The sequence below is a fragment of the Leuresthes tenuis genome, unplaced genomic scaffold (genome assembly GCF_036924035.1).
Source record: "Leuresthes tenuis unplaced genomic scaffold, fLeuTen1.0.hap1 SCAF_23, whole genome shotgun sequence".
Lineage (NCBI taxonomy): Eukaryota > Metazoa > Chordata > Actinopteri > Atheriniformes > Atherinopsidae > Leuresthes > Leuresthes tenuis.
In genome coordinates this window covers 25,613,316-25,756,413 of record NW_027325377.1, presented here as the reverse complement: position 1 = coordinate 25,756,413, position 143,098 = coordinate 25,613,316, and the positions used below count along the sequence as shown (strand labels likewise).

Genomic DNA, 143,098 nt, shown 5'->3' with positions numbered 1-143,098 from the left:
CTGACTCCTTTCTATGTGGAGGAGCAGCGGCTCTTATAGCTGGCTTTCTGCACACTCTTCTACTGGAATGACTGCAGCTCAGCTCATTCACTCCGGTAAGAACGTCCATCTTACTCAATATCCTGCCATGTTGCACAAAACTATCAGCAGCAAACTCTGTGTGAAGTTAGCCGACTGTCACAGAGCACGGAGTGAATAAACTGTGCTGCAGGGGGGCGTGTGGATGAAGTGGTCCCAGTAGAGTGCCTGTGTAGAAATCCCTCCGTTAGCTCTCCTATAGCTGCAAGTAGCCACATAACAGCAGCTATGAGCTAACAGAGCTATGAGCTAACAGAGCTATGAGCTAACAGCAGCTATGAGCTAACAGCAGCTATGAGCTAACAGAGCTATGAGCTAACAGAGCTATGAGCTAACAGAGCTATAGCACACGTTCATTCATTCATTCTTCTTAAAGTATTGGTGAAATAAAGACAGATAATGCCTTATTTAGAGGCTGCATCCTCTAAGCCCCGTTCACTCCGTTATATGGATCTCCAGTTATCTAAATATCTTCTGAAGGACGCCGACTTTCACCAAACTGTTCTCAGTGAGCAGATGAACGTATTTCAAGCCAGAAATAAGGTTTAAAAACACCGGAGTTCCCCTTTAACTCCTCACTGAACATTGGGGCTGATATCTGCATCTAAAGATTAATCTCTACAACATATCCATGAGTTTCACTCCCTTGTTTGTATATCTGACTCTTATATATGATTACATATGATGCAATGCTGAAGCACCAGTAATTGTCACCTTAACACCATCACGCGCTCAGACCCTGTGGGCAATTGATGTCCTGCCTAACAGAGACGGGAGGACAACCATTTTTCTGTGGTTTGAATAACAATGCCAATCCCTGTTTCCCCCTTGTCTCGCAATAAGCCGTTTAAATGCCACCAATAGATTGTGTATTTGATCAGTTTGGAACGATTAGGTTTGCCAAGCCGAATTAGGTTTGAGGATTATCAGCTTTTATGACCCAAGTTGCCCGAAGGTGCTTTTGGCCTCTTGTTTCCCTGCGTGTGAAACCGTGATTTCCATGAATCCTTTCATTGGCAGAAAGAGAACACATTAACTGTTCATGCTCTTTTCTTCTCCACAAAAGGTCCATCCATATGATGTGTGTCTCAGTGAAAGAGACATTTGTCTTTCCTCTCTAAAGACAAAGCTGGCTTTATTTTAGAACAATGTTTTCTTCCATAATAGCTGGTCTGAATATGTCTGATCAGGGAGCTACAATCACAAATGAGTGGAAAAGGTCTGTAGTTTACGCACCTATGGCGGTTTGAAAGCATTTAGCCAAGTTAACAGAAACAGGAAAGAGAAAGAATAAATTTATATTTAAGCTCAGACACTTCCTGGTCTCCTTTTCATTAAATCCTCCAACTATACGAAGTGTTTTCCAGTCAGAATCTTTCACACATTAACAGGCTCAGAGAAATAAAAAGGGTTTATTGTGTTAGTCTGGACTGTTTAAATGCATTTAAAGTTAAAGTTCAAAGCTTTGTGCAGGTGGGACTGAATCTTTCAGCATTTATAAGCTCAACTACACTCAAATGACTCCACACATGTAAAAACAGTAAAGATTAAGTTCATCTCACAGCCACTCATTTACAGATTTGTCTTTTTGTTGGAATGATTGAAAATCATCAATGTTAAAGCCTTTCCAGACTGTCGCTCTGCTCTAATAAAATCCTGATCTTATAACCACAGAATCACAGTTAAAGTGACTTAAAGACGGCGTCTGAGCAGCGAATTGAGCTGGGTTTCATGGACCAGGACCCCCCACAGAGGAGGTCAGAGGCAGCAGCAGGAGGTTTTCTCACAGTCGGACTTACGTTGGTCCAGTTCAACAGCCGGGGGTCAAACTCTAACCTCAGCTGAAGTGAGCCTGAAAGGGTTTTCTGTGGCGTCAGCTTCAGCCGGCAGCTTTATTTTGAGCTGAGATGTGTTGAGTCACGAGGTCCAGGACCGATTTCAGACGCTTCCCCACACCTGTAGCTAACGCTGTGATAGAAGTAGCCAGGACCAATGTTGCAGCTAAGGTGCTTTGGGGGCTTTTTGGGGGCTTTTTGGGGGCTCAGCATCGCTCTGAATGCCACAGATTGCATTAAAAACGGGGAGAATAATGTCTTTGCAGCTTATTATTAAGACGACGGCTTCTGAAATCTGCTTAAAATGATTTAAAAGAAGACGTAAATGATTCTATTCCCCAAAAAACCAACCAACATGCATTGAAACCAGCCATTCTCCACCCGAAACAAAGGCAGTGGGTGGAGTTGAACAGAGCCGATGAGAAGGTGCCCGTGAGCCGGAGCCTCTTCTCAGCACCGGGCCCCAGAGCAGCCTGGGTGAGCCGGGGTTTCATTATCCGCCGTCCCTCTGTGATCCGGAGAAGAAAGGCGGACGTGAGAGAAAGAAAGAGAGGGAACAGAACAGAGGAGGGGAGGAAGAAAAGAAAGAGGCGTTTGATAGAGCTGTGTGGAGACCGTGTGTGAATGAGCCAGTGAAGGGCAGCCATTGTCTTGCCGCGACCTCAATTTGGTACTGTACGCTCCTCTTTTTACTGCACTGTCTCCAGCCACAATGCCTCCTTTCTCCTGCTCTCTGCTCCCTCTCTCTCTTAAAGAAATAGGGGGATTAGGGCCCACTGAGGGGGACTGCGTGTCCAGATTGCCAACGATGGTGACTCCTCGCCATGTGACGGGAAGGCGGCGAGATGTTCTCCAAGGTGTTTGTCGTTTGTTTGGTTTCTTTGGTCCGTGGTTTTATTCTCAGGCTGGAATATGAAGTGTGTTCTTTGGACCGTCCAAGGAGGGAGGTGAAGGAGGTGAAAAACGCAGACGGGGAGCGCAGCTGTACTTCCTGTTTACCCAGGCCTTGTTTGAGACAGTGGAAAGGAACAGGGGTTGCATTCATCTCTTCTTTTCTACCTCCACTGACCCCCATCCTCCTCCCGGCCTCTCCTCCTGCTCTATTCTCCTTTAATTCCCTATTTTCTCTCTTTCCTTGCAGCTCTTCCTCTTTCTCCCCCTCGTCTCTTGCTGATAAACTACATTGAACACTGGAGGATGAGCGAGATTAGGCAGAATGTGCAGCAGTATGAGTGCCGGGCTGACTGATTTAAAAGCAGAAACCATTATTAAAGGTTCAATCCTGCAGCTGCAGCTCTTATAGAAACAGGCTGCAGACATAACAAGGAGAGAGGTGAAGACACATTTGAATAAAGACGAGACAATGATGGGCTGAACTTTTTAACTTTGAGGGAGTAAAAAGCTTTCATGCCTACAGTAACTGTCCCAGCTTTGCCTTGATGGTCCGTAAACTCACTGTAAGGGTTTTCCAAAGCAGAGATGGAGCTGTTTGTTCCTCCCAGCCGAGCCGAGCCGAGCCGAGCCGGGCCGAGCTTTCTTCGTGGAGTCGGACATCAGACCGAGATGCAGATTAAAAGGACCTTTCCTCTGCATCTGAAGATTGTTGCAGCTGTAAAACTGGAAGGAGAAAACGGGGAAGCAACACAAAGGGCCTTTTAAAAAGTTAGGAGAAGCAGCTTCGTGCTGCTGCAAAGTGAACTTTCCCTGAGCACATAATGGGCTTTTTCAACATATTCCTGAGGACAGATTAATTTTTATGAACTAAAGAAAACAGACGCTCTCTAAAAAACATTTCTGAGATGGAAGGTTTTAAAAGAAATCTGCTTTTCAGTCCCTGTGATATCGGATGACCTCAGCCACTCAGCCTGAATGTAAGACCTTGCAGCTCACTAACAGCACACAACAGGCTTGTTTACGGCTTGCTTGGGCATTGAATGCGTTTTATGATTATTCATTCAGATTCTTGGAGAGCAGCAGGGCTGTGGGGAGCGAGGACTCCTCCCTTGACCTGCAGGAACGTGGCGGCATCCTGTCCTGTGCTCTGACCTCAGTGTTGGAGAGGTTGTATCTGCCGGCCTCACTTTGTTCCCGGGAAGAATGGCTCATCCAAAGCGAGGAAATCTAGGGGCCGGTTCTGGAGCGGCGCCTCTGGGGTTCAGGGGTTTGGGCTCGGAGCGAAGAGGCCAAAACGGAGCGACTCGCCAACCCACAGCAGGAGAAACTTGTTGCCAAAGTCTCCTCAAAGTCCTGAACATTTCAGTGGAAAATCAAGGACGTTTGTCTAAGTTGAGAAGAGGCAACCTTCTCTGATGTTTCCTTCCTTTGAAATGACGAGGAATGTTTCAAGGAAGGTCAGGAGGCCAAACAATTCTGTGCAAATCATCAGCAGAGCGAAAAACGCAGAGATTTGTGTCTGAGTTCCTAATTAAGCTGGGGCTAAACTGCAGTCAGATGCTCTGCATTCCTAAAAAATCCTCTTCAAAGGAATTACCTTCGAATTTGTTAATATTTGTTTCATGCATTCACAAAAACGCTCCTTTGGACTTTCAGTTCCAATCCGTTTTGATTAAGCATGTAAATACAGCATTCTTCATGGCCTTCTTTTGGCTCAGAACCACTCGCTCTTGAGTTTCCTCCAATATAATGAAGATTGAAGATTAAACAACAGGAGAGAGACATTATTTTTGTCAGGGAATTAAAGTGTCATCAATCTCACTTAATCACCCTCCTAATATCTCCTCAGACGCCAGAACAAAGCCGTCTCACAGCTCAAGGTTAGCATGCTTTGTTTCGTGGAAGAAAGAGAAAGGGGGAGGATAGAGACTCAGAACAGATGTGGGAGGCGTCCTTTGGTGTAAAACTAAGTGAACCCCTGATCCAGCAGCTTCACAGATTACAGGAAGCTGGTGTTCAGGAGGCAGGAATCACAGCGACTGTTGGGACGATCATTAGTTTTAGTTCTATAGTAAAATCATTTCGTTCCACTTCTTTAACGAAGACAAAAGAAAGAGTGAGTAAGAAACTAAGTGAACCCCTGATCCAGCAGCTTCAGCAGCAGTGAGTGTAAAACTAAGTGAACCCCTGATCCAGCAGCTTCAGCAGCAGTGAGCTGCAGTGATGGTTTCCTGTGGGACGTTATCAGTCTCTCTCCTGGTTCTGGAGGAATCTCGGCCCTCTTCTCTCCAGCGCTGCTTCAGCTCTTTGAGGTTTGCAGCATTGGTTTCTGCAGCTCTCTTAAGGTCCCACCACAGCATTTCAGTCAGGCTGAGGTCTGGACTCTGACTGGACCGTTGCAACACCTTGATTCTTTTCTTTTTCCCACATTCTGCTGTAGATCTGCTGCTGTGTTTGGGATCTTTGTCCTGTTGATGAGCCAGTTTCAGCCCAGCTTTAGCTGTGGGACAGATGGCCTCACATCTGACTCTAGAATACTTTGGTATCCAGAGGAGTTCATGGTGGACTCAATGACTGCAAGGTGCCCAGGTCCTGTGGCTGCAGAACCAGCCCAGATCATCAGCCCTCCACCACCGTGCTTGACAGCTGGTATGAGGTGTTTGTGCTGATATGCTGTGTTTGGTTTCCTCCAAACGTGCTGCTGTGCATTATGACCAAACATCTCCACTTTGCTCTGGTCTGTCCAAAGGACATTGTTCCAGAAGTCTTGAGCTTTGTTCAGATGCAGCTTTGCAAACCTAAGCTGTGCTGCCATGTTCTTTTTAGAGAGAAGAGGCTTTCTCCTGCAGCCCTTCCAAACAAGCCATCCTTGTTCAGTCTTTTTATAACTGTGCTGTCATGACCTTTAACCTTTAACATGCTAACTGAGGCCTGTAGAGTCTGAGATGTAGCTCTGGGCTTTTTCACCTTGGGGTGACCTTTAACCTTTAACATGCTAACTGAGGCCTGTAGAGTCTGAGATGTAGCTCTGGGATTCTTCACCTTGGGGTGAACTTGCTGGGACGTCCACTCCTGGGAAGATTGACAGCTGTCCTGAATGTTTTCCACTTGTGAATAATCTTTCTCTCTGTAGAATGATGGACTCCAGATAGTCTGGAAATGGCCTTATAACCCTTCCCAGACTGATGGGCAGCAGCAGCTGCTTCTCTGAGATCATTGCTGGTGTCTTTCCTCCTTGGCATCGTGTTAAACTGACAGAACTAGAGCTGTTAATGAAGCTTAACTGATCAGCAGCCAGGTAAAGATCAGGTGAAGAACCAGAGGTTTAAGACTGATCAGCAGCCAGGTAAAGATCAGGTGAAGAACCAGAGGTTTAAGAAAGCAGCTCCAGTAAATGATAAGACCCCTGTGGAGCTGTGGGGTCTTCAGGACAGCTGATCAGCTCTGATGGTGCCTACACAAGTCAGTCTGACTGAAACCTGTGATTCTCCTGTTAAAGAAGCACTTCCCCTTCACAGAGGGAGAGCACGTAACCACAGAAAGCTTCGGTTAAGCCACACAAAAGAAGAGATGGGGATCGAACACTCCTGCTGACTGCCATTGATTTATTGTTTGAGAGGGGACCGGGGATGATTTGGGCAGAAGAAGAAGCGTTTCCTCTCAGACACTCGGGTAATATCTAAATTATATCACATGAAATGTGACATTTCTGCTGAAATTGATCATCTTTTCCCATGTTTTCCAACATAAACAACCTGATCAGCTGCACGGGCTTTTCATTAACCTTGCAGAGAATGAGCAAGATGCAGGTTTCCTGTTTTCATCCTCCATTCCTGGGTCATCCGTGACTTTCCAAAGAACGACACTCAAACCGTTTGTGCCTTTAGTTCAGACTTTTCACCAGTTGAGAACATTTGGCACATCCCAAAATGTATAATAAGACAGTGAAGAGTTGAGAATGCAACAGAAAATAATGGGACACACGTTTACAGACTGCTGCTAAAAGAACGAGGGATGCTGAAACCTTTATGAGCTGCCGTCTGACTCCAAAAAAGCTCGAACCCTTTCCTGAGCTCGGTCAAGTTCTCCTGAGTCCCAACGCTGTGACTGCCAGGCATCTGTGGCCAATGATGTCCTGCCTCAGCATCTTCTTACTGCTTTCCACTGAGATGTGTACCTCAGGACTCTCTGAGGAGAGATTTGTGGCTCCAGTTCATTGATAAGTTCCTGAATCCTCTTTCCCACCACTGGGCTGCTAACCTTTGACCCAGGACCCGCTCTGGCTGTCTGCTTATTGAGAGCAATCCCACGTTCAGGCAGATGTTCAGTGACACCAGTCCCAGACGGGGTACCAGACGTCCCAGTAGACACATTTTGCACCAACTGGGATGGCTGCAGCCAACTCTATGTCACCCATGGGTTCCCGGGACACTCTTTGGAGGTCTTAAGATGAAGATTTTGTCTTTTTGGAGCCAAAAATGCATCTTTTCCATTTGGTAGCCACGGCAACACTAATTTGTTGCATCAGTTTAAGCCTTAAAATACTTTAAACAGGTAAGATATGAGACATTTTACCTCTTTGCAAATGTAATTAAAGGCGTAATTAGCCATAGGGACTGAAGTGATTCCATCAAATCGAACATAAATGTGTTTATTTTGACTTTTGGCTGGTTCAGCGCCTTCAGAGATAGCCGGTCTCTGCTGGCCAGCCACTGAACTACAGTTTCTTCTTCTTTCAGCTCCATGTCAAAATCGTAACTCTTAATTATCAGATTAAATCAGCTCCAAGCTCTAAATCTGACATGCACAAACTATATTAATAAAATTAGGTCAGATTACTATCTAAAGAAAATCAATTTGCTTTCCTGATAGATTCCAGCCTCTTTGGTAGCTTCTGTTTTCCGGATATTGTCTGAGTTTATGTCATATCTGTGCTTCTGAACTGGACCCTGCAGGATTCAGTGGGTTTCTGCAGGTTCCAAAGACAAAAACAAACATCGTGTGGGAAACTTTAACCTTATTCTGATATATTTTGTCCTTTTTCTGAAACTGAGAGCCTCAGACGACCCCGGCTCTTGTTTGTGCAGTTGCTTATGCAATACTAATTATACACATCTGACCAGCAACACGTGATTATGGGAAGAATTGGCATCAAATTTCCCCAATAAAGCCTTTTATTAACACAAACAGACAGGCTTTTCTTTGCTGTTTATTAGGTTTGTATTTTTTGAGCCTGTGTCTTCTGGGGTGAACTGTTTGCAAAGCAGGAATAATAAGGAATGGTGATGTCACAGGAACCCGTCTGATTGGTGCTTGCTTGGACACATGCACACAGATGCCCGGACGCACTCATTTCTATTCGCCCCCCCCCCCTTGTTCAGCTTTAGGTGTGTTGGAAGCTTCCATCAAACCATATATGGCTTCACAGCTTTGCTTTGGTCTGTTCAGGAGGAGCTGTGTGTTGTTTGGAGTAGAAGAAGAAGAAGAAGAAGAAGGGTAGTTGGTCTGTTCAGGAGGAGCTGTGTGGTGTTTGGAGTAGAAGAAGAAGAAGAAGAAGGATAGTTGGTCTGTTCAGGAGGAGCTGTGTGTTGTTTGGAGTAGAAGAAGAAGAAGAAGAAGAAGGGTAGTTGGTCTGTTCAGGAGGAGCTGTGTGTTGTTTGGAGTAGAAGAAGAAGAAGAAGAAGGGTAGTTGGTCTGTTCAGGAGGAGCTGTGTGTTGTTTGGAGTAGAAGAAGAAGAAGAAGAAGGATAGTTGGTCTGTTCAGGAGGAGCTGTGTGTTGTTTGGAGTAGAAGAAGAAGAAGAAGAAGGGTAGTTGGTCTGTTCAGGAGGAGCTGTGTGTTGTTTGGAGTAGAAGAAGAAGAAGAAGAAGGATAGTTGGTCTGTTCAGGAGGAGCTGTGTGTTGTTTGGAGTAGAAGAAGAAGAAGAAGAAGGATAGTTGGTCTGTTCAGGAGGAGCTGTGTGTTGTTTGGAGTAGAAGAAGAAGAAGAAGAAGGATAGTTGGTCTGTTCAGGAGGAGCTGTGTGTTGTTTGGAGTAGAAGAAGAAGAAGAAGAAGGATAGTTGGTCTGTTCAGGAGGAGCTGTGTGTTGTTTGGAGTAGAAGAAGAAGAAGAAGAAGGGTAGTTGGTCTGTTCAGGAGGAGCTGTGTGTTGTTTGGAGTAGAAGAAGAAGAAGGATAGTTGGTCTGTTCAGGAGGAGCTGTGTGTTGTTTGGAGTAGAAGAAGAAGAAGAAGAAGGATAGATGGTCGTTTGAAGACAAAGAAGACATTTCCGTGCACATGCGAGGACACAAACACAGAAACATGTCGATAGCCATCTCCTTTCTGCCTCTCTCTCTCTCTGGGAGTCCGGTGAGGCCTGGCCTAATTGAGCTGGCCTCAGGAAGCCCATCATTAGCCCCGCTGCTCCGGTCACACATGGCCACCAGATGTGAGTCCAGCCACAATGGAACGCAGAGTGCCACTGTTTCCCTCCGTCTCCCTCACTCCGCCGCTCTGTCACTCCTCAGTCTAATAAACTGGCTTTTGTCTCCATTGTACGTTAAGCCTCCACTGTCTGCTAAGAGAAGTCATCGGGGCCTGAATGTGATGCTTTGTGCTGACAATAGACAGAAATAGGAGAGGCAGAAGAGGGAGGAAGAGAGGGATGGGGGCTGCAGAGGGTAACTAGAGAGGTTCTCAAAGAGCTCTCTGGAATTTTTATGGCTTGTTTTTGCAGCTTCAGAATTCAGCCCACAGAATACATACATCACACCTTTCCCACAGCGTTCTGGAGATATTCCTCCTCTGATCGGTCCATCCTTCGCTCTCTGACAGACAAAACAGGTGCTTTATTTGCTGTTTATGCACATTAAGGTTGATGGAAACGGTGTTTCTTCTTCTATCCTTCTCACGAGGTGAGAGTTTAGCTCATGTTGTGCCTCAAAAGGTTTAAAACTTTGACTTTTCTCTCATTGTTGGGTTTGGAAGGCCTTATTTTTCTAAGGGTGTCTCATAATGTGACTAATCTTGATCTTTTCCTAACCCTAACCAAGTAGTTTTGCTACTAAAACCTGAATAAGTAGAAAGCTGTGCTTTCACACCAGATTCCAAAGAGAGGCACTAAAAACAGACTCATGAGGGCCACATGCAGGAAGTTGTTGCCATATTCTGGCTGAGATGCTCAGAATAATGTCAGGTCTCACAGAGACTCTTAGGTTTTTGTACCTTATCTTGTCACTTCCTGTTTTATTTTGAAATGAACAACTCCTCTTGTTTCAGATAACTTTCCCTTCCTCCCGTGTCATGCGTCTCTTTGTCTTCCCTGATTCCCAAAGTGTTTCCCCCTGTTCCCCTTGGTTCCTCAGGTGTATTTAGTCTGCGTCTCGTTGCCAGTGTGTTGAATTTGTCTCTCGAGCCTCCAAAGTAACCAAAGTATTCCAAAGATCAAAGTTTATTAATGATTTCCTCCTTCAGAGTGATTTTTTGTTTTGTCAAGTGAAGTTTTGTTTGTCTTGTCATTTATTCAGTAGTATCTCCGGTAGAGGAGTGTCTTTGATTTAAAGTTATAACTTTCACAGCAACTCCATTAGAAGGAGTCTCCTTCTGTTTATTGATTTTGTTAAATTTCTATAGAGCCTCCGACGGTTCTGATAAATTTAGTTGTAAGATTTATAAAACCTTTTGTTTTTTCCTCCTAGCGTGGAGAAAGTTTTCTTTTGATAAGTTTTATAGTCTCACTCTCCTCTCCATAGGTATCGAGGAGAGTGAGTTAGGAATTTATAGCCTATTACTTTGCTCATCAAAGTGACTATAAATAAAATCTGATTATTGATCCTACCCTGGATCTGCATCCAGTTCTTTCACGGATCGGGACAAATAAATCAAACCAGAATCAATGCACAGACCAAAGATTTCCAGCATGTGTCACAAAGTCAAGCTGTTTGGTTCTGAAGGTGTTGAGCTCGGGCCGTTTGGTTCTGAGGGTGTTGAGCTCGGGCCGTTTGGTTCTGAAGGTGTTGAGCTCGGGCCGTTTGGTTCTGAGGGTGTTGAGCTCGGGCCGTTTGGTTCTGAGGGTGTTGAGCTCGAGCCGTTTGGTTCTTAGGGTGTTGAGCTCGGGCCGTTTGGTTCTGAGGGTGTTGAGCTCGGGCTGTTTGGTTCTGAGGGTGTTGAGCTCGGGCTGTTTGGTTCTGAGGGTGTTGAGCTCGGGCCGTTTGGTTCTGAGGGTGTTGAGCTCGGGCCGTTTGGTTCTGAGGGTGTTGAGCTCGGGCTGTTTGGTTCTGAGGGTGTTGAGCTCGGGCTGTTTGGTTCTGAAGGTGTTGAGCTCGGGCCGTTTGGTTCTGAGGGTGTTGAGCTCGGGCCGTTTGGTTCTGAGGGTGTTGAGCTCGGGCTGTTTGGTTCTGAGGGTGTTGAGCTCGGGCTGTTTGGTTCTGAGGGTGTTGAGCTCGAGCCGTTTGGTTCTGAAGGTGTTGAGCTCGGGCCGTTTGGTTCTGAGGGTGTTGAGCTCGGGCTGTTTGGTTCTGAGGGTGTTGAGCTCGGGCTGTTTGGTTCTGAAGGTGTTGAGCTCGGGCCGTTTGGTTCTGAGGGTGTTGAGCTCGGGCCGTTTGGTTCTGAGGGTGTTGAGCTCGGGCTGTTTGGTTCTGAGGGTGTTGAGCTCGGGCTGTTTGGTTCTGAGGGTGTTGAGCTCGAGCCGTTTGGTTCTGAAGGTGTTGAGCTCGGGCCGTTTGGTTCTGAGGGTGTTGAGCTCGGGCCGTTTGGTTCTGAGGGTGTTGAGCTCGGGCCGTTCGGTTCCGAGGGTGTTGGTTCTGTTCGGTTCTTCGGACCCGTTGGCTTTGCCATGGCCCGACACTCTGAAAGGCTCAGAAAGCTTTTCACAGCCATATTTTATCTCTGCCGGCTGTAATATCCATGATAAAAAGTATCCATAAAACCTGCCCGTCTGTAGCTGAAGTTTCCTTTTTATCACTCAGGCACTTGGGCGAGTCGTGCGTGTGCACGTGTGCACGTGTGTGTAAAACTGTGCACGCACGGCCATACATGATACATTTTGACGGCTGCCCTCATTTGAGACAAATGTAATTATCCCGCGTGGCTGAGTTTTTTTTCTTATTATTGAAAAGTTAATCTGCGAAGTTCGTCCTCGGCTGAATTAATTTAATTATCTGGCAGCATGAGTAGATATCAAGGTTTGTGTGTGTTTTGGTGCTGCTAACGTGCGCGTGTTTGTGTGGGGAAATGTGTGAGGATAGACGCCATGTTTGGCGACTCCCACCGGATCAAGGCCTCTTATAATCCACTGAGCCGACATAATTCCACATCACTTACAATGGATTTGTCTCTGCTTTGTGTCGTCATTATTGTTCTCATTCACATGATAAGCTGCTCCGTGATTCCATTAACATTCTCCTGTAGCCGCCGAGCTGCAGTCAACAACAGTTCAACTTTAATTCTGTGGAATCCCAACTTTTAAAGCGAATCATCTTGGTCTGAGCGGCTGAAGGACGGCGCCAAACCTCCACGCCGTTTCCAGAAGAAGCCTCTCTCAGACGCAGAAATGTGTTCATTAACAGAGATATGGAGTGAAAGCTGACACTTATCCTGAGCTACGACTGGATGAATGGACAGTTAGCAGCTAGCTTGCACCTGTTGCTGTGGGCTAATTTCAGCTCTGGTTAGTTTGATGTTGTCTCTGTTAAAGTAAAAGCTTCAGAGTTCAGTTCAGTTTAGTAAAACTTTATTAACCCCTGAAGGTAAATTATATCCCTGCAGTATTAATTATTATCAAAGATCAGCTGTTACAGATAAAAGAATAAAACACAAACCAGCTGAAGTGCAGCAGAGAGGAAGGTGTGGAAGAAACCTTCAGAGGTCTCCATCAGTGGGTTGGGCTGTTGTTTCTGTTGCTTGGCAACAGCTCAGCCGATGATGTCACACACAGCGTCAGCAGGTAACTCAGGTGAACTCTCAGCAGACAACATGGACAGAAACTCACAGCCAGCAGCTGAACATCTGGGCTGCAGAGACGCTGCTTCTCAGAGACACGTCCAGAGCTGCTGTAGCAGGCTGCTGCCTGCAGGGCGGCGCCATTCTGGGTGGAATGACCACGTTTATTGGAAAATAAAGAAGATAAAAAAGACGTCTGTTTGCAATGAGATGGCCTCATTAAAAGGTGTAAATCAGGTAGAAATATGAGATTTCTGTTAGCTTCATTATGAACAATGGCAAATATGAACACAAGTTTCTGTATTTATGTGATTAATATTTCATTCAGACGGGCCTTTAGGGGGTTTCAGACTCTTTCTATTGGATCAAGTCGGTGACTTTGGTGTTTCTGTAACAATGGAAGAAATACAGAGTATAGTAAGAATGAGACCAAGCTCTGAGTCGATCTGGATTAAAGAAGCAACATCTCAGACCTCTTTTCAGCCTGATGTGAGGCTCTCTGTCAGACATGCTAATGCTATCGATCCCCACTGGAAACCGCGCAGAACCCTCTGCAGATACGAAGACAATGCTTACAGCGGCCCATAGATTTCCTCCTGGTGCTCTGAGAGGAGGGTTGCCGGCTGTATCGGGTTCACGGGGTTCTCACAATCTGTTGTCTTGTATTGACAGTCTGCTCCCGGCTCGGCCTAACAGTCTGTTCCTATCAAAGACGGTGGCACATGATACTGTTTGAGCTCACTGTCTGTGTGAGTGTGGCTCACTGAGCTTTTGGGCTTGCACAATACAGATGGCTCGGTTTGTCCTGCTCATCGGTTTCCTTTGGGAAGTTCTTATAAATCTGGTTCTGGTTAGTTTTTGTTGTGCGTTTCTGAATGTGCGCCTGACAGCGTTAGCTGTCTTTTTGTGCCAAAGGTTGTGTGTCAGGGTCCCAGACAATGCAGCTCCAGTGTCAAGGTTGGCAGTGATGGTTGCTATGGTGACGCTGGCAAACAGATCTCACAGATCTGGGCTTTCTCTCTCCTCTGCATGAGAAAAGGAGGCTTTTGGAGTCTGAAAAGCAGAGAGGCATCCTTTTTTTTTCCTCTCTTTGCCTGCAGAGTGGTGGATATCGATCAAGAATCGAACCCATGTCGCTCAGCGGCTGGCTAATGCATTTTTCGACCCAAACGAGGAGTAGATGAAAAAAAGCATGAAGGATAAAAAGGATGACAAGCTGCAGTGTATTACTGCTGGAAAAAAACAGGAAGCAATTGAGACTGATACGAGGAGACAAAGAGGAAGAAAGAGAGTTTTTAAGGATCCAAACACAGCATTCAGGACATCCGTGCACGTTTGTAGCTGCGCACGTGTGAGCCGTACCTGCGCAGGAGGAAGAGTAGTTAAGTGAAACGTGTTGAGCCCTCTCGGGTAATTACATCTCCATGCTAATGTCTAATTAGACAGCTCAGAGGGGACTCATCTGCACTGCTTTAATTAATGCACTCAATCCACAACTTACATGCACACGCACACTTTCAGGGGCAAACACACAACTCCGGTCCATCGACCCCCGTCATGCAGCAGGTTGGCCTGCGTGGGCTTGTGTGCAGGAAATCAATCAGGATGTTACAGGGCTACCTGTTTAGCTGTGAGTTCTGGGCTGAGAGTTTACAGAAGAGCTCACCTGAGGTCAGCTGATCCTCGGACTGAAGACAGTAAATGAAGAAGGAACTCGTTAATCTTTGTGTTAAACAACAGCTGGTATGAGGTGTTTGTGCTGATCTGCTGTGTTTGGTTTCCTCCAAACGTGCTGCTGTGCATTAGGACCAAACATCTCCACTTTGCTCTGGTCTGTCCAAAGGACATTGTTCCAGAAGTCTTGAGCTTTGTTCAGATGCAGCTTCTCCATGAAGCTGCATTAGAAGTCAAACCATCATCTCTTCTGACTGTAACCGACTCATTTCTTCCAAAGATTTCCACAATGAAGGTCTTGTCCCATGAATCCGATGTGAAGGTCAACATGATTAATGATTTCTTGCTCTCTTACACACTTATTCCAGCTGAGACATCGGTTCATTAGTCACTTATTTTATTTACAAAGTCGTTTTTCTGCGACACGTGGAACCTGGAAGCTGGTGCTCAGCTCATTTAAAAGGACGGGGCTCATCTCTGTGAAGGTAAAGGAGTAAATGTTAGCTTTGGAGGGGCTTGAACTCTTTCTTTACTTGGTAAAACCTGTTTAAAAAGCTCTGCTTCATGTGGAGCCTCATATCTGAGAAATTAGGCAGCGTAAAAAGGCTCCGAATAGCCTTGAAAGCATCCTGAGTCACCAGGACTCTGGTCTGGCACAGAGATTAATCATGACCCTGATTTCACCCCATGTCACGCAGAAAGCTGCTAAGATCGCCTGACGGCACCCCGCATCGTGTGTTTACACGTGTCTGGGCAGTGTGTGTGTGGTGGTGTTCTGACCCTGGGCTTTTACAGTAGTGATGAGAGGTAACTGCACTAATTCACTGTCCCACTGGGGATGTCTGCTGTAATTAAGGCCAACGTGGCGGACGGGTCATGCCTCTGTGTGGCCTGTTCTCTGCGCTCGCTTTGCCACCTTAAAGCATAAGTTTCTGTAAAGATTTCCCTCTCTTTCAGTTCAACATCCTCAGAGGATAGATGAAAGCGCTGTTGATGCACCGGGATCTCCTCTGCTGCAGCATGTCTCCATCACACCACAACATGCACAAATCTGCTTGCTAATTACACCCATATAAATCAGCAGTTGTAATTATGCTAATTAGACTGCTAACTTCCTCTCAGAAGCCTACACAAACAAAGGCGACGGCGTCGGATGATGCAGTGTGTTAACGAGCTTGTCAACTTATCTGACACAAGATAATTACTCGACTGAAGTATTCTGTGCTTGGAGAAGGAGGGGGGGGGGGTATGTTAGGATCTGTAGCATCTCCAGGCTGAAGACACACCTGCTCATCCCTGTGGCTGCAGGAAGGAGGGCCTTGAGTTGAGTTGTGGGCGCTTCATTCAACAAGTTAAAACACTTTGCAGTGAGACGCTGATCTGCTTAAACACGGCCTCCAGTTAAAAGGTTTAAAGCCTCGCATCCAAGTGTGTAACGTGCCATAAATCCATCACAGAAACAGATAAATATGTATTATTACGTATTATTTGGACGTAAATTAGATCCAGTCACCCTTGATGCTGTTATTACAGCCTGAGAGCTGAAAGAAAAATACCCGACTGGCAGTTTTATCCTCAAATGACTTAAGTTTCCCTTAATTACGGGTCAGCTGGTTCTGCATGCAGGAGGTCATCCAGCGGCAGGTACCTGGGCCTCGCTGTCAGTATGTTTCAGCTGGAGATGCTGCGTTTGAGAACAGGTGGGAAGTTGGAACTTCTACGTTCAGATTCTAAGTTCTCGAGAAATAAAACGGGAGACAACACACCTTTCACAGGTTCACGAACTGCTGAGGAGTATTCGCACTTCTGGGTGAAGTGAAGGCTGATTAGAACTTGAAGATAGGTGGAGATGTTTCTGCATTTAGCTTTTATCCAAAGACTTACAGGTAGGCAGGTAGGGTGAGGGGGTGTTGCCTAAGGACCCCTACTGAAGCTAATACCTTTCATGCACCCAGGTCTCACACATGGAAGGTGGAACTCACACCACGACACTATCCAGCCCTTAAAAATGAATAAAATAGAGATAAAATAGTGATGAACTGTGAGCTGACACCCAGCGGTTTGAGTGCTGCTTCCTCATATTTAAGTCTCTAACATCGGTGATTCCTCTTCTTGCCCAGAGGAAAAGAAAAAACATTCTCCACAAACATCTGCTTGTTGCTGCTATTGGAAAAAGGATGTCAGCCTCAGCTGCAGAACACAAGCTCCCAGCTGCCAACACACACAGCCAACCAATACCAGACAATCGCTCTCGGATTAACTCGCAAAAACTCACAAGCGCGCCTCTAGATCCCTCTCCCCAATCTTAACCTTTGCTTTCCTGCCCGTCTGCCTGCCTGTCTGCCTGTCCATATGTCTGTCTGTGTGTTTGTGCGCCTGTCTGTCTGTCAATATGTCGCTGGGAAGCAGTCTGTCGGACACAAAAACACCCAGCCAGAGCCACGAAGATCAGAAACTGTACATGTGAACGTTCCTGTGAGCAGGGGCGTCCCGCACCTGAGATCCGGTGCAGCCAGACGGACAGAATTTGGGCGTTTTTTCACGTAATAAATGGAGAAGCATTTCCTCACTCCTGGTTATCGGTTAGTAAAAACGTTGCTCTGTGCATGACTACCACCTGCTGTCTCCCTCCATCTTCCTCCCAGCCTCCTCACTCAGTCTCACTCGGGTTTGATTTCATGAAGTCACTTTTGCTCTTCCACCAAACGTTTAATTCGATCCAATGAGAGCAGATGGAACCAGCTGTGCAGCAGCAAGGTGGGAGTTCGCTCTCCCCTATTCTCACTCCTCTGGTATATTTTGACAGCAGGGCCCTCGTCTTACCTCGCTGTGGCTTTTTCACCCTGCCTTACACGTCGCCTGATTAGCTCCTGTCTTCTCTCCTCCAATCGTCTCCCTGCTCTGCCTCAATCTGTCTCTGTGTTCAGTATGCAGCGCTGAGAGGGCATCATTACTGAGCCCGTATTTGAGTCATTTTGATTTAAGCAGCCAGACAATGGCCTGTTGATTGAAGCAACCAGAAGGCAGACAATAGGGTTCTATGCCACATAATGCGCCACCATTTTTTCTGAGCTCCCCGCTTTCAGAAAAGGGCCCCGGCTCGCCATTGTGCCTCTCCCGGAGGGAAAAAAACGGTGCTTGGGGAGGAGGAATATTTTCCCGTGGTATGTCATTATTTTGCAAATTTCTATTATCTCATCATGTTGTCTTCATTGTAATTGCAGCTAATTAGGAGGCTAGTTAGGAGCCTGGGCTTTGAGGCTGGCTCGGCTGCTGAAAGGAGCCCACCGATTATGGCCCCGACAAGAGAGGAAGCAGGAGAAAAGGGGAGATTAATGCTGTTACCCAGGAGACACTGGCTTCCATCTGCGGGGAACAATGCAGTTTTGTTTTCTCCGGGATCCTGCTCAGATCAACAGAATGGGCGAGCTCTGCTCCACTCGGCTCGCCGACAATGCCCAATTCTGTCTTACCGGGGCAAAGCAAACCCCTCCCTTTGTCCTCCGCTCTGCTCACCTACCCTGCCCCCTCCACCCCTCACCAGCCCAGTCACTTTACCTTCCCTCCCTCCATCACTTGCCACCTTTCCCCCGTCGGCAGGCCCTGACTAAAAAGCTTAGCGCCCTCAGCCAGCCCCAGTGACTGAGGGCTCTCACACCCCCCCAGCACCAGATGAAAGCAGCGCAGTGTGGATAGAGTTCCCAGGTTGCGGGGGGTCGTGCCCTTGTCACACACTGCGCTGCAAGGTTTTACTCCCCAGCTCCAAAGCACTTAATGAAATAATATACTCTGTCGCTTCTGCTCTCTCGTCTTCCCTTCACTCCCAGAGCTGAGGCCGGCCCCTCGTCTCAGAGCAGGGGCCCCCGGACACCTTCTTTGCAAAGACGGGGAGGGGATACAATGATGGAGGGAGTCTAGTAGGGGTACAGTACAAACAGAGAAATGAAAGGCCTTTGTCTGCTTCGTCAGGAGGGAACAGAACGAGGTAGAAGGAGGAAATAGCCTGGATCACATGACGCGGAGCATTGTGATCCCGAGTGAAAAAGGTTTGGAGCGGAGCATCTCTCCATCTGGAGGGACGGGTAAAAAAAAAACCAGACCCAGAGATGGAGAGATAGGGAGCGACACAGCAAGGGAGCAAACAGACAGAATGAGAGAAAGTATTGAGTAAGTGCCAGTGACATCTGCTCCCGTGGGCACAACAATAAAACTCCCTCTCCATCAGCCTCACACTATATATGCTCACACAATGCTTCGGTCTCAAAGGCTCAGATAAATGTGTGTGAGTGAAGAATGCTCCTATGTTCTTGAAGAGTGCCCACTAATCTGTTTAACATTCACCTACACAAAATCTAAATTAGCTCGCTGCATAGAAACCCTTCCTGTCTTCCACTTCAGAGAATCCTTTCCACCGGTTCTCAAGCTGAGGAGTGAAATACTTTGTTGAATTAAAGTCACGATCTGTTCAAATCTCATCTGTGTTCCTCAGAATTGTGCATTTCACGAGTTTCTGCCCAGATTTCCACCTGCTAGCTGACACAGACGGTGGAAGTATGGCTTTTAACGGCATGAAAAAGATTCTGCTTCCTCCTGGCCAGCTTCAGACGACTCTGGCTTTTAAGTTTCCAGCTTGTTCAGCTGAGGATCTCAGGAATTATCTGAGCTGGCTCCCAGGGAAGGAAGCTGGAGCCTGGCTCTGCTCACAGCTCCGAAGTCTTTCTCTCACCTTCCACAGCGATTGCTCTGGAAAGAAATCTCCCGAGTTCATGGTCAAGCATCCTTCCAGGCCATTTCTTGGCCAGCCCCCCCCCTCACGTCTCACTCAGCTGGCTGACAGCTTTGGCTGAGCTCACTTCTCCTGGTAGCTCGCCTGTTTCTCCTTCTTTACATGAAGAAAAGAAGCCGGCCGTCTGATCTCACCTTTCTGAGGATGTGGGTGGTGTTCTGGAGCAGACATTTTGTTCATGATGCACCTTTTAACACATTAAGAAAGTCTCCTTTTAGGCATTTTAATGAGGATAAAAACAGTTTTCTTCACAGAATAAAACACATTGTCGACTCGCCTCTGCTTGGGAATCAGATGCTTCTTAACACCTTTCTCATCCTTTTATTTTATCAGTGTTGCAGCCATTGTTTGCCACTCTGTTTTCATGCAAACTTCCCTTTTTAATAGAGCTAACAGAGGAAAGTGTTGCGTGGTGCTGGAGGAAACAGCCCACTGAAGCATCTTGTTTTTACTAATTGCTGCTGAAGTTGTGGTGTCACTTTGACCCGTGAAATTTATACCATAATAAACAGTAAACAGCAGTTGCTTTTATGCCGGAGAATAAGGAAAATGCTTGGCTCTGATATGTTTCCACGTGAGGATCAGCAGACTTATAGGATCTGAACATGGCTGTTCCCGTGATTCTGATCCAAGGAAACTACCACGAAACGTTCTTCTTTTCAGATCCTGCACAGTGAAAGAAATCTCTGTATTTCTTGCCCTCGTATTGTTTTTTCTGTGAAGTACTTTTGGTCAAGGACCTGCTTTTTTCATTGGCTGAGAGACGATCGAGGAGGAATTTTTGCTTTTATTATTTTTCCAGCTTTTGCAAAGTCGGAAGCGAATATTTGGAGAGTTAAATACACCTGAGTCTCAAAAAAAGAAGAGAAAAACTTTAATCAAACAGCTTGAAATTGTAAGCGAGCAGACAAAGTAATCTGTGTTGCTGAGGGAGCGCCGCGCACCCCGGCGCCATTTATCTCTGTGTTTAATGTGGAGAGGGCGAAACGCTACTCTCTAATTTTCCATGTCATCTCCCTCCAAATCACTTCAAACACCAGCCTCTCGCCAAAGATTTCCTCCCTTTCCCTCCTTCCCTTGTTCCTTTTCTCAGTCCTCCTCCTTCTTTTGCGCCTTTGCTTGTTCCCCGCGTCGCCGCCGCCGCCGTCGCCCAGCGCCAGGAAATCGCAGGCATCTGAACAGCAGCGCACAATGTTGTAAAAAGGCTCCAGAGTTTTACTTTCAGATGTCTCTCCAATAGCACACATCTGCTACGTGGCGTGCATCTGCGAGGCGCTCAGAGCCGCTGATTGAACTGAAGACAGAAAACATCCTCATTATCGCCCGCAATGAGCGAGCCGGGCTCCCCAACAAACCCCTTTTAACGCATTCACTCACCAACTGCCGCCCAGTGTCGTGGATACACACAGGCAGATGCATGCACGTACGTGCACGCATCCTCCTTCGAGTGCCAAACACCACTGTGTCAAAAACAATAGTATTAAACAGGCATTGTGTCGGAGCATGCTGAGAGGTATCTGCTCTGCAGCAGAAGCCTCGTTTCACCAACAATTTCCCCCTTAATCATGTTTCTGTTTATTTGCTCATGTCAAGATCTTAACAAGTGGACAAGTGTATGTTCCCAAACTAATGCTGTCCCTCAGGTGACTGAAAAAGACCTTTCTAAAACAGCTGTTCGGCCTCACTTTTCTTTTCTATTTTAAATGGAATTAACAGAGTTCACATTTAAACAACCACACCTCAGTGTTTGTGCCACCTAACGCTGAGCTGTTCTTCATTCAAACATGTAAAAGGTGCAGAAAATAGGATTTCTGCAGCAACAAGGTGATTCCCAAAGAGCTATTAGCTGAAAACTTGGCATATCTCAGCATGGTGTGCAGTGTGTCCTTAAAACATTTGAGGAAACTGGACAAGTGGAGGTCAAAAGAAGAAGTGTCAGGCCTAAAAAACTATCTCCAGCAGATGAACAGGATCTGAAAGTGATGTCCTTAAGAAAGAGGAAAAAATCCAGCTGTGACCTGACAGGACCTGAGAGATGCATCTGGACCTTCAGCTGATCCATCTACTGTTGGCCCAAGCCTCATCAGAAATGGTCTCCATGGAAGGGTGGCTGTCAAGAAGCCGTTCTTAAGGAAGGGAAACAGGGAGAAAAGGCTGAGCTGTGCCAAATGACACAAGAAGTGGACTGAAAATCAGTGGCAACAGGTCTTATGGAGGGATGAATCCTCCCCAGAGCCCGGACCTCAACATTATTGAAGCAGTGTGGGATCATCTGACAGAGAACGGAACAAAAGGCAGCCCACATCCAAAGAAGAGCTTTGGGATGTCCTTCAAGAAGCCTGGAGAACTATTCCTGAAGACTCCTTAAAGAAATGACAGAAAGCTCGTCTCAGAGGGTTCAGGCTGTGTTGGAGAATAAAGGAGCTCAGACCAGATATTCACTTTAAAGCTGCTGAGAACTGATAAAAACTCTGTTTCTGCCTCAGATTCTGGGTTTTTATCCATGTTTTATCATGACGTAATCAGTCAAAATGTCCACTTGCCTTTTTCCATGCTGACGGTGCATTCAAATGCTACATCACGGAGGCCTTGAACGCATCATCGATGACTGTGGGTCACAGGAGGCTGTGTGCTGAGGGGTTTCCTCCAGAGAAAAGTTCCCGTTAGCAGGTTTGTGTCCAACCCAAGGACAGCCGCTGGCTCCTTTCTTTTTGGAAAGAATGATGCAGAAGTATTCAGCAACAGCTCTATGTTGTGTTTTCTCTGCTTTTAAGCCTCAGTTCAGCTCCTTCTTTGAGTTTTGGGCCAACTTGTAGGAAATATAAGTGAATTACATCGTTGTAGTGCAGAGTTCAGGTAATCTTCTGCTTTATGATGGAGGTTATTTCAGTAAAATAACACATTTTTCCCTTGGAGGTGACGTCAGCCCCTGAATATAATCCAATCAATCAGCAACAGCGCAGGAAATCAGACGTCTCCCTCCACATTTGGTATGTCCCATCCTGACCGGTCCATCTCAGAGCAGCCGACCGCAGCCTCGGCTTCTCACCTAGTGACGCAGTGGTAACTGTGGCAACCGTCGCTAGTGTCAGACTCTAATGGCCACATCTCCAAGCCTGTTGTCAGTGTCAAGCAAAACCTTTTCATATCCTCTGCTGATAGCATTCCCTGCTCAGCGTCTCACCACAGCACAGTTTGCTGTTTGCACGCCTTTTAGTGGAGAGTTATTTAATAACTGAAATGTAAAGTCACTGCTGACTCGGCTGCTTCCCCGTGAAAACAAGTAGTTCCACTTTCTGTGTCTGATCAGGAAAGAGTTGTAAAAGGAGCGAGTGAGCAGGGAGCTGAGGTCAGCAGGGAGGAGGCTGTTCACCAGGTTAATAGCTGCAGAATGAACTGAGGACGCGGTAATAGAGCGATAAAAGGCCGAGTCCAGGAGGGAGGGAGGGGGAGGATTGATCTGGTGAGAAAGGGAGAAGGCTGACGTTCAGACGGATGGAAGAAGCAGCAGAATGAATCTTAAGAGGAGACGATACTGTTGAACAATCAGGCAGCCGCTTTAGCTTGTTTACCTCGTGTAAAGTAGTAGTAAAATGAGTGAAATCTCGGTCCCTGCTGCTTCAGATTTGACTAATTCTCTCTTTAATGGTTAAAGTTGATGCACAAACTTCATGGAAGTGCAGTTCTGAGTCTGCTGAGTACTGACATGATGCTATTATCCCGTCTGTAAGAGTGCAGAAGTGTGAGGAAAACTTTGCCGGCTGCATCTCTGAAAGTCTTTGTTTTAAAGGTCGTTATATTTCAGAACATCTCAGATAATTCTGATATTTTTTAGCTTTAAAACGCACGTTTGCAGCTGCTGCAGTTCGGCGCCACAGCTGGAAAAGTGACATCGACATCGTTTTCTTTAACCTTTCCTCCTGTAAACAACACTCTGAGACTTACAGTGAGTGCATGTGACAGGAAACTGGCATTTGCATCAAACAAAAGTACGATGTTTGTCCTCACTTTTCAAAAGTAGGTGCCTTTAAATGTTTGTTTCTGCCTCATTACGGCGGAGGATTGATGGCAGAATAACTTATGCATTCAACACAAACAGAGCAATGAGCAAATTAGGCCTCACCTTATTGCCTTAAAGAGCAGAAAAGATGCATTCCACATCAAGAAGAGCCTTTTTTAATGATAAATTCAAATGTTTTTATGTAAATATCGCTCCATTTACATCACAAGTGAGGAGAGCGAGTCCCCCGGTAGACGGTTGGTAACGTAAGGTGAAGACAGATGAGAATCAGAACCTCTGGATGGGTTAAATGATTAGATTCCTGCTCAAACACTTGTCTGTGTAAGTGTGTGTGTCCATGTCCGCGGTCTAATGACGGCGCTGTCTGCAGAGAATGGAACACAGGAGGGAATTAGTCGTCATTGCATATCAAAGGCTTCGCCATCAGAGACACAGGGTAGGGTCTTCCTAATGAGGGGGGGGGGGCTGCTGTGTGTTGTTTCTGCTCGGGTCACACAGAATAAAACACCTTCAAAAGCTGCTCCAGATAGAAATATTATATTTTGTCACACGTATTTAGAGAAAAGGTCATAATTGACAGAACGGCATTATTTCTGCGTTTACCTCAGAGTCAAAGGCGCCCGCCGCCTTGCCAGCCCCTCTGGCAGACCTCGCCGTGCCTCTCAGTGTGGCACGGCGTGGGCAGAGGTGCCAGTGAGATGCCAGGGCTTTGTGTGCCGCGCTACACCAACAGCAGCCCCCACCGCGCCCGAGGACACAGCCACCTACACCTTCACCCATGCAGCCTTCTAACCCTTTTGTGCTCATCTTTACGCTGTTTTTGCTCCATATAGATGAGTGTGTGTGTGCATTTTTGCTGATTGGCGATGCCCTCCGTGCCATCTGCAGCAACCCCCCCCCCCCACCACACACACACACCCTTCCCACTCATCACAAGGGTGGGCTTAACCATCTGTGTGCCAGTGTGTTCCCACAGTGACAAAAGGGGGACTTGTGGGGGTTGGAGAGGTGCTGGGACCGAACCGGCAGACGCACATATAGAAAAGTGTTGGGACCAGAGGAGGAACTAACATGTGAGCCCCCTGCAACACGAGTTGGGCTGCTGTGAAACTTTGGTGCTGCCCCCCCTCAGCTGAGGCTGAGTGCTCAAACTGTAGCATCAGGTAAGCCATGACCCGACATCATGTGGGAAGAACAGGCTTCCAGCTTTTTGCTTTTCCAGCAAATGACAGGTGGGGAAACGGTGTAGAATGTGGAGGTTTGGCTAAGAAACCTCCAGCTTCAAACCGCCTTTGTGTGAACGTTAGGAGGGAGGAGAGCTGGGTTGGTGCAAAACAGCGCTGAGGTACACATTCAGAGGGGAAGCCTGCAGCTCAGGGGGGGGGGGAACCTCACAGCCAGCCTGAGTCGAGGCTGGAAGGTCCTTAGAGCCGGCCGACAAGAGGTTGGTCAGCCAGTGGAAAGCTGAGCCTGACTTGCAGCAACATCCATCTCACAACAGGAGTCCAAGGCAGATGTCTGACCCCACTCTGAAGCACTGAAGTCTACGATGGTCAGCCAGTGGAAAGCTGAGCCTGAGTCCAAACGATGGACAGCAAGACTTTATTGAACATGTTGGCATCCTGTCAGTGTCCTAAAACTGCGACGTTCTGTATGGTCACACTTTTTCAGACGTGAAAGTGTTGGAGGCTGCGCTTAAGGCCCACCCACTCAACAGACCTGCCTTCCACCAGTGCAAAACAATGCATTCAACAGAGTGCTGCAGCCGGTGGGCAACGAGCCGTTCGTCTTGCATAACTCTGTGATAAAAATGGCAGCGTTTTAAAACGAGATAATGGCTTTAAAACCGGGTCCTCCGCTGAGCCGAAGCTGAACCTGTGCACTCAGGTCTCCACCTGCTACTGTGGATAAACTCCTGTTCCTTCAGTCAATTAGCAATTATGAATAAAAATACATTTCTGAAGCATTGATGCAGAGTTGGATACCTGTGGTCACAGTTTATGGTCTGAGGTTGAAGCACAAACACAGTTTTGTATTATTGAGGTCCAATGAAAATAGCTTCCATGAAAAGATGGTGAGTTGTGGTCTGGTAATGACAGGGTGTGGGTGCAGTCTGCTGTACTGAGGGCCGCTGGGCTGGAGGATGTTTAGGAAGCCCACCACAACTGGAGTGGCGCCCAGCCAGCTGGCCTGCAGCCTCCAATCTCAAGCAGCGCTGCTCGTGCTCCGATTCCTCTTCTCAAATTTCTCAACTAGTTTCATTCATCTGGGCTCCCTTCTTTTTTTCATCTTCTGTCTCACTTTGGCATCTTGTGTAGCTTTTATGTCTTATCTCAATCCACCGTCCTCCCACCATCAAACAAGCACAGATAAGCACGGAAATGCTACAAAAATAGGCACGACGTCAAGGCTTCTGGGGGCTCTACCTGCTTTAATGTGAACACACACTCCTGTCTGACTGTGTGTATTATTTCTGTGCTTAAAGCCTTAATGTTGTTCATAATGATAAAAACTTAAAGAAAGCATCAGAGCTCACACCCAGTCTGTTGTGCGATGAGATTAGATTTATTTCCTCAGCTGTGACATAGAAATTGGAAGTGGATTATTCAGTGAGAAATGACAGCATTAAATTAAAACTAGTGGGCGTTATTGTTAAGCGAGGAACATAGCAGGGCTTAAATATATAGGCTCAGCATCACCCTCAGGCAGTGGAGAGCACAATCTCCTCTCCTCTTGTTTCCTCCAATGGACTTAAAGAACACTCACATATATATAAACAGCCTTCCAGGTCCACAAAGCCTGTGTAGAAAATCAGAAAATCATTTCCTCTCTGCTCTCTCTCTCTCGGTTCTTCTGTTTTCTCTGCCGTCCCCCTTCTTCCTTAGAGCAAGTACACAGGGGGCTGCCAGGCCACATCAATCCAGGGCTGAGCTTGTGCTTGACGTGGAGAAACACAAAGTGCAGAGATTTGGTGCATAAATATGTGCTTTAAGAGAGACGGGAACAGCGCCAAATCCCCCCATTCAGCCTCAGACCCAAGGAGGCAACATCCTGACAGCTTTGGGTTGGGGGAGAACGTGGGGGGCGGGGCGGGGGGGTATTTAGCGGATGGGAGATGAAGAGGTAGAGAGGCAACAGCTCCCAGAGATAAAAGCAAAGCTCAGGGAGTTTTAAAAGTGATAATCTGCTGTTTTCATCCTTAAATGAGTCACCATCTCCAGTTAGATAATGTGAGGGACATCTGTTGTCCCGGTGGGCATCACAAACCTCTCTTATTGTCACCCTCCAGTTGCTAATATGAATAACTAATGCGGCGGTTCAGTTCAGGGTCGCAGGAGTGAGGAGCAGCTCTGGTGTCACATGATGAATGAAGAGAATAGATCAGATTTTCAGTTTTCAGAGGATCAAAGTTCACGATGTGAGAGATGAAAATATTCCACTGATGGAAAAATGCTTCCTTTTTCTTGTCTTTTAGACATTTAAATGAAATTGAAAGTCCAGATTTGAATGCTTTGGAGTGGCTCGTGATGCTGCTGCGTTTTAACTGAACCCCGTTTGTTTCTGGCCTTTATTTCTGGCGACTCCTGTTTCTGCTGCCGGTCGCTCTGAGGTTGTGTTCTGAGGAGTTTCCACTTGTGCTGCTGTCCCATAAACTCGTACCCATTGAAGGAACTGGTGACGGGCCCCATCCTCTGATTTTACCTCACATTTCTGAGTCTGAGACGGTTTGTTTCTGCTTCCAAACGGGGACGCTGGACATTGAACGCACCTTGGATAAGCTCGCCTGTAAACAAGCTGTTTTCTTCACCAACAATGGTCGTGTGGAAATTAATTAACCATCTGTACTCTTTGTGCGAATACTCTTTAACTCGTTCCTAAATAGCTCCTCTCCTTGAAAACATCAAGTCGGTTAATTATGACTGAGGAAAACAGCCCGTTTCTGGTGTCATTTATTCGAGTCCTCAGTGTTGTGAGAGCGAGCGGCTGCAGCAGACAATGCATGCAGTGAATGAGCGAGCCAGTGTCACCGCAGGGTTAATGAAAAACTAACCTGGGAAGATAAATAAGAAGTGAATGATTTACGACCAAAATAAAGAAAAGATGACCACATATCTTGGAAACGCACATAGCAAACCCGGAGAAGTACACAAAAGGTGTAATTTCATAAGAGCTCAAACTCTCAGTCAGGACAGTGATTGTGCTGCTCTCTGACAGCACAGCAGACAATGCAGAGTTTTCCTTGAAAACCCATTTATTTTCTATTTGGACCAAACTAAAAGCTGCAGTTGAAATCAGTCTGGCTTCGGCACAAAGTCATGGACACCGACTTTATTCACCCAGCCTCTACGGTATACCTGCATTGTGTCGAGCATGACGAATGTCACAGGCGCACACAAAGGCAGCATAGTGTCAGTTCTTCTTTTGTGGCTGTCCTTCAAAGTTCCAAAGTGATCGTACTTTGTGCAGAACGATGGAGTGACATGACCGTTTCCGGATGGTTATACACTGTGTTTTACCTATGCAGACAGAACAGAAACCTCACAAAGCTTCAGAGGTCTTAGGGAGAACTGTGAGGCTCACATTATGATCTTCATTATCTGCATTTCTATACGCTGTGGCCTGTTTTTTCCTCGCTCAGCACAGCACCCAATCTTTCCTTTCATAACTATCCAGTTATAGTGATGATAATAGTGAAGTTTGTTTTTCTATGGAACTTTTCTGAAAAGGGCTTTAAAAGAAGGGACAAGGTGACTAACATTTAGATGCACAAACACAAGCAGAATGTGTGATAAATGCATCAAGTTTCTTTAAGGTAGCTGCAGACCTTATGTTTATGTTCATGTATTTATCAGACGCTTTTATCCAAAGGGACTTACAAATGAAGATATAAGAAGCTACATATAAAGCTAACAATAAGCTACATAGAAGGAACCCAGGAGTCCGACTCTGTCAGAGGTGACAGAGTAGAGATAGGGTGCAGGCATAGAAGGAAGTACAAGAAGTGCTGGGATAGGAGATGCTCTCTGAAGAGACATGAACAGAGTTTGGATTGTCTTAGGCGTGGTGTAGGAGCTGCTAGACGACAATCCTGGGACCAACGGAGGGACCCAGTTGGGACAGAAGCCTTTGCAAGAGCATTCAAGTAGATGGAGCCGTTCCATTAAGCTCTTTGTAGCTAACATCAGGGACTTGGATCTGATGCTAAGGGCAGCCAGAGGAGCTCAATGAACAGAGGGGGGACGTGTTCTTTTAGGCTGATCCAAGACCAGACGCACCGCCGCGTTCTGGACCATCTGCAGAGGTTTCACAGGCTGGAGACCAGTTAGGAAACCAGTTAGGAAACCAGTTAGGAGACCAGTTAGGAGACCAGTTAGGAGACCAGTTAGGAGACCAGTTAGGAAACCAGTTAGGAGACCAGTTAGGAGACCAGTTAGGAGACCAGTTAGGAAACCAGTTAGGAGACCAGTTAGGAGACCAGTTAGGAGAGCAGTTAGGAAACCAGTTAGGAAACCAGTTAGGAGACCAGTTAGGAAACCAGTTAGGAGACCAGTTAGGAAACCAGTTAGGAGACCAGTAAGGAAACCAGTTAGGAGAGCAGTTAGGAGAGCAGTTAGGAAACCAGTTAGGAGAGCAGTTAGGAGAGCATTGCAGTAGTCAAGGTGGGAGATGACCATGGCCTGCACCAGGAGCTGGGGGGCATGTTGGGTCAGGTATGGTCTGATCTTTCTTATGTTCAGTAATGCAAAGCGGCTGAACGAGTAACCGAGGTAACGGGATCTTTGAAGGTTAGTTGGTCACCAATCATGACACCCAAGTTTCTAGCAACCTTTGATGGAGCCAGAGATAGAGATTCAGTTTGGATGCAGATGCTGTGGTGTCTGGTTGGTTTGGCTGGGAAGACCAGCAGCTCAGTTTTTGGGAGGTTAAGTTGGAGGTGATGGGCTTTCATCCATGTTGATATGTCAGAGAGACGGTCTGAGACCGTGTGGTCGTCAGGTGGGAATTATTTTATTTTATCTCACTTTTATTTTGTCAGTATTTTTCCAATCCAAGCAGTTTTTTTACTGAAAAAATGAACAACAAATAATTTCCAGAGCAAACAGGTTCCAGGTTGGTGTCTAACTCCATCCTACAGACTGAGGACACTTTTCACTCAGCAGTTTTCCTTCAGAAACATCAACATTTTACTGCCTGATTTCGCTGAACGTTACCTGTTATAAACACACTGCGCCGTCCTCGGTGCTCTCAGATGAAGCCGAGTCCAGAGGTGGAGACTTTGAATGAAGCCGCTCGGCTCTGTGGCGTCCACCTGAATGCTGAGAGGAGGATGGCTGCGGTCCGACCTTCTTACAGTCAAACACGGAGCAGCTTTCTGCTCTTAAACTGATTTTGTGCAGGTCAAATAACTCATTAAATGAGTCGTGTTGCTGGCCTTAGCAGCGGTGACTTTTTGGCACATGTTGCATCAGTCTTGGTGAAATGGAGCCACGCTTCAGACCTCGGTGGCGTTGTTTAACCGGTTCGACACACGCCTTCAGTTCCAACGCAGATACATGTGAACCCGTCACATGATTAATCTCTGGGGACCGAAGCTTGGCACCGAAAGACGAGGCATTAGTTTAATACTCGGTGCCTTAAAAGAACCGAAATTTGGTACTCAGCCCTACCAGGTATTAATGTGTTCGGGTCTTTTTGTCCCAGTAATGAGTGCAGCTGCAGCGTTTTTCTCAGCTGGAGACAACGAAAGAAGCTCTACCTGATACCTGATTGCAGTGACTTACAGTTCAAGGTGGGAACAGAAAAAAACAAGACTGAACATGTTTGCATTGAGCATCAGAATCAGTTTAAATCAAGAATTAGTCCTTAGGGGCCCAGAGACTAGAATCAACAGGACTGAAATGATGTGGGGGTCATTGGTTACCTTAACAAGAGCCTTTACTGAACTATGGAGCTCAATAACTAGACTGTTGTCATTCATAAATTATATGAACCGTGCAGACACGACTTCCTCCAGACGATTGGTCTGTAGTTCCTCAAAGATGAGGCGTCGAAAGAAGGATTCAGTGGAAAAATGTGTTTAAAAATGTCTGTGAAAGACCCAGAGCTGAAAGTATTAGGGTATGCTTAGGGTAGCACGATCGGTTCTTGATCACATGATTAATCTCTGGGGACCGAAGCTTGGCACCGAAAGACGAGGCATGTTTTGATACTCGGTGCCTTAAAAGAACCGAAGTCCGGTGCCCAGCCCTAGGGACGTCTCCCTGAAATGGACACAACCCTGAAAATAAGGCTTATGTTGGAGGAATCCCCCTTTAAACAGGTTTAAACAATAAAACCATCCAATCTGTGTGGCCGTTACCAGCTGACACTCTGAACTCTGACCCGTGGAGTCAAAGTCACGCTGGATACGAACCGAAGGCCCGAAACGATATTTTCTCTGTCTGAAACAACACATAAATAATAAAAATAAATGATATGAACCGTGCAGACACGACTTCCTCCAGACGATTGGTCTGTAGTTCCTCAAAGATGAGGTGTCGAAAGAAGGTTTCAGTGGAAAAATGTGTTTAAAAATGTCTGTGAAAGACCCAGAGCTGAAAGTATTAACCCGGGGAATTAGTTCTGATACCATCAGCTTTTATTTATGGAACAAAGAAGGAATTTTTCAGGTAGTTCAGCAAAAGATTTCTGCAAACTTGGGGGGTTCCATCTGTGATGATGGTTGTTGCTTAAGGGCTTCGTGTCTTTGGATCTGTTGGGTGTCAGTTTGGTCATTTTTAATCAAATGTTCGGGCACATCTGGCCCCGGCAGAGGTTCTGGTGTCCATACAGCCGGACAGAGCTCATCCAGGCTGATGTTTGTCGATTCACGCTCAAACCCCTCCTTGAAAACTGAGGGGTTCCAGAATAATTCGCACTTACACATTTCTAACCTGACATGCCAGATGGTTTGTTACACAGAACCATCTGGGAAGCTGTCGTTGGAAATGTTGAAAAGGGCAGGCACTTTTGAAAAATCCTCCCCAGGTGACGGGATGAACCATCTGTCAAGGACGATCTTCAACCAAACGGATCAATCGAGTCGGGAGAACATTTAAGACAGCTTTCATTGGCATTGTTTTCTGATATTTCAAAGAAGAAACACGCTCCATTTCTGTGCAACGCCACCTTCATCAGGAGATACTCAAGATGAGTATCCTGCTTCTCTGGAAGATTTTTAAAGATATCCAAAAATTTCCCTTCAGGGACAATAAAGTAAATAAGAGTATTGATCCATTCAGGAGCCTCAAATGTGGCTCCGCTGCAGTGTTTTTGGGGAAAACGTCCCTTTGTATCATATTAAAGTACTCAGATTACTCTTTATGGTAACTAGGAACGCAACCAGCAACAATCTGTTGCTGCTGGTTCGAAGGTAAATGTTCTGTTGGAGGCAGTTTTATCCAAAGCCAGGGACACATAGGGGATAAAATAACATGTAAACTGGGGTAGATGGCGGATAAAACCTGCTGGGAAACGACCACCTGAATACCAACTCAGAGCTATATAATGGGGAGTAAAGCAGGACAGCTGAAGGTAGGTTTAATAGCCAAGAAAGCAGAGAGATATACTTAAGGATTAATATATCAGATCATTTGGAAGAGGCTGAAACAATCAGGGAGTCCAAAAGGTGGGAAACAGACAAAGACTGGATGTAAGAGAGGAAAATAGCTTTTGAAATAAATGTGAAACAGAGGCTATAACTCCATGTCCTCTGCAGCTGGACGCTATGCTTCAGGGTTAGCTTCTCCACAGTGAGTCCAGCCTACAGCTGCTTTACTTTACCAGACATTATTGACCCCGCTGTACTCCTGTGAGAGTGTCCCAGACAGCAGTCTGCTGGCCTCTACCTGCCCATTTATCTGGTGGCTTTCAGCACATGCAGGGATGGATGGGTTGGTTGATTGCAAAGCACAGACATGCAGAGATAAAGAGAACGACTTGCTTGTAAGTGTGAATGAACACACTCGTCCACATCCATGTCACTGCATGTCAGTTCAAGTACCACAGGAGGCAAGGTGTGTGTATGACAGCGGCCTGAGCCCCCGCCTGTATTAAGAGGGCCCTGGCAGCCAGAGATAGCGGCTCTATCTTAATGGCTTCTGCCGCCTGCCACTCAGCCTTCAGACAGAGTCCTCTGCCTGCATGCGTCTTCCCTCGATAAAGCCACTTCACAGGGGCTTGTGCCTCTCCACGCCAGCCTCTTCTGTCTCCGAGGAGGAGAGGAGAGCGAGTGAAGAGAAAGGTGTAAGAGGTATTGATACACAAGCTCACACTTGGACTGAAACAGGCTGTAAGAGACGGCTGGAGAGAGAGCGAACGGCTCTGAATGGCTGATTTTCTGAAAGACGGTCCTCTGAAGTGGCAGATACAGCAACTGGAGTTTGCATTAGCTTTTTTAATTTCTTTTTATCTGCTATGATGAAATCACTATGAGCTAACTGGATCCTTGAAGAAGACATTTGTCCTTATTTCATAAGCTGACACAATTTCCTGAGGTCTAAATGACACTCCTGCAACATGCTTTGGTCAAAAACCATCAAAAGACAGTCCAGCAGTCCCTTTCCCCTCTATTTAAACTGACCTTTTTCAGGGGGTGAGATCCTAGCATTCAGCAACCCCAGAAAGGCTCTATAACCATATGACAAACTGACAGTTTACAGCCTGAGAGCTCACACTAGCAAACGCAACAAACCCAGCTCAGACTACCTCCCACCAAACTGAGAGAAAAACGATCGGGGGGCAGATTTACTCACTGATACAGCTATTAATCTCATTTACTGTTCGACCACAGACAGCTGGTACGGTCACATGTTGGCAGTTGATTCCAGGTTAGAGGCTAACAGCTAACAGAGGCTAACAGAGGCTAACAGCTCACAGAGGCTAACAGCTAACAGAGGGTAACAGTTTGGGGCTAACAGCTAACAGAGGGTAACAGTTTGGGGCTAACAGCTAACAGAGGCTAACAGAGACTAACAGCTAACAGAGGATAACAGTTTGGGGCTAACAGCTAACAGAGGCTAACAGTTTGGGGCTAACAGAGGCTAACAGCTAACATAGGGTAACAGTTTGGGGCTAACAGCTAACAGAGGGTAACATTTTGGGACTAACAGCTAACAGAGGGTAACAGTTTGGGGCTAACAGCTAACAGAGGCTAACAGAGACTAACAGCTAACAGAGGATAACAGTTTGGGGCTAACAGCTAACAGTGGCTAACAGTTTGGGGCTAACAGAGGCTAACAGCTAACAGAGGGTAACAGTTTGGGGCTAACAGCTAACAGAGGGTAACAGTTTGGGGCTAACAGCTAACAGAGGGTAACAGTTTGGGGCTAACAGCTAACAGAGGCTAACAGTTTGGGGCTAACAGCTAACAGAGGCTAACAGTTAGGGGCTAACAGTGAGAGCTGTTGCTCATATGGGCGACATCCAGCCATTGCTAACAGGTTTTGAGCAGTGTCTCAGCCTGGCTTCAGCTTCAGATCAAACTGCATTCACTTTACCTCAGAGGTGGGAGGCTAAAACGTTCTGCTTTACGATTAACATCAAACTCATCCATAGTTATATAGTTACTTTAACTGAATAAATGAGCTGATGATGCTCTACCAGTGCTTTGGTTAATCTTTTATATCCCAACAAGGAGCTCTGACTGAAACAGAAATCTTTATTTATTTATTTTTTATTTTACCAGGAGCAAGTCTGTTATTCCAGTTTCCCATTTGACTTGAATGCACCACCAGTGTTGCGCAGGTAACAGCTGGAGCTAAAACACAGGTGAAATATTGGCCATAAAAGCAGCAATTCTAAAAAGTTAAAACACAGATATGGAGCAGCAGGGAGGTCCAGAGTTAAATAAATGTGTTATAAACTAGGTTCTGCTGTGTGGTCGATTCTACCAGCTGCCCATTTCAGAGCGTGATCTCAGCCTGTTTACTGCATGCTCTCTCATACCGTTATATGCTCTCAGGGTTATTAAGTACCGCAGATCTCATAAGAGACGGATCCAGTGGATTCCTCTGAGTCAGGTGAGCTGCTGATGGCAGTTTAATGTAAAACAAAAAGCAACAGCAGAAGAGTTTTTCCCATTTCTGAGGTTTGGATAAAGATGAGGTTGGACCACTCTGCTCAGAGCTGGATCCACTCACTGAAACAGATACTTTCAAACCTACAGGCCCAAACAAAGTGCCAGTGTTGTGTGTTGTGGGAGTTTCTGGGTTTTTCATAATCTCTCCTCTTTAAAAGGAAGTCTTAACTAATGTTTTTGGATGTAATTTCGCTGTTTTGATTCGGTAAAGTTGTCTTTTCAGACCAAAATCAACTTTTCCATGTGAGTTTGTTTCCAAAGTTGTGTCTCTGTGTTAATTAATGCTGGCTGAGCTGAGCCACTGTGGGTGTCCAAGTTAAAACTGTCTGCTGGATGATGTAAGCCTCACTCAGCTCATCGTGAAGCGAGGAAAAGCTCCACTTATTCTGATTATGAAATGTTTGGGAAAGCAGCAGAAGTTCTTTCACAGAAGCAAAACCATCGGTGCAAGAAGAAAACGTGCACGCCTGCTGAAATAGGACCATTTACAGGGACTTACCTTGGTGATGAGGGTCAGAACAGAGCCTCCAAAGCTGCTCTTACACCAGCAACAGATCCACTTTGGAGCTGTTGGTATCTGTTGATGAAGATCATGTGATGCGGTCAGAAGCCAGCTGGTGTTTTCCATGAATCATCCAGTTTTAATCTACCTTTTCAAGGCAAGAGATGTATTAAAAAAGCCCGATTCAAAGGGCTGGAGTCTCACTTTTCACTGCGAAGAATTATCCACGATCTGATGATCAGTCATCAGTATAATATCACACATTCGAAGCTAAACTGTTGCTCTTTTCTTCCCTGCAACGAATGCTGATGATCAGCCGACTAAAAAAAAAAGAGAAAGCTTCCAGATTTTCGACCGGATCTTGGATTCACAGCAACGCAGCAAAGCAAATATTCAACAACACACCAGAAAGCTCATTTCTTACCAATTTAAATGCAAACTGTGTCATTTCTGAGATGGATTCTTGCTTTTGCGTAGAAATCCCTCTTAGGTACATAACTGCCACATTGTGTCCGTCGTTTGTATCGTTGAATTTGCATAAAACGAAGCGGGAATGTTTGGGAAAATGTGTGTTAATGAGTGTGTGTCCTCCAGCTTTGGGCCTGTTTGCTGCCGGTCTCTCCCTTCTCCGGCACACGGTCGTCCCCTAATGCTCTACAGCTGTTAGGGTCCCAGAACAGGAGCCTCCCGACAACAGCTTTATTGTAACAGAGCCTGTGTCGGCTTTTCTTTCCCGTGCTTTGACTGATTCTGTGTGTTTTTGCAGCTCCTCCTGTGTATCGTTTTCCTGTTTCTGTCTGATTCTGCAGCTTTGTGGCACCTTTTCCTTCTTGTAAAGCCAGCTAAAAGCCCTCTTTAGCATGTTTTATGCACCTTACAGTTCTGTGTTGCTGCTGCATGCAACGCTGAGGTCAGACTCCTGAATAAACTTCCTCCATCACATCACATTGTTGCCAGGCTCTATTGAAAGTACGAGCACAGCCCATTCTTCGAGCCATCTTTGGACGGGGGGGGGGGGGCGCAGGTCCGTTATGTTGACCGCTTGCCGTCGACTCAGCCGCATAATGCAGAAATTAAGTTTCTGTAATGCACAAATGAGGTTATCATTGGTTTTGCAGCTGTTTACGGGGTCAAGGAGAGATGCTGTGTTCAATCGGGGCTCAATTTAGTCGGGAATGCGATTAGATTTAGCCCTTCCAGTGTATTCTCTCCATTTGACCATGAATTAGATTAGGCAAATAGAAAACTAATGCCACTGATTGTTGTTGACGTTGAAATGTTCATGTTACAGGGAGTGGGGAGGGGTCAGTGAGCTACAGAACATTGTGGAAACTCTGCTGGAACAAAGGCATTTCACAGTGAAATAGTTGCTGTTTTCCTTCCATTAACACTGAATCCGTCGCCCTCCGGGTCATAATTTCAATGTAAACTTCAGTAAAGATGATGGAAATCTGTTCAATAGTTGCACAGTTCAACTGAAGTCAAGCTGTAATGTTATCGGATTAAATGAAATGTTTTAATTGGCCTGGTTTTTCCAGTCCTGGGAGCGAGCGGCTGTTGATGAAATTTCTTTGAATTTGGCACAAACCTCCTCTTGGACCGAGCGATTAGAGCAGATTAGATTTTGCCGATCAAAGATCATTGTGTCCTCACAAAACACATTTTTGGCCATAACTCAAGAATTCATACGGTAAATATGACAGAATTTCAGACTAACGTCTAACAGGATAAAACAATGAAGCCGAAGGGTCAGCTTCGGTGTCACATCATTCCTCTGAGGTCATCGCTCAACAGGAAACTCTGTGGCTGCGTATCCATCCATGGCTGCTTTAATGTCCAACTGATGCAGCAACAAATGCAGCTTCGGTTCTGTTGCAATAAGCTGCTTTATGACTTTATGTTTACTCTGAGCGACAGATTTAAACCAGAGACTCCCTGCTTTGAATGGCTGCTTCAGAGATGGACAAAAACAGTTCTGTTTAACATATCTGGGACGCATTCTTTCTTTATTTCTCAGTTCTTTGCAGTTCAAATCAAGAACAGCCCTCCACGGTTTCAGAAGACCCCCTACAGCTGCAGAGTGGCAGCATCTGAACTTTTGAGGTTTATCTGAGCACTTCTCTGCGCCGCTGGCGTTTAAAATGTGACTAAAGCTCCGTTGTTGACCTCAGGATCGAGCCCAGTCCCAGCAGAAAACGTGCTAAAGGTGTGTCCACATGTCACCTGGAGGTCTGTGTTCAGGGCAAAGTGAAGCAGCCCCCCCCCCAACATGCGTTACAGTGAGTTAAAGTGTAATTAAACCAGCTGCAGAGAGTAAAACGGGTTATTAATGATGCTGTAAAGAGGAATACCAAGTAAAATAAGTATAATAGTTTATCTTTAGACCTATTTACCGGAGACAGATGGACAGGAAGCCTGTGGGTGGGTCCATCCTCTGGAGCATCTGGGCTCAGCCTGGTTCTGTTGACGGCACAAATAACTGTTGCTAAGGTGTCTGTGGAGGCAAAGCCTGCCAGAAAGAACCGGCTGCTGCTGAAAGTGAGAAAGCGAGCCGGAACCTGCGGGTGGAAATAAAGCTTCAGCTGCTACCTGAAAAAGAGAAGATGGACTCTGGCCCCCCGACGCCGGTCAGGCTGCATCTGCTGCACATTACGCCGTAACAACGCTCAACATTTGCTCCGATTTTTGGAAGAAATCTTCTTTGTTCGTGCAACAAGATCAAAGAATCTCCAACTTTCTTTATTTAAAACGTTTAAAGATGAATTCAGCGATGGACGAAGTCGTAATTCTCTTTTTAGAGGAGCTTTGAAATCCTCTAAAAAACCTTCACAGTGTGCACGTGCGCGTGCACGTTAATGCACGGTGATAGCAGCCAGTTCGCTGTGGGTATCACAGCAGTGGAAGTCTGTCAGCTCCGCTCTTCTCGGCGCTCTCCACAACAATAGCCGGACCACACAACCTTAATAGTGAGTGACAGCACTAAGGGCTGAGAGCAGCGTGCACGGCTGCCACGTGCACACCTGGGGACACAGTGGGTGTGGTGGCCCGCTGAAGGCTTCCGTCAGGTTGCGAGCGTATTCGTGCACAGATTTGTTCATGCATGCGAGCGTCAGCATATGTTCTGCCCAAAGTCTTCTTCTTCTCCTTCTTCTTCTTCTTCTTCTTCTAATAAAACGTAAAATCAAGCCTGCATCTCAGGAAATTAAAGTTTTGGCGAGTTGTTCTGCAGCAAAAGTGACTCTAATGAGTCGAGGATGAGCTGACAAAGGAACAGAAATGTCACTCTGTTCAGCTAATAGCTACCATTCTCAGCGCCATCATGTTTAAACACTTTGAAAAAGGGTGACTGGCGTAAATTGATAGAAATGGATTACCCAGATACGCTGACGTTCACGCTTTAGCTGTGAGAAAATGACATTTATCTCCAGAAAACATGAATTCAGGTTCATTAGATTTGATATTTGGCAAGTGGCCGCGGTGCGAGTGGGATTCCCCTCACACACACTTCAGGGTTAAATTGCAATGACAGCAAAGTAATAGCATGCAGAGGTCCATTATTACAGTAGGGTTAGAAATGTCATTATGGGGTTTTAATGGTGAAGCAGAGCTGCAACATATCTGCTGGGAGGAAACTTTGCTGCATGTTTTCTGTCTCTAACCTCATTTCACGCCTGTAACGTCCTCTTTCACCCTCAACAAAGACCCACGAGCCAAGAAAACCACTGAGGAAAAGACACACCACTGACCTTTTTGGACAGAATTGGAGAGAAATCGGCTCCAAGTAAAGATTACCTTTATAATAATCTAGTTTCACATCTGCTGTTCTGCCACTTTATGCTGGAACATGAAAGCATGATGTGCATCAAAGCGGCTTCGGTGGAACCAAAGGGACGGTGACAGAGGAAGGAACAACACAAGTTAACCAGTTAAGCAGGGGGGGGGTCCATGTAAACTGGAGGCTCCGTGTCAGTTAAATCTAAAATAGATATCAATAAATAGATAATAAATATCAGGCATCGTATAATAAAGTCTTTCCCAGCACATCCCAGAGATTCTCAGTCCAGGAAGAAGCTGCTCACCTGGTGTATTCAGGAAGTCAGCTGACCTCTGACCTCTCTGTCCACCTGAGGCCTCCTCAGGTCCGGACTGCTTCTAACAAACATTCAGCTCATTAATATCAACCTTTTCTTCAGGTTTCACAGCTGTTTCGGTCCAATAACTTGAGACATTTCTGTGAGATCTACACTTAATTTCCTGATTCTCCTCTGATGACGTAACCTCCCTCGACTATCCGGGTTTAGGCCGTTTTAACTCATTTAATGCAGGTTATTTCTGACACATAAAGTTGATAATATCTTACTGTAAGATCAATACAAGCTGATAAGTTTCTCTCATCCATCTCCAGTGTTCTCGAAATAACCAGTGAGGCTGTTAGCATGAATTTTTACGGCAGGTGAGCCACGAATGCTGTCAGTATAACTTATATCCAAACTTATCTGTTTACTTTCATCGTTTCCCGTTAAATTACCGATAAGCCGAGACTCGATGAGCTCTAGTTTAGTTGAGCTAAGTCGAGCTAACCCTTAAAAACAAGCAATAACTTCTCAACATTAATCTTCTTTCATGACAAAGACATCAACACTTTAACTAAATACAAAGAATTACAGTAGAGGGGATAAAAGCCTCCTGAAAATGAGCATTTAACTCATAAATTGTGGATTTATTCTGATTAAATGGTTTCACAGCTGTTTCGGTCCAATAACTTGAGACATTTCTGTGAGATCTACGTTTAATTTCCTGATCTCAGTCGTTCCAGATCCTCGACCATCCGGGTTTAGGCCGTTTTAACTCATTTAATGCAGGTTATTCCTGACACATAGAGTTATTTATACAGTTGATAATATCTCAAATATCTGATAAGTTTCTCTCATCCATCTCCAGTGTTCTCGAAACAACCAGTGAGGCTGTTAGCATGAATTTTTACGGCAGGTGAGCCACGAATGCTGTCAGTATAACTTATATCCAAACTTATCTGTTTACTTTCATCGTTTCCCGTTAAATTGCAGATAAGCCGAGACTCGATGAGCTCTAGTTTAGTTGAGCTAAGCAGGGCTAACCCTTAAAAACAAGCAATAAATTCTCAACATTAATCTTCTTTCATGACAAAGACATCAACACTTTAACTAAATACAAAGAGTTACAGTAGAGGGGATAAAAGCCTCCTGAAAATGAGCATTTAACTCATAAACTGTGGATTTATTCTGATTAAATGAGGGTAGAAAACTCTTCTAGTTTCAGAAGAATCCAAAAGTAATTTGAATCTTAAAGAAAAATGATTGATTCTGAACTATTTCTGCTCATAGTTGGAGGCATTCAGACGGTGAGGCGTGGTCACACCTGGACAGGTGGGCAGCTGCCTGTTAGTTTCTGTCAGTCACCAAAGGGACGGTGACAGAGGAAGGAACAACACAAGTTAACCAGTTAAGCAGGGGGGGGTCCAAGGGATGGAGTCCATGTAAACTGGAGGCTCCGTGTCAGGTGAATCTAAAATAGATATCAATAAATAGATAATAAAAATGAGCATTTAACTCATAAACTGTGGGTTTATTCTGATTAAATGAGGGTAGAAAACTCTTCTAGTTTCAGAAGAATCCAAAAGTAGTTTGAATTTTAAAGAAAAATGATTGATTCTGAACTATTTCTGCTCATAGTTGGACGCATTCAGACGGTGAGGCGTGGTCACACCTGGACAGGTGGGCAGCTGCCTGTTAGTTTCTGTCAGTCACAAGCAAAAAAACACCAAGGTGTTGCTGTGAAGGCCGACAGAAGATGGCTGCTGCAAACACTTCAGCTCCATATTCATTCCTCCTCGTCATGTTGCATAATAAAGCGCATGAGAAAAAGTGAGTCCACAAGATCCGTGTGAAAACCAAGAGAAAAAGAAGGGAGATGGACTCGAGGAAGGGGGCAGCACTGCTGTGCGTTTACACCGATGCACTGATGAGGCTTGTGGTCAAATAGCCCCTCCCCTTTGCATGCATGCACACAGTGAGGGGGGGAAGAGGCTGCTGGCCCTTTAAGAGCTGAGCCTCGGTCTCCCGGCTTACAGCGAGGGAGGGAGAAGAGGAGGGACGGAGGCAGAGAGAAAGACAGAGGGGAGGGCGCCAGGCTGGAAGTGTGTGAGTGGAGCGAGAGGAACGCACACACAGATAGAGAGAGAGGAGCGTGCTCTGAGAGGTTGAAGGATCACTTCTGTCCCGGCTTGTTTTGGGAGACTAACCTTGTTCAGCCGAGCTCTGTGGGACTGTTTTATGTTGTTGTTGTCGAGAGAGACGGACCCTTACTCCAGCATGCTCACTGAGCCTGAGCTACCTCAGGAGTGTAACAGGTACGTGACGCCTTCTCCCACACAGGTTCACGTGCACGTTCACATGCATGTGGCGGAGGACGGGGGGGGAAGCAGGAAGGTAGAGGTTTGAGGCTGAGAGTGTGTCCGAGTCAAAGATGGTTGGGGAGAGTTGATGAGTGACTCCGATGCTCTCGGAGGAGAAAGCGACAGAAAGAGAGCGTCTTCCTCCTCCTCCTCTTCCTCCTGTCGCCGTGTCCCGAGTAAAAGTTTCAGATCAATACCTCCGCAGATAAAGTGCAGCGAGGGGAAGAGGAGTGTGACCACCTCCTCTAATCGCCTCATCTCTGCCTCTCACCACAACTTTATTTACTTCTGCTTCTGTCAGCCCTCAGCTGCGGCGTCTCCTTCCATAAACAGTAAAAATCCGTATTTTCCAGCTGAATTACAGACGCTGCCCCCTTTTCGCCTCTTCTTGGGAATTTATTTTTGTTTATTTTTGCTGCTTAATCCAAATTCGGTGCATCAAACCCTGGGTAATCCTTGTTGTTTCCCCCTTATGCTAATGTTAATCTCACTGTGCTCCTCTGTTGATGCAGGCCTGCTTCATTTAGAGGTGTGAACCCTCTAACCTTGCACTGTCAACACAAGTGGAATAATAGCCGTTTGATGCTAATGCTGCGAGAGGCAGATTATGTTATAATACTCAACGTTTTAATTCAAACCCACACACACGGCGCCCGCTTGACTTTTATTGCGTTAAACTAGCTCTCTTGTTTTTGCCCGACGAAACTAATCTTTTGTTCGGAGATAAACCGGGGTCGGCGGGGTGGATTGTGGGGGATTTCAGGGGGCCCCCTTGAATTAAGAACACATTTTAGATGTGGCAAAAATGTGTTTTTAATAAACGGCTGAATCCTGCAAAGTGGGTGAGGAGAGACGGAGTTGGTGGGGGGGTAACAACAGCTAGGAGGAATTAAAAATTGAAAGGATTACACAGAAAAGCAGAATGTATGGAGATAAATGCAGGGATTACAATGACTTAGGAGGAGAGCGCTTAAAACTCCTGCTTTCCAGTAATGCACTCCATCACCGTGGCTCCGGCCGTGGTGTGTGTGGATGCTCATATGTGCACGAGAGGGGGTCTTTGCATGCACTGGTGTGTGTCTGAGTGTGCGCCGAGCGGCGGTCTCTCGGCAGAGCGGAGTGTGTGTGTGTTTGCAGTGATGCTGACAGTTCCTGCGTCTCTTGAAGTGTCCGCTCGCCATGCTTCTCCTGCTCGCCACACTTCCTCTTCTCTCACTTTTATGCACATCTTCCTCTTTTCTTCTGTTTCTTCTTCTAAAATTCACCAGGAGTCACTTTTACTGAAACAAAGCTGATCGAGAAGAGTTTTTGTTTTGTTTTTTGGAGGTTGTTCTGACAGAAATAGGTGAGAAAATATGTGATTTTTACTGCTTGTTGAACACCACTTTAAACAGAAATTGTTCATCGTTTTTTATTGAATTCTGCTCACATTTTTGTGTCTTTTTGATGCTTTGACTTTGCTTTAATTTGCTGTCTTTTACATTATTTTTCTGATCATTTTTTTGATTTATTTGGATTTATCGTGGCGCTCTTTGGAGACGAAGCTGAAAATATCGCCTTCTGTTTGCATTAATCTGCGAGGGAGAAAGTAACTTAAAAACGAAGAAGCTGCCGGTTTTAGGAGAGATGAAGGGAAAGAAACGATGTGACATGATGATGACACATTCCTCGCCAGTGGACAGAAGAAGAAGAAGCAGGTTTGCAGAGATTAAGCGAAGGGGGGGTGGAGAGCAGAGGAAGAGGTCTCTGTCAATGTGGTGTTAAGGCAGTGGTAGATTTTCACACCCCTCCATTTGTCCCCTCAGTTTATAGGGCGAGTGTGTGTCAGAGCGGCTGCAGGGGGGGGGGCGGTCAGCACTTTGAGCGCTTTGAGCAGGACGCCCCGGAGGATTTTACTGAAATAATTATTCATCCTGAGAGCTGGAAGCTGGGGTTAATATTTGCCTTTCAGATGATAAAATATAACGTTGCATTTTGAGAAATCTGTTTAATTCATCGACAGAGAGGCGGATATTTTAACCTCAACGCGGCGGTGCTGATGAGGACGAAATGTGGCGGTAAAAAGGCCGAAGGTGTTCTTCACGGCGGTGGATCGAAGTGCTGAACTTCCCTCACAGTTTGCTCATGTTTGAGCGTCAGAATCGCACTGCGGCGGCCCCCATTTAAAGGCTAAATTCTTGATAACTCGTCTCCATTTGAAGCGAGCGGGGCTGCTTCATTTAAAGGGTGAGATTAAAGTGGTCGGTGTGTGTTTGAGGAAGCAGAATGTGTGTCTCTGAAGGAGTAATTGAGTAGAGTGTCCGTGTTCTGCAAACTAATGCGCCGCTCTGCCCTCCTCTTCCCTCGTGGCCCCGGCCCGGCCTCCTTCGTTTTCTCCCCCCGTCTCCTCACCCGCCACCACCTTGGACTGGAGGCCATTGTCTGGGCCATATTGTCTGTCCCCAGAGAGCCTTGATAGCCGTGTCTCCATCCACAGAGCGAGGGGGGGGGCAGAAAGAAAGAAAAAGAAAGAGCGACAGACAGAAAAATACCAGAGGAGAATGTCCCCTCCTCCTCCCCACTTCCTCCCCTCTCCCTCCCGCCGCGACCTCCCACCCCGGTTTGATCAGCTGACTCTCTGTGATGGCCAGTGGAGGGGGGGGGGCATTAGGCCACATTTGTTCTTGTTGTTGTTTTGGTTGTTTATGGACGGGGGGGGGGGGTCGGGGATGAAAGAGCGTCAGAAGTGACGGGGAAAGAGAAAGTGTGTGTGTGGAGGTGTCCCTCCAGGCTAACCAGTCAGGTCATATGACAGAGGGTCAAAGGGCGGGGGTCAAAGGTCAGCTGGAGGCATTCCACTGCCTGCAGAGCAGGAAAACACCAGCAGCGTGCACACACACATGCGCACGTACAGTATATCCATTCAGAATGGGACTCCCCGGACTTCCACGTCCCGTTTCTGCTCTCCTTCTCCTTCCATTTCTTCATCCATCCATCAATCCAGGCACTTTATTTCTAAAACACACACCCCCCCCCCGTTCACCATCCTGAAAATCTACAACAGGACACAGTGTCAGGAGTCCCCCCCCCCCAAGCCCCGGGCACTACAATGCAACCTCTGTCCTTCCAGGTAGGGAGGGAGGGCCGATGGAGAGGTGGGTGAGGAGGAGGCCAGCTGGGTCTCAGAGTGTGTGCACACATGTATTTGTTGTCATGTGGGGGGGGGGGGGGGCAGGCAGGGCCGCTGACAGTGAGACAAATGCTGCGACTCCTTTATGGATTGCTTAGCAAATGCAGCTCAACAATGGGCAAACGCTCAATAAACGTTACGCAGTATTCCCCCCCCCCGCAAAACACCAGGGGAGCGGGGCCGCCGTCCACCGGATGCATTTTTCCTCTCTGTCCCTCTTCACCTCCCACTTCTCCCCCAGCTCCGGCTTTCTGCCTCTCTTCTCTTTTCCAAAGCAACACTCGAGATTTTCCCACGAGCAAACTTCGCTTCCTCCGTCTTTTCTTCTTCGTCTCCGTGTTGGAGCGCCACGGCGGTCCTGTTGTCCTGTGGGGGGGGGGCACCACGGTCCTGTTGTCCTGTGGGGGGGGGCACGACCGGGAAAGTCTGAGGAGCGATTCCTGGCTGGTGACTAAAGCTCAGGGTGGATGAACAGAGCAGAGACACGAGTTTTTAGTCTCTTTTCTCACTTCAGACAAAACACATGACTTTTTTCCCCTCCAGCGTGTGCATGTGAGTGTGCATGTGAGTGTGCGTGTGTGTGTGTGATTAACAGCAGTGACATTGCGTTGTGTGTTATTGCCTTTTGTGGTTAAGCTGGACAGGAAACACGGTTTGGGCCGCCGGCCGGCGATTTAGGGCACCTCACAGAGGACGCTTTGTGTTTGTGAGGCTGAGTGTGTGTCTTTGTGTGTGTGTGAGGGTGTGTCTGTGTTTGTGAGCACATACAAGCATGAGCCGTGCACTTCAGCAGAGAGCGATGAGGCAAATGGACGAGAGGAAAATAACACTTTGAGCAAACTGTTGCTCAGGAAAGTTTAAAGCCAGAGAAGGAGGAAATATTCCCCACTTCCACCAATCTTTATCTGCTTTCCTCTCAGTTCCTCTCACTCTTCTCCGTTCAAAAGGACAATCTATAAATAGATAATAAGCAATATCCTTAAGAGTCTGTGAAGAAGGGAGGAATGGAGTGACAAGCAGCTGATTGTGTGGAGGCCGAACGGCGAGTAAGACAACGCCGGGCGGCGAGAGGCGGGAAAGAATAAGTTCAACAGGGTGGGAGAGAAGGGTGAAGAAGAAAGAGATTTTCTCCTTTTTAGAATAAGCCCAGAAGAAGAGAGTCGATTTGTTTAAATTCCTGCCTGAGGATGTAAATGTTGCGGTCGGCACCTGGGAGGCCAAACGCCCCGGGCGCCTTATCTAAAAGCAACATTCCTCTCAACTATTTTTGATTTGCCCAGTTCCAAAGATCGTTTCCACCTGAGTGACGGTTTGCTCTGAAAAAGGCGGGAAGGGAAAAAGGAATAAGCCTCCTCGCCGGAGACGATGGATTCGACTGCCTGAGCGGTGCGTTTGCATGCAGGTCAAAACAATGGGCTTCAATTTAACCAGAGGCTGTGCACGTGCACGTGCACGCACACACACACAGACACTGCGGAAACGGAGGCTCCCACGCTCCCTGAAAGCTTGTTCTGAGGAGTTAACAAGTGCAGCTAGCGCCGTGATTGCGTTAGCAGCCAGACACACACGGCGTGTGACATCGTCGGTGACATCTCTGCGATGGCGGCTTTGTCTTCCGCTCGCCCCGTTTCGCTTAATTCAACTGAAAAGTGTGTTTTCCCAGACATCTCCTGCATGTGAAAGCACTCAGGCTGGCGTGCCCATAAGCCCGCCGCCTGCACTTAGCCGCGCTCGTGCGTGCGTCAGCTCGCAGCTGCTGTCTTGCCAGCATGAAATGGGCGCGTTGATTACAGTAAGCGGTGGCCAGGAGACGGTTAACCACCGCTGATGGCGATTACGCGGCCTGTTAATGGACGTCCGTCGCTGTCCGATTAGTGACTTAGCGGCGGTGGACATATGTGATATGAGAGGGACTTAGTTGAGGAGCCACTAATCATCAAAAAGCCAAGGGGGAAGTGGCGCTCTAATCTCAGCTTAGCACTCTCACCGTGTGTGTGTGTCGGGAGAGTTTTGGGGAAGCAGAGGAGGCGCAGATTTAGTTTATTTTACGTTTTTTAAATTAAATACGTGCTGCTGCTGTTTCGTTTGTTTTTAAAAAAGGGCAGAATCGTCGTAATCTTCACTAATTATAACCTGAACAACCATCGGCTTATTAAAGCGGCGTCTTTTTTAAAATCCCGCGTCGACTCGTGCTTTCAGACTGCTTCCTCTGGGCGCCCCCCCCCCCCCACGGCACGGCAGCCCTGCCAAACTTTAAATGAAGTAGCCGGCGTAACCTGCACACCCGCCGTGCCCAATTGTGTAGTAATTCCACTTCAAAGGCGAATGAGGAGAGAGGGGGATTTTATAGCTGGAGAGGAGCTGTGAAAGGCCTCCCCATTCATGGACACCCACCTCTGAGAGGCAGGAGCAGCCGGGGGAGGTGGGCAAACGGAAAATGGTATAAGACGCAGAGAGTGAAGCGTCTCTCTGTGTTAATGTGTAACCGCGCTCCTCTGTGGACCAGCTTTGCATATCGCAGCTACTGTGGTCAAGTGATGGCCAGTAAAATTATAAAAACTAAATTAAAACACGTGTTTGGAGAAGATTGAGGCGAGAAAAGTGAAAACTGCTCCCAGTGTGAGTCCAGACAGTGTGAGAAACAAAAGGCCTCAGTGTGAGCGGCTGAAAGGAGGTAAAGTAAACAGGTAGCGATGAGGACAGACCTGCAGTGTTCAGGCCTCTGTTCTGTGTGCAGTTTGTTCAGCTGGGCCTGCCGTTGGGTGTGTGAGGCGACATAAACTCAGACACTCTTTCTAATCTATCATAAACGTTATCACAAGTCGGTTTCAGTTTTCAGCGTGATAGCAGTTTTATCTCCAGTCCTTTGTCGTGAAAACAATTACAAAATGAGATGTAAAGGATTTATAGCTCATATGGGAGAGGCAGATACAGGCACCAGAGCGTCCATGAGAGGCAGATACAGGCACCAGAGCGTCCATGAGAGGCAGATACAGGCACCAGAGCGTCCTGCAGAGGCAGATACAGGCACCAGAGCGTCCATGAGAGGCAGATACAGGCACCAGAGCGTCCATAAGAGGCAGATACAGGCACCAGAGCGTCCATAAGAGGCAGATACAGGCACCAGAGCGTCCATGAGAGGCAGATACAGGCACCAGAGCGTCCATGAGAGGCAGATACAGGCACCAGAGCGTCCATGAGAGGCAGATACAGGCACCAGAGCGTCCATGAGAGGCAGATACAGGCACCAGAGCGTCCATGAGAGGCAGATACAGGCACCAGAGCGTCCATGAGAGGCAGATACAGGCACCAGAGCGTCCATGAGAGGCAGATACAGGCACCAGAGCGTCCATGAGAGGCAGATACAGGCACCAGAGCGTCCATGAGAGGCAGATACAGGCACCAGAGCGTCCATGAGAGGCAGATACAGGCACCAGAGCGTCCATGAGAGGCAGATACAGGCACCAGAGCGTCCTGCAGAGGCAGATACAGGCACCAGAGCATCCATGAGAGGCAGATACAGGCACCAGAGCATCCATGAGAGGCAGATACAGGCACCAGAGCGTCCATGAGAGGCAGATACAGGCACCAGAGCATCCATGAGAGGCAGATACAGGCACCAGAGCGTCCTGCAGAGGCAGATACAGGCACCAGAGCGTCCATGAGAGGCAGATACAGGCAGCAGAGCATCCATGAGAGGCAGATACAGGCACCAGAGCGTCCATGAGAGGCAGATACAGGCACCAGAGCGTCCATAAGAGGCAGATACAGGCACCAGAGCGTCCATAAGAGGCAGATACAGGCACCAGAGCGTCCATAAGAGGCAGATACAGGCACCAGAGCGTCCATGAGAGGCAGATACAGGCACCAGAGCGTCCAAGAGAGGCAGATACAGGCAGCAGAGCGTCCATGAGAGGCAGATACAGGCACCAGAGCGTCCATGAGAGGCAGATACAGGCAGCAGAGCGTCCATGAGAGGCAGATACAGGCACCAGAGCGTCCAAGAGAGGCAGATACAGGCAGCAGAGCGTCCTGCAGAGGCAGATACAGGCACCAGAGCGTCCATGAGAGGCAGATACAGGCACCAGAGCGTCCATGAGAGGCAGATACAGGCACCAGAGCGTCCTGCAGAGGCAGATACAGGCACCAGAGCGTCCATGAGAGGCAGATACAGGCACCAGAGCGTCCATAAGAGGCAGATACAGGCACCAGAGCGTCCTGCAGAGGCAGATACAGGCACCAGAGCGTCCTGCAGAGGCAGATACAGGCACCAGAGCGTCCATAAGAGGCAGATACAGGCACCAGAGCGTCCTGCAGAGGCAGATACAGGCACCAGAGCGTCCTGCAGAGGCAGATACAGGCACCAGAGCGTCCATGAGAGGCAGATACAGGCACCAGAGCGTCCATGAGAGGCAGATACAGGCACCAGAGCGTCCATGAGAGGCAGATACAGGCACCAGAGCGTCCATGAGAGGCAGATACAGGCACCAGAGCGTCCATGAGAGGCAGATACAGGCACCAGAGCGTCCTACAGAGGCAGATACAGGCACCAGAGCGTCCTACAGAGGCAGATACAGGCACCAGAGCGTCCATGAGAGGCAGATACAGGCACCAGAGCGTCCATGAGAGGCAGATACAGGCAGCAGAGCGTCCATGAGAGGCAGATACAGGCACCAGAGCGTCCATGAGAGGCAGATACAGGCACCAGAGCGTCCATGAGAGGCAGATACAGGCACCAGAGCGTCCATGAGAGGCAGATACAGGCACCAGAGCGTCCATAAGAGGCAGATACAGGCACCAGAGCGTCCATGAGAGGCAGATACAGGCACCAGAGCGTCCAAGAGAGGCAGATACAGGCAGCAGAGCGTCCATGAGAGGCAGATACAGGCACCAGAGCGTCCATGAGAGGCAGATACAGGCAGCAGAGCGTCCATGAGAGGCAGATACAGGCACCAGAGCGTCCAAGAGAGGCAGATACAGGCACCAGAGCGTCAATGAGAGGCAGATACAGGCACCAGAGCGTCCATGAGAGGCAGATACAGGCACCAGAGCGTCCATGAGAGGCAGATACAGGCACCAGAGCGTCCATGAGAGGCAGATACAGGCACCAGAGCGTCCATGAGAGGCAGATACAGGCACCAGAGCGACCTGCAGAGGCAGATACAGGCACCAGAGCGTCCATGAGAGGCAGATACAGGCACCAGAGCGTCCAGGAGAGGCAGATACAGGCACCAGAGCGTCAATGAGAGGCAGATACAGGCACCAGAGCGTCCAGGAGAGGCAGATACAGGCACCAGAGCGTCCATGAGAGGCAGATACAGGCACCAGAGCGTCAATGAGAGGCAGATACAGGCAGCAGAGCGTCCATAAGAGGCAGATACAGGCACCAGAGCGTCCTACAGAGGCAGATACAGGCACCAGAGCGTCCATGAGAGGCAGATACAGGCACCAGAGCGTCCATGAGAGGCAGATACAGGCACCAGAGCGTCCATGAGAGGCAGATACAGGCACCAGAGCGTCCATGAGAGGCAGATACAGGCACCAGAGCGTCCATGAGAGGCAGATACAGGCACTAGCTGTACGTTGGTGTATTTGCTCTATATTATTATTCCAGCTTCAGCAGGAAAAACAAACATAGAATCCAATGAATCAGGGCACTTTTAAAATATATTATTCATCTTTATAAAATAAAGATTTGACCATTTTGACTGAAAAGATTGAATCTTCTGAATCTGACCTCTGGTCAACTCGACATTTCGGAGCTTAAATGACTCTTTGTAAAAATGCAATTTGTAAATTGGCTTGAATTCTTCGACTATCTGTGAGCATTGCAGGTAAAATCTTCCAGAAACAATTAGCGGTAATTGAATTACATCACCGCCGTAGTGATTTGATTCCGATAGGACCCTCCCTCGGCGTGATAAAGTCCCACCTTGCGTGCCTTGGCTTTCCTCGCCGCTGCTCGGCTTTCCACTGTCATAAGGTAAATAAGCAGTGAATTAGTGGCAGGGCTCCTCCGAGGACCAATGCCAGATGTACGGTCCTGAGGAAATCCAATAGAGTCAAGAGTGTAATCAGTTTACCGGAGACGGGCCGGGAGGGGAAGGCTGGGGAGGAAGACGGAGGAATTACAAGTGTACAGATGTGTGAAAAACAGCTTGTTAAATCAAAGGGAAATAAAGTCTGAGAGGTGTTCGCCTGTTGCTCACTTTCCCCTCGACTTTCCCTGATTCCCTGCCTCTGCGCGGCTGAGCGTTAGCAGCCTATTACGCAGGGTCATAGTCGCAGTGGCTCCAAGGCTGACAAGTGCATCTGAAAGCACTCAGGCGACGCTGAGAACCACATTAAATTCTATTATTGCCGCGTAGTCGCTGCATCTGTATTCAGCTAAAGTAGAGGGAGGCAAATTTACCTCGTGAGAGACGGAGTTCACCTAATAGATGTGGCTTTATATCCTTTCCCTCTTTTCAAGGGAACAAAGCCACGGCAACAAATGCAAACAGCGGGGCTGTCACGTTGCTAGCTATTTTCCTCCAGTTGCTCTATTGTCCAGAGGTTTTCGTAAATACGTTTTATTGTTGCTGCACACACTGCCCTCACTCTTATTCTTTCTCCCTTTTCTGTCAATCTGTTTCTCTCTGAAAGCCTATTGTCAAGATGTGGTCATTTCCTCCACAAAGCCGGTGCAAGCGGGCTCCATTTGCGGTAATGGCCCCATCTTTTGGAAACGTTGAATGGCGCCCGCGGTAAACACGCCGGAGGATGGCGATCACTGACTGACTGACTGCTCGATCAATAAAGAAACTTATTGAGAGTAAAGAGAAGTCAGGCAGTTGGTGGAAACTGGCAGCTGAAGGTGTAAATGTTTAAAAAACGGCATCCAGGGGTTTGTGGGTATGAGCTTTGCCCGCCGGAACGCCGGCGCCGTGCGCCGCCACCATCTTATCACTCCTCCAGTTGTCAGCCTCTTATATCATCTTTTGAATATTGCTCACTCTTCCTCCTGTTTTTTCCTCCCCTCTCTTGTCTTTCTGTCTCCTACTCTTTTTCCAGGATGTCTTCCAAGCGACCAGCCTCTCCATATGGGGGGACAGATGGAGAGGTAACCATGGCAACCAGCAGACAGCGAGTGGAGGATGAGGAGATCGAGGGACTGGGCGGTGTCATCCACCTCCCTCTGGGCTCCTACTGCGGCAAGGTGTCCCCGCGCTCGCCCCCCAACCGCAACTTGGACAGCCCGCCCAGCACGGTAAGGACAGCTACGTGTGATGATGGCGAGGGCCGCGGCGGCGGTCTGGGCCGCGGACTCAGGACTGCGCCGTGGAACGGCTGGAGAAATCTCACTCAAACGTGTTTCACACTTTCACACATTTTGGGAGAACCTTGAAGTAGATTTAAAGATAAGGTTTGAAGGTTTGAAGGTTTGAAGGCCTGAAGGCGAACGCCAGCTCCTCATTGGCTCCCTGCCCCTGGCGCTGCGGCCCATAAGGCTTTGTGTGTCCAACAGTGGATGTAAGGCCACGGGCCGTGCACCCAGATCAGATTATGCTCACAGTAATCCTGACCTCCAGCTTTACAAATCAACAGTTGCAGCATGAAGGTAGCGCTGCGTTTTTAACCGGTTTGGTTCAATCGGAAAGTTTTAATTTGTGGAAGAATTCGGCTGGAACTGACCCTCCTTGGCCTTGTTCAGGCAGCATCTCCTAAAACTGCAGTTTCAGGTCATTGTGGAGATGAGGCGTGTTCAGAGTAGAATTTTCTGTTATTTCCGGATCGATAAATGACAGCGGTGACATGAACGCCTCCTTTGATTGACATATTGAGACAGGAAGAGGAGGACTTTTCTGTTGCCGGGAGCTGAGCTCTGCAGGTTTTAGCCGGGTCCGTGGCTGCTGTTCTTGCTTTTCCGTGCACGCCACCAGGCGCTGCCTGCAGCCCGCCTGCTGCACCGCTGCGTGACTGCAGAACGTGAGTCACTGAGTGTGCTGAATGTATGTTTGTGTGACTCACGGGAAGTACTGGTATGGGCTGTTATTTGGTGTGTTTTTGGGTGACTCAGCTGCCTTGCATGTGACTTATTCCACATTATTCAGCTTTGCAGAGCGTGTTCTGTCCAGAAAGGTGTGTTTTGGGCGCCCATCACGAGAAGCTTTCGCTGTTTTATCTTAAACTCTGGCCCGTGTCTTTATTTTCACCTTCATGCACACTTTGGGCACAGCGGTGCTCAGATAACGGCCGCCGACCTTTCCCCCACACTGACAATAAACGCTCACATGCTGTAAAACAATGAAACAGTGCTTAGGAGCAATAATGGAGAGCTAATTCTGTAATTAGCCAGCTGATTAGGCTGCCGGCCCCTCCCGGGATGAACTCTGTATGTGTGGCAGGTGCCGACTGCAGAGCAAAGTCCTGGAACAGCTGAGGAACACTCTGCTTTATCTCGCTGCAGAGGACAGTGATTAGATTATTCCTGGTTTAGATTAAATGCACTTTTATCACCGGTGTTCTTTAACGACGTTCAGAAACACACACATCCAAGGTTTCTCTGCTTTTAGGGGGGCTTCCAGTGCCGATCCCCTCATCTCTGACAGTCGGTGGACAAAGAGGGAGGAGGGATTTCGAGGCAGAGGGGGGGTGCTGCAGATCCGGAGGGATCAGGACAGGGGGGTCTCCACCTCTCAGGGCAGTTGGTGGAAAGTGATAGGGGGAAGTAAACGGCTCATCTGCGACTGGTCGACTTGGAAGTGAGGCAGCAGGGGACAGCCAGAGCGGAGCGGGGGGGTGGGCGAGATTACAGCTTTATCTTGTCATGGCAAATTAGCACGGTGGCGGAGAAGCGCTCAGTTACACACTGACCTCTTCATTGCATCCGCCTCGCCTGCCTGCTCGGCTTTAGCTGGGGAGCGTTACCTGCTCAGTGCAGCTGAAGAAACGGGACGGCGCCGTGAAAACAGCGTTTAAAAGCCCCAAAGGTGGCGGATTATCCACTTTTTAAAATGTTGTTTTTGCACAAACCCCGGCCTGCATGAGAATAATGCTGTTCGGAGCAGGTTTACTGAAAGGGTGAAGCTGGGCCCTGATTGGCTGAGTTCAGGGAGGTCAACCAATCGGCAACAACCCCAGACACGCTGCACCCAAACCGGGCTTTTAAAGAATCAAAGCGCTGCTGCAGACTCACAGATCTGCTTTCCCCGCTTGCTTTTCTTTCTGATCTTTTCGTGTTTATGTTTGCAGATCGCCGCGGAAACGGTTTTCACATCAGGCAGCGGCGAGCATCTTCTCTCATAAACGTGCTAATGGACAAACGCTAATTATTTCATTAACGGGCGAGACGCTACAGAACTATAAAGATATTTTGCAGAGCATTATTTTTAATTCATTTTCCTCCCGTTTCCCTCTTTTTCCATAATCCGAACGTGTGATTGTGCGCGTGAGAGCGAGTTCGTGTGAATATGACAGCTTTAACACAGTCATTGAGCAGGCTTGAGACACACTGGTCACACTTAATTTCTCATGCCAGTGAGGCACTAATGAATCAACACACGCTTGCCTGTCAACAGCGAGAGGTCGTGGTAAAATAAACTGACTGAAAATACAGCTGCATGTGGTCAGATAAAGACAGGATAGTGAATTTTCTCGGTATTTTTCTTCCAATCTGTTAAAACGGCGTTTTTTCCAGGTTGTAGTGGTCATATCTTTGCCGTTTACTGAGCCTGAGGGTTCCCCAGGTCCCCACTGTGAGTGTCTGTGTTTAGCCATGGCATGTAACGGGATTTGCTGCGTGCGTGCATGTGTGTGCGTGCATGAGGGAGTTTGGCAGCGTGTCGGAGGTTTGTTAAGTAGTATGTCGTGGAGATTGGCAGCCCCGGCGTAGACCTGAGTCCCCCCCCCTGCAGCAGGCGATCACCGGCATCCTCCCGGAGTGTGTGAACGTGTTTCAGCTGTTTCCAGCTCTTCCTACTTGCCACATTGTCCATGCCTTGATCCACAGCGACGCGCCAAGCATTAAATACTGTTTTTTCACACATACACCTTTCACAGCCCGAGACATGTCAGGCTGTGGCACAGAAAGAGGGAGAGTTTGTGGTGTCGGGCTTCAGAGGAGGAAGGGAAGAAGACGAAGGAGTGAAAACAGCATCTGTGCTGGCTGCAGGAAGAAAACAGCATTTAGATTTCTTTTTTTTTGGCAGGAGTTAAGTGTTTTTAAACCAACCTCCCCTCACAGATGAGCTTAAGAAGACAAAAGTTGTCTAATTCGGTTCCATTGCAGAGGCTGTAAAAGGATAAAGAGAGTGAGGCGCAATTTTTACTTTGTTCCAGTCATTTGGAAGAGAATTGACATCTGCAAACTAAAGGCAGAACCGCCCACACTGCCAGCCTGCCACATCCAGTGCATATAAATACATATATGCAGACACACGCACACACCTACGGGCGCTGTGCACCGACAGAGTCACACATACGTGCACGGAAATGGCAGAAACCAGGAACAGGAGGGCACGAACACTTCCACTGTTCATCATTTCTGTGTGTTCTCATGAATAAATGCATGGCAATGAGGAAAAGTTTAGCAACCTGAGGAGGAAAAGTGCGAGTGACACCCGTTTACATCAGAGCGTCGCACACTTTTGGACTCTGCAAATCGCCGGTGAGGCGCGTGGATTATCTGCAGAAACATAAGCCATTTAAGTTGCCTTCAGGATCAGGCCGTCTGTCGGAGTTCACACATTAATAATGCCGCAGGTCTTTGAAGAAGCTCCCTGCTAATTCCCTTTGATTAGGAAATGACCTTCATTGTTGGACGCGGCGAGATGACATCTCCCTGGCAGCTCTGCAGCAGAACCACGAGATCCGACAACCCCTCAACCCCCGGCTGCCTCCCTCCCCCTCCGTCTCCCCCTCCATATTCTCGTTCTGTTTGTTTTGTTTGCGCGACATCTTTCTCGAAAGACAGAGTGCGGCTGTTTTAAGTAGGCGCTGGATTAGATAAATGGGATGTGACAGGTGTGACCGCTGCCTTCAAGATGCCTGCCTCTCTTTTTTCTCCACGTATCTCTCCCCGTCAACTCGCTCTCCTGCCGTTTCCTCTAATAACGCCGCTTCTCCCTCTTTGTTTTCTGGGGGATTTTGCCTCCTTTCTCAGACTTTTACTTTGCGCCCGGTCGAAAAACTGAGCTTATTTGAAGTGTGAATCGCGCTAATCTGGAGAGAAGGGCAGTAAAAGGAGGCAGAAGCAACAAAAAGAGGCAGGAGTAGCCACTCAGTCAGGTGGTGAGAGGAGAAGAGGGAAGTCTTTCAGGGCTTTAAGATCACAAGACACTTTCCCAGCGCTGCCCTCGGCTGCAGCCTGATGTTAAACTCCAAATACTCACTGTCTGTCTGACTATCAGGGAGAGAATTAGGGAATTATTGACCTTATTCAGGGTGTGGAAACGCAGATGAAGACAGTCACATGTTGGAAAGCCCCTGCCCCGCTTTCAGCTTTTAGTTTTTGTTTCAAATGGATGATTTTTTATTGATAAATGTTTTCTTTGCTAAGTCTGGAGTCATCTGTGAGCTCACTGTGGACTGTGATCTTCGTGTTAAGTTCCACTTCCACCGGCAGCCTGCGAGTTAATGATTAAATGTCTGCTTTAATACAACATAAAGCATCTGTGTCTCCCACAAACAAACAGCGACGCTGTCCCAGGTGGCATGGCCCACACTGCAGCCAGATTAGCCAAAGATTAACCCTGTGGACCATTGACCCTCATGCCCACAAAGAGCTGAGCTGACACTCTGGCTGACTCATTGTTTGTTATAATAAAGCAGCATACTGTAACACACCCGAGTGGGAGTCTAAAAGTAAGAAGACTGCCTTTATTTTTAATCTAGAGCATGTAGGATTTGGAGTTAGCAGCGGATCCCTGTAGGTGTCACTGTTAATTGGCCTGAACCCGGGTTAAGTCCATAATGCGGGCTGTGGAAACAAACAGATCAAGATGCTGGAAGTTACTTACTGTAAAATTCACCTGCTGTCACTGCTTTGGTTCAACAAACGTTTTTCCTCAAGAAGCTTTTATTTTACAGTGTTTTTGAGCACCATCATTAAACCGAATGTTGCACAACAGCAGGATCATTAGTGATCACGACAGCTTGGAAGAAGCCACACAGCTTAACTTTAAGCTGCACCGTGTACATTTAGTCGTTTTTTATGGAAATGACTTGACTGTCCTCCAGAGCTTTGCTCTTTCAAACAGAATGCATTATTTGGGATTGTTGGAGTTGCATCCTCAGCATTAATCGCCGCGAATCTTGAGACAAAAGTGAAAAGCGGCTCTGAAAAGTTGGGCTGGGATTCGGGTTCTGTAGCTTTGGACGTCCCTCAAAGCGAGCCGTGGAAGGCTTTGTGATGAAGAGTTAGCGAGGCACTGAGTTTGTTGCTTCATGTGCTCGTTCTGTCAAGTACCTCCAAGTCAGTAAAATGCAGATTCCAGTGGATGCGAGGGAGACAGAGGAAGTGTGTCCTGACTTGAGACAACTGGCCGGGGATGAAAGTTGTTGCATTGGGATATAAGAGCGGGAGATGGGGAGAATAAAGAGTTGGAAAGAAGGATGGAGATAATGAGTGAGTTTCTGCCAGCTCCTCCCAGATCTCCTCTTCATTTTCTTCATCTGTTTAGGTCATTTTTAAACTAGTGAATAAAACTTTTTGCTCTTTCTCCTCCCTCCAGGACCACGACGGCACCAAGGGGAGCTCGCTGAGCCCTTACCCCCAGCACAATGCTACCTCACCGGGCAAAGAGGAGGGCGGCGGCGGCGGCGGGCGCCCCTGCAGTGACGGGAGCTCGGCCACCGGCACCCTCGGGACCCCCGAGAGACGCAAGGGCAGCCTGGCCGACGTCGTGGACACACTGAAGCAGCGCAAGATGGAGGAGCTGATCAAAAACGAGCCAGAAGGTCAGTGATGAAAGCCGCCAGATGTGAGATCCACAATGTCTTTGGCGAGGCGCCACACTTTACGCTCTCTGTCGTCCACTCCTCCTCCTCCTCCTTGCTTTCTCTCTGTGGCTGCGAAGCCTCGCTCAGAGCAGAGGAGGGCCTTTGTTTTTCCAGCATGCAGACTGACAGCATCAGCTGCTCGGGCCTATTGTCCACCATGCTTTGCATATTTATCACAACCTGACCAGTAAGAAGTGCGCATGCATGCATGTGCTCATGTGTGAGTGCTGTACCCTTGAGCTGCAGACAACTCTCCAAATGTTTCCTGGCTTTAATTCCAAGGAACACTCGCTCTTAGCTGAACATTCGCAGAGGGATAAATACATCTTGCTACCTTTCTACTCTTTTTCTAACCTTTATGATGATTCATTTTGAGCCCTCAGATACAGATTTCACACACTGTTGAGGAAGCTAAATGAGAGTTTTGCCCAGGGCCTACATAACTTAGCTCCATTAGCCTCACATTTCATTCTCAAATGTAGCCCCAGGCTAACAGTTGGAGTCGAGCAAAGAGATGAAATTAGCCCGTGGCCAATGCTAATTTCTATTGAGCAGATAAATGAGAGCTTAAGTTAATGTGATTTGGATCTCACCAACAGGTGTTCGTCTCCTTTAGGAATATCTGATCATTTGAATAACAAAATGCGCTTTTGGTCTGGATAGGTTTTGTTGGAATTTAGGGAATTTGTTCGTAAAGAAAATTCAGTTTTCACAAAAAATAGACTTGTGTTCTGGGCTCTAAGGAGGATTCATCCCTCCATAAGACCTGGATTTTTTCCTCTTTCTTAAGGACATCACTTTCAGATCCTGTAGATAGTTTTTTAGGCCTGACACTTCTTCTTCTGTCCTCCACTTGTCCAGTTTCCTCAAATGTTTCAGGACACACTGCACACCATGCTGAGATATGTTCGTAGGCATCTGCAAAATGCAGCCTCAAGTTGAAATTACACCATGCCCAAAAGGTGAAAGAAGAGCCCCGCAGGAGAGCGTGCACGTGCCTTTCGGTGTGGCTGCATCGTGTGTGTGTGGATTATGTTTCCGCAGTACATCAACAGGCTTTCATTTCAAGCTGCGATGTGCTAACCTTGTTTTCCAGGCTTTCAGTTGGGTTTTCAGAGCAGCTGCGGCGGCTGGTCAGCTCTCCCGTCTGGCTGTTTTTATCCCAGTCGATAGACGGCCTGTTGTAGCACATTTAACCAAAAAAACACAACAACCCTGGACTGTTTGTCGAGCTGAGCTGTAATTGAGGTGTGTTTTGGGTTGTTCGCTACTTCGCTGGAACCGGCTGCACAGGAAAACGGAAAAAAAGCAAAAACACAACAATAATAATGGATCTTTTTGAGTCAGCCAGGGCAGAGGGAGGGAGGGAGATGGAAAAGACAGACGGTGAAGAGAAGGAAAGTGAAGGAGACACACATTAGCACAACAGTGTGGCATCCAAACCAACCCAGAGCATTATCTGCCCTCCACTTAAATTAAAGGCTGCAACAAAAGGCCCTCAAGACCCAACACACAGGGAAAAACAAGGCCAAAGAAGGGGGAAAGCAAGAAAGGAAAGTGAGTAAAAGAAGAAAAGATGAGGAGAGGCAGAGGGGAAATGGAGGGGGGAGAGAAATGACGAGAGGCGGTATTGAGCGCGAGATAGAAATCCCTTTTCTGGTGCCTGGCTAGCTATTGTTTGGCTGTGTGGCTCACAAAGGCCATTAGCAGCAAACAGCAGGTTGGGATGAAAATTTAATGAAGGCTTTAATCATTATGAAAGGCCTGGAATATTACTGCTCTCTCTGTCTCCCACTCACACTCAGCTTCCAGCTGGATCAATGACACACACACACATCCGTGGTGTCGGAACATTAACACCAGGAGGCTCGAGAACAAGGGGACAAAGACTCGAAATGGGTCAGAAAACGATAAACATCTTGAAACAGAAAGGCAGGCCGTGAGCTAGACATCACACGCAGAAGAAGGCACTAAGTTTGAAAGATTTAGTCTGTGGCTAGTGTTGCTCCACTTATGCTGGATGGATGGCGAGTCGTTGATAGTAGGTCAGTGTGTGTGTGCTGTTAAAGCCTTTGGGAGCACGTAAACTTGTGTATTTGCATATGTTTTCGTGGCAGAACATGAGTGCAGATGTGTGTGTTGGTGCAGGAAAGAGTCACATATAAGAGGAGTGTGTGTGTGATTGTGTACATGTGTTGGCTTCTAATAAATGACCAGCCTCCCTGTCCCCCATGGCCTGGCACAACCAGGCTCCACCGCTCTCCTGCTCTCGCCATTCATCTTCCGTCGTACTCCACCTGCTCCCCGGGAGCTACTCCCTCCAGCTCAAACCCACACTCACACGCATGTGCACTCGTGCTGCTGCACACTGCCGATAATAAATTCTTCAGGAGCGACGGGGAGAAGGAGAGGATGCCGTGACACTGCCTGCCTGCGGATGTCTGGACTCGAGGCCACCGGGTGGCTGAGTGGCTCGTGCTGGAGTGCGAGTGTGTGTCATTATGTGGACTAATGAGAGCAGAATGCGGGGCGTCACGGGAGGCGCCGGGTCGAGAGGAGAGTCGGTGCTGAAACCCAAGGGAGATTGCTGCACCAGCACCAACCCACACACCTGGTCAGTTCCCTTAGATTCACCGTTTAACCTCCTGTGGCCTCTGTGGCACAGAGCGTGGCCTGGTAATAATCTGTTAGCCCAGCAGTGGGGGGGGAAACGACACCTGAGAAATGAGTCAGATAGATAAATAGATAGATAGATAGCTGCTAAAAGAGAAGAAAGATGGGGGGAATTAAAAGGAGCAGAAACATCACTAAATGGGGCACAGATGTTCCTCTCTGCCCCTGGAGTGGTGCCTCCACTGCCCTGGACTTTCACCAGACACTCAGCCTCATACCTCCTCTCCTCAGCTCACTACATGGCGGCACTAACTGTAAGAGGCTCACACATTAAGTGCCAGCTGAGCTCCATCTCAGGACCCGTCTGTTGACCCTCTGCTACCCAGCTACAGCTACCCGTCACTGGGGCTTCGTGGCCTCTGGGACTTTTTATGTTTTCTTCCTTTTAGTAAAGCCTCAGCTGGAAGCAGGGATGAACACAGGTTCTGTACTAAAATGTGTGTTTTTAGTGAAACTACTGGGCATTTCTTTACCTGAATAAACCTTTTATACAACGCATTTGGCTAAAATGCCAATACACAAGTGCAACTACCCATTTGATTATCTATTACCCATTGGATTCAGCTGAGCATTAGCTTGGCCAAGGCTAGCAAGCTACCAAATTGTTTGTTCCATTAGTAGCATGCAGAAACTAGCTAGATTAGCTTCTGATTTAGCTTCCCATTTGATGGTAGGGTGTGCAGTATGCTACCACCAACAACTGTGGATAGCTGCTACCACATGTACATCTGTCACAAAGGCAAAGAAGATAAGCCTAAATTAGCAACTAATCTAGATAGTTTCGGCTCGCTAGTAGATAACTTAGTAGGTTGTCAGAATTTCCATATTAGTAGCGTTTGAAACATGAGTTACTGCCCAAGTTTACTGAATAGAGCTTTGTGCTACATGTATAGAGCTTCCTGCTACATATATATAGCCTCCTGCTACATGTATAAAGCTTCTTGCTACATGTATATAGCCTCCTTCTACATGTATATAGCCTCCTGCTACATGTATAGAGCTTCCTGCTACATATATATAGCCTCCTGCTACATATATATAACCTCCTTCTACATGTATAAAGCTTCTTGCTACATGTATATAGCCTCCTGCTACATGTATAAAGCTTCTTGCTACATGTATATAGCCTCCTTCTACATGTATAAAGCTTCTTGCTACATGTATATAGCCTCCTTCTACATGTATATAGCCTCCTGCTACATGTATAGAGCCCCCTGCTACATGTATAAAGCTTCTTTCTACATGTATGAAGCTCCTGCCGGTTGCTCAGTATTTTGAATGTTGCCCTGTTGATTTTCCATAAATAACAAATTAACAGAAATTTGAGGCAGTTCAGAAGCGCAAAAACTTTGCGTTGACATAGTTGTATATTGTTGGGTCATGGAACGGCATCATAGTCTGTTCCCTGAGTCTGAATGCAGCTCTGGGGTCACAGCATTGCCACTATAGGGTACATTATAGACCTATTTTGAATAGACTCTCACACACACAGTTGCTGGTTTACACCTGTGCTGGCAACCTTGAGCTCAACCAAAGTGGTGTTTTACAGCTGAGTGTTCTCCCTGCTTGCAAGCTGCTCTGAAGCATTGGTTTCCACACTGAATATGCCAACTCAGTGATGGATGTCACACAACACATCCTCACGCATGTCCGCCACAGCACTTCATCTATTTTCAAGGAACGGAGGGAAACCAGGGCTTGCTTTTAGAGAGCACTGAGGCATTTTATAGGACAGCACTTAGGCGAAGCCATTGTGCCACACAAGCACACAGTGGCCGGAGCTCCCTCACGCCTCCTTACACTCCAATGGGTGACAATGGGAAGGGCGGATACGTTCTGCCAAGAAGAAGGAGAGAGAGAATGAAAGGGAGAGAAAAAAGAGCCGGAGAAGTGGAGGGATCGAGGCAGTCTCTCGTTCATCCATCCATCAGTCCACGCACCCCCCTCCTTCTCTTCACTTTGCTTAATCCTTCTTCTTCTCTGCTATCTGGGGGGTTCTGTCAAGCACACACACTCTCACACACACACTATAAACGTCAACAATGGCATATACAGCCGTTGCAAGTCACCGCATATATTTTTTTTTTTAGGCACGGATCCCCGAGGGGAATTGAAGGCCTGCAACACACACATGTGCATAAACACAAACACACACAGCAGCAGTTTCACAGCCCTAGCGTGGGAGCGGGCGAGCGTCTTTATGTGATTACCACCCCTTGTTGGTAATTGGTTCGTTGTATAAATTAACACGAAGTGCGACAGGACTCTCACAGCCATTGTTTGTCGTGATTAGTCTTCTGAGAAAAAGAAAATGAGTGAAGTGAAACGGGGAGAGTTTATTTCCTGTGTTGTTTTTTTTTTTTATTCACAAAACGAGGACATTTGAGTGATGTCCTCCAATTAAAGAGCTCCAGCTACACTGTTGACATTTGCTGAACAGAAGTTTGACATCATGTTGGGGTTTTTTTTAGAAGAACACTTCCACGAACCCTTTTCTGGGAAGAAGGGAGCTCCTGTTGTTGGTTTATATGCTTCACAACCTATTCAGGTGCTTTAAAACATCTCGAAACTCAACAATAAAAAGCATCCTTTTGCTCAAATAAAAATCACCGAAGCGGGCCAGGACCTTTTGCTTCTCGGCGCTTCCTGAAAGAAACCAATTTCTTTATATTTATCTTTCTTTGCAGTTATCCGGTTGTCACTGTGTCAGTTAACTTCACAAAGTTTGTTACAGACGGGGGGGGGTCATCACGACATGGCTCACAATTCAAATAGAGTCAGTTCTGCTTTATTTTTTCTCTTTCCCTTTGTGGCATGAGAAACAGGCAACGTCATGGGGTGAACCTGAGGCCTATTGTGGGGCAGGCCATTGTTGGCTTGATGAAAGGCGCATTCAAGTCGTTTTTCTTATTGAATTGTTTTGCGTCTGCTTTTCAACGTTGCATTCTTTCTCCAGCCTTGCGCGAGACAATCGGTGGGGATGAAACTCCTTTCTGCCATTCTTCCCGGTCCAGATGAGCGATATTAAGGAGCTGAATGGTGTCTGTGTGTGTGCGTCTGCTGTGTGTTTGAGGGGAAAAGCAGTGCCCCAGCTTTTGTCCAATACACCAGCATAAAGGGGCTTAGACAGAAGAGAGAGGGTCCTGTGGTTTTTCTGGAGGTGTGTGTGTATCGGTGTGTGTTATTGGCCCCCTGGCATGGCATTAAGTTAAGGACAAAAGCTTGAGGTTCATGAATTAGCCAGGGATCCATAGCTGAGCTGTTGTGACCTACTCACAGTCTGACTGTCCTACTGTACAGTGTGTGTGTGTGTGTGTGTGTGTGTGTGTGTGTGTGTGTGTGTGTGTGTGTGTGATACCTGGTGAAATGTGTATTTGTGTTTTTCATCTTCGGGTTTCTGTGTCCGTATCGACGTGCATCAAGCTAAATAAAAGCCTCTGTCACATCATTCCAAGTATTAGACAGGCCCCAGTGTTCTGGCATCCACTCATTTACTCCCATTCAGCATCGTGTCCCATGACCAAATCAGTGGAATCCATGATTTATCTATTCAGCTTTTTCATAAATGCTCTTCGTTTGTACTCGTTTGTTGTTTTTCTTCCTTCTCTGTTATTTTCCTTTGCTTGGTCTTTTCTCCCATTCCCATGGAGAGTCGGAGGAATGTTTTTATGCTGCAAAATGCCCTCAAGATTAATGAGTTTTGTGCAGAGTGCGCTGACTTTCATTTGTCCCTCAATTACTCTATCAAAAGGATATGAAACGCGACAAAAAAAAAACCTCAAAACTTTCAGAGAGGCACTTAAGCAACAAAATCACTCCGAGGAGCATCGTGGAAAGCAATTGCTGTTTGGAGTTAAAACAGTTTTCAAAAGGCCAGATGACTGCACCCCTCAAACACTTTCACTTAGCGAGAAGAATGATCAAGTCAGCCAACAACCATCTTCCATTAAACGGGCATACCAGCCGTTACTTTGTGAGTAGGTGGAAGTCGCGTTTTGGCACGAATCGTTTGACTTTTTATCTCGACACTGTGCCATAAACTATAAAAAGTTATCACTTTGCTGTGTGGCTTCCAGACGTCTCCATTAACATGCTGATTTTATTTTGAGTTGACTTTAGATAATGGGCAGATTGGGTTGAAATTGCTCAAAAGTTACAGAGAAGTGAATGTAAACCGGGTGAGTTTGCATCGATTTCTATACGAGTTTTCTTCCTTTAGGGACAAAATAGTTCACAAGACGAAGACAACTTAGCAAAGAAGCCATTTTAAACTGGATCTTTAGGCACTTTGTCACAAAGACACATCATTTGTTCCCATTTCTTTAGCTGCATCTATGAAAAACAGCAAAGAAAACACAGTTTGACAGACAGAAAATAGGATTTCTGCAGCAACAAGGTGATTCCCAAAGAGCTATTAGCTGAAAACTTGGCATATCTCAGCATGGTGTGCAGTGTGTCCTTAAAACATTTGAGGAAACTGGACAAGTGGAGGACAAAAGAAGAAGTGTCAGGCCTAAAAAACTATCTCCAGCAGATGAACAGGATCTGAAAGTGATGTCCTTAAGAAAGAGGAAAGAATCCAGCTGTGACCTGACAGGACCTGAGAGATGCATCTGGACCTTCAGCTGATCCATCTACTGTTGGCCCAAGCCTCATCAGAAATGGGCTCCATGGAAGGGTGGCTGTCAAGAAGCCGTTCTTAAGGAAGGGAAACAGGGAGAAAAGGCTGAGCTGTGCCAAATGACACAAGAAGTGGACTGAAAATCAGTGGCAACAGGTCTTATGGAGGGATGAATCCTCCCCAGAGCCCGGACCTCAACATTATTGAAGCAGTGTGGGATCATCTGACAGAGAACGGAACAAAAGGCAGCCCACATCCAAAGAAGAGCTTTGGGATGTCCTTCAAGAAGCCTGGAGAACTATTCCTGAAGACTCCTTAAAGAAATGACAGAAAGCTGGTCTCAGAGGGTTCAGGCTGAGTTGGAGAATAAAGGAGCTCACATCATCCAGATTCAACACATAAAACTGATGCTTTCTGTGCTCAGATGGTCAAACTTGAGCAAATTTCCCCCCACCAGGTCAGATTTTGATTGACTTTGCATTATGATGCTGATATAAATCTACCGGAGCAGGAAGTTCACCCTCTTGGTCGTATTTAAGCAAACTGCACTGAAGCCTAAATGTTCTTTACATGGACAGAAGTCTTAGGCCTCATCAGCTCGGACTGGGTTTGTGTTTCTACCTTTAAATCCTCTCACTGCTGGTTCCACCGTATAATCCACACAGGCTTGTGTGCAAAGTAGCTCAATCTGCTTCCAGCAATTTCACATCTTGGCTGCAGCACTCGAGAGCATCAGAGCAGCGTCCAGTGTAGGATTTAAGGCCGACGTGGATGTAAAAGGGGCTTTAACGGCTCGATTGGAGGCTTTGGATGGTTGTGTATCGCTGCAAAGCTCTTCTCAAACAGAGTAGAGTGCACCAGCCTGTGTGAACAAACCATGAAGTCTGAGCAGTCTGAGAGCTTAAGTCACCCAGAGAGCAACAAGTCAGGCAGCATCTAAGCAGCCAGCCGGAGACGGCCCACCACCCTGCTGCTGACACTTCCTTTCAGTCGGCCTGGGGGCCGGTCACTCATCTGCTCAGCCAGTCAGTGTGTCAGGCTTTGAAGCCACAGGGTCTTAGTTAATTAACCCCTGGCTGGCTGGTCAGAGGGCGGCTCCCGCAGATGAAGCGGCGGTGTCTATGTTGTCGGCCTCAGGGGTCACGACCAGAGCCCACAGCGCGACCCGGCCTTATTCGAGCCAGATGTTGGGAGCCGAGCATCTCCAGAGCTCCTCCCCCGCTGTGTTCTCCCCCCGCCGCTCACTCGCTCTCCATAGATAGCTGCTGCACACCTCCTTCCTCCCTTCTTTCACCTCTTCCTCCCCTCGGTTTCACCCGTCCTTCCTCTTTTGGCTCCGCTCCTGGGAAAGAGCGCAGAGCGTCTCCTGGCAGCCTGCCCACCCGACCATCTTCCCCCATCCCCTCCTTCCTCCTTCCTCCTTCTCATCCCTCGCTTTCCAGCCATTGAGCCACCTTCCCCATCATTCCCTCCACCTGCTCCCAACCACCTCCCCTCCATCTCCTTCAGTGCCTGCCCTCATTCATGCCTCCCCCCGGCTCAGGAGCAGTGAACAGGTGTTGTCTCCTTTTGATTTGGGCGCGTTCGGATTAATGCTGTCAGCTCAGCTGTTAAAACAACTGCCACCGCCAGATGCCAGTCGGTTTGGTGCTGGAGTTGTCACCTACACACAAACGCACAAACATTCTCAGATGTAAGTGTGCAGAAAGGCGTGCAGTTATCCATGGCCTCCAGATCAGCTGTTGTGTTCAGGCCTGTCAGTAACCCAGGTGTGTGTTAAGAGTCGTAAATGGTAAATAATCCCAGAGTTTCTCCTCCTATCAGTGACGAAGTGGTGAAACATAATCGTCTGTCACTCAGGGTTTAGAAGTAGAATCATAACCTTTGTTTCTTAAGACCTTTTTGATTAAGATGAGCAAACATCTGCTTCAGCTTCAGCTTCATGACAGAATGAAGCTGAAGGGAAGGCTTGTGACCGATTGCTCTGAAGCTTTTACCTGCCGACTTTCTAAGATTTTAAATGACTATTTTTCTTATTAAAATCACTGAACTTGAAGCATGCAGCAAATCAAACTCATCAAATTATGTCTGAGCGTTCATATTCCCGTCCGCAGCCTTCTTAAAAATGCTCTAAAAACTAATTAAAGTCACATGAAACTGCGGCTTTTGTTCCGGGCTTCACGGCCTGGATGACTGGATAACAATAAGCCCACCGACTGGTTTTTCTTTACTCTTATTTATTTGGTGCTAAGGGCAATTACAAAAGTTAGAAAACTTTCTCACATGCCTCACGAACACACCTGCAGCTCGTTCCTTTCACAGGACGCACAGATCAATAGATCTACTCCAGCTCTAGTATTGATTCGCTCATTTATTAACATGTGGTTGGAATTCTGGGTTTTATTCCTTTTAATTCAGCGGCTTTCCTTCCTGCTTGGGCTGCTGCAGCGGCTGTGAGTGCATGACTCTGAGCAGCTCGTTTTGCATGAACGTGCACGTGTCCACAGTCAGGAAGCCTGGGTTTGCTTGCAGGGTTGATAACCAGCTGTTGAGGTTTGGTTTGAGCGCTTTAAACACGAAACTTTTCCCTCTGTGTCCGGTTCATTCTTCACCCTTCCTCCGTCCTCGGCCTCCTCTCCACCAGGCAGCAGCTTCAGTTCAGAGTGGAGCTTTGTTTCACGTGTGTTGTGAGTAAAACGATGGTCGGCGGCGTGTAACGGAGCTATTTGCGGCCTCTTCGCCTGCCTGTGTGTCAGATGGCTGGTAGTGGGCTTCGGAGTGGTCATGCTGGTGTCTCAGCAGATTTCAGACGCATGCATTCACCAATGAGAACTCTTCTGTCCATCTTTTTCTTCTGGCAGATTTGATCTCATCTATCTTTATCTTCCTCCTTCTCAGTGTCTGTCACTCCTCCGCCGAGCGCTTTCTCCTCATGTGCTCGGGTTGGTTTGCAGGCGGGCCGTCAGAGAGGCGTAACTCAGGGAGTCGTCCACTCTCACACACTGGACTCTTGTTTGTTGGGGGGTGTGGATTCGTCTGACACACACTGACGCCCAAATGCACACACACCCTTTCTAACACTGAGCCCACTGTATGCCTCCCAGTCAAAGCACCGTATCGGCTTACCGTGCACAAACACAGGACTCACAGCCCCTTTATTACCCACCTACTGAACCATATTTTCCCCCAGATTACGACACATCACGCCCTTCTCATCCATTTTGTTGGTTTGTTGAATTACTCTAACTAGGTTATTTCCAAGGTTATCGTACCCCACTGTAGGCTCCAGTCTCCACTGAGCCAAATGTTGTTAAGGCAATTAGCCGACTCACAGAGTCATGGGTGTCTTGCTTTAGGGATGATGGGGGGGGTCAAATGCAGGAATGTTCAGGGAGAAAATAAATATTGATTCAAGGAGTTGAAATGAAAATGAACCCACTCTGATACCAGCAACTAGTTCCAATTAAGACGTAAAGAAGCGAGTTTGCGTTGGATTCAGCTGAGCTTTCTGAATCTCTCTCACTGTGTGTTTTGGTAGATTTTCCAGTAAAATGAAGGCTTGAAACACACTGAGGCTGGATTTGTTGACTGCAGTTTTGAGCTATTTTGAGCTCCATTTTGCAGATGAGTCAAAGCCTATTCATCTCCATTCTGCACGACTAAAGAAAATTATCGTGCAGGCTGCTGTTGTAACAAAAGTGTAATTAAAATCACAGGTTATTGTCCACTAAAACTTTATTTCTCAGCCTTTAAAGGAATCGGAAACCTCAATAAAAAGCATCAAACAGGCTGAACCTTCAGCTTTTGGTGTTAGGATTAGGATAAATTAGGATAAATTAGGACTGGAGGACAAAATGGGTCATTTGTTCAAACTCTTGGAAAGTACCACCGATGGAAAATACGACCAAAATAAGCAGTTTGGGGCTGGAATATGAAAAATCGTCTCCTGTCACCTTAAAGGACGCCATTTTGACACTTCTCACGCACGCTGCTCGTTCTGGAAAGACAAATGTGGTTCCTGAGCTTCTCCCGACTTGTTAAATTTCAGTCTTCAGTTTGTGATAAATGCTTTCTGTCAGGGGGGGTTTCAGCATAAATATGTCTAAGTTTTCCTGATTAAAATGTGGGGAAAAGTAGCTTAAAAACAGCTAAATTCTTGCATTTTTCACAGCCACCAAATATCTTTTTGGGGGGGAAGTTTGCTGCAATCTCAGGTTGTGCCATTAGAGGTCTCCATCTCTTGTTGGCCCCCCCCCCCATCTGTTCGAGCCTTTCAAAGCCGTTTTCCCTCCGTCTTTCTACCGTTTCTTGTCAAGTAAAATTGAACGTGCCAAAAAAAGTGAATGAATACATGGAAAGAAGATAAAGTACAGCAAGTACTCTGACTTCGTCTGATATTGTCATTTAATCTGTCTGCGTGCTACTCGTCCAGTTTGTTAGCCACAGATGGCTAAGTGATCCTAATGTGACCTAACCAGCAGCATCACCCGATATCGACGAGGCAGATCTCATCAACCAATCAAACGGGTTTTTTTCCTTCGCCTAAAAGCGGTGAGATCTTGCCAGGAAAACTTGGGAGTAGGGAAAGATTTACAAGAAGGGACATTGACGTGAGTGAATAATTGGAGCACAGTGACTCTTAAGGCTCCAGCAGCCAGAGACAAACACACACACAAACACACACGTTAGTCAGCAGAGCATTCCAGTGATGTTTGGACTGCTGTTGCCATTGGTCTAATGGCTCTCACATGTCTGCCCTGCTGTCTTTGAGCTGCACACAGGACAATGCGGGCTATTCTTAAGGCTTTACAACACGCTCTGTCTCAAGCTGACGGAACAAACATGCTCACAGAGAGAAGACAAAAAGAAGGAGGTGCAGAGATGGCTATCAAGGCGAGAGGAGTGTGTGCTTCGTGTTCACCGGGTCCGGCGAAGAGAAGCCACTCTAAAGCCAAGCCAGCTGTCAATCACACGGCCCAAAACTACGATAACATCAGAAATAATAGTCTTCACCCGTCAGTCTCCCACGCACACACACACACGAGCGCCGAGGAGGCTGCAGCCGCAGCTCAGCACAGTTTGAACGGGCGTCCAACATGCAAAACAGCATTAGTGTGTCAGGAGTGTCTGCTGCTCTGTCCGTCTCGCTGTCATTGCTTTGACAGGCAGACGAAAAATGTCATGACTCGCAGGAGAAGACGCGTTCTGCGTTGATGCGTGGGTCCGTTCCCCGTCTCCGCTCAGCAGGCCCAACACACAATGTGCTCCTTTGTTGTCACGTTAAAGTGATGCAATAAAGCCCGAGGGCCGCCGCAGTGACAGAACCATCCGAAGTGTGCGGCGAGGAGACAAGAGCGCTGAAGAGGGGTTATTGCCACGAGACAGATTGCAAGTGTCATTTTCCATTACAGCAGCCCCGGACGCACACACATTACACACCGGCACTCACGCCTCGGCCCACTTTAACGGGATGACAGGCAGAGATGTGCGTGCGTTAAAATAAAAAGTGCCGGCCCTCGACTCGTTAACCCTCGCCGGGACGCAGCAGACTGCATTCGGCTTATCTGATTGGCTCCTCCGCAGGTTTCTGATATGAATCAGATTTTTTTTTTTGCCGTGAAACTTGAGTTTTTAGAGGTCTGCAAATTGCATTTGGATTTGCAAATCGGTAAATTGTCGCTGAAAACCTAATTTTAGAGATTTTCATGGTTTGGTTAAAAGATTACATCGTGACCCGCCTTTGACCTTTTGCACATGAGACGGTTTCGCAAAAAAAAATCAGCAAAAAGGAGCATTTTGTGCTTGAAAAACAGGCTTCAGCAACAGGGCAGGATGTACTTCCTCCTGTTGCACGTGAGCTTCTATTATCTATTCAAAAGTCTCTCGTGTTTGTTAACCAGGCAATTAGAGAGCAGTATCTGGCGGTTATCTGCACCACAGCTGACACTCCGGCCCGTAAAGTACGAGGCAGTAAAATGAAAATGGGCTCTGCTCTCCGTCCCATAGCTTGTCCCTAATAGGGTGCCGTAGCCGTGGCTATCAGGGCAGAATTAGTCCACAGCGGATTCAAATGTCTAGATGCTATCAAACGCCATTTAATGATAATGGAGGTCACAGAGGCAGTTGGGAAATGGCGTGTTTGTGTGTGTGAAAGGAACATTTCTCTGTCTTGCATTAAGATAGCATCGCTAATTCCACCAGCCTGACAACACGCAGGCGAAAGCAAACAGCGAGGAAAGTTTTTCGGCGACTTTCTCGAATGTCGCTCCAGATTTTGCCCTTCATCGTTCTTTCACAATGTCGCGCCCTCGCCGCTGCTATTTCTGACTGCCAGTGTGTGGATCTGGCTCGCTGAGATTTCATGCCAGTGTAAAAATTGGCTGAGGGTTTGGTTCAAATCAAATTGGACATAAGCAGCCACAACACCATCTGTCAGGGAAAGGCAGTGGAGTGAAGGGCAGAACTCTGTATTCAGATAAATGGATTTTCAATTTATTAAATTGTTGACTGACACCCTGGTAGATTTTCGCGTGATGTGTCGCCGCCTATTTTTAGAGCGTCAGATTCATGTTGCTGTACATCCATTCAGGCCCTAATATTAGACTGAAAAAAATCTGTTGTTTTCTGATGGCTGAATCTCTTCTTTTTAGATATTTTCACAGCATTTTCACCTCATGTTAATATGATGTGTGGAGGGGGGTAAAACTGAAATAAAAGCCTCGCCGTGACACACGTTAGGTGTCATGGAGTAATTTAGTCGCTTAACAGGTGTGTCGACCCGGCTGGGATCATCACAGCCCTTTGGGGGGGGGGGGGGGGGGGGGGGGGCGCCATATGTCCCCCGTCGTTTCACCCAAGAAAAACAAACTAACTTTACAAGGTGAATAAAAGCCTTGCAGCTCTCAGAAGTTGATGCAGCTTTGCTGTGGCAGCGTGAGCCAAAACCTCTCATTCTGCGTGCCCCCCCCCCCTCCCAGCCTGCCTCGTGGTCTGAGTGTTTATTAATAACCAAAGTTGGAGAGGCTTCTGAATGAAAAGCCACAGTGGACACCGAGTCCGGTCGGGGGCTCAGGCTCTCCGTCTCTTTCTTGCTGCAGCCCTCTGCGGCGGTGGGAGACGGGGGGGGGGGGTTAGAAAGTAAGGAGGAGGAGGATGAGGAGGAGGAGGAGAGGGATTTTAATGTTTACACTGAGGCCCGGCCACCCCGGCAACTGTTGCCAAGCGCCGTTCTCCCCAACAACAAGGCAGTAATTGGTACTTTTAGCAGCTAACCTTGCGGAGGTGGTGGCGCGAGGTGGGTTAGGACAAAAAGCTTTTTGATGCGTCTCTTTCTCCCCTCTCAGGCCGCCATAAAGCGCCGCCTCTGTTCGTTGTTTAAAAAATGATGGTCAACAAGAGGCTGGTGTTGGCACGGCCCGCGCCACTTTGGAGCGATTGGACCGTCTTTAGAAGGAATCGATGAGAATGTGTCCAGGCCCAGCTGAACCAGACATGAATTGATCATCAAAATATCAACATCATCTTTTGGTAATGGAGTGCGAGGGAAGAGCCAGACAGGGGGGGGGGGGGCGTGAATAAATGATTTCAGTCTGATTTCTTTAACTTTCTTTGAACCCCAGCTGAGGAAGATCCACTTTGGTGAACTTGGAGCATTAATTACAGGAATGAATCTTTCTCTTCGGTAAAAGTCAGATTCGGGCTTTCATGGGACTCAAGATAAGCAGATCTGACACTATTTGTTTTATTGTTGAGTTAATGTCGGAAAATCAGCAGATTTTTTCTGCTTTTTTATCCGAAACTTTTCAAATTAAGGCTTTAAATCAAGATGATGAGTAATTTAGATGTTATGTTTCTGTGATTTTGGCTTAAATCCGGTTAAGATAACCTTGTTAAGGTGTTTATGTGACTGCGGCAGTGATTTACCTTAATGTGGTTACAGCCTAACGTACTCTTTCCCTGTCCGTCGGGGGGAATTCTTCAGCTCCATCCCAGCTTAATGCTTCAGTGTTCAGGGTGGCGCTCTCAGACAAACTCCTCCAGTGCTCGTATAATTGCTTATTCAGTGCTGACCCTCGGCTCGGTTTGGGAGGAGGAGAACGAAGGAGGAAGGAGGGGGCGGGGGGGTTAGCAGAAGTCTCCCCATTGCTGCCCAAGTCAATGTGGAGCCTGTATTTGGGGGGTGTAAGGAGCAGCCATGGGCCCTTTCCTGTGGGCCCTCCTCTTCCTCCTCCTCCTCCGAGCCCGGCTGGGCCTGGCGCTGGCACAGAGGTCCCTTTGTTGTGTACCGAAGGCCCGGCTTCTCTGTCTCTCAGACTTTCTTTTCCTCCCCTCTCTTTCCACACACAGCCACCCCCCACCCCCCCACCCTCCCGTTTCCTCTAAAGGTCTCCAGTCTTCACAAATATGAGATAATAGGAAAAATAGAGCTGGCTGCTTGCGGTGACTCAGGGCAAAACGTCTGAGTGAAAAATAGAAAGCGAGCGAGAGAAGGGAGAGGGATGATATTGTTTGTGAGGTCGGTCAGAGCGAACCGGACTGAGGTTGAGTCTCCTCCCAGCGCTCTGTTCCCTTCACTCCTTCCCTCTCCAGCAGCTTGTGAACCAAAAGCTCGCCGTGACACACAGCGTTTCGCTCGCTCTCTCGGCAGGTGGACGGGTTGTTTTGGCTCGGCTGCAGGGCAGCAGCTTGACTCCGTTTGAGCCAATGAGCCAAAATAATAGCCGACGATTCCAGAGTTATTGTCAGCGTTGTTTTCCCCCTCTGCTTTTCCCAGAATCCTCCGAATCAGGACGTCACCCTCGGATGAGTCCATGCATTTACAGGAGAAAACCCAAAAAGCAGCCGGTTCCACAGTCAAAACAAGGAGGGAGGGTTTTCAGGAGTGCTTAATGCTCTCTGATGGGAGGAAGTTTAGGTAATGTGGAAGAAAAACAGCTGGGTTCTGATATTTTATTCAGTGCAAACATTGGTTTCTGCAGAATTTAATGTGATGTTTCTTTATATAAGAAAGGCTGAAACTGTATTTAAGGGGTTTCCTTCATTCTTTAGCATCCTTCGCCCACAGTTTGAGACGCCCCACCCTGCAAATATGCAGCTCACGCCCGAGCGTGGGCACCAAACGCACCGCGAACCCCCCCCCCCGTACGTCACAGCAACCTTCTGTGGAGTTCATGGAAAGTGTTGTGCTGGTTTGGGCCTTAATTGGCAGGAGCTGGCTGTGTTTCCGACGCTGCTGCAGGACATGAAACGGGAATCAGGTGCTTCTCCGTCTGCTTTTCAGAGGCCAGAGGATCTGTTGCTGCGGCTCAGGAACCGATGAGAAGCTAATTCACAGGATGAATTTTTCAGGATGCCATCTTCTGACCGGCTTCATTTGTCGTGATGTTAGCCATCAATCAACATCTCACTAATAGATATGCAGCAGCCCCTCCAGCTCCTCTCCTCTTCCCCTCTGCCCCCCCCTCGACTTCGCCTGCCCGTTTCCTCCCTTTTCGCCACAATGAAAGAGCCTCTTGGCTTTTATTAATAGTTAAAGTGGACCCGGCCTGTCACTGGGGACAATGGCTGCAGCCCTGTTAATAAATAAAAATAATAACTAGGAGATGGAGACGGGAGGGAGTGCAGTGGAAAGAGAACAGGCCACACTGCCATTTGTTGTTCCCTCTCACTTGTCAAAGCTCTTTGGCTTAAAAGCCTCTGTCATTGTTGAGGGAGAGGGGGCTGGTGGTGGGGGGGGGAGTGAGAGACAGAGAAAGAGTGAGTGCCAGAGGCTAATAGCACCTGTTGGGGTGATGGTGAGACAGCTGTCGCTGTGGTGGAAACACACTCATATTCTTTCAGGCTGCCTCTTTCTGCTAAAGACTCTCCATCCATCCCAGCTGTGCTCCTCCCCCCTTCCTCGCCACGGTGGCGTCCGACAGAAAGCACGGGGCCAAGGACGGGAGAGAAAGTGGAAGGTGGCCTGGTTTGAAGTTCAGCATCGATCTTTGGGCCTGCGTGAGCGTGCCCATCGCAATCAGCGAGGCGTGAGCGCCTTCGTGGTGAAGCCACGAGGAAAGGACCTGATTCAGGCCTCGGGGGAGGCTGCAGGCGCTCACACGCACGTGCACGCCGTGCACGGTGCATTTTTAATCCCTAAAAGTCTCCTCTGCAGACAGAAAGGAGGAAGCGACGCTGTAACACGGATTTGTTGTTGATAAAGCGTCATTTATTTATCACAACTTCTCTTTTTTATCCACATTTCTCCTGTACGTTTGCAGCTGTTTCTCCTGTTAAATTCCATAAAAGTGCTAAAAGATAGCAGCTTATTTATGTCCTTTATTGGATAAAAGTATTCAAACTGCATTATTCGGGGTGAAAATCCTAAAATATGAACAGAAAAACTCAAATTAAATGCGCTGCTTTGGTTCATCATCAGATTAATAAAACTGAGGCGGAGCTACTTTTTAATCACATATCATCATTTATCTTTTGTTTGTTCTGTTTTTGTGATAAATTTATTGGATAAAAGTATTCGAACTGCATCGTTTGGGGTGAAAATCCTAAAATATGAACAGAAAAACGTAGTTAAAGTAAAACTAAATGCGCTGCTTTGGTTCATAATCAGATTAATAAAACTTTTTACTCACATATTAAACCCATCATTTATCTTTTCTTTGTTCTGTTTTGTGACAAATTGGATCATTTAAACTCTTATTAAAGGGAAACTTCACTATTCTTCTTGTTTCTCTCAGATCTGCAGGTGCTTAAAGAGTTTCCTTCTGCGAACTGCTCGATATACGTGCACGTACACGTGCACATATACATGCATTAAAGCTCTCCGTGCGTCTTCTCGGCCGTGTGACATTTCCACTCCCTCCACCGTGCGTGAGCCTGTGCACGTGAGACCGCAGCCAGGACTGTAATTAGTGATTCTCAGGTCCAGTGTGTGCACGTGCGCTGCCTGGTGCGTGCATGTGTGTGAGAGGCACTGTGTGAAGTGTTGAAAACAAAGCGCGAGCTGATAATGTGTCCATTGTGGCGGGTGCATTAAGGCGCTCTTTGTCTCGGGCCCACAGGGCTAATGATTCTCTAGCAGCAGGTGAGAGGGGAAAAAGCCTCTCTGTCTGTCTCCCTCCGTCCTCCACTTGTCTCTCTCTTCATCTTCCTCGCCTCTCTCGCTCTTTCCCTTTTCGCTCGCTTGTTTTTGTTTTTCGGATTTGCTCCCTTTTCGATTATCAGCTCCTCTCCTTCCGCCTCCCTCGCCTGCTGATGCGGCCATTAGGCTGAGCCGCCGCTGCCTTTATTACAGCAAATGGACTTTAAATGAGCTTTATTGTCATGTTGGCCAGCCAACTGAATCCCTCTTTCTCTCCCTCTCCTCTGCACCCCCACCCCCCCTCCTCCCCTAAACAGAGGCCCCCAGCATTGAGAGGCTGTTGTCAAAGGACTGGAAGGATAAACTTTTGGCCATGGGCTCAGGGCACATCGGAGAAATTAAAGGTATGGCACAACTAAATAGCAACAGATCGAAATTCTTTAAATATTTCAGCAACTTTGACGTCTGAGAAGTAAAACTTTCTTTCCTCTGAGTACGTAAAACGGCCCAAAAACCACCAGGTTAAAGTCACCCTTCGACTGTTTTCAGGTCACAGAAATCCGGCAGCGCTCTAAAACAGCTGAGAGCAGCTGCCTGCTCCTGTAAAGTTGGACAAACGTTTGCCTCAGAGTCCTCAAAGTCTCAGTCTAATCACCCGAGTGATGATGGTGAACCATCAAATCTGATCTGTGTCCAGTCAGAACTGAACAATGTGGCCGATAATGGAAGATTTATGGTGAAAATGCACCGGACATCGTCAGGGTTTCCAAGGTTTACCGAGACTGAAGTTTGCCAAGCTTATGGTGCTTTTGAAGGGTTTTTAGAAAGGTTGAATGACATCATTATTGTTCTTCTGACAGCTGGAAAAACGTCGGTTTCACCTCACAGTTGTGGAACTAGCTTAACCGGGGGCTCACACCAAAATCATCGTGAGCGGCCAGCTGCCTTTCATTTTCAATGTAAGCTGGCGTTGTGAGCTTCAAGAGCTTCAAGAGTTGAGAAAGGCTCAACTTTATGCAAATGAGCAGTGACGCTACGCGACGACAGCCAATTAGGGCCGACCTGGATTCTGAAGGTGGAAAAAAGGCGGAAAAAAAGGTGGAAAAAAGGTGGAAAAAAGGCGGAAAAAAGGTGGAAAAAAGGCGGAAAAAAGGTGGAAAAAAGGTGGAAAAAAGGCGGAAAAAAAGGTGGAAAAAAGGTGGAAAAAAAGGTGGAAAGAACAAAGAAACACAAAGAAGGCCCAGAGTACGATCCATGGTGAAAGAGGGAACCGATGTATGGATGGATTATAAGATATATCTGCTAGTTGCTATATATATAAGCCCCGCCCCTTTGGCCGCTTCCGGCGGCAGAAGAAGTGGAAGCGGCGGGTTGTGAGCCCCGGTTAGGGGTTAAAGATGAACAGAAATAAAGTTAAACTCTGCCTGCTTCCTCTCCCGTGTTTGGCCAACATGTCAGAAAGTTACTGAGTCCATCAGCTCCGCCTTAAGCTCCGCCTTAATCGCCCGTTTGATCCACATCAGCCCTTCTTAACCCCCGGGACAGAGGGCAGGAAGTGACACAGAAACGCGCTCATATGAATATGCAAGGAGGTCAGGGCGAGGAGAAAAAGATGAGAAGGAAGCTGGAGGAGGGCGGCTGTTATTACCTGCAGCTCCAGGGCGAAGCCGCCGCTCTCCTCCAGTAATCGAGCTTCATTAGCAAGCAAAGCTATATGTAATCAAAGCGCCGTCCAGAGGGGAGCTCCATTGATCAAGCCCCCTTTTCCCAGCTCCCTGCTGCGCTGACATTTCCGGGTAGCGGCGTCCCGCCTGGCGCTGCACGCCGGCAGCTGGGTTCAGTGTGCGGCGGCTCGCTTTAACAGCAGCAGCGTGGAGGTGTTCGTGCGCTCCGTTCTCACTCTGCCGGCGCATCCCTCCACATTTTTTATCCCCCCATCGAATTCCATTGAAGAGCTTTTTGCGGGGAACAAAGTGCCTCCGAGCCGCCGCCTCCCGCTCCGTCGGGCATGTTGAGAAGCGGTAAAAGGCCCCATGCGGTTCGCTCAGTTCACTCCATTATGGAACCAGAATAAATGCTCAGAGTGTCTTTAGGATCAGATTCAGTGTCCAGAAGAAGGAGTGACAGGAAACCCGCTGGTGTTCAGATATTCAGAACCAGTTCGGTCGGTTTCTGCAGTCAGGAAGGAAGACAGAACTTAGTCCAGAAGCATGAGGAGGTAGAACAGACAGAACTTAGTCCAGAAGGAGGTAGAACAGGCAGAACTTAGTCCAGAATGAGGAGGTAGAACAGACAGAACTTAGTCCAGAATGAGGAGGTAGAACAGACAGAACTTAGTCCAGAATGAGGAGGTAGAACAGACAGAACTTAGTCCAGAAGCATGAGGAGGTAGAACAGACAGAACTTAGTCCAGAAGCATGAGGAGGTAGAACAGACAGAACTTAGTCCAGAAGCATGAGGAGGTAGAACAGACAGAACTTAGTCCAGAAGCATGAGGAGGTAGAACAGACAGAACTTAGTCCAGAAGGAGGTAGAACAGACAGAACTTAGTCCAGAGGCATGAGGAGGTAGAACAGACAGAACTTAGTCCAGAAGCATGAGGAGGTAGAACAGACAGAACTTAGTCCAGAAGCATGAGGAGGTAGAACAGACAGAACTTAGTCCAGAAGCATGAGGAGGTAGAACAGACAGAACTTAGTCCAGAAGCATGAGGAGGTAGAACAGACAGAACTTAGTCCAGAATGAGGAGGTAGAACAGACAGAACTTAGTCCAGAAGCATGAGGAGGTAGAACAGACAGAACTTAGTCCAGAGGCATGAGGAGGTAGAACAGACAGAACTTAGTCCAGAAGCATGAGGAGGTAGAACAGACAGAACTTAGTCCAGAAGCATGAGGAGGTAGAACAGACTGAACTTAGTCCAGAAGGAGGTAGAACAGACAGAACTTAGTCCAGAAGCATGAGGAGGTAGAACAGACAGAACTTAGTCCAGAAGCATGAGGAGGTAGAACAGACAGAACTTAGTCCAGAAGCATGAGGAGGTAGAACAGACAGAACTTAGTCCAGAAGCATGAGGAGGTAGAACAGACAGAACTTAGTCCAGAATGAGGAGGTAGAACAGACAGAACTTAGTCCAGAAGCATGAGGAGGTAGAACAGACAGAACTTAGTCCAGAAGCATGAGGAGGTAGAACAGACAGAACTTAGTCCAGAAGCATGAGGTAGAACAGACAGAACTTAGTCCAGAAGCATGAGGAGGTAGAACAGACAGAACTTAGTCCAGAAGCATGAGGAGGTAGAACACCACCCGGGCCTGAGCTGCAGCTTCTCCTGTCAGGAGGGCAGGGGTTCGGGTGAAAACCACAGAAGAAGAACTCTCTCCACGTTTACATCACTAATAACTGAGCTATTTAAGGTCCTTTACTGCAGCAAACACCAGGTTAACCTCAGAAGCTGATTCACCTGGAAAGCAAATATAAAACATCATTTAGTCCTCTGAGTTATCAGATATCGTCTGATCAGATTTATTGATCAATATGTGCCGTTAAAACTTATCACAACGAGTCGGTTCACAGATGAACTGAGTCTGAAACTGAAGGTTTTCTGTAAAATCGGAGCAGTTAAAAGTTATTCTCTGCAGTTCGGGAGGAGCTACAAACCTGCTGAAATCAGCCTGTAACTCTTTTAGCTTCATAAAGGCTCGACTGTATTAACTGATGAGCTTATTGCTGGAATTGGGTTATCGTGACTTTGTGAAGAAACTTCTTTACATTCGTCCTAAATTCCACAGCTGGCCGTCCCTCCTTCACTCTCAGATGTTCCCGTCTTCCACCTCCCACCCTTTTCCTGCTCCCTCCTTCCTCCTTTTCTCCTCCCTCCTTCCTCCCACCTCCTCCCACCTTCTCTTCCCTCCTCCCTTCCTCCTCCTTCCTCCCTCCTCCTCCCTTCCTCCTCCTCTTCCCTCCTTCCTCCCTCATTCCTCCCTCCTTCCTTCCTCCTCCTCCTCCCACCTTCTCCTCCTTCCTCCCTCCTCCTCCCTTCCTCCTCCTCTTCCCTCCTTCCTCCCTCATTCCTCCCTCCTTCCTTCCTCCTCCTCCTCCCACCTTCTCCTCCTTCCTTCCTCCCTCCTCCCACCTTCTCCTCCTTCCTTTCTCCACCTCTCACCGTTTTTCTCCTTCCTCCTCCCTTCCTTCTCCTCCCCCTTCTCCTCCTCCTCCTTCCTCCTTCCCTCTCCTTTCTCCTTCCTCCCTCCTCCTCCTTCCTTTCTCCACCTCTCACCCTTTTTCTCCTTCCTCCTCCCACCTCCTCCCACCTTCTCTTCCCTCCTCCCTTCCTCCTCCTTCCTCCCTCCTCCTCCCTTCCTCCTCCTCTTCCCTCCCTCCTCCCACCTTCTCCTCCTTCCTTTCTCCACCTCTCACCGTTTTTCTCCTTCCTCCTCCCTTCCTTCTCCTCCCCCTTCTCCTCCTCCTCCTTCCTCCTTCCCTCTCCTTTCTCCTTCCTCCCTCCTCCTCCTCCTCCTCCCCCCCCTCCTGCCATGAGGAGTTATCAGTACAGCGGGGGTCATTAATTAGCTGTGAGAACACGGTGACAGCATTACATTGTTACAAATTGGTTAATTACCCTTTAGGTGAGTGTGTGAGTGTATAAGTGAGAGAGGAAAAGGAGAAGGTTGGTTCTGGGGTGAGCAGGTGAGCTCCGGCAGCCGTAATCTGCCTGAGGAGGAATGTGTGAAAACCAGTGGAGGAAACCAGCTATCGATCCACCTGCCTGCCTCGCAGCAGCCGAGGAAACGAGCCGACACGGGCTGATTTATAGGCCAAAACATCTCAAAGTCAGAATGAAAGGAGGCAGGAGACCGGGAAAGGAGGCAGGAGACCGGGAAAGGAGGCAGGAGACCGGGAAAGGAGGCAGGAGATGGAGAAAGGAGGCAGGAGACGGGGGAAGGAGGCAGGAGACGGGGAAAGGAGGCAGGAGACGGGGAAAGGAGGCAGGAGACTGGGAAAGGAGGCAGGAGACCGGGAAAGGAGGCAGGAGACGGGGGAAGGAGGCAGGAGACGGGGAAAGGAGGCAGGAGATGGAGAAAGGAGGCAGGAGACGGGGGAAGGAGGCAGGAGACGGGGAAAGGAGGCAGGAGATGGAGAAAGGAGGCAGGAGATGGAGATGGAGAAAGGAGGCAGGAGATGGGGGAAGGAGGGGGAAGGAGGGGAAAGGAGGCAGGAGACAGGGAAAGGAGGCAGGAGACGGGGGAAGGGGGCAGGAGACGGGGGAAGGAGGCAGGAGACGGGGAAAGGAGGCAGGAGACCGGGAAAGGAGGCAGGAGATGGAGAAAGGAGGCAGGAGATGGAGAAAGGAGGCAGGAGATGGGGGAAGGAGGGGGAAGGAGGGGAAAGGAGGCAGGAGACAGGGAAAGGAGGCAGGAGACGGGGGAAGGGGGCAGGAGACGGGGGAAGGAGGCAGGAGACGGGGAAAGGAGGCAGGAGATGGAGAAAGGAGGCAGGAGATGGGGGAAGGAGGGGGAAGGAGGGGAAAGGAGGCAGGAGACAGGGAAAGGAGGCAGGAGATGGAGAAAGGAGGCAGGAGACGGGGGAAGGAGGCAGGAGACGGGGAAAAGAGGCAGGAGATGGAGAAAGGAGGCAGGAGACGGGGGAAGGAGGCAGGAGATGGAGAAAGGAGGCAGGAGACGGGGGAAGGAGGCAGGAGACGGGGAAAGGAGGCAGGAGATGGAGAAAGGAGGCAGGAGACGGGGGAAGGAGGCAGGAGACTGGGAAAGGAGGCAGGAGACAGGGAAAGGAGGCAGGAGACGGGGAAAGGAGGGGAAAGGAGGCAGGAGACGGGGAAAGGAGGCAGGAGACGGGGAAAGGAGGCAGGAGACAGGGAAAGGAGGGGAAAGGAGGCAGGAGACAGGGAAAGGAGGCAAGGAGACGGGGAAAGGAGGGGAAAGGAGGCAGGAGACGGGGAAAGGAGGCAGGAGACGGGGAAAGGAGGCAGGAGACCGGGAAAGGAGGCAGGAGACCGGGAAAGGAGGCAGGAGACCGGGAGGCAGGAGACGGGGAAAGGAGGCAGGAGACCGGGAGGCAGGAGACGGGGAAAGGAAAAGGAGGCAGGAGACAGGGAAAGGAAAAGGAGACAGGAGACAGGGAAAAGGAGGCTGGAGACAGGGAAAGGAGGCAGGAGACAGGGAAAGGAGGCAGGAGACGGGAAAAGGAGGCAGTTAGAGGAGGATTCTTTTTCCTCTGGGTTGCAGATAAAGAGATGAGCTGCCGTGTTGCTGAACACACATGCAAAGAGTTTGGAGCAGCAGCCTCCACTTTTACTGTGTTTGCATTAGTGCATGTGCAGAGAAGTGTGCACGTGTGTGTGTGCATGTGAGGAGGTTAAAGCCAACAAGAAGGCTCCACAAAAAAAGACTCCTTTGATCCGTCTTTTCACCTTTTTGCCCCTTTCCTCCCAAACCCTTCACCCCCCGTTTGAACAGGCTAACGTTTTTAACACAAGGCTCTTTCTTGTCTTGGTCAGCTTTGGCTGCACACACACACACACACACACACACACACACACTCACACACACACACACACACACACACACACACACTCACACACACACTTCTACAAAGGTGGGTCTGTGCGTTAGGACAGCGGCGTGTTTATTTTTCCAGCGGCCAGCGCTCCCGACAGTTGCCTTTATTGTTCATTGTTGGCGGATGGATGGAGCGTGGGGGAAGTGAGGGAGGGGGGGTGAAGGTGGGCAGAGGAGGCGGCTGCTACCAACAGGGAGGACAAATGGACGCGCTCTCACCTTCCCGGGCAGTCAAAGGGCGGGTCGGCGCCCTCGTTTTCTTTCATCGCTTTCAGCTTCTCTTTCTTTTCCTCCTCCATCTTTTTCTCTCCTTTTTCTTCCTCATCTGGTTTGACTGGCGCAGGAATGTGGCCCGTTAAAGGTAGCAGCTGAGGAACAATGGGGGATTGTGCTAATGCACACATGTGCACACACACACACACACACACACAACAAAGGCATGTAGGCAAACATCGGTACATATGACCAGACATGAGCGCACACACTCCTTCTGATTGGGCCTCAGTGTGCCTCCCTCTAACTACATCCTGTTGAATGATTTAGGCCTGTGTGTGTGTGTGTGTGTGTGTGTGTGTGTGTGTGTGTGTGTGTGTGTGTGTGTGTGTGTGTGTGTGTGTAATGGAGCTGGTATGTCAGGATCTAAGGGGTCAAAGGTCAGGCCATGCTAAATGTGAGCAGGAGGTTGGCTGACTGCAGAGTAAACACAGACCAGACACACTCGCCTCTCGCTTGCTCTTTTTCCTTCTTCTTCTCTCCTTCTCACGAGCAAATCTCACAGAATTACTTTCTTCTTCTTCTCTCCTTCTCACGAGCAAATCTCACAGAATTACTTTCTTCTTCTTCTCTCCTTCTCATGAGCAAATCTCACAGAATTACTTTCTTCTTCTTCTCTCCTTCTCATGAGCAAATCTCACAGAAATACTTTCTTCTTCTTCTCTCCTCACGAGCAAATCTCACAGAATTACTTTCTTCTTCTTCTCTCCTCACGAGCAAATCTCACAGAATTACTTTCTTCTTCTTCTCTCCTTCTCATGAGCAAATCTCACAGAATTACTTTCTTCTTCTTCTCTCCTTCTCATGAGCAAATCTCACAGAATTACTTTCTTCTTCTTCTCTCCTTCTCACGAGCAAATCTCACAGAATTACGTTCTTCTTCTTCTCTCCTCACGAGTAAATCTCACAGAATTGCAGCCCGATAGCTTGGGATCTGCCTCCAAATGTCGCCGCGACGTCAAACACGTTCTGATTCCACTTCCTGTTTCAGTGAGAAATGTAAATTCCCAAACCTGGCCGGGGATTGGTTTTGTTTGTGAAACGTACGAATGTGGCTCAGATTTCTGCTGCTGCGCCACATTTAGCCTGTTTACAAATATTTCCTCGGCCAGATTTATTTTCCCTCTTTCAATAAGGCAATAAAGGCGATGATGGATGGGACCTGATTAATTGATGCTGGCCTTCAGCGCCCGGGAGGCGAGTCAACATCTGGTTTTACAGCTCTGCAGCACTCTATCCGAGCGCATCTTCCCCCGACAAGCCTCCTCCTGCCGGTTAAAGCCCCTCACCAGTCGTATATTACGCCAGCCAGCAGCCAAAGGCTGGCTTTCCTCTGCTTTATTGTTTGTTCCTCTGACCCCTGACTTCACCCTCACAATCTTTTGAGCAGCTCAACTTCCAGTTACAGTGCTGCGAAGGCTTCTTTTTACAGTGGAACCTCAGCTAAGTGCTACCATAACGCCTTGGACCCTTGTTTTTGTCCTTTAGGTACCCCAGACAGCCTGGCAGAGAAAGAGCGCCAGCTCATGGGCATGATCGGCCAGCTGAGCAGCCTGAGGGAGCAGCTCCTGGCGGCGCACGAGGAGCAGAAGAAGCTGGCGGCCTCGCAGATGGAGAAGCAGAGGCAGCAGATGGAGCTGGCCAAGCAGCAGCAGGACCAGGTACAGGAGCCCACTGCATGTGCTGCTGCTCGTCCCAACAGTTCGCTTCACTTAGATTTTGTGACAAATTCTCTGCTAATGTCAGAAAAAACAGGACTCATCGAGCCTGGTCAATCAAATTGATTGGAGGCAGATCTGGAGGATTTAGTGTGAGACACAAAGATATGAGCGAAGAAAGATTAACATCAGAATCAGACGCCAAAAAGCAAAAGATTTGTACGTTTCATACGAGAAAAGCAACAAATGTCACAGTGTTTCTGTGCAGAGCTCGTGAAGCAGCGTGAAAGGCTCCAATCAGCTTAGGGCAGGTCGTGTTTCAGGGAAAGGAGGCAGGAGACGGGGAAAGGAGGCAGGAGACGGGGAAAGGAGGCAAGAGACCGGGAAAGGAGGGGAAAGGAGGCAGGAGATGGGGAAAGGAGGCAGGAGACGGGGAAAGGAGGGGAAAGGAGGCAGGAGATGGGGAAAGGAGGCAGGAGACGGGGAAAGGAGGCAGGAGATGGGGAAAGGAGGCAGGAGATGGGGAAAGGAGGCAGGAGATGGGGAAAGGAGGCAGGAGATGGGGAAAGGAGGCAGGAGATGGGGAAAGGAGGCAGGAGATGGGGAAAGGAGGCAGGAGATGGGGAAAGGAGGCAGGAGATGGGGAAAGGAGGCAGGAGACGGGGAAAGGAGGCAGGAGACGGGGAAAGGAGGGGAAAGGAGGCAGGAGATGGGGAAAGGAGGCAGGAGACGGGGAAAGGAGGCAGGAGACGGGGAAAGGAGGCAGGAGACTGGGAAAGGAGGCAGGAGATGGAGAAAGGAGGCAGGAGATGGGGAAAGGAGGCAGGAGACGGGGAAAGGAGGCAGGAGACGGGGAAAGGAGGCAGGAGACTGGGAAAGGAGGCAGGAGACGGGGAAAGGAGGCAGGAGACTGGGAAAGGAGGCAGGAGACGGGGAAAGGAGGCAGGAGACGGGGAAAGGGGGCAGGAGACTGGGAAAGGAGGCAGGAGATGGGGAAAGGAGGCAGGAGACGGGGAAAGGGGGCAGGAGACGGGGAAAGGAGGCAGGAGACGGGGAAAGGGGGCAGGAGACGGGGAAAGGGGGCAGGAGACCGGGAAAGGAGGCAGGAGATGGGGAAAGGAGGCAGGAGGCGGGGAAAGGAGGCAGGAGACAGGGAAAGGAGGCAGGAGACAGGGAAAGGAGGGGAAAGGAGGCAGGAGACGGGGAAAGGAGGCAGGAGACGGAGAAAAGGGGGTAGGAGATGGGGAAAGGAGGCAGGAGACGGGGAAAGGAGGCAGGAGACAGGGAAAGGAGGCAGGAGATGGAGAAAGGAGGCAGGAGACGGGGAAAGGAGGCAGGAGACGGAGAAAGGAGGCAGGAGATGGAGAAAGGAGGCAGGAGACAGGGAAAGGAGGCAGGAGACAGGGAAAGGAGGGGAAAGGAGGCAGGAGACGGGGAAAGGAGGCAGGAGACGGAGAAAAGGGGGTAGGAGATGGGGAAAGGAGGCAGGAGATGGGGAAAGGAGGGAGGAGATGGAGAAAGGAGGCAGGAGACAAGGAAAGGAGGCAAGAGATGGGGAAAGGAGGCAGGAGATGGGGAAAGGAGGCAGGAGACAGGGAAAGGAGGCAGGAGATGGGGAAAGGAGGGAGGAGACGGAGAAAAGGGGGTAGGAGATGGGGAAAGGAGGCAGGAGATGGGGAAAGGAGGGAGGAGATGGAGAAAGGAGGCAGGAGACAAGGAAAGGAGGCAAGAGATGGGGAAAGGAGGCAGGAGATGGGGAAAGGAGGCAGGAGATGGGGAAAGGAGGCAGGAGACAGGGAAAGGAGGCAGGAGATGGGGAAAGGAGGGAGGAGACAGGGAAAGGAGGCAGGAGACCGGGAAAGGAGGGGAAAGGAGGCAGGAGACCGGGAAAGGAGGGGAAAGGAGGCAGGAGACCGGGAAAGGAGGGGAAAGGAGGCAGGAGACCGGGAAAGGAGGCAGGAGACAGGGAAAGGAGGCAGGAGACGGGGAAAGGAGGGGAAAGGAGGCAGGAGATGGGGAAAGGAGGCAGGAGACGGGGAAAGGAGGGGAAAGGAGGCAGGAGATGGGGAAAGGAGGCAGGAGACGGGGAAAGGAGGCAGGAGACGGGGAAAGGAGGCAGGAGACTGGGAAAGGAGGCAGGAGATGGAGAAAGGAGGCAGGAGATGGGGAAAGGAGGCAGGAGACGGGGAAAGGAGGCAGGAGACGGGGAAAGGAGGCAGGAGACTGGGAAAGGAGGCAGGAGACGGGGAAAGGAGGCAGGAGACTGGGAAAGGAGGCAGGAGACGGGGAAAGGAGGCAGGAGACGGGGAAAGGGGGCAGGAGACTGGGAAAGGAGGCAGGAGATGGGGAAAGGAGGCAGGAGACGGGGAAAGGGGGCAGGAGACGGGGAAAGGAGGCAGGAGACGGGGAAAGGGGGCAGGAGACGGGGAAAGGGGGCAGGAGACCGGGAAAGGAGGCAGGAGATGGGGAAAGGAGGCAGGAGGCGGGGAAAGGAGGCAGGAGACAGGGAAAGGAGGCAGGAGACAGGGAAAGGAGGGGAAAGGAGGCAGGAGACGGGGAAAGGAGGCAGGAGACGGAGAAAAGGGGGTAGGAGATGGGGAAAGGAGGCAGGAGACGGGGAAAGGAGGCAGGAGACAGGGAAAGGAGGCAGGAGATGGAGAAAGGAGGCAGGAGACGGGGAAAGGAGGCAGGAGACGGAGAAAGGAGGCAGGAGATGGAGAAAGGAGGCAGGAGACAGGGAAAGGAGGCAGGAGACAGGGAAAGGAGGGGAAAGGAGGCAGGAGACGGGGAAAGGAGGCAGGAGACGGAGAAAAGGGGGTAGGAGATGGGGAAAGGAGGCAGGAGATGGGGAAAGGAGGGAGGAGATGGAGAAAGGAGGCAGGAGACAAGGAAAGGAGGCAAGAGATGGGGAAAGGAGGCAGGAGATGGGGAAAGGAGGCAGGAGACAGGGAAAGGAGGCAGGAGATGGGGAAAGGAGGGAGGAGACGGAGAAAAGGGGGTAGGAGATGGGGAAAGGAGGCAGGAGATGGGGAAAGGAGGGAGGAGATGGAGAAAGGAGGCAGGAGACAAGGAAAGGAGGCAAGAGATGGGGAAAGGAGGCAGGAGATGGGGAAAGGAGGCAGGAGATGGGGAAAGGAGGCAGGAGATGGGGAAAGGAGGGAGGAGACAGGGAAAGGAGGCAGGAGACGGGGAAAGGAGGGAGGAGATGGAGAAAGGAGGCAGGAGACAAGGAAAGGAGGCAAGAGATGGGGAAAGGAGGCAGGAGATGGGGAAAGGAGGCAGGAGATGGGGAAAGGAGGCAGGAGATGGGGAAAGGAGGGAGGAGACAGGGAAAGGAGGCAGGAGATGGGGAAAGGAGGGAGGAGACAGGGAAAGGAGGCAGGAGATGGGGAAAGGAGGGAGGAGATGGAGAAAGGAGGCAGGAGACAAGGAAAGGAGGCAAGAGATGGGGAAAGGAGGCAGGAGATGGGGAAAGGAGGCAGGAGATGGGGAAAGGAGGCAGGAGATGGGGAAAGGAGGGAGGAGACAGGGAAAGGAGGCAGGAGACGGGGAAAGGAGGCAGGAGACCGGGAAAGGAGGGGAAAGGAGGCAGGAGACCGGGAAAGGAGGCAGGAGACGGGGAAAGGAGGCAGGAGACAGGGAAAGGAGGCAAGAGACGGGGGAAGGAGGCAGGAGACAGGGAAAGGAGGCAAGAGATGGGGAAAGGAGGCAGGAGCTCGTGAAGCAGCACAAAGGCTCCACACAGGAATCAGCTGAGGTCGTGTTTCCGTAGCAGAGGCATACAGACGCACCTAAACACACTCACAGTCCATGTTCCCAGGCGAGCGTCCGCCAGGTATCTGCATAGAAAAGGCTTCCCTTCTTGTTGTGCCTTGGTTCACTCACAGAAACACTCACCTGTGACCCACACAGAGCACAGCAGCGGCGCTGTGTCACACCGGCTGATGAAAGGTTAGCTTCCGCCATCTCTGGCTCGACATCAGGAACACTTGGACACACGGCAGCAGAGACTCTGCTGAGTCCAGATAAGACGAGCTCCTTAATATTTCATGGCCGGGCATCGACCCTCTGCCGTGCAGCTGGGGCCGCAGAGACCCGCAGATGTGCAGATGTCCCACGGGCCCCGCAGACACGCCACAAACACACACCTACTGTGCCCAGGCGCTAAATAAAATGTGCTCTGTCCTCAGATCGCCCGGCAACAGCAGCAGCTTCTGCAGCAGCAACACAAAATCAACCTCCTGCAGCAGCAGATCCAGGTGAGGCCCGTTTGTGCTCGTTCTGATTGTGATTGGTGCAGTTTTCTTTGCTCCCTCATCAGCATTTTGAGCTTGAATCAGCCTCAGCTCGTAACCGTAGCCCCTCCTCCGTGCTTGGATGAATCAGAGGTAATGTTTTGACCGGAGTTATAAGAAAATCAGACACTCGGTTGATGTTTAGTCTGTTCTGACACACATCTGAAGACCTGCAGCATTACAACAGATTCCACCCGACTCCATCTGACTGAATCAGTTCCTAGAAACCGAGTGGAGCCACGAAGCCCTAATTTAAAGGAATTTCTTCTTTAACTCGAGCACAGTCGGAGCACTTTGTGGACTCACTGCTCCATAAACAAGAGTCTTTAGCTCATTTGTTCAGATACCGTCAGTAAAACTGGAAACAGCTGCAGAGATTCACTGAAACATGATTAAACATGAACATAAACCCAGAATCTGAGGCAGAAACAGAGTTTTTAATCAGTTCTCAGCAGCTTTAAAGTGAATCTCTGGTCTGAGCTCCTTTATTCTCCAACTCAGCCTGAACCCTCTGAGACGAGCTTTCTGTCATTTCTTTAAGGAGTCTTCAGGAATAGTTCTCCAGGCTTCTTGAAGGACATCCCAAAGCTCTTCTTTGGATGTGGGCTGCCTTTTGTTCCGTTCTCTGTCAGATGATCCCACACTGCTTCAATAATGTTGAGGTCCGGGCTCTGGGGAGGATTCATCCCTCCATAAGACCTGTTGCCACTGATTTTCAGTCCACTTCTTGTGTCATTTGGCATAGCTCAGCCTTTTCTCCCTGTTTCCCTTCCTTAAGAACGGCTTCTTGACAGCCACCCTTCCATGGAGACCATTTCTGATGAGGCTTGGGCCAACAGTAGATGGATCAGCTGAAGGTCCAGATGCATCTCTCAGGTCCTGTCAGGTCACAGCTGGATTTTTTCCTCTTTCTTAAGGACATCACTTTCAGATCCTGTTCATCTGCTGGAGATAGTTTTTTAGGCCTGACACTTCTTCTTTTGTCCTCCACTTGTCCAGTTTCCTCAAATGTTTTAAGGACACACTGCACACCATGCTGAGATATGCCAAGTTTTCAGCTAGTAGCTCTTTGGGAATCACCTTGTTGCTGCAGAAATCCTATTTTCTGTCTGTCAAACTGTGTTTTCTTTGCTGTTTTTCATAGATGCAGCTAAAGAAATGGGAACAAATGATGTGTCTTTGTGACAAAGTGCCTAAAGATCCAGTTTAAAATGGCTTCTTTGCTAAGTTGTCTGTTCTGTGTCGACACAACACTGGTTCATCCCTTGAGTGATTTTGTAGGTCAGTGTTAGAAACACCACATTCCTCAGTGAGAAACTCCCAGAAGGTCTGGTGAACTATTGCCGAACATTTTAAAGGTTTACATGAAAGCTTGGCTCTTATAAATATAAAGAAAAGAGCATTTTACTGTATATTAAGCGTAAAAAGGAGTAAAACATGTGATGGATGAAGCAGGAACATTTTACAGGATGTTTTTTGACCTCTTCGACATTATACGAGATGCTTTTTCTCCTCAGAAGATGCATTATTGTTCATTATTGTCATCTGACATCCAGGTGGAACTTCCTTAACCGCCAAATACTCAGAAATGCAAACTCAATTTACTTTTTTTTTTATTCCGATGCATCTTTGTTATGAACAAATCTCATCACGAGGAACGTAAAAGTGACCTTAAATAGACTAAAAAAGTAAAATGGAATTGCAAAGTAATTCAACTTAGAAAAAAAAAAGAAAAAACGCCTTTGAATGTGAATCTTTGTCTCCAGCTTGAGAAAACGGGCGGGGATGTATGTAACACTTAAAAATGGAGGTATTGTACTTTTGGGTGCTACACTGGAGCCTCTATTTTGGTCCAGGTGGCTTGGAACGAATAGCCCGGGCCTTTGTAAAGGCAGACGACACTGAATTTTAAGCTGAGAAAGCCGGGCTTTGTACCATAAAGAGACACCCTGTCCAAGAAGGAACACACACATTCTCTTTCCCCCAGAGTTTGGCCGTGCACAGCTAGCGTGATAAGAGACCTTGTGATAGCGTGTGCTCGAATGTGTGCAGAGCAGCTGTGTTTGTTTGCTTTGTGCGAGTTAAATTCTGCATTGTTGGCTTTTTTGTCCCCTTTTAAAAAGAAGGAGCACATGTTTGTTTCTTTGAGCTTCTCTGTGCCTTCTTCATGTCTTCACGTGTGTGTGTGTGCGTTCGCCGCAGCTGTGTGTGTTAAGCTATAAACACGTCCGCTCATGATTCACTCCCTCACGACCCCGCCGAGACAAAGCTCTCTTTTCCCATGACTTTGCAACCTTTTCCCAAACAAGCGTCTCTCCATTGAACGGCTCCAACAATAGTTTCTCACAAGCAGGGCAGCTGTGGGCAGCCTCGTTAAGGGAGGGACACAATCAACCGGGGCTCATCACCGGCACGCCAAACGCACACATTTCCCCGTGTGTGCATCACCCGGGAGCGCGAGCAAACAGCCAAACAGCCAAAATACATACGGCTTCAATCGCTCGTGCACACACACAGCGCTGCACGCTCGCCCCGTGATCAAACACACACTCATCATCAAAGACTTGGTTGAGAAATACACTGCTTAATCATTCATGAAGAGATTGTCCGCACAATCCCACAATACAATGGCCTGCCAGAGCGAGGGCACCAGGTTCAGTGTGACTGAGTGTTTGTGTCTGTATGATAAGCCCCTTGTGATTGCATTTCCCCCTAACGAGGCTGAGTTCAGCTGTCCCGCCGTGCACGCGCCTCGTCCTTGGCTTTGTTGGGCTCAAACCCCCAAAGGCCTGTGAAGAATGCTTTCAACCGTCCACTTGGAAGAGGTGATGAAATGAAACGAATAATCAGGCTCATGAAAAAGAGGAGAGTGACACACATCCTTCGTGAAAAGAGGACAAATTATTTATTGTCCTCGTGTTCGGTTTCTATTCTGTTTTTTCCTCCTCACCCTCAAACTCCAATCAAGCGAGCGGCGTGCGTGTTAGCGCCCGCTGCTTAGCCCGTTTTGGTTGGATGTGGCGTTGGTGGACAGCGTCGGGGTAAGACTGCCTCTTTCTGTGAGGGAGACCTGGGTTCAAACCCCCTGCATCAAAGGAACCACCTCCAGTAGGGGTCCTGAGACAGGACCCTCTACCTGGATAAAATGCATGAACACGATTGGCTGAGCTCCCAGCTTCACGGCGTCTTACCTTTCCACAGCGAATCTGACCCTAAACTCAGCCCCAACACCTCATCTTTTACCCCTCAGAGGGTCAGCAAAGGTGACCTTTACTTTACAAAACTTTGCACACATTCCTCGGCCCCCCACACGTGCACACACACGTGCACACACACGTGCACCCCCTGCTGGGGGCCCTTCTTGTTAGGCTCCGAGGGCTGAGCACATTTTCTCCCAGTTGCCTTTACTCTCCCTCTCGTCTTGTCTCGTTCTAATTAAACAACTTGTCTGTGAGGCTCCCCCCGGTGTTGCCGGGGACGACTGTTGCTGCGGCGCAGGGAAGCGCGACAGGGATGAAAGGAGCTCACCTGCCGAGCGGCTCGGGGCTTTACCTTGAGAGCAAGCACACATGTTCAGAGAGCAGCAACACACCGAAACACAGGGCTGAGGGAAGCAGTGTGTTCGGCCTAATGAACCAAAACACACACACACAGTCGAGAGTGTGCGCCCCCGTGGCACCACCTCCGTGCGCTGTCTTTCATCTCATCAAGAATCAGTGGCGCTATAGGTCAGAGCCAGCGAAGCAGGCAGAGAATGAGGACGAACACAGTAAAGCCACTTGATGCTGTGACTGTTTTTAGAGGAGCCAGAAAGGCCGGGGACAGCGACTAACAAGCTCTCTATTAAGGCTGCCCTTGGTAACTCAATCACACACACACACATGCACACATGCACGGGGGAGTCACATGCACAGCATTTTGTGGATTTTTAAGTTCATGTTGTCAGAAAGAGACAGTACTGAGCAAAAGGCTGGATTAGCCGCTCGATTCAGGAAAACAGGAAGTAGGTGCAGGATTTACTGTAAAAATGGCTTTCTGTCATTTCTTTAAGGAGTCTTCAGGAATAGTTCTCCAGGCTTCTTGAAGGACATCCAAAGCTCTTCTTTGGATGTGGGCTGCCTTTTGTTCCGTTCTCTGTCAGATGATCCCACACTGCTTCAATAATGTTGAGGTCCGGGCTCTGGGGAGGATTCATCCCTCCATAAGACCTGTTGCCACTGATTTTCAGTCCACTTCTTGTGTCATTTGGCACAGCTCAGCCTTTTCTCCCTGTTTCCCTTCCTTAAGAACGGCTTCTTGACAGCCACCCTTCCATGGAGCCCATTTCTGATGAGGCTTGGGCCAACAGTAGATGGATCAGCTGAAGGTCCAGATGCATCTCTCAGGTCCTGTCAGGTCACAGCTGGATTTTTTCCTCTTTCTTAAGGACATCACTTTCAGATCCTGTTCATCTGCTGGAGATAGTTTTTTAGGCCTGACACTTCTTCTTTTGTCCTCCACTTGTCCAGTTTCCTCAAATGTTTTAAGGACACACTGCACACCATGCTGAGATATGCCAAGTTTTCAGCTAATAGCTCTTTGGGAATCACCTTGTTGCTGCAGAAATCCTATTTTCTGTCTGTCAAACTGTGTTTTCTTTGCTGTTTTTCATAGATGCAGCTAAAGAAATGGGAACAAATGATGTGTCTCTGTGACAAAGTGCCTAAAGATCCAGTTTAAAATGGCTTCTTTGCTAAGTTGTCTGTTCTGTGTCGACACAACACTGGTTCATCCCTTGAGTTAGGAGCCTTTTTCCTGCCTGAAGGGTTCAAAGGTCAGAGTTAAGTGTTAACTGTTGAGTGAAAATGAGTTGAAAGTCAGTCAAAGTCAGGCACCTTGAAAGCTAATTCTATGATAATAATCAGGAGCTGAAGACTTGTTCAGTTCAAAGTACAATCTTTGAACAAGTTTTCAGCTAATAGCTCTTTGGGAATCACCTTGTTGCTGCAGAAATCCTATTTTCTGTCTGTCAAACTGTGTTTTCTTTGCTGTTTTTCATAGAGGCAGCTAAAGAAATGGGAACAAATGATGTGTCTCTGTGACAGGCTGCTAATCTTTTAACAAGTTGACTGAAAATGAGTGAAAATGTCCAAAGAAAAACTGTGAAAGACCTTCAGAAAGCTGCAGAACTATCGCTGAAGAAAAGTGTGGCTGCTTGGAAGGAGGATATAAAGTAATGAGGAGTGTCAGTATGTTCCTACAGACACCTGTATCCTGAACCTGGACCAAGCACCCCCCCCCTCACACCTGAACCCCGCCCCAGACTGGGCTCACAGCCACAGTCCACAGAAAGTTAATGGACCAATATTAAAAGCCAGCCACATCTCTGCTTCCCTTTCTCTCTCTGCCCAAATTAATTATTGGTTGCATTGCTCGCCCGTCCCCTCTTCAGCAATAGGTCACCCAGGCCTTGCATTAATTGCCACAGCATATGGTCGCCAACAGATTTTAGCTGTGGGACTCGCACTTTAGCGGGGGCTATTTTTTCGCGCGCCATATTGTGCGGCGCTGGCAGCTATTGTTCGGCGCGTTAACTTCATAGAGCTAATTACGCCCCGATAATAACTTTACCTTGGAGTTTTTAAGCGTGCCGCGTGCCAACCAACCTGTTTCACACCCCATATGTTAATTAGTGGCCACATCTTCATTATGCCGCAGCGGCGCTTTAAGTTCAAGCTGTGCCGCCTGGCGCGTGGCGAACGCAGCCTCCACTGGCTGCCAATTATCCCACTCTTTCTCCCCTCTCCATCTTCCTCTTGTTCATTCTCTGTCTGCCGCTTCCTTCCCTCGCCGGGATGGCTTCCTCCCTTCCTCCTCTTTGCCCTGTGAAAGTCTTTTCCCTGATACGTGCACGTGAGTTTTCTTTCTCGCCGCTCTCTGAGCGTCTCGCTTTGTTTCCCGTTCACTTATCACTGATTAGAGGAATGTTTCAGAGGAGTTCCAGTTTTGTTTGCAGCAGGTTTCTCTTTTGGACGCGGAGGAGGGGTTTGCTGATAAAAGAGCCGAGCTTCTCATTCTCCACGTCAGCAGCAGTGTGATGCTCTGCCTTTGAGTTTTGTAGGTTTTCATGTTCGCTTTGGGCCTGATGAGAAAGACGAGCCGAGGACTGCATTATTCCCCAAAGCGCCTGCTGTTTTAGATGTGCTTCTTCTGGAGATGCTCTGATAGATCTGGCCTCGCTCTCACTTTCCATCTCTCTGCGTCTCTCACAGTTACGTTTCTTTTCCTTCTATCACTTCATCTCTTTGTCTCTGATTTGCTCTTCTTGGTTTCAAAGTTGACATTATGATCACAGGGCGAACACACAAAGCTCCAGATTCACTTTAAGGTGTTGTATTATTCTCTATCAGGAGGAAAAGGAGATGAAATCCTCGTGGAGATGCAAAGGAATGTGAAGAAGAAGGAATGCACAGATCACACACAGTTATCTTTAAAGTGTGTGTTGCACACGGATCTGACTCAACTACTTTAACAGCAACATATGGGAGGGAAAGATTCTCCACAACCCATTCCCCGTGTGCCTTCTTCTCGTTCTTTTGTTCCTTTTTTCCCGCCGCCTGATCGTTTTCTGCCGTTGTGGCGACTCATTCGTGTTACGCAACAGTTCTGCAGGCTGATTCATGTCTGCCTATTGTGTGCTGGCTTTTTGTAGCGACACCGAAAGGGAAGCAGCCACAGAGAGGACAGAACTTGGATGCTGTCAAGGGCTTTCTATGATAATTTCATTTGCAAAGACTGAAGCAGCGCCATGTGCACACGTCAGAGCGTTTGTGCTTCAGCTGCCTCAAACTTGTCCTCCTCCTCCTCTCCTCTTCTCCCTCCGGTACATTACAGTATTGCTAGCCAGCTCTGCTCCAGCATATGTCCAATTAGGCCTGAAAGGCAAAGCAGAACTGTTCTGCCTGTGATTCGTCCCCGCGGGGGTCCTGTCCGAGCGGCGCTGGAACGCCTCCCCCCTCTGATGGAGCAGCCCAGGCGGCTCGGCGGTTTATGGTTAACCAAAATGGTGGAGTAATTATTGTTTTCGGTGTAGGAACGGGAGGGGGGGGGGGGGTGCACTGTGTTGGTTTGAGTACAGAGCTGCTGCGTGCCGACACATCGGAGAGGATGCACTGCAGCGCACGTACGCGCGCACGCAGGCAGGCATTTACAGTACACTGTAAATGCTGTTAGCACTGAGCGACTCAAAGCACTTCAAGTGCTGAGATATTAGCTGATTGTGCTGTGGCACCACCACCATCCTTATGATTGCACAGCCACTTCCATCATTCCAGATCAATTTTCCACATCAGGCAGCTTTTACCTGCCCATTATCCTATTCAGCCCTTACCTCTCTGGCCTCCTGGCAGAATAAAAGCGACAGAAGGAGAGGCAGAGAGATGGGAACAAAGTGCTCTGCAGCCAGACCAGTCCTGGTCAAGCACCCATGCACCCCCAGGGACTATTTAAAGGAGCGTTCTGACAATTTAACACGCAAACTTTGATTTATTTCTGTGGAAAATGGCGGCAGATGCCATTAAGAGGAAAGAGAAGGAGCACAGAAAGTAATATGTTGGATGAGTGATTATTGTAGTGTAGGCGAAGATTTCAAAGCTAATCTGGCAGCATGTAAAGGTAACAAACCAGCTTTAAATTAAGCGATAAAACAGAGGAAAACTTGACAGCTTGATCGTGGTTTTGACATCACACTGTCTGCTATTGATGAGATCCATTACGTTCCTCCTCCTCCTTCACCTTCCTCCCTCACTTCCTCTCCTCATCCTCACTGTCAGTCAGTCCGTCACACACAAGTCTTTGTGTGTTGTTTTTGGCAGAACGCAGTTTAGTGCAACCATCTGTCTCCTCCTTCTCTCTCCCTCTCGCTCCCCCTCCTGTCGTCCCTGCCAAAGTCACCCATCGGAGGAGCTTTCTCTTTTTTCCCTCCCTCTGCATCTCCTTTTTAAATCCTGGAAACCTTATGAAGTCGTATGGCTTCCTGCCGTGTTGCTTGGTGGGAGGTTCGGTGCAGGCAGAAGAGAGAGTGCTGAGTGAACTGTCCTTGTGAGGTGCTTTCTGTGTTTGAAATGACAAGACGCCATATTTTTGAGTTTTCATGTGTGGGCTTTCTTTCATTTACTGCTCCGGTGCGCCTTTAGAAGCTGAGAGCTTTGGGAAAATCAAGAGAATCAGAAACTCTTCTCACCTGTGCATCCTTCCTTTACCCCCTTCCTCTCCCTCCTTCATCAGCAGGTCCAGGGCCAGCTCCCCCCACTGATGATTCCAGTGTTTCCCCCCGACCAGCGGACTCTGGCGGCGGCCGCAGCCCAGCAGGGCTTCCTGATGCCCCCCGGGTTCAACTACAAGCCTGGCTGCAGTGAGTGGCATCGCACACACACACGGTGCAACAGAGCACAGGCAGCTCTAATTCATGGTGTTCTCAGCAGAGAAAGGTAGAGGCCGGCTGCCTTCCCACATAAGGAGAGCTCACCCCGACATCAACATCTCCCTCCTAATAGAAAACGCAGTCCAAATACAGCCTTCCTGTTTACACTCTCAATCGTTCTCCCCCTTTCACTCAGTCCTCTTGGCTCCTTCCTTTTGTCTTGTCTATTTTTTGATGTATAAAAGCAACAAAATGAAGGCGTTCTGCAGGACACGTCTTCTTTATTTATTTATCTTTTATTTTTTTGGCTATCGCGCTCCGGCTGTGTGGCAATGTGTTGTTTACCATGATAGAGACACAGAGACAGAGAGAAGGAGAGGCTGGTGCTTGCCAGGGGATGCTGGGAATAAATGCACAGTGGGGGGGGTTAACAGAAGGGGGAGGGAGGGTGGTAATGTGACCTGCCCCAGGTTCTCCTCACATTAACACAGAACGCAGCCAGAACTCGATTCCAGCTCAGCCCACACACACCGACACACACACGTCCAGACAGCCAGGACTCATTCGTGAAATCACAAAGAATAAATATTTCAGGGGGAATAAAACTTAGATATATGGGAGCGTGCACAGGAGCCCGTGCACGCTCAGAACCCCCCACCCCACTTAGAGATTCACAGCTTCCCAAACAAGTCCGTTCCTTTTTAATTAGTGCCATCTTCACCCACACCCACTGCCTACGTAAATACCCTGTCAGGCAGTGGGCTTGTCTTTTCGCTGCCTCAGCCAACTCCAACCGGACTGGCACGCTGCAGCAGGCCAAGCCGCCCCTGAGAAAACTCTCTGGCAACTTTCAAAGTCTCTGCGAGTCGCTGCAGTTTGGCGCTGCGGCTCTAAATAGGACATGTGTAGCATTGTGCTCTGACATATTCTCACGGCACTTGATTGAAGATATGAATAGATTTTATCTGCGCAGCATGGACTTCTGTGCACCCGGCGGCTTTCTTGTTTTCACAGTTTTTCTTTAATAAAACACTCAAAACTTAAACCACAGACCTGCTGATAATTAGGAAGAAAACCGACTGATTGCTAATTAAACTTCAGAAGCATTTCTCAGTGATGATGATGCTGCAGGTTTTACTCGATGTCTGATAAAAGGAGGCTTTCCCGCTGAGGAATAAGACTTTTCTTTCTCCTCAGACAGCCAGGTGCTGCTCACAACCAGCAGACTGGACTTTCTCTGCCTGTGAGCAAACCGAACCAACATTTCTTGTTGTTTTTTGGTATCTCGCTCGCCTCCATCCATCTCCCTCTTTGGTCTGTTTGTCAGTGAGAAATCTCAGTCTATGTCCCCGAGCCAAAAGCAACATGTTTGCTTTTCTCCGTCCCTCTCCCTTTTGTTACAGCGACCCCCAGGAGAAGCATAAATATCCACTGGACTCATGTTTGTCTAGGGAGCGAGGAGAAAAGACCAATCTCCTAGAATACACAGTCCTGAAATAATTCTTTAATCCCTCCCTCCCAACTGCAGAAAAGAATCCTTTTTTTTTTTTAAAGAGTCAAGTTATATGGGAAAATATGTTGGAAGGAAAGTCTGGCTTATGCCAGGCTCATGCACACGCAGATTTACAGCGGCACATACGCACAATGGGGGCTTCTGACAGAGCCGAGAGGCTGACCCCTGTGCTGGAGGTTCAGGTCAGAAATGCAAGTTCAAGCCCTGAGAACATTCTCAAGTTTTCTCCACCAAGAAGTTTCCTGGATTAAATAGCAGCACAGAAAGCCTGACCTCCTCTGCACTACTCTGTGGTTAGTGGGCATGCTCCAGTGCAAATCAGAGCTGTCAACCAACATGTTTATACAATATGACCATAATTAAACACAATATCCTCCTCTCCCTGCCCTCCACATCCGCTTTCCCCTCGTCTCTGACCTCTTTGTTCCCCCCTCGCTGTCTCCATGAGTAATTACAGCACAGCCTATCTGCACCTAACAACTAATAGCCCAAACTCATCCTCAGCTTTCTCCACCTCCGTCTCCCTGCACTCCCACCATCTCCCCCCCGCATTCTCCCTCCATCTATCTCCTCTGCTCTGGTAGAGGAAGGGGAGGAAGAGGCTGGCTGTGGGAAGCAGAGACAGAGCTTAACTTTGGGAGTAAAAGGTGATAACGGAGAGCGAAGGAGCACCTGAAGCAGCGGCCTCTCCACAGCTGAGGGGGGGAGGGGAGAGAGCGGTGCTTAATTACGGCGCTGGGGCCGGCTTTATCAGAATCCCCTCACCTCGCTGCTCTTTGTCAGGAGGTATTAAGGAGGAGGACACACAATCAGGCTTTTCATTAGGGCCCTACTGGCCCGGCACACAAAGGAAAGCTTTAACAGCTGCAGAAAGGGACTCAGGTGGCGGCGGAAGGTAGGGGTGATGAAAGAGGGAGGAAGATGGGGGCGTTGGCAGAGAAATGAAGATGCAACTGGTGTGTAAAACCTACTGTTTTATTAACGTGATTTTCTCCTGCAGGTGACCCCTACCCTCTCCAGCTCATCCCCACAACGATGGCTGCTGCGGCTGCTGCCGCCGCCACTCCTGGCCTGGGGCCCCTCCAGCTTCAGGTGAGCCGCCGCCGCCGCCGCTCGCTCCCAGTGATGCTCTTCATGGTCAGAGCGCAGAAATAACAGCCATGTGGGCTGAAATCCTCAGAATCTGGCAGTGATGCTGATGAAATTTTGAGCTCTTATTGAGACATCCTAAAAATTTTATCCGTTCTTCTGAAAGCCTTGAAACACAAACAGCAATATGTTTGATTTCCAAATAGAAAAGCAGCTGATGTAGTATAGCGCCTGCTCACCAGAAAGCCTTCAGCAGTAATGAACCGCAGGACAAACCACCAAGCAAAGCATTTAAGTTTTATTTATTTATTTATTCCAGAAAGGAGCATTCGCAGCTGACACTTTGACTAAAAATGTGTTGAAGTTACACAGTTCTGCTGAAACGGGACCAAAAGATTAAGGCTCATCAGCATGTTCTCCTTCTCACTCAGCTGATGCCACATTTCATGGTTAAAGGAGGATGATTAGGACACAAAAAGAGCTTTTTTATGACTAAACCAAAAGCTTTGCAGAGGCAGGAGACACAGGCAGGCAGAAGCAGAACTTAACTGGACTGAACAAAGAAAATCAGGGGGTGTATAAACTGAGAGAAGTAACAATTTCATGCAGAGCAGAGGTGGCAGTCGGAGACAGACAGCCAGTGACTCAGAAAGTAAAACAGCGGCTCGAAAATAAAAAAACAGGAAGTAAAGTTTAACAGAACAACACAGAGATATCACAACCTGAACCAGGAGATGTTCCACGGCTGTGGTTCAGCCTCACAGGCAGAACCAGGTTGGAACAGGCTCACCTGGCCATCAGTTAAAGGGCCAGTCCGTAAGCACATGCAGCCATTCCCAGGAGTGATTTAAGCGTATGCACCCCCCTGCTGAGCCTTAAATCTACAGGGCAAAGAAAGCAGAGCAGAGATGACACGGTGAGAGGAAGAGGATGAAATAAGACTCATCTGTTATCCCACTTAAAGAGTCTGAGTCCTCCACTCATGCAGAAAAACACAAGTACAACTCTCATGCTTCCCCTCAAACCTCACGAGCTTCACGGCCCCCTCTTCCAGGGTTAAGAGCCCTCCGCTGCCTGTCTGAAACACATTAAGCTCCAGATCTGCGCTCGCCACCTCTGCCTCCCTGACATGTGTAATTATAAAGTGTAACAGCTGCTTTCACGCACGCCTTGTCATGTACATTAGCGCATCTTACTGTTTACGGCGGGGAGATGTGGGTTAAAGGTGTGTGCAGAACATTTGCACCTGTCAGAGAAACGTGCCGCTTCATATGCAGCAGGGAGACCGGAAAAGCTGGAACTGTCATGGAGAACCGACCTGATGTCATTATTACTGCTTTCTGTGCTTCAGTCCCTTCGTGCATGTGTTCAGACTCGCTTCAGTTGGGGTGAAACAGCACGAAAAACCCATCTCACTTGCAGATTTCTTTAACAATCCTCAGAGAAAAGCAAAAAAAAAACACTGAGATTAAGGCTGACATGAGTACAGATGTCTCAGATTGTCTCCCTGCCCTCATTTCAGGAGGTGTTCTGTCGCCTGGTCGAGACGCCAGTGACAAAAACGAGTGTTTCTAACGAGTTTCCATCGAAGGAAGACTTTAAACACACTCTGCCTGCAGCTGGCTGTGTTGTACCGAGTTTCAGGTGCTGACAGCACACCCAGTGACAGATTATAAGAGCTAAAGCTTCAACACAAAGGGCTAATAACCGTTTAAATGTTCACTTATACGTCGTTTATTTTTTTGTGAAGTAAAAAATAGAGAAAAAGCCAACAAGTGGAACTGAAGAAGCAGCATTAAGCCACCGTATTTCAGCCATGTGCTTAAATCCTTGAGCCTCCTCAATAAAAAATACTTTCTGTGTTTTTATCCTTCTCTTCACTGTAAATAAAAGCCTTAAAAAGTCACATCCAGCAGAAAGTTCCAGGGTGAAAACGCCCTAAAGAGCAAAGACTTCAGATTATTTCCCATCATGCACCTGGTGGAAATCCTTAACGATGAAGTTGACCAAAACGCAGCTTTTAGCCACAGCTGCAGATATTATTTACTGTCAGCAACAGCTGGTTCTTCACCAACCATCAGAACAGGCTGAGAATGAGAAGTTCCTGCCCCAAAAGTCTGATTTAAAGCAGCTCAGATGTGTGAAAAGCATCCAACCTCAACCATGATAATCCCACAGTCTGTGGGACATCTTAACCCTGGTGTCGTCAGCAAGAACTATGAAAAAGGAAAGAGAAAATACATTAGCTTAAATGCTAAATCTGGACTTTAAATCTCAGAAATAAATCCACAGAGTCTGAAAGGAGCTAAAAGAGTTTAGAATCCAGATGATGGGTCATAATACATTCTGCAGAACGCTTTTCTATAAGTTCACTGTAGATATGAATAAGGAAATCAAGCTCGGTTTCCTGCCTTTTGACCTCCTCAGACTGCATCACAAGTCGGGAATGAAAGACGCGTGCGGGTAAATCGCTCAAAAGCACAGCTTTAAGTGCAGTTTGTAGGGAAAAAATGTATTAATCTCAGTGATTTAAAGCTCCTTCTGTCATCTTCTTTTCTAACGTCCTACACAGAAATGTGGAGAGTAGCTCTTCCAGTCAATGGGAGCTTAACACAGAATCCTCTACAGAAGGTTTCCACGGCAATGGAGGCTTTGGAGTGTGCAAGGTTGGCATTTAGCATCTTAATCTGAGGGATGAGAGTGACACTGTGCATTAGAGCATGTTAATCTGGCTCCCTATTGACCCTTGATATCATTGATACAGTATCAAGCACATCACACAAATGCACTTAGAGGGACAGACAGTGGGCTGAAAAATGAAAAGGAAAATCCACTTATCCAGGCAGGAGAGAAAGATGTGGTGATAACGATGAAAAGGCAGAAGCATCAGTGTAAAGGATGAGCTGCAACAGAGCCGGAGGTAAGTGGAGGAGGAGAAAGTGTGCAGCATAAAGAGGGTCAATAGCACGGGTCAGGCATCATATGGAGAGGCAGATGTTGGAACATATTGTCCTGGATTAGCGCACTGTACACCGGAGACAGAGATGGACGAACAGCGGACAGGCGGCCGGGGGGAGGGGGGAACAGATGAGGGGAGGTAAAAGGGAAAATCAGCTTGTTTCTGTAGCAAAGCTTATCTGAGACTGAGGGGATAACAGCAAAGCAGTTTTCTGTGTCTGAAAGGCCTCCTGGAAGCGCTGCTGATAGCAGGAATCAATGAGAGATCAATATGCAGCAGAGATGGGACACGTGCCTCCTTTTCTGCTGAAGTCTGATTAAAGTTAAGATGATAAAGTAAAGGGTGCAGCTTTCATTCGTGGGGTTTTATTCACAGATAAGTTTCAGCTGCCTTAAAAACAAAGATTTAAAACGTGTTTTTTTTTCCAGAAGTGAAAAAAGCAGATAAACGCAGGACAATCCGTTAAATCCATACCCAGCGTCCAACAAAACAACCGCCGCTAACTCAGACAACAGAGATCAGGAGAGGTCGTAATCTGCAGCTTTAGTCAGATTACGACCCACGTGCACGCGCACACGTGCACGGACGGACGAAGACGACAACAGAAACAGCAAAACAAGAGAATGGAAACAGCTTATTGTGTATCAATACTCACACAGAATCAGTCAAAGCAAACAGTCAGGTCACCTTTTCACCTCCACCAAGCTCACGCACGCACACGTGCACATGCACACACACGTGCACATGCACACGCACGCACACGTTGGAGTGTCATGTGACTCGCACACACTGACCACTCGACGCTGGTCTCACTTTAGAGGATTAAGGAGAAGTGGGGAGCAGGTCCGAATGAGTGCACACACACGTGCACACGCACGTGCACGCGCATGCACACGCACGCACGCACACAGCTCAGCAGCGTGCCCGGCGTGTGAGTAACATTTCAGATTCTTAAGTCTCATCCAGCCACCACGACTCCATTTTCCCCCGCTCGCTCCTCTGAGTGTGCCTGCTCCTCCGGTCTCCCCAGGGGGCCCTGCGCTGTCACTTCCTGTTTGTTGACATGCGTGTCGTTGTGGCGACGCTCCGGGCGCGCTCCGCAGTGCACCGTGCGTGCGTGCACGTGTGTGTGTGCCTGCTCGCCGGCCCATTGAGCAGAGCTGAGTGACGGGAGCTGGCCTGTAATGGAACTCAATTCAGTCCTCAAATAAAGAGGCCTTTGAACCACTGGTCCGAATCCGGCAGAACGCACACATGCGTGCACGCCGCCTGTGGTCCGCTCGCCGGGGGGGGGTGAGGGGTGTTCATGCTCGGCTGCACCCCCCACCCCCCTTCTTCCACCTCCTTTCCAGGAGCTACAGAGCAGCTAATTGAAGAGAAGCGAGCGGCGGCGGCTGATCTGAGCTCAGCGAGCTGCTGAAACTCACAGATCTCCCGCTGGGCTACATCCACATTATCAGATGCATTTCTGACTTTTTAGCTCCATAAACTCTGCTTCACAGTGTTTATCAGGGGTGGAGCAACCTTGCCCCCCCGTCTTGCTTCTCACCTGAGATAACGACTGACTTTCTTGGAATGACAGGTATCCGTTTGTGGATTAAATTCAAATAGAAAATTCGATAAAAGCAATTGGTAAAAAAGAAAAAGAAAGAGGGCTGTAATGGAAAATAAGTCGCTTTTCCATCTCAGCTGCGTTATTGGAGCAAACCTTGTTGTTGCCACATGTGACTGACAGTCAGGCAGAGATTCCTCTGAGAAGTGTGGCTTTGTGCAGCGAGCATGCTGCCAATATTTGTCTTGTTTGTCCAAAAAAAAAGGAAAAAGAGAGATTAATGTCTTTATTTAAGATAGCAGGGAAGAGCAGGAGGTAAACGTGGCTGTCAGGAGAGATAGAGCGAGGTACAAACAGGCGGAGGGGGGGGGGGACGGAGAGTGAAACAGCAGTGACAGCATCTCTTCCTTGTCCATTTGCATAAACCAGCCTTTGTTTGACGCCGGTGGCCGGCAGCCAAGCAGCAACAGAAGGACGGAAGTTAAACTCAAAAAAAGGATGGTCCTGTTCCAGAAAATGATTCCAGCAGAAATAAATAACAATTATAACTATTGAAAAGCAAAAAAAACAACACATCAGTTACTTCTAACCGCGCTGGTGCTCCTCAGAGGACGGGGAGACGGCGCCGCGGCGCCTTGGAGATTTGTATTAACGGACATGAAAGTGTCTGAGCGTCGCAGGATGATTCTGAGGAGCAACGCCGCGCCTAAGAACACTGAAGCTCTTTCCAAGTTGTGAGCATTATGCTGGGTCTGTTGCTGTGGAAATACTGGCCAGAGACTGTTTAGCGTGATACAATAGTATTGCATAAATACACCAGAGCATGTTCACACCAGAGCAGCTTGTGCCATAATGCTTTAATTTAATTGCAAATTAATTAGATACATAAATAAGAGTAAAGAAAACAGTTTTTCTTCCCCACGGCAGTCGTTCCTCTTTATTTTGGACCTATTTTATCATGTTTGTGTGCTTTTTCAGCCCATCACATGTCCCATCTGGCCTGTAGCCTCACAAATTTCCCTCTTTCCTCCCCCATCATCACTTTTTTTTCACCTTGAGCGAGAGCCGGGCTCCCCGGCGTGACCTCGATAGCCGGAAAGCTTGCCTTTCTCCCACGATGCACCTGGAGGGGACATGGCCATCTCTGGGCCTGTCAGAGAGGCTGTTAGCGCTTCTCCCATGGGGAGGGCGGGGGGGGCTGACAGTAGAGATGTCCCTCTGTCACACAAACAGAGGCCGGGCCACTAATGGCCTCTTCATCCAGAGCTTTTTAGCCGCTTCTTCTTTTTTTGTGCTCTCTCAAGTATTCATTTATTCATGCCATCCTTTTTTTCTCTCCTCCCGTCTCTTTCACCCTCACTCTTCTTCTTCCTCCCCCCCCCCCCCGTCTCTCTCACCTCACAGCAGTTGTACGCAGCTCAGCTGGCAGCCATGCAGGTTTCTCCGGGGGCCAAGCAGCACGGAGGCAACCTCCCACCCCAGGCCAACCTGGGCACACACTCCCCGCCCACCAACATGCACTCTCAGAGCGATAAGGGCCGCAGCTCCCCCCAACCCAACAAGACCAAGGTGAGGAAGAAGGTGCAGGCTCTGTGTTTGTGCATGTTTCTGTGTTCAGACCAGGCTGACTAACAAGGCTGCTGGCGCTCAGAATTAATCAGGACGTTCAGAAATCCGAACAGCTTCAGAGACGTTGTTCTTCCAGGTTATTCAGCTCTTTGGAGGCAAACTTTGATCCGTGGGATCACTTTAAGTGTCTGAGACTGAAAACGTGGCCGTTTGGCGTCCCGAGCAGCTGATCTCAGCCCGCAGTCGCCTCGCGTCTTCAAATCAAACGACTTTATCACAGAAGTCCAGCTGGTGTCTGTTGGGGCCGATTCAGACGCCGTTTCTGTCGTTTTCTCGGCTGGTTGCCTGATGGAGCCGATGGGGAGAAGCCGTGTGTCCATTCAAGTGGAATTCTATGAATATCTGGTTGGCTGCTGGAGCCCCACCTCCGCGTCCCGCTGCGCCTCCTGCTGCTCTCTGGCCGCCACGCAGAGCTGCTGACGGCCAGAGAGCAGAAGAGACGCCGCTCAGATTCGCCCAAAAATGGGACAAAAATCTCAAAACTCCACAATTTAACAATATGCTCCAGATTTGAGCCCCAAACACACATCAGTCCTGATCTCCATGCTCCTCTGCTTTGACACCTGTTACTTCCACATCGGTGGTGTGCACAGCCACGTGCACGCGCTCAGTTTGCACCACTCCTCCCCACATCACACCTTATTTCCATATATATGGAGTTGGGCTGACAGGCAAGTGCTGAGGCCTGTGATGGAGGCCGAGGGGGGGGCCGTAATGGCCTTCACAGTCCAGCAGGAGTGACTTACTGGGGAGTGGACCGATGTGGACCCCGACCGTCCCCAGGAGCTGAAATGGCAGCTCCACCACAGAGCTGTTGACTAACATAAGTGCTCTGTGGAGTTTGGAAGATATTCTTCTTTCTTCTTGCCCTCCACCCTGACCACTGGAGCGCCCCCTCTCCTTCCTGCCAGCCACTTCCTCCTCTCTGGTCCAGTAATGTATATTTCAGTGCTGTGCTCCCCATGCGGGCTCCATCTCACGTCTGCAGTCATTTGGAGAGCCAGCGCCTGGCGCTGCTCACAGCTGTTTGGACTCAGGCACACACCACTTAAGTGCTTTACCCTCGGGTGAAACACACACACATTCAGGTGTAGAACAAGACGCCAGCACACACACTCCTGCTCAAATCACTGCAGACTACAAGCAGCTTTCTTACATGCAAGAGTGGCTCCTCAGACGCATGCATGCACACCGTTAGCACGGAGCGAGAAAATCTGCACCATATGCACATCTTCTGCTGGCATGCATCACGAAAGCATCAGTCTTCACCTCGTGGAAGTTAATCAGTTCACAGGAAAGTGCTTAAAATGAGGTTAAACTCCAGGTTCTCAAAGACAGTAATCAAACTGATGGGAGGGTTCCACACCCTGAACACACAGAACCTCTGGTTCCAACATCTGTATGCAAACTGCTGCTGCTGTCGCCTGTCTGCACGTGCACGCTCCTGCCCACCGTGGAGCTAACGTCACTCTGCAGAGTTTCCTTTAACGAGCCTCAAAGTCTGGGACTCGTGCTTCTGTGTCCTCTGCATGGAGCTGCACAATTAATAGATTTTAATCTTGATTTTACGATGGTCCGATGTCTAAAATGCGTGTTGGAGGTTTGAGTAACTATCTGTGACGTGAGGACAGATATCTACCGCTCTGTTAGGGTTAGAAAACAGTCTTTATTCAGGCTAAAAGAGCAAAGCCTCCTTTCTGAAAGCCGCTTTAACACTTCAGAGGCAGCGGCTCCGACAGCCACGACAGGTACAAGCTTCATCCGCCTCACACAGAAACGGGAGAAGCCAGGAATGAAAAAGGGCTTCGTGTTGATAAGAGCAGAGCAGATAAATCTGACTTTAACTCCTGAAGAACAGTTAAAGGTTCGCTCTTATCAGAAACATGTGGGAGCTTCACAGTTCAGAAGCTGCAGGACAGTAAATAATACCTCCGTCGGGTTTCAGAAGGATTCTTGTTCCAATTAAGCAGAAGTAAAACAATCAATCATGATTTTTCTGTGCAGAACAGGCAGGAACCGGTGTCATATCTGCCTGCTCTGCGTCGCCTGCTGTCTGAGAACAGTTTGAGATGACGATGTAATTAATATCCGAACAGGACGGGAAGCGAGGCACCTGCACACGAACACGCTGTGACGGGGATAAACGGGGAGCCGCACACACTTGTCCTTTTAATTGAACCGGTGATAAGATGCAGAACGCTGATGTCGGCATCCACAGAAGTGAAATGCAGCCCACACACACAGAAACCTCTCCCCTTCTGCTTCCTCTCCATCTCAGCGTCCCTCTGGCTCTCGCTGTCACTCCGTCTCAAAGCTGGAGACGGTTTCATCAGCCAAGAACGGCACAAAAGCAATTGTATTAATTCAAGCTTCCTCACACACACTTTCAGGAGATTTGGAGCTTGTTGAACAATGTCGGTCCAAGCGTCTCAGCTCCACAGTCTCAACTAATTCCTCCACACTGGCGTGAAGCAGGTTGGCCACCTTCCCACCGCAGGATTTGCCTTGGCGCGAAGAGGAAACTCCCCCCATCTGTACGAGAGGCAGAGCGATTATCCATTTGTAATAAAGCCCACCATAATATGGGTCAGGATTGAGAAGATCCTGCTCAGTTTCCTCCTTCTCCTCCGGCCCATTGTCTCACCGAAGGCATCTTTGGGGGTCCTCCCTCTATTGAGAAAGACCCCCTAATGAAGGACAATCCGGTTAGGCCTCATCGTGAGCGTGCACGTGAGCGTGCACGGCGACGGCTCACACACACGCCTGAGCACGTACACATCGAGGGGCTTAATTGAGTTGTGAGGGGCTCATAAGGCTTAGTGCGACTCGAGGAGTGGGAATCAGGGAAAGTCGGCCTTAATGAGTGAATATAGCCCCCCCCCCCCCCCCCCAACACACACTGTAACCGCCTCAGCAGCAATTAGACTAATGACCAGAAAATAAAGACAAATAACGTCTCTATCATGTTGCTCCTGCAACAGAAACTTCTCCGGAGAACAAACAGATTTAAATTGATCTGAACTATATTCCCCAAACCACCGTTTTGTGTCTTTAACTCGCTTCTCTTGCTCCATGTTTGGCTTTTAATTGCGGCGTTTTAATTACACAGAGTGGTTTGTGTACATCTGCTCCCTCTGTGATCTAATTCCTGCCTTCCTGTCATGTGACCCTCTGCGGCTCCCTCTGATTGGATTAGGTCATCAGCAGGGTTGATGTTGCCATGACAGTTAACGTGATAACGTGGCGGCGGCGTCCCGGGCTGCTGTGCGTTGTGTTGAGGCTGCTGTAGAGGTTCTGCTGGTTGTTTGCAGCGCTCCTGTGTGTGTTGTTGTGTTTCAGGCAGAAAACGCTGCCCTGCTGTTTCCACACACACTCTTGAGTTTAATGGAGCGAGAGCAAATCGAAGTGACAGACTGTCCTCGGTTCTGTTCGCTGTTTGAAACATGGAGACGTGGCGCCGTCTTTAGCCTCTCACACCTCTGAAGACAGCGTGGGGGACGCGCTGTTCTCTGTAGGACAGAGGGAGGCGTCCCCTGCACCTCTGAGAGGGTTTAAGGTGTCCTGACCTGGTCTGAGGGGCCGCCTGCGCCCGTGCATGTGCATGACTCGTCTCGGCCTTGGTTTCAGGGCGATTTTGTGTCACGGGATGCGTTATTCTGCATGTGAATGTCAGTGGTTTGCACCGTTTTATCTTGTGTGTGCTGTTTGAAGAGGGCCAGTGGCATGCACCCTGTCACCTTGTCATCCCGCCAGGCTTGCCTCAGATTGCTGTGCATGGGCTCCCGATTAATTTTCACGTGGTCTCGGTCAGGGAGGTAACGAGGGCGTCCCCCCGGCCTCCCGCTTCCAAATTCCTACGGTGGTCACAGCGGGCGAAACTGTGCTGTTTTGGTTTTTGCAGGACAGTGAGGGTGCACAGCCACTGAACCTGTCGGCCAAGCCTAAGGCATCCGAGAGCAAGTCACCCAACTCCCCCCCAACTTCCCCACAGGTTCCTGCTGCTGGTGCCAAGCTGGGCCCCACAGGCTCCATGAAGCACAGCGCCGCCCCCTCCAGCATCGGAGGACCACCGACCAGAGTCAGCTCAATAGGTAAGTAGATTTAAGCAGCCGTCACATTAGCACGCCACAGCGAAGCTAACAGATAAGCAACATTTATTTCTCCTGTTGTGTGAAAGTCTTTAGCTCCTGATTATTATCTTAGAATTAGCTTTTCACTCAACAGTTAACACTTAACTCTGAGCTTTGAAGCATTCAGGCAGGAAAAAGGCTCCTAACTCAAGGGATGAACCAGTGTTGTGTCGACACAGAACAGACAACTTAGCAAAGAAGCCATTTTAAACTGGATCTTTAGGCACTTTGTCACAAAGACACATCATTTGTTCCCATTTCTTTAGCTGCATCTATGAAAAACAGCAAAGAAAACACAGTTTGACAGACAGAAAATAGGATTTCTGCAGCAACAAGGTGATTCCCAAAGAGCTATTAGCTGAAAACTTGGCATATCTCAGCATGGTGTGCAGTGTGTCCTTAAAACATTTGAGGAAACTGGACAAGTGGAGGACAAAAGAAGAAGTGTCAGGCCTAAAAAACTATCTCCAGCAGATGAACAGGATCTGAAAGTGATGTCCTTAAGAAAGAGGAAAAAATCCAGCTGTGACCTGACAGGACCTGAGAGATGCATCTGGACCTTCAGCTGATCCATCTACTGTTGGCCCAAGCCTCATCAGAAATGGTCTCCATGGAAGGGTGGCTGTCAAGAAGCCGTTCTTAAGGAAGGGAAACAGGGAGAAAAGGCTGAGCTGTGCCAAATGACACAAGAAGTGGACTGAAAATCAGTGGCAACAGGTCTTATGGAGGGATGAATCCTCCCCAGAGCCGGACCTCAACATTATTGAAGCAGTGTGGGATCATCTGACAGAGAACGGAACAAAAGGCAGCCCACATCCAAAGAAGAGCTTTGGGATGTCCTTCAAGAAGCCTGGAGAACTATTCCTGAAGACTCCTTAAAGAAATGACAGAAAGCTGGTCTCAGAGGGTTCAGGCTGTGTTGGAGGATAAAGGAGCTCATTGTTTTCTGCACTTTTCACTGAATCACTTCACCCATTTTCCATTTTCCTGGGACTTTAGTATAAACTTAAAATGATCCACCAACAAAAAACTGCCATTAAAGCAGAAATAAAACAAATCCTGTTCTCTATAAGACAAAGAACTGAACTGATATTAAAGCAACAACCTTTAATTAAACCCAAACACATGCTGCCCACATTTATCTACACTTTAGAGAAGTGTTTGCAAATCGCTCCCATAATGTCGGTCTTTAAGGGAAGCATGAATATCTCTGTCGGTCGTGGCGTTGACGGCTCTCTCAGCCTTAATCATGCCCAGCCACATGCACACATACATAAAATATGACATAAATGAATCACTATTTTGTACTGTTAATCCATTTTTCACGCAGCGCTGATAGTTCAAATATTACACATATGTAACAGGCTATAATTAGCGTGTTTGTGCTCTTCCTCCGTGCTGCTGTTTGCCCGCGGGCTGCTTCATTGTTATGTGTTTATTAGTGACTGAAAGAGACAGAGAGACATGGGAAGGAGGGAAGAGGAGAGATGAGGATTAGCAGGGGTTTTTTTTGGGAGCAGTGAAGCGGGGGAATAATAAATAGAGGAGTGCATGACAGACAGGAGGTATCACCAATGAGATTAGACAAGCCTCTTACATGAGCCAGGACAGCGCAAACACCCAGCATTAATGACACAATGACAGCACACACTCACAATCCTTATAGTCCCACAGTCAGTCTTTTCCCCTGATTTCCTGGCTAATCTCACTGTTTTTCAACAAATCGGTGGATTTAATATCAGATTAGAGGCTTTTCGGGTCCCAGATGTTTTTTGTTCTGAAAAATGGATTACAGTGTTTAAAGTTTGTGTGTGATCCCCGCTGAATCATCTGAGCGAGATCCCAGATATGCTGCGGCTCTCCCATCTGTTGCAGCCGCTGAGTTTCAGCTGCTCAGAAGTTGGAGGCGGGTGGTGCAGGGCAGGCAGGCTGAGTCCAGAGGTGCTGGTTTGGAGCCTGAATCCGAACAGTTTAAAAAGGTCATCGACCGTTTAAATGTCTTCGAATGAGCTTTATGTGGATTAAAAGACACAAAAAGGAGTCAGAAATGCTCCAAATCGACCAAAAAAGCCTCCACAGATGGGATACTTTTACATTTCGATTGACTTCCTGCAAACATGGGCTCAAACAAACCTCCCTTTGACACCTGACCACCTCCAGGCACGTTTTCCCAAGCTCCATCCATCCCAAACTGAAGGCCTGTCGGCTCCTGTAACCCCCCCCCCACAGACTGCTCTGTCCCAGTGCTTTTATGGATGAAATGTGAAAAAAGAAATAAAAACTTGGATGAGAAGAGCAACACAACCCTCCTCCTATCTGGGTCACTCATCTCCATCTCTTTCGACTGCAGATTAAAATCAGCCGTCACCTTATTCTGTTGATTCTGTCGCCCCCCCCTCTTTTTATCTTTTTGTTTTGGCTCCTCTCACACCCAGATTTTCCGGTTATGACTTCTGAAAGAGTTCACAGCTCCGTCATTACCAATCTGAAGCTGGTAATCTGGCCTGAGATGGCATTAGCGGTGCGGATTAGCGCAGATAAAGGCCCCATAAACCAGCAGCGGCTCTTTGTTGAGAACGAACCCGCCTGATGGAGAGAGGCGGCCAGAGCAGATGCCTCATCTGCCACTGAGCTGCAGAAAATCATCTGAATAATAGGCGCTGAGGAGGTGGGCAGATGTTTCCATCTGGGGAAATTAGCAGGACTTTTATTTCGCTGTAGTAAGAGAGCTCGGGTCACCTCTGTTTAACGCCGCCGGCCTTGAAGGCGTTTCACCTTTCTGAATGTAAAGTGTTTGTTCATGTCTCTCCCTCATGGTTAATCTGGATTAAAACCTCACATTTTAGCTCACGTGTGAAAGCAAAAAGCTGTTCTAAATTTGTCTTTGTCTGCGTCTCAGCAGACCTGTTGTCGACGCTGTCCTCAACAGCCTACCTGAACGACCACGAGGCCGTGACCAAGGCCTTCGCCGAGGCCCGGCAGATGAAGGAGCAGCTGAAGAGGGAGCAGCAGGTCCTGGACGCCAAGGTGGCCGCCGTCAGCAACCTCAGCCTCAACAACGGGCGCTCGGACAAGGTGAGCCGCTTTGAAACGGGCCGCTTTGGCGCTCCTCTGTGTCGTAACGGGCCGCTTTGGCGCTCCTCTGTGATGTAACGGGCCGCTTTCGCGCTCCTCTGTGTTGAAACGGGCCGCTTTGGCGCTCCTCTGTGTCGTAACGGGCCGCTTTGGCGCTCCTTTGTGTCGTAACGGGCCGCTTTGGCGCTCCTCTGTGATGTAACGGGCCGCTTTGGCGCTCCTCTGTGATGTAACGGGCCGCTTTGGCGCTCCTCTGTGTCGTAACGGGCCGCTTTGGCGCTCCTCTGTGTTGAAACGGGCCGCTTTGGCGCTCTTCTGTGTCGTAACGGGCCGCTTTGGCGCTCCTCTGTGTCGTAACGGGCCGCTTTGGCGCTCTTCTGTGTCGTAACGGGCCGCTTTGACGCTCCTCTGTGTCGTATCGGGCCGCTTTGGCGCTCCTCTGTGTTGAAACGAGCCGCTTTGGCGCTCCTCTGTGTTGAAACGAGCCGCTTTGGCGCTCCTCTGTGTTGAAACGAGCCGCTTTGGCGCTCCTTTGTGTTGAAACGAGCCGCTTTGGCGCTCCTCTGTGATGTAACGGGCCGCTTTGGCGCTCCTCTGTGATGTAACGGGCCGCTTTGGCGCTCCTCTGTGTTATAACGGGCCGCTTTGACGCTCCTCTGTGTCGTATCGGGCCGCTTTGGCGCTCCTCTGTGTTGAAACGAGCCGCTTTGGCGCTCTTCTGTGTTGAAACGAGCCGCTTTGGCGCTCCTCTGTGTTGAAACGAGCCGCTTTGGCGCTCCTTTGTGTTGAAACGAGCCGCTTTGGCGCTCCTCTGTGTTGTAACGGGCCGCTTTGGCGCTCCTCTGTGTTGAAACGAGCCGCTTTGGCGCTCTTCTGTGTCGTAACGAGCCGCTTTGGCGCTCCTCTGTGTTGAAACGAGCCGCTTTGGCGCTCCTCTGTGTTGTAACGGGCCGCTTTGGCGCTCCTCTGTGTCGTAACGGGCCGCTTTGGCGCTCTTCTGTGTCGTAACGGGCCGCTTTGGCGCTCCTCTGTGTTGAAACGGGCCGCTTTGGCGCTCTTCTGTGTCGTAACGGGCCGCTTTGGCGCTCCTCTGTGTCGTAACGGGCCGCTTTGGCGCTCCTCTGTGTTGAAACGAGCTGCTTTGGCGCTCCTCTGTGTCGTAACGAGCCGCTTTGGCGCTCCTCTGTGTCGTAACGAGCCGCTTTGGCGCTCCTCTGTGTTGAAACGAGCTGCTTTGGCGCTCCTCTGTGTCGTAACGAGCCGCTTTGGCGCTCCTCTGTGTCGTAACGAGCCGCTTTGGCGCTCCTCTGTGTTGAAACGAGCTGCTTTGGCGCTCCTCTGTGTCGTAACGAGCCGCTTTGGCGCTCCTCTGTGTCGTAACGAGCCGCTTTGGCGCTCCTCTCTGTCGTAACGAGCCGCTTTGGCGCTCCTCTGTGTCGTAACGAGCCGCTTTGGCGCTCCTCTGTGTTGAAACGGGCCGCTTTGGCGCTCTTCTGTGTCGTAACGAGCTGCTTTGGCGCTCCTCTCTGTCGTAACGAGCCGCTTTGGCGCTCCTCTGTGTCGTAACGGGCCGCTTTGGCGCTCTTCTGTGTCGTAACGGGCCGCTTTGGCGCTGGTCTGTGTCGTAACGGGCCGCTTTGGCGCTCCTCTGTGTTGAAACGGGCCGCTTTGGCGCTCTTCTGTGTCGTAACGAGCCGCTTTGGCGCTCTTCTGTGTCGTAACGGGCCGCTTTGGCGCTCCTCTGTGTCGTAACGGGCCGCTTTGGCGCTCTTCTGTGTCGTAACCTGAGCAACGGACGGCAAAGGTTCAGGTGTTCCTGAGCTTTTATGGAGGTTAACCACAGGTTTCACCACAGAAACAGACGTTTTATCACACAACGTGAAGCCAAACTGCACAAAAATCTCAGGTTATTGTTCAACTTATTGGTCTATATTAGGGCCTCGAAGACTGACAGATTTCTGTGGATGACAGAATCTGCAGAAACCCATTCACACGGTGTAAAAATACATTTCTAAGATCTTTTAAAATGCTCTGACAAATGATTCCCACTCATCAGTCATGCCAACAGCAAACAGAGCCCCTCACAAATGAATACAAATTAGTGTCTTTTATCTCAGCCCCTAAATTCTGAGAACTAAACACACAAATCCACCCCAGTCTCCAAAGTCATCACAAGCTGCACCGTCTCATTGTCAGCGTGTAATAATTTGTCTTGCCATATGCCATCCCTGCCGCAGCATGTAGGAGGCAAAGCGGCGCACAATGCGCCCGCTGGAAATGTGTTGGAGCTAAAGAGGGCCAGATAAGGTAAAAGCAGAGGCATCTCGGAGGTAATGAGTGTGTCTGTGTGTGGCAGAGCCCACAGTCAGGGAGACGGTGATGTGAAATGACGGCGCCGGCTCCTCGGCAGCGTGGCCAAATTGTTTGTTAAACACATTTGGAGTCAGCTGGTGCACACACACTTATATAGAAGGAGAAAGTGTGTGTTTGCAGAGGCTTCGACGGCTTTATTTGTCTCTTTCTTGGTGTTTTTTTGCTCCTTCACACGTGAAAACCTGCTTTAATGTCTCCATTTTAGTCTCCAAATTAGATTTACATCAAATAAGAATTATTATAAAAAAAAAATAAGATTTTTTTCATCTTCATCTGGAATTTTTTATTTAAATTAAAATAAAAACTTTAGTTTTTCCCATTTCGATCATTTGTAAAAACGAGTTTCTGCTCGTTCTGCTAATATCTCTGAAATGTAGATTTTAGATTCGTCTGCTTGAAAGCTGCCTGAACGCTCGCTCTGCCTCCAGTCACCGCGACCCTCTGGCTTTGTGCTGCCTGAAGCCGGCGAGCTTCCTCCGTGTCATCCCTGACACACTCGGAGGATTAGTTTTGTCACTACTTTGTGTCTTGGCTCCAGTGTCAGCCGTTCAATCCACTTTCCTGGTGTACTGTAGGGGGGCTTAATGTCAGACTAGGCTGTCATCCTCTCTGTCTCCTGGTCGTCTCTCACACTCGCTGCATAAAGCCGTCGAAGCAGCAGTTTAATCTGAAAATCTCTGAGTGTGAGGGACATTTTGTGCTCTCTTTTTCTGGATTGAATCAAATATTTCTGATTTCCGTACAAAATGAGTAAAAAAACTCCAACCCACCGAAGGTTCGAATGCATTTATGCATCTTTATTTAATGCTTTACAAAGAAAACGTTTATTCTCCCGTCTATTTATTCCAATCTGTGGGGAATTATCTGCAACAATTAAACTGAAAACAGAGGAAATGCATTTCATTACCACCCTGCCCTCCTGCATCCGGCGAGCCGGGGTCACGTGTAAATGGAGAGCGACACTTTCCGGGAGACGACAGCGTTTTGGGTAGCGCTCCTAATCGTATAATTAAACGGTAAAACGCCGGCGCCGCTGCACCGCGGCGCACGTGCGTTCATCAGCAGTCAACTTCCAGCGCTGAGTGTGCCGGCTGCTTGCATTAAGCATGTAAATGCTCAGTAAATCAGCCTTTTATTGGTTGTAATAAATACCCAGGGGGCCGTGCGGCGTGGCCTCACTCTCGCTCTCTCCTGCTCTAATGCGTCGACCCTCGGGGGGGCAAGCCGCCGCACTCCACTCTCACAGGTGGCTGCCAGGAGTGGCGCTCACACACATTTAATATGCAGACATCCCGATCGGACTGAATGTAATCAGCCTTCTTTCACACACACACAGATGTGCGTTCCAGCCACACAACATCTGCCTGAAGCCTCCCCCCTTATTTGCTGTTTCCCATCAGATGAAAGACTGAGATTCCTTCATTTCTTTGTTAGTTTTCTGACTCCGTTACCACGGTAATCTCAGACGGTTAGCGGTTTCAGAGGTGTGTTTGTGGCCCATAAATACACTGAGAATCAGCTCGGGTTCGGTGGCGCCGTTCATTCATGTGTTGCCAGGGTGTGACTCAGCCTGTGAACCGTTTGTGTTTTCAGGACAAAGCTGCCTTGGAGAGTTTGAGTCAACAGCTGAAGCAGCAGGCCGAGGACAAGTTCAGCCACGCCATGCTGGACTTCACCATGAGCGGGGACTCCGACGGTAGGAGAGCTAAAAAGATTAGCTTGTGCCCGTCTTTATTCTGCATCTGACACCAGCTCTGCTGCCTCCTCAGGCTCCCCCAGCGTATCGGACTCCAGGATATTCCGCGAGTCTCGGGGGCGGAGCAGCAACGAGCCGCACATCAAGCGGCCGATGAACGCCTTCATGGTTTGGGCCAAGGACGAGAGGCGAAAGATCCTGCAGGCCTTCCCCGACATGCACAACTCCAACATCAGCAAGATCCTGGGTAAAACGCAGCCTCCTTTTTGTGCCACAAACACAACACAGTTATTTCCCTCCTCCGCCGCTCTGCGAGCTTTTAATGAACGGTCGGGGAGAGCACAGCTCCGACAAATGATGATATAATTCATTATGCATTAAACAAGCAGCGCGAGGCAGCCTGACATTTCCCCCGGACCGCCGGGATCGGCCCTGACATTTTAAAGAGCTCCTAAGCATTTTATAACACAGGGAAATCTGGTTTTAATAAGCCTCCTCTTTCTCGATTGCTAACAGATCGCAGAACACAGAGAAAGACAGAGGGCGAAAACAGCCGACAGCTTTTACCCATTAAACACACAGTAGTCAAGTGCAAACTCAGACCAGATATGAAACACGCACAGGGGAAGGCATGCTGCAGAGAACACCCACACACATGCAGATTGTGCAGATCTGTGAGCAGAAACCGAGCCGCGAGACGGCAGCAGGTTAAGTGAAGTCCTCATTAGCTGAGATGAGTACCTGTCGCCCCAGCGGCGCTCCTCATTAACCCTCTTAAGCGTTCTCTTTCTGGGTGGCACTCTTAGCATTAGGCTGTGTGTGTGTTGCTTAAACGCAGACATTTGCTCATCACTTAGTGTAACTGATATGCTTTTCGCCGTACATGCTGTATTTAATTCCCTTATTCAAGGAGATTATCTTGCATTTCACTTTCAAAGACACGACCAGCGCCAACGACCCCCTTTTTTCCCTTTGGTGTCCAGGCTCACGCTGGAAAGCCATGACCAACCTGGAGAAGCAGCCCTACTACGAGGAGCAGGCTCGCCTCAGCAAGCAGCACCTGGAGAAATACCCGGACTACAAGTACAAGCCTCGGCCCAAACGCACCTGCCTGGTGGACGGAAAGAAGCTGCGCATCGGCGAGTACAAAGCCATCATGAGGTCCCGCAGACAGGAAATGAGACAGTACTTCAGTGTGGGGTGAGAAACGTGTTTTAGTGAGCCGTGCGCACGTTTTCACCCTTTAAAATAAAGATATTACATAATATAATATATAATAATATTTTACATTATTGTTCAAATTTAATTTTAGTTTTTATTGGCAACGTTTGTTTTAAAATTTTAATTATTTTTTATTTTCAGGAATTTTCTTTCCTAAAAGTGCCATTAATATTAGTTCTTATTTAATTTAATATAGTTCTAATAATTATTCTTGGAATAATCCAACTAAACACAGTGGTTCCCAACCTGAGGATCCGGACCCTCACAAAGGGCCACAGCATAAGTATCAGGAGTCATGAGGTTATCAAAACCTAGAAAATTAATGTTTCTGCTACATAAAACAATATTTGTTTTCTTTCTTTCTATTCCAGTTAATAAGTGTTAATTCTTCAAAGTAAAAGACAAAACATGCAAAACTTTCCAGTTGCTGATTTTAGTGGATTTGGCTCATTTGTTTCCATCCTAAGTTCATCAGGGCTGGAGTTGAAAATAAAAAGTAATTTAATAGTCTAACCTCTGGGAATCAGTGGAGAAGCAGAAGACGTTGCCATGAAAACTAAAAACGCTTCAAATAGTAAATTTATTTTAAATTATTCTATTTCAGGGAATATACGATGGTTAGTTTAAATAAGTTAAACCTGGTTAGCAGAGTTATGATGGTTAGTTTAAATAAGTTAAATCTGGTTAGCAGAGTTATGATGGTTAGTTTAAATAAGTTAAACCTGGTTAGCAGAGCTATGATGGTTAGTTTAAATAAGTTAAATCTAGTTAGAAGAGTTATGATGGTTAGTTTAAATAAATTAAACCTGGTTAGCAGAGCTATGATGGTTAGTTTAAATAAGTTAAATCTAGTTAGAAGAGTTATGATGGTTAGTTTAAATAAATTAAACCTGGTTAGCAGAGTTATGATGGTTAGTTTAAATAAGTTAAACCTGGTTAGCAGAGTTATGATGGTTAGTTTAAATAAGTTAAACCTGGTTAGCAGAGTTATGATGATTAGTTTAAATAAGTTAAACCTGGTTAGCAGAGCTATGATGGTTAGTTTAAATAAGTTAAATCTAGTTAGAAGAGTTATGATGGTTAGTTTAAATAAATTAAACCTGGTTAGCAGAGTTATGATGGTTAGTTTAAATAAGTTAAATCTGGTTAGAAGAGTTATGATGGTTAGTTTAAATAATTAAATCTGGTTAGCAGAGCTATGATGGTTAGTTTAAATAAGTTAAATCTGGTTAGAAGAGTTATGATGGTTAGTTTAAATAAATTAAGCCTGGTTAGCAGAGTTAGGATGGTCAGTTTAAATATGTTAAATCTGGTTAGAAGACTTATGATGGTTAGTTTAAATAAATTAAACCTGGTTAGCAGAGTTATGATGGTTAGTTTAAATAAGTTAAATCTGGTTAGCAGAGCTATGATGGTTAGTTTAAATAAGTTAAATCTGGTTAGCAGAGTTATGATGGTTAGTTTAAATAAGTTAAATCTGGTTAGCAGAGTTATGATGGTTAGTTTAAATAAGTTAAATCTGGTTAGCAGAGCTATGATGGTTAGTTTAAATAATTAAATCTGGTTAGCAGAGCTATGATGGTTAGTTTAAATAAGTTAAATCTGGTTAGAAGAGTTATGATGGTTAGTTTAAATAAATTAAGCCTGGTTAGCAGAGTTAGGATGGTCAGTTTAAATATGTTAAATCTGGTTAGAAGACTTATGATGGTTAGTTTAAATAAATTAAACCTGGTTAGCAGAGTTATGATGGTTAGTTTAAATAAGTTAAATATGGTTAGAAGAGTTATGATGGTTAGTTTAAATAAGTTAAATCTGGTTAGCAGAGCTATGATGGTTAGTTTGAATAAGTTAAATCTGGTTAGAAGAGTTATGATGGTTAGTTTAAATAAATTAAACCTGGTTAGCAGAGCTATGATGGTTAGTTTAAATAATTAAATCTGGTTAGCAGAGCTATGATGGTTAGTTTAAATAAGTTAAATCTGGTTAGCAGAGTTATGATGATTAGTTTAAATAAATTAAACCTGGTTAGCAGAGCTATGATGGTCAGTTTAAATAAATTAAACCTGGTTAGCAGAGTTATGATGGTCAGTTTAAATAAGTTAATCCTGGTTAGCAGAGTTGTGGCGGTCAGTTTAAATAAGTTAAACCTGGTTAGCAGAGTTATGACGGTCAGTTTATATCAATTAAACCTGGTTAGAAGAGTTATGATGATTAGTTTAAATACGTTGAATCTGGTTAGAAGAGTTATGATGATTAGTTTAAATAAATTAAACCTGGTTAGCAGAGCTATGATGGTCAGTTTAAATAAGTTAAACCTGGTTAGCAGAGTTATGACGGTCAGTTTATATCAATTAAACCTGGTTAGAAGAGTTATGATGATTAGTTTAAATAAATTAAACCTGGTTAGCAGAGCTATGATGGTCAGTTTAAATAAATTAAACCTGGTTAGCAGAGTTATGATGGTCAGTTTATATAAGTTAAACCTGGTTAGCAGAGTTATGACGGTCAGTTTATATCAATTAAACCTGGTTAGCAGAGTTATGATGGTTAGTTTATATAAGTTAAACCTGGTTATCAGAGTTATGATGGTCAGTTTATATAAGTTAAACCTGGTTAGAAGAGTTAAGATGGTCAGTTTATATAAGTTAAACCTGGTTAGCAGAGTGATGATGGTTAGTTTATATAAGTTAAACCTGGTTAGCAGAGTGATGATGGTTAGTTTATATAAGTTAAACCTGGTTAGAAGAGTTAAGATGATCAGTTTAAATAAGTTAAACCTGGTTAGAAGAGTTAAGATGGTTAGTTTAAATAAGTTAAACCTGGTTAGCAGAGTCATGGCAGTCAGTTTAAATAAGTTAAACCTGGTTATCAGAGTTATGATGGTCAGTTTATATAGGTTAAACCTGGTTAGCCTTTCCTGTACTGACGTGCACCCACCTGTGTGCCCACAGGCAGCAGGGCCAGATGCCCCTGTCCTCAGCGGGCGTCGTCTACCCCGGTGCTCTGCCCATGGCGGGAATGCCCTCCCCCCAGATGCCCTCAGAGCATTCAAGCATGTCCAGCAGCCCCGAGCCCAACGCCAACCACCACCAGAACCCCCACATGCCTGGACTGAAGGGGGACGAGCCTCGCATCAAGGAGGAGGAGCTACGGCTAGACGACAGCAACGGCGACGCGTATGACGACTTCGACTACGAGGACGAAGAAGCCGACTACGCCAGCGATAACGAGAATCATATCACCCAGTAGGACGGTGCCGGACCCGCCCACTTTTAAGCCAATCACTGCTGGTTCATTTTACAAAATCCCAAACCTGCCAACCAGGAAGAAAACCTCTTATTATGCCAATCACCTCGAATTTCACAAAAGCCCGCCTGGCGTTTCCCTCCCACCCCTCCTGACTCACGAGGACTCTTATCAGAGCCAAAGCCCCTCCCACTGGAGTCCTGATACCAGCATCTGATCAACGAAACGGAAGCACAGGACCTGTCACTCACACTGACTGTTACACAAACTGGAGTCTGGGAGGACCGAGCCAACTCTGAGGAATATCCAAGTACTACTGCGAGAGTCTGAGTGAGCAGGAGTGAAGAAAGCCTCTCAGTCCGGAGACGTTTTAAGATGAGAAACTACACAGTGGACCTGTCCGAGGCCAACAGATGACACTTTAAGATGGCGGACCTGTTTATTATCAAGAGACACTTTTAGGAAACAGCTTTTTTTGTTCTATAATATTCTCACTCAGGTACACGGTGCCAATAAGTGGCTTGTGAATGTGATTTGTTGTTTTTGTGCTACAAGTTTGAATAATAATAGAAAAAAGAGACTTTTCTTTTTTCCCCTTTTGTTGTAAAGCACCTGAAAGACGTTTATTTTTAACAAAAAGATCTTTTCTTCAGCCTCGCAGTGTGGCGTCAGAGCAGCTCCTCCCCCTTTTCTCTCCGTTTTTATTTCATTTGGGTTGTTTTTGCCCCGTGTTTGGAGTCGTGGGGGGGGGGGCAGAAAAGGGGGAGTTTCTCTGGCGCCACGGAGCCGAAACGAAAGCACTGTGTTTGTCAGACAATCCACGAGTTTTCTTCTCGCTCCGTCACCTCTTTATCTCGACCTGAAGCGGCGTGTGTTCCCGTTTGCACTTTTGAAAAAGAACCCGGACGTTCGGGCACCTTGATCTGCCGCCGTGAACACACGCCGTGCACACGCCGTGCACACGCCGTGCACGTGCACACACACACACACGAGCGGCTGCTGTTCTGTCCTTAAGTGTTTTCCTGCTCCCTCCAATCAACGTCGTCCTGCTGTAACCCAGTGGGTGGAGCCGGGGTGAAGTCAGCCAGTCAGTGTTTCTGTTTGTATTTGAATACTGTTTTATTATTTCTCTTCAAACTGCCTCTAGTCTAATAATATTATTAACAATTATTCTAAGGATGGTCAGCGTTTCCTAAGTTTAGTAAGTTATGTACAGTATAATTTATTTTTCTCCTCTTTGTTGGGTTTTTATGACCATATGAAACTCTGACATCAACGGAACATTATTCTATTTAGCTGGTAGGTATTTAGATCTAAACAGAAGTTGTTATTTTACCTTTTTTTTAAAAAGTTTGTTTGTTTTGTATTAATCCTGCGGACGGCCGGGCGGGTGGAGTTAGGACAGAGACCTCGATGCCAGCCCTCCTCCGAGCTGAAGAACCTTTTCACGTCCAAGCCCATTTCTAAGAAGCACTCAGACTCTGCAGTCAGAGGAAAAGAAGAACAGGAGTTTTTTTTTTATTGTTAATCTAATTTTATTGTAATGATTATCACCATGTATAATGTGAAGGTTTTATTTGCTTCATTTCTTTGGAAATCAGTTGGATCGCTTTTGGTTTTCTGTGAACAAAGAGACCCGTCCCCGTTTACGAGTTGCTGCCGCCTCACCGGGACGCAGCGGAGCATCTTTGGCTTCGGATCCCCACACACACTTAAAGTGAAGAGATTACCATGACAACCAAACAAATCCGATGCTGTCCTCCTTCTGCTTAACACCCTGTACATATATGAAGTTTTCTGCAGCCATTTTCTTTTTCAATCACGGGGAAATCCTGCGATCCGCCGAAGGTGCTCCACTGTTTGTGTGTATGTGTGTGTTGGTTTGTGTGTCTGTGCGGGTGGCGTGAGGCGGTTCGCCCGGATCTTTAACCTCTCATCAGGAGCCCTTTGCTTTGTTTTAGCTCCACGCCACGCTACAGGAGCCATGACTACTCTTCAGGTGTGACGTCACGTAGTGATCCCCACAATCCTTCTCGCTATAGTTGTTCGCTACATGCCACAGAAAGAGCTTCTGGGTCTTAACCGTGCTGTAAAGTCACCCCCGTTGTCACAACATTGTTGACCCCGATGCTGGAGAGAGGGGACTGTCCTTTTTTATGGTTACCAGGAGGGCGCGTGGGGCATTAAGACACCAATCATCCCTGCTGGCAAGGTCTGTCCCCAAACTGAGACAATGAAAATGATGATTTTATTTAAGACAATCAAAGTCATGAGTGGAGCTCAAAACAAAGTAAGAATTATAACAAGTAAACAAAAATATCTTACCATCTCAACTTGAAAAATCAAGAAAGATAATTATGTAAATATAACATAGAGTTATAGATTTATATTTTGTTCATAACACAATGTAATATAAGTTGTATATTTCTTTTTTCTCTCCCTACTGTCTCTTTTATTGATGTTATCCATGCCACAGAAAAGCAAGAGTCGCAGCACTCTCACAAAAAAATGCAGAAAAATATCAAAGAAATGAAGAAAAAATGGAAAAAAAAATAATAAGCCGTGGGCTGCCACCACCATCTGTTCTAAGTTCACTTTTTTTCAGTATTACTGCCAGACAAGGCTCTAATAAAGACAGCAATGTGTTCAGTAAAAGTCCTGCTGGTCCTGGTCACTTCTTTCCAACACACACACACGCGCAGGCGCGCGCGCGCTCACTGCTTTTAAAACATACATGATGGAGAGCGGTGAACATCCTCATTTATTCATCCATCTGCTTCCCCAGCTATGAGCAGGTGATGTTTTCCGCCCGTCTGTTATTTTTCATTTTCCTTCTGCGGGACAATGCGAGCCGCCGCGTCCGCGCGACTCAATCATCTCCATAACAACGTGTTAATTACGCCGGGCCCACCTTGTTGCCCCTCCAATCAGAGGGCCAGCTGCGAGCCGTGGAGAAGGATCACGGCCCGTTAGCAACCTGATAACCTAATTAAGCACAACAAGGGCCGAGTGGGGGGGGCGAGTGGTGAAATGTGTCTGCAGACTCACAAAAAAACAGAAAAAAGGCCTAAAAAAGCAGCTTTAAAAGCGAATCTTTAATTGATGCTCGCGCATGGATGTGGAGGATGTTCGGCTGCACTTTAAAGGGTTAAAACACAGAACCCCACTCAGCGCTGCCATTAAAACACTTTCCCCATCTGCGTCCATATGCTCCACAATCAGCCCCCACAGCCCGGTCCGACAGTTAAATGCACTCCGAGGAGATGGTTTTAGGTGCTTTGCTAATTACCATAACTTCACACGCGCACAAAAAAGCCTTTTGATGCAATAAAGCAGCAGGATGCGCGCGGAGCCCCGACTCCGCGGTAAGTGGGGGGCTCGGGGCATTGTGAATTTTTCAGAAGAGCCCGCAGGTAAAAACCTGAGAAAAGGTTTATGTGTGAATAGCTGAGGAGCAGAAAGCGGCTTCAGATTTCTCTTCTTCCTTTATTGTCAGCGTTTCTCTGGATGCTGCAGGAAGCAAACAGTGGCGAGACTCAGATGGAATCTCACGCGCACGCGCCCTGAGGTGGACTGCAGCAGTTAGCTCAGCTTAAACCACTTTTATCCACTGGCTATTTCCATCACAAAGAGGGAAAACTATGACAATGCGGCCGTATTTCCATGTGAATGTAACTTTTCCCGGTAGCCTCCCGAACTCCTTGCAGCCGCCTGCTTGGCTGCGTGACCTGCACCGGCGCGGGAAACCGTGGGTGTCTGGAAACTGAGTGAAAACGATGTCACATTAATGATTTAAAGTCGGTAATAGGATGTGCTGTGACGCTGAGCCGCCAGCTAAACTGAGTTTAAGGCTGCGGCGTTAATGTATTCATGAGGAGGAGGATTATGCAGAGACGAGAGCAGAACCGCAGCCAGGGCCAACAGGCCTGTAGATATCACAGAAACACATATATATACATGCACCGGAGCACTTTAACAATGCACGAGCCGCTCACACGCACGCTCCTGCAGGGACTTCACTTAAACACGCGGAACACGAGCCAGAACTACATCTGACTGCAGTGCAAATATTTCATCTATTATGTTGGAACAATAAATGTTTGGTGAGTCAATGAGAAAAGCCAAGGAGCTTAAAGTCAGCTGCGCGCGCAACTAAAAGTTTATCAATCGCTATTTTGAAAATACTACATTCTCCGACTGATACTGGAAGCAAACAGAGCTCCCGAAACATTTCAAACATTAATTCTAGCGTCAGACCGTGATATTAATACAAATACGTGTTTTTCTGCGAGCACTGTTTCTCTTTCTTTCATCTTTGATTCTGGCAGCGCCGCTAATCCTCAGTCTAACACACTAATGTATACTCAAACTGCAGCATCACTTAAACCCAAAAAGGCAATCATGAAAGTATCATGAAAGTGATTTCTGCAAGTACTTAAGCTGCTTTTTTTCTTCATATTTCATCAGTAGTTTCTTGTTTTCAACGATGCTCAAAAAAATAAAGTGAAATAAGTGTGTGTGGATGCATTAATATTAGGTAGCTGGTGCATTAAGAGTCCATAAAATGATCCCGCAGCGCAGAGTGCTGCACTCAGACCGTAAAAAGAAAGTAGCTGAGAGTAAAACAGATGGCTGAAAAGTTTCATTCTCTGCGCGTCACACCGAGGCTGACGCGGCCTCAGAGTGACCAGGAGGCTGCGCGCACCGCCAGGTTTCACTGATTCAACCATTCAGCGTGAAACAAAAGCAGCGCGAGCGTTTGAGCGACGGCCCTAATGTGACAGATCCGAGCGCGCGGCGTGTGAGGGACAGGCGTGGCGCGCGGCAGAACAGCGAGGCCCGCGGGCTCAGCGCCGCTCACCAGCTCTGTCAGTCCCGCTTTCACCCTCTCCTGTCTGCCTCCACAGAAATGTCTGAATCACTGCATTTCCCTTCGTTTTTATCCTGAATTTGGCCCCAGATTTCCAGCTTCTTTCAGGCCCGAGTCTCACCTTTGACCTTTGAGACCCCAAACAGACGCTGAAAAAACACACTTTTACACATTAATATGACGCATAAAACATAATCATGACATAACAAACCCGAAAGAGTGGAAACTTAAAAACTTAAAAACATGCACATCAAGTCAAAGTGAGATAAGGAAGCCCGTGGGCGCGTCCACGTCATCCCATGAAACATATCATGAAAAAAAGAAGCCTGTAAAACTGTTATTTTCGCTCCCCATCAACACTCTAATGCACACATGCAAATATTATGCTAATGCTATGTTAATTGGTGGAGCTGCAGAGCAGCCCTGCTGTTCAGATGGCTGGTGAGAAAATAGGTGGGGTCAGTGGCAAGCTGTAAAAGCAGCTCCAACACAAATAAACAAAACCCGGAGGGATTAGCAGAACAAGGGCCACCGATAAACGGATGAGGAGAGACAGGGAAGGCAACCAGAGGTGGGGAAAGGGATCTCAGGGACGTGGAAATGCGAAGGAGCGCAGGGAACAAGCAGAGGACGGAGGGTGGAAAGGGTTTATGGCGAAGACGCGGGGATTAAGAGGGGCCACGGCGAGGGAGGAAGAAGTATTACAGATATGTAAAAGCGAAGAGGGCTGAGGGGGGGTGCAATGAAAGGATAAAAGATGCAGATGTGCGCAGCTGCGCTGAGACACGAGGCCTGAATCCAGCCTGATGCGCAAAGACTTTATTACAGACTCATTGTTAGGAATCAAAGGCAACTTGGAACCGTTACCGCGGTTACTCAGCCTCCCATGATGCAGTGTGCGCGTGCGAGAGAGCAGCATACATGCATAATGTGTTCAGCTGGTGCCACCGGACCCACAGGTGGGTTTAATTAAGTGTAATGCGCTTGACCCATTTCAAACCGCAGTAAAATGTTTTATCCTTTAACTTATGGCTTCATTATGGAAATGCTTCCACTTATACAGCGCTTTACGGTCCCCTGTCACGCACAGGCGCGAGCGCGCGAGCAACCTGTCCTCACGCATTACTGCGCCGAATGAGCGTGAAACGAAAACACGTGGAAACACAACGAGGTAGTAAGTAGGTAAGTAATTATCTCAGATAACAAAGCTCGTGCTGTACTGATGGCGGGAAATGAAGACGGATTGTTAACCGGCTGCAGAGAAGCTGCAGGTTTAAGCGTCGGTTCAACTCTAATTCAAGCCTGCAGACACAAGCTGAGCGTTTAAAGCAGCTTCTTTAAGCTCACTGTAACCACTTTGTGATGTTCAGCATCTAAAGTTGCTTCATCATAACAAAATAAGAGCAGGAAAGGTGCAAAATCTGACGAGATATATCAGCCTTTCTTCCTTTTTCTTCCTAAAAGTGGCTAAAAAAGAGTCTTCAGACAGAGATTTCTGCAGGAACTCATCCCTGAGAATAACAACAGACTTTATAATGACTGTTTTTATCAATTAAGACAGATTTTTGCTCATGTTCTTACACGTGGAACTCATTGAAAAACAGCAACTCTTCAACAAAAGGTCATTCGAACTGTATTCAGACTGAAAAGACGAACAGTTAGTGCTGAAAATGATGAGATCAATCGGTTAAAAGAACGATTATCAGCTGCATCTGAACACAAAACTTAAAAGTAAAATCCTGCTTTTACATTAATGTATAAATCATGATAATCTAAAGAAGAATACTTCAATAAATGTGCATTTTTTTGTGCTTTTAGTGCATTTCTTGGATTAAACTGTTTTTTCTTGTGACAGTTTTGGTGCTTTTACGGGGCAAAACATCCTGAATTATACTTTATTTTGGATATTCAGGCAGCAGCATTAAGAGGAAGATAAAAACAGGCACATGAGGTCTTTGTTGCATCTAAATCCAGAAGCTAGAAAAGTACAAGCTCTCAGAAATGCATCCTCACTATTCTCCCCATGTTAAATCCGTCTGTTTTCTACCATTAATCACACCCCATATGCCACATTACAGCATGTAATTGTTTGGAGTATTAAGAGTTGTAAAACATTACTCAATAAATAAGGCACCCTATAGTTTCTCCTGAATTATCTGGGGCTTCGTAGCTCCAGGCCTCCGGTGCTTCTGGTCTTTCCTGTGTGTGGTGTAATGTGTAAAAGCTCAGTGGGCCCTGGCAGGAACAGCACCATTTGGAAACTGTGAGTGCCCGCTCCATGCCAACCAGCCACAAGATACAGCACCCCCCCTCCTTCTCCTTTTCTCTCAAAAACATGCCCTCCAGAGCCCCAATGGCTGCCAGCTTCTTAGACAGCCCACCACTGACCCCTTCAGGCCAGGAAACCGTCGTCCAGCCGTGGAGCCAAAGAGCCCAGGGCCCTGGTTTCCCATCCCAGCTCCACGCTGCTCAGGCCCGGGAGAAAAGGCCGCAGAGACGGAGGAGGAGTGCTCAAGTTTGCATTTTTAATTTGACCGCTTCGTCTCCTCTCTGTGCTCCAAGATTAAAAAGCCCACTTATTCCTGCTCACTTTGCTGCTTTTAACGCGACCGAACGCGCGTTCTGCAGGCGCCACGCCGCAGACGGCCATGTGTCCTGACAGCTGACTTTGAATCGCAGTTAGAATCAAGTTGTTTGTTCTGTCCGTTCGGAACAAGGTTGAGCTGAATAAATAAGGCTAAAGGCTCCTGCCTCCTCTGGGTTCTGCGGGGAAGAATCCGGGACAATCCAGTCTCTGGCTGGACGAGTCGAAGAGGATTTAAAGTTGACACTTGGCACAGCTGTTTCATCAGGAGGGATTTCCAGCACGGAGGTGCCCTAATGGCTCGGCGTTAACATGAATTCGTGGACCCATTAACGCCCCTCACTTCCTCAGTCCCATCATAATGGCTCTGGCCCGCTTGTCTGCGTGTAGCGGATCTAGCGTGGATTTATCCCGATGTTCCCGGGGATTACGCCCTCAGTGAGCTGTGTATTATGAGTAGATTTGGAGCCATAACTCCTGAAGATAAGGGGGGATTGGGGCGATTGTTTAAACGGCTTGTGTTAGCCTTCATCACGAGGCTGGTAGTGCGTGTGTTTGTGCGCGTGGACAATAAAATGTTCATTGAAATTCCGATCCAATCTCTTCAACAACACGAAACCCTGCACTGAAATGCTTTAAATGAATTCAAATGAATGCTTTATGTTAGTGAAATGCTCTCTGGATAATGAAAAGCTTTCGGCCGCATTAATGAAATGAGAAATTCCAACAATTATGCACAATCACTGCTATTTATTTTCACATCATCAGTTTCCTGTAACTGTCTTACAAAGAAAAACTGATTAGAGTACAAAGAAAAGCAAATTATGCTTCTTTCAGATGAAAAATTGTTTGACAGATTAATTTTTTCACAGCGAATCTGAGGAATGTGTTTCTGATAACTGTTTTTTCCACGAAGGTGCATGAAAATTGTGACCAGAATCCACTTTGACCTTCAAAAGCTGAAAGCTTTTCTCAACAATAAATTCTCCGGCGCGACTAAAACAACAGTCTGAAAGCGCTGCTTGTCCAAGGCGAGACATCCAGTCCTCCTGATGTCCCGTAGCGTGCCGCTCATAAATCTGAAGCCTCCCCATGCTGCTGCCGGACAGATGTGCAACTTCTGGTATTGTGGTCGGAGCAGCCCTGTGGTGGAGCTCCTCACGAGGCCTCGGGGACGAGAGAGACCACACTGACCACAAAACCCAGCTCCATAAACACTAAGAGAGCCGAGGATTCCTCTGGCTTTGGTCTGTGGCAGCGACAGAAAGGAGGGAAACGCTCTTCCAAAAGAAAGCGTGAACATCAGAGACACATTTCACGTCTGTACTGGAAGAGAGAGGCTGGTTTATTCTGAGGAATCCGGCCGTGATGTCCTCCTCTCCCCAAACAAGAAGCTTTCAACACGGAACCAAACCTTAGAGTTTAAACATTAGAAATAAAACGTGTCGGAAACCCAATAAGAGACGAACTCCCCACAGATTATTTCCTGCCATTAAATCCTATAACAAACGGCTGCTTTTGTGTCGATACGATCTCAGTTAGTAAAAGAATAGATTTTATTTACAGCATATAAGAGCAGAATAACTGGAGCTTTATGGAGTTTACCAGCATGTTCCTCCAATAAATAAAGGTTCATAAATTCAACACAAATAAAAAGACAAATTAAACACCTTGATGGACAGATTATAATTAGCTGTTCCTTAGTTTTCAGATAATCTGAAAGATGCCTGTTAGCTGTGCTTATTTTAACATTTTTATGGTGGAAAAAACTAAATAAAACATAAAGATTTCAGCTGATATGATGAATTAAAGAGACAACAGACACATTATTTAATGATCAAACCCACCATTGAGATGTAAATGTTGATTAAAAATGACACCTTTAGCATTTAGATCCTGTTTAATGTCACATTCTTATTCTAAGAAGTGGAGTTTTCTGAGGGGAAGTTCAACTTTAAAAGCTGGAGGTTCTGCTAAACCTCAGTCTGGACCTTTTCTGTTGCTCTGACTCCAGAGGAAACGGATCAATAACGGCTCAACTGGAAGAGGAAGATGCTTCTGAGTCCAGCCATCAGCAGATTTACACAGAAAACTAAAATGATGGATGAAAAACGTAGAAACGGGCTGTTTGTTCGAGGAATTAAACAGGATGGAATCAGAAAAGTTATTAAAATTAACCTCAGACTGACTTGAGCTCGAGGGAAAAAGTTTAAGTTGAAATTTGTGTCATTTTAGTCATTAAGTAACTAAATAAAATTATAATATTTTATTCGACCGTAAAGAGGAGATATTTAAGTGCAAACTGTGTAATTATTTACATTTTCTTCCATCTTTGTGCTCGTTTACCTCAAACTGTCCTTTTTTTAAAAGCATTTTAGCTGAAAAAATCTCCATTTTCACATTTAAAATATAATATTTAAGGAAACATTACTCAATTTACACTTAAATTCTGATGGCTGCAGCATTTATATTTAATTGATATTCTTTCTTAGTAAAACAGCTTTATTTTCACAGATCATTTACACAAAGAAAAGTATTAAAAATATAGAAATAAAATTGAATTGAATTCTCAGTATTTAAGCAGATCATTCGGTGCTTTTTTCAGTTCGACCTGGAAGGTTCTTGCACTGATTTAAACCAGCTGCAGAGCCGACTGTTTACTCAACACTTGGTATTAAATGTGATATTTAACTACCGTACAGTAACAGTCGTAACCAGAGGAATATTTTCCCTTCTCCTCCCTCGCCAATCAATCTGTCTCCAAATAAAGAGGCGAGCTTCTCCCTTCAGCATTGTGCCAAGCTGTCAGTCTCCAGACAGAAGTACGTTGTTCCAACAGATAAACAGGACGTGCGCTCGTAAACGTGCGCGCTGCCAGCTCCGCAGCCTACATTCAGACGGCGACAGACAGACATTATGTAGCCGTGTCACACAGAGCTGGGAGAGAACGAGCGTCTCTGCTTGTTATTCAGCTTATGGATTATGTTCTGTTTAAATGACGTCGCCTCAGCTCTGCAAAAACAACTTTAAAGCCCCTTTTTTTTTAAACCGTGAGACACGTTTCATCAAAGTTCTCTGAGGGCGAGCACAAAATGAGCTGGACGCCTACCAGCGGAGGCGAAGAAGTCCACTAATCCTCTGCAGCCAGAGGTCAGAGGTCAACGCCATGCTTTCGATGCCGAAGCTGACAGACGGAAAATATTATTGTCTTGTCAAATTTTGTTTTCATGGGGAAATTGTTTGCTTTAAACTTTGCTTTTTTCGCTCTCAGATACTCGGTGAAAGGCCCCAGACGGGAGTAATTGGTGTGCGGGGGACGGTTCCCACAAATAACTGTAATTACCAGAAATGACTCGTTGCATGAAAACAGTCACGCGTGTCATTTTGTGTCTGAATGCGGCGGTCAGATGTCGGAGCAGCAACACTTTGCAACTCATTTTTAACACATTAAAGCTCATTGTTTTCAGCTGCGCTGCCGTGAAAATGAACTTCTGAGTGTTTTTGCCGCCGTGAGACTGTTGAACAGCGGGGTCAGCAGCCCCTTCTGCTAATGACAACAAACAAAACCGTCGTCTCAGTCTTTGAAGTCCTCAAATATTAAGCATTTGCAATCTAATTGTGTGCATTTCTGGGTTTTTTTTTCTCTGAGAGGGGGGGAGGAATGGATGGGGGGCTGAGGAAGGGGAGAATGCAGATGTGGGCTGACAGTCTGCTGCTCTTTGGGTCATTAAGAGAGGCGAAGCCTGGCTGCTCAGAACCTGCTCTGGGAAGATGATCTCAGAGCTGCAGGGGAGTTTGAACCAGGACCAAGACTCATCAGCCGGGCCACCGTGATCAACAGCCCCCCCACCGGGGGGAGGGTCAGCTGGAAGATGTGCAGATGACTGGAGGTGATCAGTCAGTGTCTTAATTTGACTGTTTGGATTCATGCGCGAATCAGAAAAAGCAACTCGGGGCTTCTGGGCCTCTGCAACCGTGTCTGCCTTCTCGTTAAATAAATCCCAAACTGTCTTTTCACCGAGAGCCACGAGAAGCAGCAAAAAAATACATAAAAATCAAAGAGACTCTCACTCGGAGGGAACAAATTAGTAAAAGGCAATCTGGGGAACAAGCTGTAAGTGTTGTGTGTGCGCTAGGACAACTGCTACAGTGTTCGCTCCGGTTTGTGTGTGTCGAACAGTTCGAAGTGATGCCGTTTTATTTGCCACGGTATGTGTGTGTCATTATAACAAGAACATAATCTATAGGAGGGTGCAAGGTGTGTGTCTGTGTGTGTGGGCGGGCGGCGGCTTGTGCCTGGAGTTTGTTTTCGGTTTCTTTTTCCTGTGAATGTTAAGAAGGGGAAGAAAACACACTTAAAGAGTATGTGTGCGTATCAGGGAGGATCATGTGTCCCCGTTTTTCTGCACATTTCCTCCCCGTTTCCACCCTCCATAAATCTCAGCGGTGGCGGCGGCGGCGGTGACATTTGGGAGCAATTTTGAAGTGCGCCCGCAAAGGTTGTCAAGGGATTAATCTCATCTCACGCTGGGGCGCAGAAAAAAACGGCTTCCTCCAAGAATTAAACACAATTTACCCATCAAGACAAGTCTTTCAGGATGGGAGACAAGCATAAATAATATCTCCTCGGTCCAGATTCGCTAATTTACAAGCTTAGCATCTCCAAATGTTATTAGCGGGAATGACGAGGTTAGCAGAAGGCGCTGTAGGGAATGATTTGTTATCCGGGCAAGCAGCAGCTGCAGCAAAGAAGGGCTTGCTGGAGTGCTCGGATAGAAAGAGAGACATACCTGACACCCCCCCCCCCCCCCCCCCCCCATCCACTGCTACTACAACACCCGGGACTACACACACCTCAGGCTGGCAGATAGTGAACTTGGCATCTCTCAAGCTAATGTTCTTTTCCACTCCTCTCATTCTCGTGTGCTTTCAGTCTCCCCTTTCTGCCTCTCTCTTATTGCTGCTTATTTTCTCTGTATTCCCTCAGCCCCCCCCCCACCCCCCGTATCACTCTCTCTCCCACTTGCTCTTGAGGCTGGAAACATCAAATAGAACATTTGGGCAACCGTTGTCATCCTGGCAAGTGTTGAAGTTGGAAGTTAGTTGTTTTTTTTTTTTAGATAGATATTCAGAAAATCTCAACATATCAGTCAAAGAGAGTCCAGAAGCCTCTGTGCTTCATCCAAAAAAATATGTTTGTCTCCTCTAAAGATCTCTATCAGCATCTTCGCTCGGTCAGCGTCAATCAGCAGCCGCCTCATGAGTTTCCTGGACGGGTTTAGCAGAATTTTCCCCGATTAAAGTTTGTAAATAACCACCTGAATTTGGAGGCTGCACCTCGTCTAAGCTGACAAGGAGCTAACACCCTCAATCTGACGCAGCCGCCGTTGTGCGAGATGCATCGTGTGTCTTTGTGCATGCACGAGTGTGTGTGTTTAAGAGAGAGTATTTTGATCTGTGCTGGCTGTTTATCTTGCTGAAACAGGAGTCTCCCGTCACTCCAGACCCTTTCTGATCCTGACAGATGAGTTCAACCCCAGCCTGCAGCCTCAGAGGGGAAGAGAGGAGCAAGGGAAGGGGAGGAAGGGGGAGGTCGTGAGAGAAAGAAACAGATGGAAATAGGAAAACAGAAATAGGAGAGAACGTGAGTGCAAGAAAGAAACGTAGAGAAAGAGAGGAAGACAGACAGAAAAAGGAGAGGAAGAGGGGAAAAAGAGGGCGCTTAGCTTCACCTGCCAGTCTGTGTTAGTGAGGATGAGCCAGAGTTCCCCGCTTCTGAAGGCTTAGTGTCAAAGGTGGGACTGCAGGGCTCTGTCTGACGTGCATGTGTGCGAGTGTGGGGGCATTTGTCTTTGTGCCCAGTAGGGGTTCCCCCGCACATTCCCACTTCTCGCCTCTCCACCACATCGCTTTTCCTTCTTGCCGTCACTCAGAGGTCGGAGACTGTGTTTCTGTGAGTGTGTCACGCTAACGTCATCCCTGCCAGACGAACCGGACATCCACAGCCGTGTGAGAAGGAAAGTACACCCTCCTCCAGCTCCACGGTTTCACATATGATTTAAGAAAGTCTTCTGGTGCTCATCAGCAAATAATCAGCAAAGATAGACTTTAAAACAAAGAAACACTGGGACACTAAAATGTAAAAGAAAAACAGCTCAATGATTTGAAAATCTCAATATTTTATTAACAGAACATAGAAAACAGCAGCTCATCCTGAATCTGATGCAGCAACACGTCTCTAAGCTGGGTAGCATCCCCTAACATTCTTCTAACAACATCTGTAAACATCTGGAACTGAGGAGAGCAGCTGCTGGACCTTTGGGAGAGGAATGTTGTCCCGTTCCTGTCTGAGAGGATTCCTGGGTCTGTTTTCAGGTCAGTCCAGGACCCGGACTCTTCTACTAAGAAGCCGTGCCGTTGGAATAGATGCAGGATGTCGTTTAATTTAAGGGTTTTACCTCACATGTTGACAATCAGGCTGCATCTTAAAAATGGTCAGAGATGAAGCCAAACTGTAAATGGGAACGATGACACCCGCTTCTACGTTATTATGACGTGGTCGACCCGCCCGCTCTGATCCGTCACTCTGAGGGAAATTCTCACCCTCTGAATCTTCAAAGATTTGAACCAAAAATGCTAATTTTCTCTAATTTCTAGTTTTGTTCTAACGGCCAAACACTTCCTGTTAGCTGCATGAACTAGCGGCCAAACACTTCCTGTTAGCTGCATGAGCTAACGGCCAAACACTTCCTGTTAGCTGCATGAGCTAACGGCCAAACACTTCCTGTTAGCTGCATGAGCTTACGGCCAAACACTTCCTGTTAGCTGTATGAGCTAAAGGCCAAACACTTCCTGTTAGCTGCATGAGCTAACGGCCAAACACTTCCTGTTAGCTGCATGAGCTAGCGGCCAAACACTTCCTGTTAGCTGCATGAGCTAACGGCCAAACACTTCCTGTTAGCTGCATGAGCTAACGGCCAAACACTTCCTGTTAGCTGCATGAGCTAACGGCCAAACACTTCCTGTTAGCTGCTTGAGCTAACGGCCTCCCTGATCTGTTTTATTTAATTCATCAGGGTACTGGAACATTCTAAACATGAAGAAACCTTAATTTAGGGGATAATTCAGAAAAAAACATGTCTGTTATCTGGTGGCAGACTCTAGATCTCTGTGCTAATAGATCTGTTTGTGGTTTGCTGTGCAGACATTTAAAGAAATCCCCTGAGAATGATGTTTGGATTAATATTGATTAACACTCCTGGGACAATAAAATACATAAAGCGAGAGTTTCCCCTTTAACAGCTCCTGACATAGGGCGTTGCCAGAAGTAAACAGCTCACGCTCCTACAGCAGCACAGACGAGTCCAACTTACCTGAAGAACCTGAAGTTCCAGCCGTGGCACATAAAGCTCAGCCTGCAGAGACCTCCTGGCTGCCAGCCTCAGCATCTGAAAAGCTGTAGCTTCAGACCCACAGTCTGCAGCAGATAAACAACAAACCTGCAGGCTGTTAAAGAACATCAGAGAAGAAGAACCTGAATCCCACCCAGGAAGGTTTCCCCGTGATCACAGAGTACGAGTTAAAAATCTCTGCAGGTCATCAAAACGCTGCTGAACCAGGTAAAGTTGATCAACTCAAACAGAAATCAGCCAAAAATCAGTTCTTTAACTACAGACTGAGCAACACCAACATTAACCTGACTTTCTAACACCTGTGAGGTCATCTGACCTCTGCTGACCTCCCTCCAAACCCTCAGTTTCACCTTAACAAGCTTTTCTCTTCACTAGCTTTTCATCCTTTAACCTTCATCTGTAACAGAACCTGTAAAGAGCTCTCAGACTTCATCCATGAAGCCACAATACTTCAGATAACTCCACATGTTCTGTAGAAAAGTCACTTCTCAGGAACTCTCAAAAGATTGAATAAAACATTTAACCAGGCTTTACAGCAGATGCACTTTCAGTTGGAAAGTTGAATAAATTCTGCAAACTTCATGTTTTTAAGCACATCCTGGATGTGAAAAGTATTGTAAGTTTAGATTCTTTCTAATCAAACCAAACTTAGAAACCATTAAATCACTCATTTCTCTATATTTATCCACAGCAACAAATGATCTTATGAATGAATCTATACCCTCTGCTGATTAATCTGGATCAACCTGATCAGTCTAGTTTAACATGATCTGATTCAGTTCAGACTGGACCAGTCCAACTTCTGCATGCCAATACAAGCAGTAATGAATCTATACCCTTTGGAGAATCATTCAAACCAAATTCGACCAGTTTAAAGCTGTAGTGCGTAACTTATGTCGCCCCCTAGAGGATGTCTGCGTTACTACAACATAGGGCTCCACCCCCACACGCGATTCAACAATATTTTTATGCTTTTTTGAAGAAGAACAGTCTGCAAAACAGGAAAATGTGTAAATTTTCTTCTAAACACATTAAATAGGTCATACATGTATTTATCAACAATGTATAAAAAGCATTTCAACCTTTTAGATTTACTTGGCTTCACAAAAACTGTGTTTCAACATTTGTGTCAGGATTTAATGGGCGGGGCTGAAATCCCCGCCGTCCTACATCACGCGGTGGTAATTTGCATAAACCCGCCCTTGCTGCTGCAGTATAAACACATTCAGCGCATTAGCCTCCAGTCTCGGCTAGCATAGCACAGTGGTTTGCAGCTAGCTAACTAACTAACTAACAACTGTAACTAACTCTTCCCTGGATGCTACAGTGTCCAGTGGTCGTTGAAGCTGGTCAGGAGTCGTACCGACCATCTCCCTCCCACGGCTTGCGTCCTCTCGTCCTGCTAACAGCAGGTGTCATCATCCCCGCCACCGGCTTTATGTGCCCATCAGAGAGTGTAAGTAACGTTATGTGCATACAATACTGTACATTTTGGCAGTTGAATGTATTTTGCTGAATGTGCAAATCCTGAAAGTGATTTTACACCCTGTCATACCCGTGTAATATTAGCATGAATGTAATCATGACATCATTTGGCCTCACTCCCTGAGTGGAGTCCATCTGACAGCACAATAATCGGCAGGTAATACGGCTCGTATCGGCAGGTCTGACACAGGTCTGGCAGCCCCATAACTGTGATGGACTGTTTGTTCAGTAAGGCTTTTAAGGCTTAGTTTGATGTTTGATGCCTGTGAAACACACTCGATTTCTGATTATTTCTTCCTCATAGTGAACATAATAAACTAAAACTAAACTAAGCTGTTATAGACCAGTGTGGCCTGCTGTGGCTTTAACTTGATGCAGATCAGGAGCGAGCGAGAGAAGAGAAGAGAAGAGACGCATCAGCTGACTCTGGAGATGCAGATGGAGGGCAGGAAGTGAACTGAGGATCTGCCGTCTGGAAAAATGTTTTGTGCGGTTACGGTTGCTCTCATCTTTCTTGTAAAGTGTCAAAATACGTTTCTGTTTTTTCATTGCCTGATAGCCTAACGTTAGGCTATAAGCTAGGCTAGGCTAGGCTAGGCTATAATAGTCAGTAATACATGTTGCTAACTTGCGTAAATAGGAGAAATAGTTACCAATCTGTCGCATGTAGGTCTGGGTCACTGCTATGCTGTTGTTAACTCTAGCGTCCATTGGTGCTGTTGCTATGTTACACGGAGGCGGCCCCCCTCCCGCATGTGGGCGTGGCTATTTCCCATCATGCACCTGTTGTATTTTTCAGCCACAGATTATTTTTAATTACAGTGATTTGTGCTGGAAATAAAGTAAAAACAGGACATTAGAACATGGACTCAACCCCATTGGTTGAGACTCTCAGCCACAGCTTCCTCTGCTTCCTGTTTGGATGTGACAACAGCGCACGTACTTGTTGAAAACACGGAAAAAACATGCATGTCAGGTCATTTGGTGACTCTAAATTGTCCCTAGGAGTGAGTCTCTGTGTGGCCTCTCACCCAATGACATCTGGGATAGGCTCCGCCCCCCCACAACCCTAAATTTACCCGATAGAAAATATCTGGATCAGATAGGACCAAACTTCACCTGAAATCCTCATCTTCTCAACATCAGAATGAGTTTAAAGGTGGGAGAAGTGTAGGGAAAATGCTACATGTGTGCTCGGATATTTTTTTGTGTGATAATTGAACACAAACATCCTCCTTATTTCCTTAATATTATCCTTTTGTCTCCCTCTTGCCTAAAAACATGTGGTTTTGCACTAAAATTTAGTCCTTAATGCAAAAATGTTTATACTTCTATCAAATATAATCTGTATCATTGCAGCTGAATGTTTATTCTGCTGCTCAGTGGGAGAATTTGTGTACCCTAAACCTCAAAAAAAGCATGTATTTTGTCCAAAATACTGTAATTATGAATTAACCATGTAACTCTGTGTAATCCCATCTCTATAAAATACATGCTCACTCTGTTTCACCGGCTAAAGATTCCCTTCAGAGCAGAATAAACCTGAGTTGTGCAGTTGAAAGGCCTCCCGCTGGATTATTAGAGTAAAACCAACACATGTGGTTGGAATTTTATAGCAGTTCTCGGTCGTCTCATCCACAGTTAGACTTTGGAGAGTGTTGAGTTGCAGCAACTCTTTGGTTTGATGTGTTGCAAGCCTGAAAAGCATAAATTAATGTGTACTAACAAATAGAAGTAAGTTGAGAAGACAAAAGCCGTCTGTGGTTCAAACTGTCTGCAACATGCGTTTTTCCACGTTTACCAACTTTTTTTCTGAATTTAAGGGTGTAAAATGAACTTGGGCCTCGAGAAATCATCGGTAAATTCAGTTAATTTACTGGAAACAAAGGTTTAATGTTTTCGTATGTATCTAAAGAAGCTTGTCATATACATTTAAGATTCTTTTGCCTTTTTGTAAAGTCTCTAAATCATGAAGCTGTAAAAACAAATCCATTTGGTTTGGTTTTGTTCTCTTTTTTTGACGGAAACATGCAGGTATTTTAGATTTTTTTTCACCAAAAGTAAGTTGAATTTGGTTATCCCCGACCCCCCAATCAAACCTGAACATCACCACCTATTCATCTACTCCCCCTTCTGCCCCTCAGACTGACATTTACCTCTCTGACAGCACCCTTTTCACTACCTCTCCCGGTACCCACCCACGCAGACATCTTCTTCGCCCACTTCCCACCGCCAAGTCACAGGGGGCCTCCACCGGTGCCCGAGGCTCCACAATGCACTATCTCCTTCATGCACACACACACACACACACACACAAGCCATCTGTAGAGCCTGGTGCTGCGAGCCAAGTCCTGTTGCAGTTGCACAAGTACTTTTTTACGGGCTCCACACACCTTCAATTAGCCACAGTCGGCAGCAGCGTGTGTCTTTGTGCGTGTTCTTGTGCTGAGGTGGGAGGCTTTTACTGCATGTGTGTAGGTGTGAAAGTGTGTTCTGAAGGAGCCGCTAAAGCAGGAGTGCAAACACACGGGGGGGGGATGTGATTTCAGCCTGTCTATTGAAAGTGGTGTAATTGGGAGCATGACCGACGCTGTAGCTGCTGGAATGCTATATGTCACACTAACTGCTTTTAGTGCCTTCTCTCTCTTCCTTTATCTGTCCGTCACGCTTTCATCTCTCCATCGCTTTACGTTGCCCGTCATCGCCGCCTCCTCCTCCGTCCACGCGCCTCTCCTGAATAGCATCTCATTCTTCTCACGGCTGAACTTCCTCTGTGCGAGTTCAGAAACGCAGACGGCCCAGACCCTTCACCCCCGACCTCACCTGCTCCGAAACCAGGGAAAGCAGCTCTTTGTGTGGGCTTGTAAGCCACATCTGAAGTTTCTCCCTCTCAGCCACGCAGGCAGACCCTGACTTTGACCCCTCGTTGCATCGGGCGTCAACCGAAATGTGAATAGATTTTGGTGAAAGGATTGCTGTCTGATTTTTCTCTCTGGCTCCTTTTCTTTCTGTTTCCTCCTCTGAGTTGCGACAGATCGAGTGAGGACCACAGGGCCAGAGAGCGGAGGCTGTGAAAATCTCACCACACTTTTAATGACTTTTAATGAGATTCATAAAACATGCAGAAACTTGCAGAAAAGGGGAGAGAGAGGAAGAAACGGAGGGAAGGAGTGAGCGTGAGGGAGGGAGTGAAAGCAGCACCGCCCGCCACCAAGCTGACAGCGAGCAGGCTTGACATTTGGCCTCGTGTAATTAGGGAAGTGCCAGATTCTGTCCTACTAAATCTCAGCTCAGAATCATTATTCTCGATGGTGTTGACTCCGCGATGTCCGACCAGCTTAAGCCCTCCTCTGTGCTTTTTTGTCCCCCCCCTCTTCCTTTTCTCCCCTGTAAATATCGCAGCCAAAATTACATTACAGTTTTGCGCTTGCCTCCCCCTTAATTGCTTGCCCTCCAAACACAATCTGCTTTGGCAATACATAAGATGGTATGTGAGTTAACAGCGACAGTGAATTGGCAGTGAGGCAGCTGAGTGGCGGTCTGCGGGAAAAAAGGGAGCACCGAGAAGAGGAGGAGAGCTGGAGAGGAGCTGATCACACACAGACAAGCTGGGGAGCAGCAGACAGATGCCACCAGAGCACGACTGTCATCCGAAGAGCCAGGATGGAGGGAGAGGAGGCTGGGATGGAGGGAGAGGAGGCTGGGATGGAGGGAGAGGAGGGAGAGGAGGCTGGGATGGAGGGAGAGGAGGCTGGGATGGAGGGAGGGGAGGTTGGGATGGAGGGAGAGGAGGCTGGGATGGAGGGAGAGGAGGCGGGATGGAGGGAGAGGAGGCTGGGATGGAGGGAGAGGAGGCTGGGATGGAGGGAGAGGAGGCTGGGATGGAGGGAGAGGAGGCGGGATGGAGGGAGAGGAGGCGGGATGGAGGGAGAGGAGGCTGGGATGGAGGGAGAGGAGGCTGGGATGGAGGGAGAGGAGGCTGGGATGGAGGGAGAGGAGGCTGGGATGGAGGGAGAGGAGGCTGGGATGGATGGAGAGGAGGGAGAGGAGGCTGGGATGGAGGGAGAGGAGGCTGGGATGGATGGAGAGGAGGCTGGGATGGAGGGAGAGGAGGGAGAGGAAGCTGGGGTGGAGGGAGAGGAGGCTGGGATGGAGGGAGAGGAGGCTGGGATGGATGGAGAGGAGGCTGGGATGGAGGGAGAGGAGGCTGGGATGGAGGGAGAGGAGGCGGGATGGAGGGAGAGGAGGCGGGATGGAGGGAGAGGAGGCTGGGATGGAGGGAGAGGAGGCTGGGATGGAGGGAGAGGAGGCGGGATGGAGGGAGAGGAGGGAGAGGAGGCTGGGATGGAGGGAGGGGAGGCTGGGATGGAGGGAGAGGAGGCTGGGATGGAGGGAGAGGAGGCTGGGATGGAGGGAGAGGAGGCTGGGATGGATGGAGAGGAGGCTGGGATGGAGGGAGAGGAGGCTGGGATGGAGGGAGAGGAGGCTGGGATGGAGGGAGAGGAGGCGGGATGGAGGGAGAGGAGGCGGGATGGAGGGAGAGGAGGCGGGATGGAGGGAGAGGAGGCTGGGATGGAGGGAGAGGAGGCTGGGATGGAGGGAGAGGAGGCTGGGATGGATGGAGAGGAGGGAGAGGAGGCTGGGATGGAGGGAGAGGAGGCGGGATGGAGGGAGAGGAGGCGGGATGGAGGGAGAGGAGGCTGGGATGGAGGGAGAGGAGGGAGGGGAGGCTGGGATGGAGGGAGAGGAGGCTGGGATGGATGGAGAGGAGGCTGGGATGGAGGGAGAGGAGGCTGGGATGGAGGGAGAGGAGGCTGGGATGGATGGAGAGGAGGCTGGGATGGAGGGAGAGGAGGGAGAGGAGGCTGGGATGGAGGGAGAGGAGGCGGGATGGATGGAGAGGAGGCTGGGATGGATGGAGAGGAGGGAGAGGAGGCTGGGATGGAGGGAGAGGAGGCTGGGATGGATGGAGAGGAGGCTGGGATGGAGGGAGAGGAGGCTGGGATGGAGGGAGAGGAGGCTGGGATGGATGGAGAGGAGGCTGGGATGGAGGGAGAGGAGGGAGAGGAGGCTGGGATGGAGGGAGAGGAGGCGGGATGGATGGAGAGGAGGCTGGGATGGAGGGAGAGGAGGCTGGGATGGAGGGAGAGGAGGCGGGATGGAGGGAGAGGAGGCGGGATGGAGGGAGAGGAGGCGGGATGGAGGGAGAGGAGGCTGGGATGGAGGGAGAGGAGGCTGGGATGGATGGAGAGGAGGGAGAGGAGGCTGGGATGGAGGGAG

The 143,098-nt window shown here is 47.9% G+C and overlaps 1 protein-coding gene across 10 annotated transcripts; it reads left to right on the top strand.

Annotated features, from left to right (window-relative positions):
* Positions 1–40,951: 40,951 nt before the first annotated feature.
* Positions 40,952–124,122, top strand: sox5 (SRY-box transcription factor 5). Of its 10 annotated transcripts, none has more exons than XM_072377135.1 (15): positions 40,952–41,217; positions 51,485–51,680; positions 57,145–57,370; positions 76,101–76,187; positions 84,119–84,291; positions 88,479–88,547; positions 96,852–96,975; positions 99,498–99,589; positions 105,502–105,666; positions 109,628–109,817; positions 112,756–112,931; positions 116,898–117,000; positions 117,074–117,247; positions 117,984–118,200; positions 121,173–124,122. In XM_072377135.1, the coding sequence occupies exons 1-15, from the start codon at positions 41,141–41,143 to the stop codon at positions 121,468–121,470; spliced, it is 2,367 nt and encodes a 788-aa protein (XP_072233236.1). In that variant the 5' UTR covers positions 40,952–41,140; the 3' UTR covers positions 121,471–124,122. The 10 variants fall into 10 exon arrangements, with proteins under 10 accessions (XP_072233236.1, XP_072233237.1, XP_072233241.1 ...); XM_072377136.1 differs by having other exon boundaries at positions 96,849–96,975; positions 105,505–105,666; XM_072377140.1 differs by having other exon boundaries at positions 96,849–96,975; positions 109,718–109,817; positions 112,759–112,931.
* Positions 124,123–143,098: the final 18,976 nt, after the last annotated feature.

What these genes read in the sequence shown, in the direction of transcription:
- sox5 (XM_072377133.1), top strand. Translation starts at nt 41,141, where the DNA reads ATGTTGTTGTTGTCGAGAGAGACGGACCCTTACTCCAGCATGCTCACT. An exon ending in GATCAAAAACGAGCCAGAAG is followed by an intron (nt 57,371 to 76,100) that starts GTCAGTGATGAA and finishes TCCCCTAAACAG; the next exon opens with AGGCCCCCAGCATTGAGAGG. An exon ending in AGACAGTACTTCAGTGTGGG is followed by an intron (nt 118,201 to 121,172) that starts GTGAGAAACGTG and finishes GTGTGCCCACAG; the next exon opens with GCAGCAGGGCCAGATGCCCC.